The sequence below is a fragment of the Danaus plexippus genome, assembly GCF_018135715.1.
Source record: "Danaus plexippus chromosome 16 unlocalized genomic scaffold, MEX_DaPlex mxdp_23, whole genome shotgun sequence".
NCBI classification, from domain to species: Eukaryota; Metazoa; Arthropoda; class Insecta; order Lepidoptera; family Nymphalidae; genus Danaus; species Danaus plexippus.
In genome coordinates this window covers 4,321,040-4,442,935 of record NW_026869851.1, presented here as the reverse complement: position 1 = coordinate 4,442,935, position 121,896 = coordinate 4,321,040, and the positions used below count along the sequence as shown (strand labels likewise).

Sequence of the window (121,896 nt, the reverse complement as noted above, 5' to 3'; positions counted from 1 at the left end):
TATTATCGAAACCACATAGATATTTCTAAAGCAAATTGTTTATCAGAATACATTGTTGCAAAGGTCCAATAATATCATTAAACATGCAATAATTGTGAATTTGTAATGAATTTTAAAATTATATTTAAAGGTGTAGTCATTTGTTTTTCAACGATAACTGAAAGTCGGCCGTAGATTACATAACGCTCGAGGGTTCAGACATCAGTGTAGGAGTCATACGTAGCAACACACTGATGAGATGTTTAAAACGAACGGCCACCGGCCACTATCCCGTGTGACCGAGCTAAATGACCACGGTTCCGATGGAACTCAATGGAAAAGTACATCGAAGTAAAGGGAGTACCTCATTGTTCATGTGCTTGTCTAATGACAAATATCTACAAAGAATTTCTAATTGGTATTCATCTGAGCGCGTGTAGACCATGCCGCGGTGGGGAAGGGTTAATAGCCGGCGCCGCCTCCGCGCCCAGCCATATTGTACCGTGGTCTGCCCGCGAGCGCCGCACGCTCCACCAGACGCTAATTCACTCTGTCAATATTTAAACAGTGACCGCTTCCAAATTACTCGGACTCGGAGCCGGTGGCTGGGAAGGCAAGATGTCGGCATAGCTGATTGACTGTGATATACGGCTGTGTCACATCGAGCCAGCTCAATCCACCGGCGTTCTGCGATATCAAGCCGGACGCTCCCGTAACCGAGACCGCAGGAAAACTCGATCGCTCCCGTAACGCGCCCCTGCCATCTACGCTCCACTGCGGACGGTGTCTGACAGCTGTCACCGCGCACTTTCGTCTTTCTCCGTATTTCGCCACGGACGTTGCCGAAACGTTATTTTTTATTTATATCTCATACGACGATGTTCCCGTAGAGTGCGACTGGCTCCGTGCGTGCAAACGATACGATAAAACGACGGAATGGCGAACGACGAGGTGCTAGGGCCGCGGAAGACGATGTTCGTTTTAGTGATTGTTGTTGGATGTTTCGCCGTCCTCTGGCCCAGGATACTGTCTCCGTTCATCCTGGGCAGTACCTCGGACCACCTCAAGCCTAACAAATTTGACCGGGAGGCAGGTAAATAGGTATTTTTAATTTTAGCTCAATGTCAATATCGCTGGACTTATTTACGCTTCTCGATCTAATTATAATACTCGTTGTCTTAACTCAAAATTTACTTCGGAAGTTAAGAAATAATTACATACCTTTTTTAGTGATTCAAATGAAGCGACTTATGAAATTGTGTATGTTTGCGATTCTCAAGAACAAGATATTGCTATGCAAATATACCACGGTCCAGTTGTTGACTCTGAGTATTATGTTTACTAAAGATCAGATTGGAATGTGGCTAGCACGTCAGAGTACCAAGTTTGATATATATACTGCAATTTTATATTTATACTAGTTTATCTAAACGATAAAAAAAATAATCAACAGACTTGTTCTACATTTGAATTATAAACAAAATTGTTTTAATGAAAAAATCCTAATTTAAAAATGTTCAAGGTCTTAAAATTTATTTGGGTCATGTTCCGAACCGATTCTCTATATGCGGTGTAATAGTGAGAAAATATATTTATCATTAAATCATACTCATAGGAGAGAAAAATGACCTCTTGGGAAATATAATTGTGGAAAATAATATTAGGAATTTATATAATGGTTAGCATAAAGGTCGAATTGTTTCACAAAATCTACACTTATGTTATACTTGTTACATATATATGTCGAGATATATGTAACAAAAGTTAATAAATAACCATAAACAATGAATAGTGAATTTGTAAATAGCTTTAATTAATCTTAATTAGAATGTTTTTTATTATGATATATCAAATAATAATTATATGTCAGATATCAGTGTTTACTGGATATATTTGACAAGGTTGTATTTTTTTTGCGAGTAACATTGAAGCCGTTGTTATGTTAGGCTGCTGTGAAGTGATATTTGAGCAGGAGGTGGCCGTGCTAGAATTAGTTAATGAAGTCTGCAATCCAGTTCTCGGAGATAGGATCCAATCAGCTGCGGAATGCCTTAAAGCTGTCAATGATACATGCGGGCTTGATATGGCAGCATTTGTCAAACGTAGCGAGAATGTTGGCAAAACAACCAAGATGCTAGTGGAAAACCTGAAGAATAGCAACAGTTCTTGCCTGAGGACAAACTTTGGTGTGCCAGTGTACAGTCTCAGTACACATTTCGCAGTGAACTCATGGCAAGAGAAAGAAAGTTAGTAATATTATATATGATGGGATGTGAACTAACACTGATTTTTTCAATAATAAAATACTAGCAGTTCTCTCAATTACTAATACAAGTAACCAACAGTGACTAATAATGGTTACACTCATTTTTCATTAGAAAAACGATATTCTTCTAAAATATCAGAGGGTAATTTTCTATAATAACTGCATACACTCAAAATACTTGAGCAAATGTTTGGACTATTATTAAAAATATGAAAAACTTAATGAATTATTTTATATAATTCTGAATTGCTTAGACTCTGATTAACATATATATATAATTAAAATAGAAAAATTGTTATAATTTTATTGTGGCATGTATTTCGTGATTTTTTTTTTCATTTCATATACTGACCTTGTTTGTTATATTGGATTAACGTCCGTACATCCCTATATCATGTGTCCTAGATAATTTTAATCACTGAACTGAGTAAGTGTTCACTCTACATAATAAGGCCATCTAATATTCCATCATTATGACCTCATTGGAACACGTGTTGTATAATTGCTAGGAATTCGGTAACACATGGATAAAATAAGAAAAAATAAAGGATGCTGCAAAAACCGTTATCAGGTATATGGTTGGCGCTGAACATTATAAAAATCGTTGTTTCTTAATCTTAATACGTTGAAGATAAATTTACATCGAATGAAATATGGGAATTAAAACTTACAAAATATTGTAATCTATTCAATTATTTGCCGCGATGTGTATTTAGTGACTGTATAAAAATATATAAACTTAGTTGTCAAATATGGCGCGAAACTTTACTTATACAAAACTGTCAAATCGTGCGAGTTATTTATCGTTCAGAATAGTGATCGGAACGAAACGTCATTTCATTTTTCTTTCAGGTTCTCCTAATGTTTCAGTTCGCAGTTATGAAAGTTAGATTGTTTTTAAAACAAAAATGTTTCTCAAATATAGTGTATTCAACTAAAGCTTTCACAAGGCAACGTTACAACTTGTTTGAAGCGGCCTCACTTGTAATACAAGAACAAAAGTATTAACGTCCTATTGTCACTTGCTAAGGTCAGCTGGTTTGGGAACACGAGTCATGAGCGGAAGCGGATTGATTTAATATTAATGTAGAATAATCGTATACAAAAATTTCTTTGTATGTATAACATTTACCCAGCATAACAATTATAAGAGAGCTTTCGATAATGATTTGAGTATTTGTGTTTTTTTTGATTCCCTAAATAGTTATATTAATACCGTATTACAGTATTCATTATTTATTTGAGATAAAGTCTAGATAGTTTACATGAATTTGCATGAAAATATAACGATGATCTGCCTTAATTAACTATTATTATTAATTACTACCTCAACACATAACGTGAGACAAAAACTTATTCAAAATTTTTCCAGACACCTACGTATTCAAAATGAAATGTCATGGAGTCGTGTTAAAAGTTTGTCGTTAACGAAATGCGAGTAATGTATTTGAATAAATCACACGGCTACGATACTGGAAGTCTTGACCCTTGTATTAAACCGAATTGTGTTTTAACTTTTTGTATAGAAAAATAAAAGATGTTATAAATCAACAATAATCATATATCTTTAGACAGTATCCTTAAATCTTTTGCTCTCAAGTCAGTTATGAAGTGAAACTTGTGTTCATCATTGTTTTGTCCGAAACTTGTACATAATACATACATTCCTTGTACATAATACATATTGTATTGTGTAACCCAGTTGAACAGTGAAGAACAGATCTTATTGTAAATACGTGTACGTAAATGTTTGTACAGCTCAGCGGACATGTTTTTTTTGTATTTTTTTTAAATGTTAGTATACATATTTAAATATATTTTTTAAACTACCTCAACTTACTTTGGTAGTTTTATAATATTCAAAAGTTTAATGACCTTCTGATTGCTATTAATTGCTATCAAATCAGTAGAATGAAAATCTTGGGCTTGATTTAAAATAAACAAAAATATATTGTATGTAATTACATGCGCTTACGCCTTACTTAAATGTCTCTAAGGCATAATAAAGGAATGCCTTGTCCATTTATCCTTATTAGGAATTGTTATAAAATATTATACACCAAATATATTTTCGTAAAATGAACAATGAAATAAAGAAAATATTGTATAATAATAACATTAACATTATGAATTAAAACTATACTTACGATTGAAGTTAAACCAGAAAGGGTGGTCTGACGAATCGTTAAGATATTTGTATGTAGATAATCATAAAAATGATCCCTATCATAACAAGCGGTTCAAATATCTAGTTAACTAATATCAAACGTTATGCTGTCGCCTGTCTGGCCTCAAACATATTTGTTTTAAATACATGCGCCGGCGTTGTTTAGCGAACCTTGGTAAACCATACGGGTTTATACAAATTAGGTAATGTGGCAATTGACGAAGTGGGTCGTATTGATCTGATGGTGTATATCAGTAATGATAGCGGGAAATCTCTTGGTAGAAATAACATTAATTAGTTTAAAGCGAACATAAAATATAACCTATATAAGGACATTTATAATCTACATATTTATTGTAAAATGTGATGAATTTAATGTAAATTAGTTTTTTGTGAAACTTAGTCAATATCTGATAACATAATAAATATTTGTGTATGTAGTAGTGTATAGAAATGTTTTGTGAAGTTTTTTTTTATTAATAAATATATTTTAAACTGCTGTCACTTATATTTTTTATAATTTTAGAAAAGTAAAAAATATCAACCAACATCAGGTGTAACATGGAAGGCGCAAATTTATTCTAAAGTATATTTAAAGGCCCTCGAACATGAGAGCGGTTATGCCACTCTGAATGAGTCATATAAGATGGTTATAATATTTTGAATTAGATTATCAAATTACATGTATTATATCATTATATAGTAAGTGTAATGTTAACAAGTAGAGTATTATGTGTGGCTCAGCAGTGGTTGAAACAAAAGAACTATCGAAATTTTAGCTTTAAAATTAAAACGTTGAGTCATTTTAGAAGAAAAAATTTTAAAGGCTCCGTAACTATATCTTATAAAAAATTAAATTTTCTTTTTAATTCGTATATTAATAAGATATAAGACTCGCGAGTATTCATTTAAATAAAACTAATATTTTCGGATTACGGATTACTTAATTTTTTAAAATCCTCAGCTTGTGATCACGGTTGCTACTAAGTAACCGAAACGTCCGAAATATGTAGTTTTTTAAAATAATAAAATACGAGTAGTAATCCAAAAATATTAGTTTTATTTATATTTGTATATTAATAAAATCACCCAGTCATAATCGTCGCATGAGTTCTTCTGTTTAGAATATTTTCATTTACATTTTTTAAGGAGTGATTCTTTAACTCAATCGCTTCTAATTACTAATATAAAAATATACGTAAACAATAACCAAACCAGATGTAACAGGTATAACGACTAACCAGGTGTTACTCCTAACTATATATATTTAACGTACGTTATGAATAATTTAATAATTCCTCATTGTGTTTGTCATTGTAGCTGTGAAACAGGAACGACCTCCTATCAGAGTTGGAGCTCATCCGGCCATGCGTGAGCGGGGTAGAGCTATACCTCCCACTCCGCCAGGGACACCTCCGAAGCCCGTGGCTCTCCCCCCACATGTCAGGGTACGATCACTCTCTCCCCTCTCAGTGTACTACGATCTGGACATCAAGGTCAGTCGAGTGAAGCGTGACGGTTCGCTGGGAATGGCCAAAACCGATGAAGGTTTACTTCATAAACCTTCTTCGATATCTATAACCGCTGGAGCTTCGCTTACCCTAACACGAAGCTTAAATAATATATATACATTTATAAAGGCCGTTAATAATATTAAAGATTGCAAAATTTTAATATTGAACTGGTGTCAAAACAAACTGAGGGATTGTAAGCGAATGTGTGCGTATATTTGCGGCGACATTAGCCAACAATCGTATGGCGTAAAATATGGAACCTTCTTTCATTGCCAACTTTTACTGTCATCTAAATAACTATGTTATAACATTACATGGAATATTCAAAAATTATAGGTTACCAGGTTTACAAGTGAAATAAAAAAATATTCTTAAAATAGACGGACACAGAGGACCCATAATTATATATTTTTTGTATCCAAAACGCTCGACGCTTATCGCTTGCGCTAAGTAATGATGTCATTGCCATTATTTTGGTCCGCGGTGATCTTGCGACCGAATTAACATGCACATAACATGTGAGCTATTAAAACACTAGTTGAAGTTGCAGTGATGTTTAAAATGTAACAAAAATGAGTACCATTATACTAATTTATAACTTTACGACGTTTGGACGAATAGCATTCATTTATATATATTAATGGCGGGAAAATATTCATTATCTGTGTGCACTGTTACACCTAAAGCAGCTGCAAAGTGCTTAATTATATATTATAAATATTTATAGACGACACATAAATTTTAGCTTATGCAGCTACAGCTAAGTTAGGTGACACAACAAGCGCTTGGCAGCACTTCAAATTGCTGATAAAGCTGGATTAACGTCTACGTAACACTAAAGAGCATTGACGGGGACACCGTCTGTTAAATGCATTTTTAATTATTTAATATAATATAAAAACGAAGAAAATATATTGAAGATAAATTAAAACGATTACAGATATCTTTTTTGTATTTCTTATATCATAATTTAGAAACTAAATTCTGGTTTGAATAAAAATTTCAAAGAACGTCTTTTCATATATATATTTCAATTACTTAAATGTTTAAAACTTCTCGACTGAACACTTTCGGAGTAATAATTATAAAAAATAAGTTAAACATGACTTGATAAATTATAACCGAAAACAAAATTAACACGGACGAGCGATTAATTTGTTTGAAGAATGAGTTGAAAACAACATGTAGTTGTACAATACAAGCGACCCACTTCTACGACCTAGAAGTAAACATCACACACATACAAATGAGAGGACGTTCTGACTTCACTGTCAATTAGACACTTCATATAGACAAATTTAATATATATTCTTTTAGTACATACTAGTTTTTGTCTGTGGTTTGACGTGCTTGATGATAATGAAGAAGGATGTTTGAGAAGAATGTACTAAATTATTATAAAAATATGTCTTAATTACATAAGTGTTAACGGAATAATAATTTAATGAATAAAAGTTTGTGTTAGAACTTGAGTGAAGTCGCCAATTTAGTATTTGTCCAGCCCCTGACTAGGTTTTCTGATGTTTGGACACAATAATTAACACAAAAGTTGTGTTCCTACTATTGACTAAACATTGTTTTATTGTTATTTTTAGAAAATACAGACAAATGCAGCAACTAAATTTACTTCTATATACAATTATTTTCTGTCATTTCTATCGGAGGCTATAAATTTGTGTCTCAAGCCATAGTCTTTATCGTAATTATATAACATTTTTGTACGCTGTCGTGTTTGTATTAGGGGAGGTTATTTGATGTCTTCTCAACAGAAAGCCTTAGCTGGCAAAAAAATTGGATATTTTTTGAGTTGATTTCAATAATGTTCCTTTTATTTAATATTAATGATATATAGAGATAGGAACAGAACGTACACACATATTTTATATTGCAATTAGTTTATATTATTATAATCATGTATTGGAAAAGCTAGATTAGTATATGTTTTGGCTGAACCCATTTTATATCTGTTCGTGTGGGTTACGCATCTTACAATTTCTCTTAAGATATACAGGTTGCGGTATATACGGTGTTTTTATTCCTTACACAATCAAATCGAACCATTGTCCTTCCTTTAGAATTCACGAGGAGAAATTCGTTATAAGTTAAATATTATACGTCTGATATAAATGTTCACAGCGACATTTCCAGAATCAGTGAACGGTAAATATATTCTGGGAGCGGATGGGATCAGTTTTTAAGATGACGCAGGTCTTTGATAATGTTAGTCCATCTGCAGACTGACGACTGTCTTAAGACAATTCACAATACAAGACATTGTCTATTATAATTAGTTATATATAAATGGTTATTACAGTTTTCCTTAGGCCTATTTTTTTTTAAATATAATATCAAATTCGTACTATGTTTCTCACATGAAGTTTGAATGAAAATCATAAAGCCAATATATAAAATGAAAATTACGATAGAAATAAGAATTTTTGGTTAGAATAAAGATGCCAGTCGAACAGAATGGATGAGGCTACATATATTTGAAAGGATTAAATTATATTTCACACTGTAATAGCAACAATTTGTGTAAAGAAATGGCTTTTAAATTAAATATGTTTCAACCGAATTTAGTGTTGTTGAGTCGCACCAAGACTTTCCTTTCGTTCGTGTACGGACTGGAGACGTTTTGATCTCATCTGATCACCGGATGCCGGTGAGATGGACTCGTTAATATTCAATGTCAATATTCTGAAGCTAGTCACTAACAAGACGGCGTTGGTTGTGGTCTTCGATAAATATACTATTTAAATATTTTGTGTCAAACGAAATGATAGAGAAGGTCGGTATATAACTGTCTATTATATAAATTATACCACACAAACATTAATGTAATATTTAATACAAACTTTTAATTAATTAAAATTTACAAAGTGTATCAATGTTCATTACTTAACAAACAACTATTTTTGACTAATGTTTAATAACATTATAAAGGTATATGTTTGTAAAAAATATAGCTAATATAATCGTCAAAAAAAAGCATTCGTATTGTCACTAAATAGTAATAGCGTCACGTGGAATTATAGCTTCTAAATTCGTAAATTGAAAGCGAAATTACCATTATTTTGTCTTCTACATGAAGTTTATATTAATGAAGACTAAAAAATTATAATTACATTAAAATAGAAATTTCACTTTAATCGCTTATCACTCGAACCCGATGAAATCATTTGTTATGGACAAGAAGCAATCTTTATTCGCTATCTATTGTACCATGAGGTGCCATCTATCGTATTATTAATCCACTATTCAGGGTCAGTACAAGATAGCATAATTGTTAAAGTAACCATAACGTCATATTTCTCAGACAACAGGTTCGAGATCTTTCTGGGATCGAAGTGTAATTTTAATTCCATCTAGTGTTAGGTTAGCATTGTGTTCAAGTTAAAACTATCATTATATTAATATTTATTGCCTTATGTTCTGTAGCCACCTCCTATCCCGGGTATGCGTCCACCTCTGGGTGCTCCCGGGGGACCTGTGCCGGCTCCCAAGTCCTCCATGGGGTTCGTGATGCCCATCTACACCATATGCATCATAGTGTTCTTCGTATACACCCTCAGTAAGGTAAGGGATCCTATCATCTTAACAAAGAAGATATTTCTGAAACCACCCTTCGTACTGGATTAAGATTTGTCTGAAATAACGCTGAAGTCGTGATGATAATAATAGAAAATGTCTCCCAACAATGATCTCAATGATAACCCTGACTTCTTCCATCCCATGACATCGTGTAATATTGAATAGCAAAGACACTTGAAAGCTGGATGCTCATAATAAAAGTATGTATCACCAATCATCATTGAACTCCTAGATTCTCTTCAAACGTGCGGCCACCCCCTACGACCCCGTACCTCCGGACCCTCAATTCCGTCGCCGCGTGTTCAGAGACGACTCGAGGACAACGCCGGATAAATTAGGTAAGTGTAGTGACGTCAATGACCTTTGATAAAATAAAATTTCTTTATATTTCCATATTAAATTTAATACTCTTGTAACATTTTATCCCACTGAACAAATAATTTAAAGAATAAAGATTCCTTAATTCACATGTCAGGAGACTAAGCTCTGAAACACTTATTTATCCAATTCGTAAGCTCTTTAATTTTTTCTTTTTATATAATACTATAGTGTTATATAAATGTTATGTTTGTCTAAACGGTTATATTTCATTTTGTTCCGTTCATTTATCTGATATGTTTCTATTTAAAAAGTATTTTTTGTGTTACATATACATACATAATATAATAAAATTTTAAGAATTGTCGTGTGGTTGCCATCCTCGCGTCGGAAGTTTCCCAAGTTTGGACCATAATAATTCCTTGCTTGGGTTTTACAAAAAATATAAAACTAAAGTACTTTGCAATATATAAGTTGAGTAATATTTGCGAATGGCAACCCTGACTCTGGTTTAATGTTATATTCTAACACTCAATACATTCCACACGCTCGCAGGACACAGGGAAACTGACACTAGTAAGTATAAGTAACTATAATTCTTATATTTAAAACAAAAACCAACGACGAATGTTTTGAATAATAAATTTAATGTAGGTTTCGAAATAAATCTCTAACACAACAGCTGATTGATGGAAAATGTCGTGGATTTATAAAAGAATCGTGAAACTTTCATTCAAATAGAGGTTTTTAAAGATGGTTAATAGTCTGTGTTGTACAACAGAAACGTTAAAGTATATCGCGACCAAAAATAATCTCAATCGGCTGAGATTCGAAGCGGGTACGAAGGAAAGTTGTTGTTGATTCAGAGGAATCAGAATTACGGTTAACGTTAAGTCTTAATACAGCGTATATTACGTAAAACAATATTTCATACCCTTTGGACCTATGGCCTATGATGTCATATGCGTGACAAAAAAAATGTTCTATATGGAATGTCAAAATAAATAATTACAGTGTTTATACCGTGGTATGGACCATCGGTATGCTTAGTCCGAGTCTGCATCGTCACACTAGAACGTTGCCGTTCATAATCAATAACCTACATTAATACTATGTGAGAAGATTGATGAATGAAAACTGGTAACGCTCTGTATGCTGTGTGACAAAGCCAACTTTGACTTAGTAGTAAGATGTAAAGTTGATCAAGAGGCTAATACCGTTGTGTTAATTTTGACAAAACCGTTGCTATATATTCTTCTTGTTATTAACTGGTTCTCCAGTTAGTTTCCAAGTTTTGTTTACTAGGAAATAAAATTCTATGGGACGTCACTCCTTAAAGTACAGTATAATTTTAATCCATTTTGCAAAATAAAGGACCAAAATGTTAAAAACAATATAGTTCTAAACGTAAACTTTATTCTTACTACAAGTTTGCAGCGACAAAGTTAATACGGAGCAATTACAATTACATACACAAACCTAGGTCAATGAATATTATGTGAGCAGATTTATAAAACTATCTGAGTCTGCTCCGTATGTGCTGCGAGCGTGCCAACTTGTGCTCCTTATGGTTGCAGCGACATTCGCAATGGGCGGTCCTTTCACGTGACAACAGAGCAGACATTACTATTTAAACAACATGCCTAATTTAAAAATTTCAACCTCAATAAATCACGTTTCTAAATATTTCTGATACTCGAACACGTTTGTTCGTAATTATACTTATTAATTACAACTTATTTTCATAAATGGCTTGACGGTTTGAAATCGTTACATATAGTATTTAAACGTTATTCTTAATCCTTATGGTTTTTGGGACATTTAATGGTAATTGTCTTTGTGGCTATGAAGTATGAAGCTGATGGTTAGTGAGGAAGGGTATACAGTGAAGGGTTTTTGAGGGGTATCGGTAGACGCGATGTTTGACGAGGGATTGTGACAGGGGATGCTGAGCTGGCGGCGCTGAGGGCCCGTCTCGCGGAGACTGAGCGCGCCATGCAACGCATCGTGGGCCAACTCGCGCAGCGGAACGCGGTACCGATTCATTGCGGTTCGATATCCTTTGAGCGTGAGGGGGTCATGAGGCCGGGGTCCTCTACCTGGATCGTGTAACAAATTGAGCCTCTACTGAAGATTTTAAACAATAATAATAAAATTATAGGAAGATGTGATTGTCAAACTTAATAGTGGCAACTCTTTAGTTTAATTTGTTTATGATACGCAAGGTCCCCGATTATGTTACACTTATAGTATGGCATTTTCTTTGTATTATTATTGGGATATCGAATCGCACATGTCTATACGGTATTTTTATTTAGTGCTATCAAAATATACTTTTGGGTACAGCTTGTTAACGAGAGGTCCATAGTTGTATTAATAAAACGCTTGGGCATGGTGACGGCATTCATAGTTTTTGTTTTTGTGTTCCCTAGATCAGTTTAGCTAATGATATACATATGAATTTCTAATGCACGAGTTAAAAAAAAAACAACTATAATTTCATACTCGTACGTCGGAAGTTGATGTTTTTGGGCCAACTCTTATCCAGAAAATCGGAGTTAAAGGTGAAAAGGGAAATTAGTTTCTAAGAGAAATAATATTTCTAGCAGATTCACGTAAACAAAAAAGGAAGCAAAATTAACACTCCAAAAAATAGGCTCATCATAATCTATTAGATAAAATTTTGATCTCATAACGATATACATACATGTATTTAATATCATACATGTACTACTAGTTGCGGACAATTGTGTTAAAAACATCAAAATCAACTTGTTGTGATATATGGTATCTGTAGTCTGTTCAACGTCATAAACCGCACTTGTTGGCCATCGTCCAAGATGCACGATGCTTTCTACAACTATTTGAGTATTCGTCCTTCGACATCTGTTTTTATATTTACTTCTTAGTTAGTTTTCATCGTAAATTCGATGGCGGTTATATTATGGCAAAATTCGTAATTTTTAAACATAATATACAACGAAAATTTCGTTCGTAACTGGACATGTTTTGGACTACGCGTAGACAGATATTTTTTAAACCTTTTTGTGCTATATGTTAAAGTTAATAACAATTAACATTTTAATTTGAACCAAAGAAGTAACCAATGAATAAAATTAGTTTGACGTCCTTAACTATTTAAATTGACCTAGTAACGTGATCCAAATGTGCAAATTAATCCAACCCACTTTATAAAAGATAAGAAATCAAGATCCATTAGATCCGATGTGTTAATAAAAATTACGGGTCCGATATTTAAATCCCTTGTTATCGACAGTCGTCACTGCTATATCAGGGCTGGTAGCGGAGGTGAGGCAGCAGATGGAGTCTTCCAGCACCCAGAGCCAGGTCTTGCATGATAGCTTCCATCATTGTTATATCTGTACCCTCGGCCTGTTCTGTTTATTCTTTTCTTACGTTCCTTTTTGTATATATTCCCTGCTAGGTTTTGTTTTATGTTTTTCCTTACTTTTATTCATAATTCTTTATTTAAATTTGTTTATGTTGCTAAAATTTTCATTACGTTATCGATGCTACCTATGTATAAAACAGTCATGCACTTGGCACAGACTCACATTTAACCGAAATATTGGTCTTAAATATATTTTCTTACTGAAAACTATCTTCCATACTGAATTATCGACCTCGCTCTACCTGTACTCCCTCGACCACCAAACACATTATTCAACTTCATTGCGTTTAGTTGCCTCCATTTTCGTATGTGTAATTTTTTTTACATCTTATCTCCATATTAATACATTTCTTGTTTCTCATCTGCTCTCATCTATCTTTCACCACGCTACCAGCTTAACACAAACTAAGATAATACAAAAACCATTCTGACTTTTAATCTCGTGCGTCCTAAACTGAAAATACATACATTAATTACAATTCCCTATGGAGTACATCTTTATAACACTTTCATTATTAATAGCTCAGTAAAAGTTATTGACAGTCTGCTAGTAGTTCTCGATGTTTGCGTTAAAGATAATCTTATTATGGCTTTTAGTTTTATGTTTTTGGTTTGAATATTTATTTTATTTCTTAGTGAAAACAGATCGCAATCCTGTTTGTTGTACTTAAGAAAGTTTCTTCATATATTTCTGTTATTAGTTGCTACTGTAGTTAATGTTGTGTGTTGTTGTTTTGTATTTTCTTTATTTAGACGTACATACAAATGTTGTCATGTAAATTGTTTATAAGTGTTAGTAGTAATTATTTTGAATTCGTCTTTCTAGGAAGCGCTGGATAGTACTCGTCAGTATACCAACGGTACAATTCTTCATAATAGTGGACCAGTCCAAATAGTCACGAGTGAATATCGAGAAGCGAAAGAGAGCACCCCTGAACTTCAAAAAGATAAAGAAGTATGTCCAGAACCACAAACAAAAGAAATAAACCCTGAAGTACAAGATGTTTGCCAACCAGGGAAATCGTCATTGGAAGAAAATATTAAAGAGGAGGAAAAATTAAATCTGGAGACAGAAGAAAAATCAGAAGATTTGTTAAAAGATGAAGTAGACACCGCACAAGAAAACACAGAACTTGATAAACAAATGCCATTAACCGATAACGATGTTGAAGAAAAGAAAAATTTATCTGAAAAAGTAAACGAAACTTTGACTCAAAGCGCAACAGAGAGTTTGACTCAAGATGACTTAAATTTAAGAGAGGAAAAAGAATCAGGTCCAGCAAATACTCCGACCAAAACCTCTGAAGACTTTCTAAATCAAGAGCGAAAAGAATTAATAGAGGAGATGGAATCAACACAGAAACTTCTAGAAGAAGCTATTGATGAGGATCCTGTTGAAAATAATGAAATTGCGGAGAAAGAAAGTCAAGTAGTAAAGGTAAGCCTTAGATCATATTAAAAAAATAATCTGGAGGAAATTCCTTCATAGTTCAGTAGTTAATAACCTAGGAGCTTACCAGGTGGTAGGTATGGAGACGACGGCTCACCACGCAGATGGTGGCGCCTGGAGGGCGGAGCCGCCGCGGGTGGTAGCACCCCAACGACCGGTGAGGGCGCACCTCACTGTGCATATCGTTCAGACCTTGTATGATTGACCCAAATGACATTGACGAAACATAATTTGGGTCACTTTCAGATTTTTGTCTTCATAATCTTTCATTTTTATTCGCCAGTGTAAATTTCTCAACCCTTATCCTTGTTTAATGGAGACACTCTTGTTTAGTTAGATATATAATTTTTTAACATAATAAATAATAAAATCATCAAATCTCAAAGTACTTTGGACGTACGAAACCGCAGTAACAAATAGTTCTATTTCAATAAACTGCTAGTTCTCTTCTACGTAGTATTAATTATACTAACTTCTAAGACATACCTATTAACAGCAACCTTATAATTTAGTGGATTTTTTAAAGACAAAAATGTCATTTAAACTAATAATGTCGTCTATATTTAATGAAGTGACAAATAAACAGTGGAGACATCATTAATAAATTTAATTTAACACACATTTTCGTAATAACAGCGAGCCTATCAAAGTGGCGCCCAAAATGGGTCCAAAGTATTCTAATACAATAGTCTGATCTACATAACACATACATGACACTACATTCAAAGTTACAAACACCGCTTGTAGCACGAGTCTGAACCGGTGCAGTCCATCTTCCTGGAGACGGAGATACCTCAGCAGTCTCGTGTCCTCATCAGCGATTTCGAAGACAGATCACAACCTAGCAAAGATGCATCCGTAAGTATCGACAATGAACACTAATCGTACTAATATTATAAATGGGACATTTAATATATACAGCTAAATAGACGTTTGTTGCTCGTGTAGAATATACTGAAACGATTCTCACAAAACTTTCCCATAGTGCAGTTAAGACATCAGAATAACCATAGACTATAAGTGTTCCAGGCAGCCCATAGAGTTGCGTGCCACAGACGATAGATGTCGCTTATGTGTTTACATTCATACACATTACTCATTCCTCTCCTAACACAATACTGAAGAGAAAACGGACGAAGTCGCGGACAAAAACTAATTTTATATTGTTTTTTTTTCAGTTGGTGGTGAGCGGGAAAATAACGTTGTCTTTGATCCAGGACGCTCCGCGAGACACACCCGACAGGGATCTAGGTAACTTTGTCACATACATAATATATATATTTCAGAAATTACACTCGTTAAGTATTCTCATATCATTGAACTTAAAATCAAATTACTCATATATTTACGATTTTGTTCATGTATCATTTATAATGTAATCATTTATAATTTATCGCGCTTCAGTCTTCTTTCTTTGTTCGATGTAATACTTTTCTCTGACTAATGTATTGTTTTATTTCCCTGTACAGAATCTCAGGACGATTTTACGACGGCCAGTGCGGCGACACAACACGCTGAGGTGAACGCATCCATTACAACTATTTATAGGGAGACTAGCTTCTACCCGCGACTTCATTCCACAACTGTATAATAACAGGCCTAAATATAAATAATCTTCTTAAATTATTTCTTGATACAAGAGTGAAAATTCAGGGTTCTATGCATTTTTGTGCCAACTCGTAAAAAAAAAATTTTTGTCAGACCACCGGTTTACGTTGATTTCTTATTCCTATACACAGTATGAAATCACATTAAAATCCGTCAAGCCGTTTAGTGTAGTCCATCGCGGAGTGTGACACAAGAAGTTCATGTATAACGTTTAAGAGCATTTATTGAACGATACCATCATTACAGAAAGAGGATGAGGTGTCGGACGAAGAGATCGAAGAAGAAATAGAAATTGAAGAAATAGAGGAAGAAGTAGAAGAAGAGGAAGTCGAAGAAGAGGAGAACCCAAAGAAGACAAATTCTAAATGAACTGATAGAAAATAGTATTAATGTGAAGACGTTTATATACGGCTATGTTTACAGTTATATGTTTATTGAAAAACGTACCTCTTCGATAGTAATAATTGGTCCTAGATCTTTGTCCAGCTCTCGTCATACTAATATCGTAACCTAATGTTTAGTTAATTCTATGACACTTTCTCACATCACTATGTCCCCTCTATATATTCCTTGTAGCTCTTTGATATTCATATGTAGAGGAAGGTTGTGCCAAATTCTCTTCCAGCTTTTCTAGATTTTGTATAACAACTGACAACTGTGTTCCGAATAATTCTCTTTGTAAGTCATCTCATAAAATTGTTCTAAGATTCAAATATAACGCCATAATCGATCGAGTCCATCGTCAATGTCCGTCGGTAATGGCATCAAAATTTATTGAGTTCTGCATTTAAATCGTATCAGTTATCTCGAACACTTTTATTTTTATTTTGTCATTGAATTATCAATTAATTCTACATAATAACATTCCTTGAAATGTGAACAACAGGGGTGTGACTGCCGTCACCAAATACACCAGTCGTGAGACCCAATAATAATGCTCGTATTATGTTTACCATATATTTGCCGATCTCACTGCAAACGGAGTGTTACAAGTTCTTTACTCATTAACTTTCATGCGTGAAGGTATGAGTGTGCTATTTTATAGTTTATTTTATAATAAACTCGTTGTGTTTAAAAGCTTTTGACGTAGATTCAGGGTCATACCCGCGGCAGGCTACTCCCCCGTGAACCGAAAGATTTACCTATTTATTTAAAGGAATATATTAAAAGTATGTATCCATGACAACATTTATTTTTTTAGCATTTTCTTATCAGCTTATTTGTTATTGTTTGATTAGATTTTGTAAGAAATAAATTATTAACCTAAAATATTGTTTCAATTCCCCTCCCTTACGATGACCTTCATTATTACAAAATACATTATTTATTTACTGTCACTTAAAAAACCAGTCTTTTTTTACTAATTTATTTCTTAGTGGTCTGAAATTTAAACTTGTGTTGTATGTCATATACTGGAACAACAATTATTTTCAACTTACATAAATGCTAATTTATTTCAATTTTATAAAAATTTTATATAAAAATAGTTTTTACAAGCAAAAAAGAGCTTAAATGTTTTAGTACTAAACCATTAGCTATGTTCCCCTACACACTCTTACAATGCAAATTTTTGTTTTGCGATCATGTAAAACAATTGAAAATTGAGAAAAATTGTTATAAGACGTATTGAGTCATTCAGTTTTTTATATATTTTATTTAATTCTTTGTGTTGTTCGACATATTCTATGAAGCAGTAATTCACTTATCATCAATTACAAAATTTGTTGTAACAGAACACTCTTAACATTAAATAGGGATATCCATACATAAAACAATATGAACATTTATATACAAAATTAACATCAATTTAAACACCTACATAGAATAAGAAGAAATCACTGCACTTATTGTGAACTGCATTGTTGCTATAATAAAAGATTTAATTAAAAATAAAAAAACAATTTCTAAAATTAAAGGATGGAATACCAAACAGGTTTCTTTTGCCAAAAATAGGTTTTAAGGAAGTGTTTGTAATAAATCAATAAAGGACTTATTGTAAATGTTTGTTTATTATCAAAAACAGAGGCAATATTCAAAATTTATATTTGTAGTAGAGAAAAATTCAGAAGCATTAACCTGTTTTTATTATTTACTAATTGTATTATATACATATCTATTCAATGAGTGTTATAAAGCACAATGTCTATCTTGGCTTTGTATTGCCCTTGTTCCTATAAAACTGGACATTCTGATGTCGGCAGTATCAATTCACAATTAATGTCATTTTTATAGAAGAAAATAATTCTACAGAATAAATAGTCTTCTTTAAAATAATATAATTTAAATTAAACAGATGCCTTTATACCATTTGACAAACTCTTTCGTATATTCTCAACACTTTGCTCAATATTATAATTTGTCCAACAACAAAACATTGCCGTTGGCAATATATTCCGTGATTCAATAAAAAAAATCTGCAGGATGATGAAAATAAAATTATTTTATTGTAAAATAAAACAAATGTGTTTGATTATTTTTATTTTATCACAATATTGATGTTATTTACAAACTATGCTCAATTTTCATCTTCTGTACACGGACATTACTGTGAACCTGCAATCAAATGTATCCTTAATATAGGTAATATGTAACTCGCAATATCTCAATTAACACTAATCTAAATTAAGGGATGTTAGATTTGTGTTGAGAGAGTTGTCTGTTATATGATATGGGAGTAGCTTCGGCTAAATATATGATAGAAGGTATAATCTACTGTGGGGATGTCTTCAAAGTTGAAGGTGAGGTGAAAACTTATGATTTGTGGATGTCTGTATTGGCTAGCAAATAGGGTTTTTATTGTAATTTTGATATAAAAATGTTGTCAATATTATAATTACATATGCAGTTCAACTAACCTGTGGTCCATGTTTTCAGTTCCTCAACGTCTTTGACCAAGGACCAATCACTTTTAACGTTTACAGCCGACTTGGTAGCATATTTGATTTGAGGGAAGAAGGTGAAGTTATTGTCGTATGCTTGTTTCTTTATGGCCGCCGCAACGCCGAGAACGACAGCTGCGGGGAGTGCGATAAGTCCAGATCGCTGCCAGACAGCGAACAAGGCTCCTGAAGCGGCGCCGCCCAAGAAGTAATTCAACTCGTCATTTTTGCCTCTGTAGTTCTGTATAGCATTAGCTGTTACTGCAAAAGTCGTAGCCATTCCCACCATCGGGACTATGAAGTACCCAAAACGATAAGCCGTATTAAAGAGCCCCTTCGGATGAGAATACATCAACACATCGTATGTTCCTATTCCAAGACCTGTGAGAGCTGCATATTTGGATGTGACGAAAGCTTTCTTATATATGTCCTGACCTTCAGGAGTATCGTAGTATTTGTAAAACAGCATTGTTTAAGTTATTTAATTAATCAATTTTTTGAAAAATTTGTTACACAACTTCGTATGACAGACATCTGAAAGCAGCACCTCGATGACATTTGAAAAGTTTTGCAAAGATAATGACATATATTATTGTAGTAATAAAAGGAAATAGCTATTAATATGAGTATAACTATTATTACATACATGTCACAATAATATGACTTTTGTAATGCAATTTAATCTTCTTATTCAACTCTGTGTTTTTTCAAACAACCTGTTAATATAATTTTAACAGTGTAATAAATAAACTTCTATTATAATTATATATTTATAATCTTAGAATAATAGCCTATCTATGTATTAGTCTTCTAATAATAAAATCTATTTAACAGCAGGAGTTTGATTTTGAAAGAAATGCATCCGTCAGTAATTTGTCACTCTTGTTGATGGTAGCAGTACAGACATCAGAGATCATCTGTAGTTTCGTCTGTGGTAGTGTCAAAAGCACCAAAAATGGCGGCGGACGGTGACGAAGTGATTAGTGATCAGGAAAAAGTGAGAATTGTTTCGGATTTTATACTACATTCACCCCCAGGAGAATTTAATGAAGTGTTCAATGATGTCAGAGTACTGTTAAATAACGATACTTTGCTAAAAGAAGGAGCGAGCGGAGCTTTCTCGCAATACAACAGAGATCAGCTCACGCCCGTGCGTCTTGAAGGTTCTGAGCTTCACACGCTTATAACCGACCATAATGACCTCGGTGGAGGTAGGTTTTTCGACCCTCGTTCAAAAAGATCCTTTAAATACGACCATTTGCGTAAGGAAGCATCCGATTATGAACCTCATGAGCCCGACCGTGAGGCGGAGGCCTGGAGAGCAGCTTTGGACGTGGAGCTGACAAACTATGTGGCCGAACATTACAAACACGGAGCGAGCTTAGTCGTGGGCCGAACCCTCGAGAATGGGGCCGTATCTCTCGTCGCCTGCATTGAGGACCATCAGTTTCAGCCGAAAAATTACTGGAACGGAAGATGGCGCTCCGTATGGTCTTTAACAGTAGGGGGAGGCGCTGCAGAGCTCCGTGGCATGCTCCGCGTTCAGGTGCACTACTACGAAGACGGCAACGTCCAGCTCGTTAGTTCCAAAGAGGTCCGCGCGAGTCTAGCGGCTACCGGCGAAGCTGCTACCGCCAAGGAATTCGTGAGGTCGGTTTGTGACGCGGAGAACGCGTACCAGACGGCGATATCTGACAATTACAAGACAATGAGTGACACCACGTTCAAAGCGCTCCGACGACAGCTCCCGGTGACCCGCAGTAAGATTGACTGGACGCGGCTGGTGTCCTACACTATCGGTAAGGAGTTGAAGAGCCAATGATGTCCCGCCGCTGCGCTCTGAGCTGCAGCGGTCGCTCCATGCCTCTGTACATATTCTCATAAGAGTAAATCTTGTTCAAATGTTTACTGGCACCGAGGGTCGCACCCGGCCGCATATTTATCTATGATTATAGAGAAATCGCTATTGTAACTGTTAAATTTTATCGCATTTTGTTACTCTCATTATGGAAGGATATTGATTGCTTCATTGTCGCCCGCTTCCAAGTGGTTATACTATTACAGTCCTTAAATTTCTTTCAGGTCATAGTTATTATAGAGAATTGATTTTATATAGGTCGGGACTGTCATAGATTAGATTCGAGGTCCATAGCAGACTATTACCTGTAATAAATTGTATATTTTCATTTAAAAGATAAAGATATTGTGTGAGCAATATGAAATGGATCACATGTTTGATTTGATGTACGGGGAGTGTCAATTACAGAGATATTAAAAATGTAACTATCGCTTGAATGGAAAATACCGCTTTGTCCATCCAACGTCCTAGCACTGGAGATCAGTATTATATACATATATTTGTTCTGGATATTGCTTGCATAATAGCGCTGTGAAAAATTTGAAGATAAAGTAGAGTGGGGTTTCAAATGGTGCATTTAATTGTAGTTAATTTAAACAACTTGTCCACATAGCTTTAACATGAATTTTATGGGCAAAGAGCACAATATATTCATTTATTTGACACATGGAAGATTGCTCAAGGAACTCGGTATGATGGTGTCGGCACAGGCCCTGTGATGGCATTGAGAGTGTGAAAAAAAGGCATAACTTTTTATATGTAACAGAACACCGTCGAGGTTTATTTTGTAATTATTATTATAATTTAATAAAAATAAAAAACGAAACTACACTAAAATTCAAGTATTCTGTAATGTATGATTGAATTCATTTGAATAAAAATATATATTAAAATGTTGCTAACAATTTTTTTATTTCATTTCTCTTGAAATTTGTTGTTTCAACGAATTAGCGTGAGTCATAATGAGGTAGTATAGTATTGGTAATAATTTGCAGTCATGTTTAGTAGAAAAATTTACTATTATTTTAACTTAAAATGGCGCTCATAGTTCGTGTTTATACTACAGCTTGTATCAATAACTAGTTTATACAATACATGACAGATAATATGTCGAAACACGTACAAGGAAAGGCAAGTGACGCGACGCGGTGACTCACAACGAGTCGCCCCCCAACTCCGGCCAGAGTTAATTAACACGTAAAACTATAGCGCATTTTATTTACATAATTTTAAAACGAATGGTGTCTTCATTGTTTTTAAGCGTCACAACAAACCATAATATATTAGTCGTACATAAATAATTCTAGGACTTAAAAAAACTTTTTAAATTCAAGATGTACATATGTAGAATAATTTTAATACTAATTGTACAGAAAAAGGTTTTTAAAGTTTAATTACAATTATTAAAGCTTGTTTATCAAAGTAAACAGAGAGTATGATAACATTATCTTTGGGAGTCAATATTGACCAAACGCGTTATCAATTTCCGAACGAAATAAAACAACGTCACGTTGCATTTTGCAATTTAATTCACAGCCTTAAAAACTTGCGCTGTCATTTAATAATAATAATTTAACTTAACTAATGTCGTTATAAACAGGTTACAGTAATGCTTATAAATCTTCAAAATACGTATCTAACAACATGAATCAGTCTTATTCACAATACGACTTGCGTGTACATGAAGAGGTATCATTTTATATGTTAGTACATGTTTTAATATTATACTATTAGAGCTATTTCCGCTTCATGGCGTCGTAAAGATAATTCATTCTGTAATAATTTTCTCTGAGATATTGTGGATTTACCGGTACGGCGACATTTTCTCCCCAGCTGGAACCTAGAGAATAAATTATAGATAATGTTTTACAATGTTCATAATTTAATATAATTATAATAAAATTTTGCGTTTAAAATATTAGTTAGCTTCTTGTTATTGACGTCATCATTTTCTTGCATGATATCATTAAGTCTATTTGATTCATGATGTCACTTTTAAATGAAGAAGATTAGGATAGCAAGATATTTATACACAAAAATATTACGAAGCCAAATTTCTTATGTGTCGGAAAATTATTACATGATATATGACATAAATGGCATGGCATATATGTGTATACCTCTGTTCCTAGCAAGGAAGTCCGGCGGCGGTAGAACTATTGCAGGTACAGGACCTTCGATCCCCGAGGGCACCTGCAAGTCCTGGTCACTGTATATAACATGAAAGGAGGATAGCATCGGATTCAAGGACTGCTTCGACTCACTCTCGTGAGGATGAGCACCGGCTTGAGGATCCCCTAATGTATCTTCTTTCGGATCATCTGATCTCTTGTCATAATCCAAGTGAATCTTTCCGTTTTGGTTCTTTAATTCCTCTGTATTTCCAGTATTGATAGCGTCAGTTTTATTTGTTGGTTTTTCATTGAATATATTTTTACGGACATCTTTATTTGTTTTCTTATCAACGACCTTATTAATTCTGGTCAAGTTGTCGTATATCGGATCTTCAAGCGGTATTCCTTCTGGCAGATCGTCTATGGTGTATTCGTACGATATGACGACGTCTTCGCCGTCTAATGACTTCGCTTTGCTGAATAAATTATCGGAGGGTATGTATCGATTTGAATCGTCCGGAGCTATCCTCGGAGGACAGTCCTCGGGTATTGTGAACATCTGGAAGGATCGGATATTCATAATAATTTGTTGGTATGATGAGATTCAAAAGAATCTCGAAAAGAAATACTTGTTTATTTCTTTTGAAGGAAACAATATGACAGCGAATATTACTGTTGAAAGTAAGAATAAAATAATTGAAGTGATTCCTTTTTACGTCTTTAATAATATATTGTTACAAGTGGCGCCCTCCGTGCCGTACTGATTATAATATACTTTATTACAATTATTTTTATACTTATTATAGTTAATTATAATACGGAACCATTGTAATTTTGTAATGGCAACATTTAAGTATCACCTTGTATTTGAAAACTATGAATACTGGCTTCAGCGATTTTGTAAGCAATAACTGGAAGTAACGCTGAACATTAAAAATCAAGTTTGAAATTGTACTTCGAACAATACTTGCCATGTTTAGTACTTACTTGGATATCCCTGACATGTGGCCGGTAGTAGTCTATGATTTCCGCGTAGGCTGGTTTAGTTTTAAGTCTCGGTCCCACGAGGTGCAGCGTGTAGCACTCCTGACCGTCTGAGCTGGTGCTTCCATCACGTGTCCCAAGATACAGACTCACCTTGTTGCTGACGGACGAGATCTCCACGCGACGGAGAACTGACGATCATGTACAAACATAATGAGACCTAATATTTTCGCGACTATTCATTTAAATGAAATTAATATTTTCGAATAACTATACGTTATTTTATTATTTTTAAAAATTAGGCAGACGAGATGTGCCCGTGATCGCTGTCGCTGCAAGGTAAACCCATAGTAATCCGAATATATTAGTTTCATTTAAATGTACAAACATGATAACCAGATTTAATAGACATGATAGTGAATTTGATGTGAAGGCTTTTTTTGGTGTTGAATATTTGTTCCTAAACTGCTTACTCTACTGTTTATATTATACTCTACTCTGCTGTACTCTTACCACAAGTCTGACTCACATAGGTTAAATGTTAACGCTCCGTATGTAGTGTGATGAAGCAAATTTCTGGTAAGGTGACTGTAGCTTAAACAACAGTTAGTAACGTCAATCTATACATAGATTGTTTCCAGTATTTCATCGATAAATCATCGATTAAATCATTGTTATTTTATAAATGAAAAGCTGAAAACTGTCTTTGGTTTGACGATGCCAGATCCTGCTATGCTTTTTAAACATTTCGAATATCATTTCTGTATTTAAATGAATAAATACACTTAGTATTGTACTTTAAACCTATTAAACATTCACAACATACATATATAAGTATATTAAAATTGTATTATCTGTTATTTTTATAATTATATGAAAATTATATTAATTACATTACGTATCAAATCTAATTCTGAGAGCAGATCCGCGTATTCTTGTTTGTGGGTTACGTCCTGTGGACGATGTACGTGTGACATTATTTATAGAGACCAGAAGTTTTGCGACCGGAGACAATTTTATATATATGTAAATATGTTGGAAAATTTTATTAAAGTTATCACAATATCTTAAATTTATTAACCTAATACATAACAGATTTTCGCTTATACACATTAAAATGAAACTAAGTTTTTTCTGATGCCACGTGTTTTTTTTATTATTTTATTTGTACAAGTTTCCGTTCGCTTCTTTTGTTTACGTAGCGATCACGGCCGGAGAAGATGAAACTTTCATTATATTTAATTTTATTTTTTTGTTTTAAACATATTAATTCTCTGTGAAATGTTATATTGAGAATACTGTGAATGTGCCGAAACTTTGTGTCGTCATATATTAATATTTGTAAAAAAACCTTAATATCGTTGAAACAGTTCCTGTTCTGTTTATAAAGCACAAAATGAAAAATAGTCCGTACTGAAACAAGGCTGAAAGTCAACCGAACAGCGGTGACCTACTGTGCTAGAAATGTCTGTGTTCATCTGTACGTATTTTCATTGAAACTTAAAGACTATTTTTATTTCAGAAAAAACACGAATTTCGATTGTTTCCCTCGGATTCCAATTTATCGATATATTTATACGGCCTCTACACGACGTTTGAGTTTACGTTCACTTTGAACGTTGGGTTACAGATATTATAAATATCTTAAAGATAATTTATTAAAAAATTATAAATTTTTCGCGTGACAAAAACCGTGTCAAGGTCGATGTGCAGAACATTTCATTGATTAAAGTCGTCTGCCATAGCTGTTTACGAATTATGTTTCATACCTTACCATGAATTAGGTAAAGTTACCTTAAACGTGAACAAGAGACGAAACCTCTTAGCATTCAATGGATTCACCGTGCGGTTGCCGGGTCCATCGCGTTGCAGGGAGAGGAGCTTCAACGGTGCCTGGGACTTGCGACCCAGGTGTAGGTTTAAGGGGCCCCTAATTAACGCGCGTTAAACGCTCACCCCCACTGTCCAAGCTCCTCTCCCTACCTAACCATATTTGAAAAGAACCTACTAGGGCTGACTTCGTAGTACGTTCCAAGAACAATATTATATTTATTTGATTCGTATTATTTAGTTCTATTTTATAAATTTATCATACGAATGTTGTAATTTGGTTTCAAAAACGAAAATACCTAATGTCGTGTTCCTTTATTATTATTATATTTATATATATAATATAATATAAACAATGTTATAGTGAATGTAATATTAATAAACTGTAGCCGTATGACGAGCGAGTGGATGAAATACTTTAAAGGGTTTCATGTTTTTTAAATGAAACAGAGCATTAAACTTGTACGTAATGGGCTTTTAAGTGGCAAGTTGATTGCAAGCATTTTAATATGAAATTTAAATTTATATATTTCATTTTTCATTTTATAATATTCTATTGTTTGCTATTTCATTCTGTTTATGTGATTTTTTCATTATTTCCATCCACACTTTAAACGTATTGGTATAAACGAGACTAAGGTGTCTGGCGCCGTCTCGATAGTATGAAGGGTCGATGGAAATAGCATTCACATTCCGCAGAGTTTATATATATTTAATATTATAGAGATATTCTTTTTATATCAATAAAAAAAAATAAAGTATATTACGAGGATATAATAATAAGTTATTAACAACATCATCGTCATCGAAGACAAGGACTTGAAGATTAATTCGTTTTTGAAAACATTGAGATCTGTATGATATTGGAGATTTTTTTAAATTAATATCTTTATGTAAAACATATTATATTTTTTTTACTCACAAATACTTTAAATGTTATTGTTTTAGATATGAATATATCTAGTCTTACGAGTTTGATTGTTTAGTTGCGAGTAGAGGTGTGTAGCGCTGGGAGTGTAACCCGTGGGCATCGTCACCGACAGAACAGACATAGCGGGCAGGGGTCCGCGCCACCATGCACACACCTTTATAATAATAATAAATTTAACATTAGAGTAGTTAAATGACTTTACTTGTTTGTAATCCATTGAGCAAATATGCACGTTATATTCAGCCGATATCACAGAGAAGAGGACGGTAGTGACGACATTATGTTTTACAAATATAAAATAGAAAGTACCTTAACTATGGCGGCACAGAAGCAGACGTCGTTGACACAATCGAAGGGACCGTCGGTTTGAACGTTCGTGTGTACGGAGAGAGAGCTCGGCTCGAGTTGGTACTCGTGTGGCTCGAGCGTGTTGTAACTGTGAGTGGCCTGAACTAGAGCACATCCGGGGCCTGAGGTGGTTGATAATTTATTAATTATCATGTAGACAGAGACATGCTCTCTAAAGATATGCTACTTTATGACTAAATCTTTTTGGATATTTGTTGACAAAACTTAATACTAAAATTTTTTAAACGATTGAGTTTGCTTATTTTTTTATAAGTGTACGTAAATCCTTAGCGACTCTCTCTTCATAGAGACTACAGAAATAACTTAGGGTTAAAAATTCAAAACGATCATGATATATAAAATTAGTCCGAGAACAGAAAATCTTTCTAAAAAATATTCTATATGCTAGCTGACGGTTTTAAAGTGATGACCTTCAACGGTGACTCTCAGCTGGTCCACCTTCATCGTCACCAGCTCGGGGACGGCTGTAGGAGTCACGACCCTCGTGTCGTCTCCAGACTGTAGTGTCACCAGCCCTCCAGCAGGTAGCGGCGACAGACGAGACATACCCTCCAGGGCCACTAACGTGTCCTGGCCAATAATCATTACATTCCGTTATATTTTGAACAGAAAAAACCCTAATCTTATAGCGTTTGATTCCCATAGTAATAAAATATTGTTAGTTAACATAGAATAGTTTTAATTCTTATAAGATTCCCATGTTATTTATATTTTTTAGTTACAATAATAACTTAAATTATGACAGTTTTAAGATTTTATAATTTATTCGTACAATTAATATTATCAAACTTAGATGTGCTTATATATATCAGTGGTTCTATAACATAAATACATGGCTATTTTTATGGGTATATAATATGCTCGTGGCATAAGTTATAATGAGATATATGTTATAAACTGACTAATGTCCCTACAGGATGTGACGTCACAGGTGAGCGACAAGTAATTCATCAAAAAGATTACCCTCTTCCTCAGCCACGAACAACAAAATAACTCATAACTATATGATTACTTTAGAATCATTTAAAATTTATATTTTATAATCATGTTCTGGTATTGTTAGTAGGATAGCGAGATCGTACATCATTTTATTATAAATGTTTGTATAGTGCTTCGAATAATATCTTGTAAGAACAATAGGAATATCTTAGCTCTATAAAAAACACCAGAAAATGAACAATTGTTCAGTACAACATTTTTAAATATTAAAATATATCTTAGACTACAAGTGAATCTAATAATCATGAGGCATAGTGTAGAGAAGCAGATAATAATAATGTTTTAATAAGTTACAGTAGTGCTTTGTTTAGTTTATGACTCTGGAATCTTACTCTGTACGTATGTTTTATTTGTTCTGTTTCTTTATTCTCGTCTAGTTTTAAGTACCTGAGTTGAGAGGAATCCCCCTGAAGTGCCTCTGTGGGCCGCCAGCCATCTCAGCGAACCGGCCGCAGCCACCTCGCAGCCTCTCCTCGGCGGACACTCAGATAGAGACAGGAGAGCGTATCCCGTGGACTCGATGGATGTAGCCAGGTTACCTGGTTCATAATACCCCGCCGTAAACGTCTCATTGTTAACCGGAGTTATAGATTTAAGTACTTTTTTATGCCACAGATTAATAACAACTCTTTCATTAATTTTGTAACGCAGAAATAAATCTTCGCGAATGATATTAATGTAGTAATGTAAACGCTTAATGGCATACTGTCAGACTTTAGTTAACAATACAAACGCGAGATTAAGGTGCATGTAGACTAGTTTTTGTCAACGGATTTCTTCTTCATGAGTTTGATTATTGATATATGATAAGTCTTCACTTTGGTATTTTAATTTTTTGTTGTTGATAATACGGAAACTGATAATTAATAAATTTTTTAATATGATTTTTGATTTATTTTCGAAATAGTATCCCGAATATATCCGGGACAAGATGCTACATTAACTCACTTATATAATAATTGAATGATTACATCACTAGCAGTGAAAAAAGGTCTTAGTGTGTTATATGATGATGATGATGATATTAAACCAGAACAACAGAAGTATTAAGATTCACTTATATTTGGCAGCTGACACGAGTTTAACGAGCGTCTGTTTTTATTTTTCGTTAAAAATCCCCCCGTAATAAATAGTCACCTCCTTATCAGCAATATTACTCAGAAATAACTTTTCTGCAGATTATGTTACTCGACATACTGTATAACTTTTTATCAAATATCAGACTTTAAGAGTTTTAAGAAGCATCAACTGACTAAGAACAGCTAAATCAGATGTCATTTGATTCGCTTTAATTTCAGTTTGAGTGTATCACTGCAATGCTAAGAATACATTGTAAATCGCACTTCAGTTGTACACGGTACATGATCATTTCAGATGTGTGAGGTGGTCGGTATTGGATGTTTCTGGGGGAAGATATTCATACCTGTTTAGTGGGACTCATTATGTTCCGCTCGCTATGTATGAAGCTAAGCTTTATGTTATTTATTCAGCTAAGATTTATCCATACAAAATATGACTTACCAGTTTCCCACCATACAAAATCTCCACTCCTCTTAGCGATCCTTAGTAACTCGATTAGTTCTCTCAAGTAATCTTCCTCCAAACTCCCCATCAAGGTATCATTACCTAATTCCTCATATTTCCTCAACTTCATGAACGCGTAAGTTATCAAGGCTTGTGCGTATACTCTTGAATTAGTTTTGGTCCTCATGGGTACCAGGGCGCGAAGACATGGGAGGGAATTGTTGAGGATCTTGTAAGGGAGGGAGGTTTCTGTGAGTGAGGCGATGACGTAGGCTGTGAGGGCCACATTGGCTATTTCTCCATCCTCGTCTAGACCGCCCTAGAGATGAAACTCAGGCCATATGAGTATTTAGCACATTTTTTTAATATGAAATTATTAAAGTTATAATGTCCGTATAGTGATCATATATTATTTTATACTTTAAAACTATTCTACTGTTATTTAATAATTATGGCAATAAACGTTTGAATTTCATGTAGTATTATTTGATTCTCAAAATAAACATTTTCTTGCCAGTTTGAGTTGACTCATTAATGTGCAATTATCCTATCACATATATTTTACAATAACAAATAATTCGAGATAAAACTGATGTCTTTAAAAGTAGAATGTTATATGTTTATTCAGTATTTGGTTTGTCAGAGTCTTATCGTCAGAATCGAGATGATGACTGGATTTCAAAACCATTTATCCTTACAAACCTTGAGTAGATGATGGAAGACGTGTCCAGTGTTTCTGAAACAACCATTTTCGAGTTGCTGGTTGAGCAACCAGTCCTGAGACAAATTCAACACTGGAGGCAGCGGACCGGAACCTGATATGACCTGTTTGTGTGGCAATGACAGGAAATATATATTACACAACAATTAACAATTAATGTTATTTACCACAAGGGGCCATCCACAAAGTACGTCACACGTTAATGGGGAGGGAGGGTATCAGCGAAGTGTGACATCGTGTGACTAGGAGCATGGGGGGGGAGATAAATAGTTTTTAAAAATTAAAATACTCAAACGCAAAGTTTGGATGTGAATTGAAAATTAAAAAAATTACGAACTTGTTCTATATTTATTAATAACTAGGTACTAGCCCCGGCTTTGCACGGGCTCTTTACAAAAAATATAAAATAGCCTATTTAATTTTGAGAATTATTAAACTTATATTATAATAGATTTCAAATGGTACGACCGATTTAAATGATTTAAAAAGTAATGTACAGATACTGATGTAGGTTTGTTAACGAAGTAATTTATTTTGATAAGACTTAGTACCGTATTTAAGTAAATAGCTTTCCAATAAACGCTTTAGGAATGAGAATTTTTTAAATTGTTAAAATGGGTATAGTTTGTTATCCTTAAGGTATAGGCATATGACACCGCGGACTTTTCTGTAGACCTATATAAGATACACAATTCCACCATATATTATTTTGTTATTGTATCTCAAAGACTTTAGGCAGCGTTTTCGTTAAAAGCTCTCAGACGACTCATGTTTTCCCGACATCTTCAATAAATATCGTTAATGTACACACAAGTAAATACAAAAACTTAACAAATTAGATACTAAAGCCTTCCTCGAAAATCGTGCTATCGAGTGGTGATAACTATTTGATAATCGGTGCAGTAGTTTTTCCGTTTATCGCGAACAGACAGACGCGGCGAGGGACTTTGTTTTATAATAGTTATTGATTTAGCATTCTCGTTGTGAACGCAATCAAAATGTGTACCATCCTATCAAAAGGGGGGGTTATAAAAATATGACAACCTGTGACAAGGTCGGGGGGAGGGGTTCAAAAGTCTTAAAATTCGTGTGACTTTATAGATGGTCCCTAAAAAACTTTAGGAATATCTGAATGTTTTGAATAAATTCCATTGATATAATAATACATATAATTTTAATTTACTTAAAATTCGGCAAATCAGATGGAAATTATCATTTTCAAAAACTTTTTCTTATTGCTTACTCTTTGTCTTGATATTAGTCCTTTGTTAATAAAAGCTGATCATATAGAATAATGAAGAATATCATATGAAGTTACTAAAGTTCATACCTCATACGCCTTCCTCATGTATCTCAAGCTGAATGCTGTGAGCCAGGTGGAGGGAGTAGGGTCGTTCTTACCAAAGGCGCTGAACCCCCCACCCACGTGAGCGTACTGTAGCTGACGGGTGAACCCTGAAGATTAATTACTAGATTGGTTATATGAATCTTATAGGCTCAAGTAGACGCTAAGTTTATACATTTAAATTTCTGATGTGTATTGAAGATATGTTGCTTAACAATCAATACTGTATTTGCAGATTTCTTCAGTATACTCGTAGTTATCATTGTATGTATGTTTGTTTGTGTCTGTTGGTTTATGTACCTCTAGCCACTTGATCCCTCGCGTCGTCTGCGGCGGGTGAGTGAGGTTCCAACAGCCGCAACGCGAGCAGAGCGGTAGCGAGGCGGGCCATATTCTGTTCGCCGCAGCCTCGCGGGAGATCCACTAATCCATCTGCATGCTAAGAATTTTGAGGATTCAGGCTAAAAGTCCATCTCATTATGCATTAGTATAAAACTTAAGATCTCAAATAAATACATCATTAAGTCTTAATTGGTTCAACTGCGACTTCGAAGATATTGTGTTTCAGTCAATTTGTCTATTGAGTTAGTTAATCCTTACACAAATAAGTATAATCAAAACATTATTACCACCTTCGAGTCGAGCGTAACACCTGCTTTTGGTTTTTTATGTTATAGAAATATCATTAATGAAAACTAACAGCCAGTAGAGGTCCCATGAGGTCTGTGGTTGTCCATACGGTCAGGGACTCGGTGCCTGGCAGCGCTCTCTCCGATGACCAGTCCCACGTCACTTCCGACGAACTCGTGAAGTTCACACTATCTGTTTGAAACCATCACTCTATACATATTTATTAAGTAACAAGCTGCATGGACAGCAGACACATATAATAATGAAAATTTTATTGTGGACCAAATTCTCACAAACCCCGAATACTTATTGAAAACGCGGGTCCTATGTACGTGTAGTATTAACTTATGAGATTCTGCTGGGACTTTATACGGTATCCTAACACCCTATATACCTACCAACTCCGCATAACAGTGCAGACTTCATCTCCCGCACTGGAACACCCTCGGGATCAACCTGGATGTGGATTACAACTTCATCGCTGGGAAAATTCAAATAATCGTTATATTGTTTCTGTAACCTATTAGATGAGGTTAATACATTTATTTAAATTGGTTCTGTTAAGGCGTTTATGAATATCGCTATGTTTGTCTGAGTTATTCATGTATGGATTAAGTTTATTAATAGAAACGGATAAATTAAAGCGAACAATGATAGCTTTCTAATCACACATTATTGTAAGGAAGTTCGCAAATCACGAGATTGATTTTAATAGAATAATTACTGTACGCTTTTTATGTGTTTAAGTAACGTTTGAGTTTAATTTCATCCATTAATTGTTGATATGGTAAGGAGATATTATAAATTGTTTATCACCCGTTTTCCACCTGTGAATGTACGAAGTCGACACTTCATATAGCTAAATAAAAATTACACCAAGTCTAAAAAAGCGTGCTAAAAATGGTCACGGATCAGTTTTCAGTAGTTTGCAATACCAGTTTCAGTTTGAAATATGTTTTACCTGAACTCTTTATAGTCCGTACTGCAGTTGGCATCTTTCACTCCTGTCACTCTGATGCTGAGGAGGTCCGAGTCTTGACACGTGACCATCATACGGCGCGCGGTGGACGTGCGAGCAGACAGACATACAACCTCACGAGTTAATCCATCCACAACGTGATTCGTCGATATGACGATTTCCACCTTAACATACAATCTTAATTCTTGTAACATTGTAACATCTTTTAGAATAGTCAACAGAAATAATAAGCAAATTATGTTTCTTTAAAGAAATACTTATTGAAATACTATAAACCAGAAGCAAATACAAGTTTATAGAGAAATTGCTGTCACATTGTTATGAAATTAGACGAAGGAAATAAATAGATAGTTTTGTCTCAATTCCGTTTATTTATGTTTTTTAACTGAAATTTAATTTAAATCACATAATACTCACTGCGTGTGGTGTGTACAGATAATTAAAAACTCTGTATGGAACAAGAATGGCGTCACCGCGACGCACGCGGCGAGGACCGCTCGCGTGAATAAACACCTCGCGGAACACCTGAGCCCATTTAAAATATAAATGATGGTGTACATGTAGGAAAGAAGATAATATGATCTACTGCAGTACGGAAAAAATATGTGGGAAAGATGTAGCCGATTGCGAGATGACTAAATTGAAATATGGCTAAGTTAAGACGAGTCCACCGACAAGTTAGCGATACCCGTTCAATAATTAAATGAACTTCAATGTTAATGAAATGTTATCTAAAAGGTCTTCTTGTTTTTTTACTACAGAGCTTCATCATCTTTCTTAATGGGTTCGCTGTCATCTGTTTAGACTTTATTCATTTATTTCGATAATTCAATATATCCTTGTTATATCACCTGAAGCACGGCGGGTGAAGAAATGGCGAGACCAGCGCGAGACACACAGAGAGCAGTCGCTTCATATCTCGTTACTGTATGAGGAGCGCGGGACGTCACAGATAAGGAACCTCGCGAGCTGACTGGAGCCAGCTTCCATAACCACGACTGGTACAAAAACAGACTTAAGGTCAGATTTTAACTTAGACTTCACCTTCCATATCATAAAGAATAATGATTTGTCTTAAATTATTTCTTAATTATAATCTATTATGCTTAGTTTTTATTTTTTAAGGAACAAACAATATTTATGACATGGTAATAGTAGGTATACATCGTTTCATAAACAATATATTTTGTTCCACATACCTCTGAGAAATCACTTCTAGGTAATACGTCATCTATCATCAGCTCTGGGGCTTCGCAGGATGATGGATGGTCTCCCAGGAGTCTCACTCCTGCCGAGGCCAGCCACCAGCTCAAGAGGTCGCGACTTGTAGACAAAACCGGGCTCTCCGATGCTGCACACATTATTAATTATAATTGGGATGCTTTTTATTTAATTCCTTATTATTTTGTACTGACATCATGATTTTTTGTATTAAATTTATGAAACCGGATGTGTTTCATAAATTACTTTTGTGAATAGTCAACAAAGACTTTAGATGCCAACTGGTTATGATAAACAATATATAAAAATATGTAATTAAGTTTGTACCATGATTCAAATGTCAATAGGTCATTTCACTCCTATCCATTATTAATGCCTGTGACATTTAAAAGTATAGGAGGACTTTTTAATTATACATTATTTTAATGTGTTGTATACAATTAGAAAGACACACTTAGAAAGCACTCCCACGCAGCATCATGTTCTGTCAAATTCCTGTGACTGTCCATGAGCGTCCGCAGGCCGTTCATCACCAGCTCCCTGATATTTTCGTATTGAATCCATTTAGAAGCCGTATCCAAAACTGTAAGAGCACATAATGCTGGTCCAGGAGTGGTGAGTTGCAGCGTTGCCAGAGAACCAGGTGTAACCAAACGTGGTGACCACGTAGCATCCACCTGGAAGGACAATACTTAATATAACCTGAAACTATTTTAAACAGATAATAATGGTGGAATAAGTACCTTTCTGACGAAGCAGTCTTCCATTTCAAAATGTTTGCTGGCCGTGATAAGTTCATCATTGTGGTAGAAGTACGCTATGAGGTGACTTTCCGGACACATTTGAGGGCTGACTTTTATTGGTAACATTACTTTAGATAAATAGTTATCTAGAAGCGTCTCCAGTTCGGTGGAGTTGGACTCCAGGTTGTTATTAAGGATCTTATCAATTGAATATGGGTTTGTGTTCGGGCAGATGCTATTTCTCGGGGACGTTATTATTTTGTCTGTTGGACTTGTTATGGGACATTGAGTTGTTGCTCCCCATCGAAAGATGATGCCGCCGCGAGTGATGACCTTAAACATGAAAGTACTCAAAATATTTACTCAACTTAACAAGTTTTTTTTTTAAATTGGTACACCAGATTATCAAAATGTTTACTTTTAAATAATTTTTCTGCCTTCCTGCTGTTAATACAGAGGCTGGGAACATAATGCCATATCTATTATATTTTATAATTACACTGCCTATCATGTCTCTGTGTTTTTGTATGAGCATACCACGAAATGCACCGTAAGCGGTGCGACGACTTTCAGGTCTATGTACAGCGGCAATAAGGCAGCACCGTGCTGTTCTGAGCGAAGGGCTCCGAGGGCTGCTCGGCCAGATCGAACTACGAGGACTTGAGTGGTCGTTCGAGTGTTGTTGATACTGGCCTTGAGGAAGAATAGAGGTAGGTAAGTTTCTATTAAAAAATATTTAACATTGAATAATAGTAATGGCATGACTTAAGTTTGTACCTGTAAGTTGTAATATGGACTATTGTCGGCATTGAACATGACTCTTGCTATTCCCTTCTCGTCTGTGGTAGCGTTCACACAAATAGCTTCAGTGGAATTAAATTCGGATGCAATAATGGAAGGTGCAGACCGGCATACGTTCACTCGCTCGCCAGCAGCAGGCTTGTTGTCCCAACGAGTAGCCTTTATCTATGATTAATTACATAAATAAGATATATATTGTTAAAAAGTGCTTGTTAAAAGAGTCACGTACAGAGAAAGATCAAAGTATGGAAGGAACAGTACTTGAAAGTGACTATTAAAGAAAAGTTAGTCATTGAATAGATTACAAATAGTTCAGGTTCTGTTTGGGAGCTATACACGAATGAAATCATATACTAACTCGTCTCTAAATTGTTTATAACTTACTTTAATCTTATGAGGCAGCCCGGGTGATATGATGACGCGATGTTTAGTGAGGAACTCCAAAGTAACCGCTTCATCAACGACTTGGGACACCACTGTAGTATTCTGCCACACACCGGTGCCTTCCTCCTTAAAAAAGATTTTACTCATTTTAATGTAATGAAATCATAACATAAATGTTTACCGAACCTTGTAAACCGTGGAGTAACTGCATGAGTTGATTTTTTTTCTTTAATCATTGTGTTTGCCATTTCGGAGAATATTTTTACAGAATATACTTATGGAATAAATATGTTTATATGAACAGTCGTAATAACGTAAAAGAAATGACAAGTACAGGAATCCCTGTAAATTCTATCTAAACTTATAATATGAATTGCTTTTTTTCTATTTAATAGTCGTTAAAATTCGTTTTCTATGATCCACGAAAAATGTTACCCTGACTCGATTGCGTGGCAGAGCGGACGAGATAAGTAGTCTAGAGGGGCGGATGTATCCATTACATCTGCCTCCTCTTATTAGTCGTCTTTTCTCAGTACTTAATTTAGTTGTTTAGTATTATTTTAGAATTAAATCATTTATGAAATTAATGACATTATGCATATAAAGTAGTAGTATTTAAAGTTGTAATTTGTGAAGTTAAATAAATTTGTTTGTTATTGTTATTTGTATGTTATAAATCTTGATATTTTGTTTGATGTTCTCAATTCAGGGTTTGTTTATTTGAATTGAGTATTAAAAATTCTTATTATTTCCGAGGTAAACTTACTTCAAAGGAAAAGTCGGCGACAACCACATCAGGAGGGTTGTCGCCGTTCAGTCCTATTCGTTTGGCAGCTGCGGCGTGTCTATGGCATGCTCGAGGCGCCTTCAGACGGACAGCAGTTCTGATTCCAGCGCCATCTCCACCACCCGCACCGCGGAGACGTATCACCAACATGCCTTCCACAGCTTCAGACCAGGGATACCTATTTCATTATACGATTAAGCGAAGAGTTTCAACATTCGTTTTAAAAATATTAAGTTTCTTACCTCACACACACGGTCCACACAAGTCTCTCGCTGGTCCTTAATATTCTTGGAGAGTGGCGAACTGTAAGTTGAAATGGTGGTAGCTCGTAGTTACCCACCAAAAAGGAAGAGGAACCCTGGGTATAGACCGATAAATGAAAATTATTTTTTCTAAGAACTAACGGACCAGGTTAAGCGGCACTGAGGTAGTGTGCGGAAATAAGTCATATATTCTTAGAGCTCGACTTTGTACCAAATACTACAGATAGTCGTTTCTGAATTGTACAGATATTCCAGGTGTCTTTTGTTTCAGTTACCTGAGCTCCATCAGCAAGGCGAGTCCTCACTCTCCATTTCCCTGGCGGAGCGCTGTCGTCTAACTGATGTTGAACCTGGACCAGTCCCAGTCGAGGTCGTAGTTTGAGCCACTGTGCTGTCTTAACCCCCCACCCCCCAGGTCCCTCCAGCCATATTTCGTCAATCTAGGTAATATTAGCAAAAAAATTGCTTTTCTTTGTAGGTTCTAAGTAAACTTTTAAATATTAGTCGAATAGTCAACTTCAAAATGGTCGAATCACTTGTTGACTTGAAATGTGGAACATTTAAATATTTTCAAGCTGAATCGTCAGAAACAGTAAATTACTTATTGTGATGATTCAATCATATATATTTTTTATATTTAAAATGAAAAAGACATTCAAGTTTTTATGAGCTACACTCTTGTACTCGATATTAATATCATTTTATTTATATAAAAATTTCTTATTATTATTTTTATGTTGTACGATTAACTCTCAGTATAATTTGGGTCATGGGTATTAAGTGTAAGTGACGTCAACGGAATCGATGGTAAGTGAAACGAAGCATACGCTGTATTTAAAAACGTAAACAAAATAAAGTGGAGCGGTTAGTAAGCCGTGTTAGTATGGCACAAGTGTAGTAATAAAAATGTCGCGGAGCTAACACTCAATGGCTTAAAGAAGCAACGGGTTTAGATTGATTTGATGCACAATGATGTAGTGGAACTTTTGGTAATTATATTTTACAACTAGTAACTCTTTAATGGGTTACCTATTTTAATGAGTATAAGATTATTTATTGTATTGAATTAACTATTCCACTATAAAGCAAATACTTTTGGCTATTATTTTGTTTGTGATTAGTTACATATATAATATGCATGAAAATACTTTCTAAATCATGTTTTATTTATTCCATTGTATTACATTTAGAACTGACTTTTATTTTATAATGTAAATTGTACTTAAAGAGCACTTTACTAAACAACTCTCACTATAATTTTAAGACAGACTAAAGTTTTATTTACTTTGGTTAGAATTCATTTAAAAGAAATTGCGGGTTCATGATTAAGACAAAGACAATTGAGTTACATTCAGAAAGCGCGAGCGGTCAAGAGGTGCAAAGCACTCGGTTCCATCACTCCCCTTGTTATAACGTCCCGAGGGAATTATGAGTGGAATGTATGTTGTCTAGTGGCTTATACAATGAGAGTTCACTTGGTTTGCCTTTGTATTTCTTTTTATTAGTTTTTGTATTCTTTCAGCCCTAGGGGACAATCACCTCGTTGGTAAACTTTTGTAAAGAATACCAATCATAAGCAGTATTGCAAATGCGTTTCAGTCTTTTCGGTCTTTTTTCGGTGTTAGATGTATTTGACCTGTAAGAATTTATATTGTTATCTTCGGGCAAAACTGTGGAAGGCAGAACATTCGTCTTTTAAGTTTGCGGAAACACCGTGAAGTACAAATCTTATACTAAAGCTCATTGAAGTCCATTTCAAGTTCACTTTAAGGAGGTTTTTATGTCAGACATATTTAATGACTTTCATTCATTTATTCCCGAATATTGACTTCCACGAGAACTTATTAGATTGTAACATATTATTGATGCATAGGCTGAAGTGTGTAGAATTAAAGTCCTCATAGCTTACGGGGGTAAAGGTCGTGATGGACGGAAATGATATAACATAATCGACCGGTACTATATCCATGCAACCTATGTACTTAGACCAGAAAGGAAGCTTGTTAAGCAAAAGCTCTCTGACGTCACGTAGGTTGGCAATGTCAATAGAAACACTGGTTTTCCGACAAAGCATTTCTGCTTTTCATTTTATCCTCGGGGCAATGCTACAATAATACAATAAAATTTTTATTTGTGTTTCCTCTAAGTAAATTGAGATGAGCATTCACTTCTAAGCTGATAGTAAATGTTGAAGGGTGTGCAGTGGTATATTTTTTATATGGATGGCAAAGATATGAAAGAGTAGGATAAGACAAACTTACTTATTTGAATAAGTAACTAATAACTCGCAACAATGCAAAAAAAAATAGTATGTGCAAAAGAAATAGTATTTTCTGTGAGGGTGATATAGTTTCCTGATTAGCCAGTCCACATAAGAGCTGTAGTCCTGAGACTAAGAAACGTTAGCAAGCTCGGTTCAAGCTAGGTTCAACTGGTATCATTTTAATGCCCCGAGAAGACATTAAATTAAAAAAAATACTCCTTTCATCTTGTCTTTAAACATATGTGCATCTAACGCACGGCATTAAGATTTATCAATTATTAGTTACTAGGTGTTTAATATTAAATTCTTCTTCTTCTTCTGTATCCGTGGAGTTACTCACAGCAGTATGTGCGGGCGTCAGATCAGCTTTAACGACGAGAGCTCTAACCCTCACCAAGTCTCCAGGTCTATACCGAGCTCGCTCCGTATGTACTATCACCACGCGGCCGGTTGAGACACGAACTCTCATATGTCGCTCCCACACGCATTGAGGATATCTGACGAATACAACGAAATACTTTAACAACAAAGAATATAACCAAATCTTCACTGAGCTGTAGGAAAGTATACACCTATTACTATACTTCGTATTTATTTAGTTTTGCAGACATCGTTATATGAAAAGAAATTAGTAAAATAAAATAACTACACATATTCATTTAAAAGACAAAACTATTCTCAATCGGACGGTGTAAAAACTTATATCGAGCTAGGTTTTAGTGAAAATATTGAAAAATTTGTAATTGTATACAGACCTTATATTAATATAGACATCGGCTTTGGAATTTGGTCGCTGTGGAACTGAAATATCCAGACAACCACCGTCTCCTGAATAATGAAAGAATTCTTTAATACAATACGTAAAGTTCTTAAACTTGAAAGGTTATATAATGCTTGAATTCATAATGTGTCTATGTTTGTGTATTTTTATGAATGAAGACATTAAATACTGAACTTTTGTCTTCGTGGTAAAAATCTTAATTACTTAAATTTTAAATGCCATTAATCTTCCTTATTTTTAATTTCACTTATTTGGTCAGAAAATACGCTGTGACACACGGGTGTGTTCAGCTGATATTGTAGTCAAGAGTCGCTACTATCGAGTGTCAGTAATGTTCTGGATTATCATAAACATAAAACCTGATTGAAGGTCTCGACTCGAAGTCACAGTTTCTCCATCAACATTCAATGTGAGTGTCATTTGAGCAGAACCCTCTGTGTAGAAACGGGAGACACAGGCCCGACTTGAACCACCAGCCGTGAGTGCGCCAGCCATCAGGAATATGTGGTTTCTGTCGGTGCATGGCGAGCTGTGTAACATTTATAATATATAAATTAAAACACAAAAATTCGTCTCCGCCGCCAATAGGGGGCGCTGTTGGTACATCTCAAAATTTACAACAATACAATCCTTTAAAGTGAAGTTATGGTCTATAGTATATATATATTTTTTTAATATATATCTTTAGTTGCATAATAAAATAAGATAATATTTTAAATTGGCTTATATACTGTATGAATTTCATTTTTGTTTAGACATGTTAAGTATTGGCTCGAGTCTGTAAATGCTATTTGATTACAAACTAAATGAAAGGAACTGATAATTTAGGTATATTTAAATAAATAAAAATGTGTTATAAATCACAACTCGTCAAAGGAATTCATTTCAGAATATAATATTTAAATTTTTGAAGAATATTATTTTCCTTAATTTAAATTCAGATACTCGTTTTATTAAAAGTTAACATCAGAAGTGTGAAGTCCAGTGTCAAGAGATATCCTTAATTGTGACAGTTTAAAAACAGTGATTGTACTGTCATCGTGATATGCCAGTTTTGGATACAGTTCCTCGGAATAAGACAAGTACTGATATTATAAATAAACTATTGAAATAATACGAAAAATTATAAGCGTAGTAATGTTTTTAATTGTTTGTGTTCCACTTTTTTTAGCAATTTCTAAGGAGGTTTTTTTCTTTTAATATTAATTTTTAATATTATTTAATATTAAATTGTACTAAATACTATTTTTTTTATATAGCGTCGATTCTGAGAGGTGAATTCAAGCTCGTTGTAGGTCAAAGCCAGCATGAATGTTTTGTTTTCACTTATCCTTTGAGGTCAATTCCAAAATAAACTTAAGCCAATATGTTTCCTTAATCCACGTCGTTCCCATTGGAATTCGGTCCTCTATAACATTGTTAATAATTTAAATACGACGTAATACAGCTGTTTCATCCTACGTATGTTATAAGTATAAGAAATCTTTATTTATTTAATCATTTAAAGACACACCACCAATGTTTATTGTTATTTAAAACCGAGCGATTACACTTTTATAGGTTCGTAAGCTTACATGCAAGGATCTCAAAAAAATACCAAACGCTTAATTTAAAAGCATTTTATTATCTTTTTCTAACTTTATATAATTTGTAAAGAAGTTACGGACGATGTTAATGAGCCTATATCTTTGTTTGATTGTCTAAACTAGCTTGTAATATTATAATTTATAGTATTACACAATAAGAAACGCGAAAGAACTAAGCAACGTGAAATAGTTTGAATCGAGATTAATTATATTTATGTTCATAGTGTTTTACATTTGAAAAATTATGTTATATTCAAATATTAAAAATTGTGTGCCCACCAATATCGGGGCAGAAGAAAAACAAGTGCCGTTAAGAAAAAATCCTTAGGTACATATAAAATAAACTGAGCGATTTTGTTACGGAAATTTTGTAATTGTATCGTCGGACTAAATGATACTTTTAATATAGATTAAAATTTTGTATATATTAACTTTTTCTTATTTATTTCGGTTTTTTACTATGAATAAAAAACTAAATCACACTTATTATATATGTATCTTATACAAAATCTATATGTATGTAGTAAAATCTCTTCATTCAGGCTTTATTTATACGAGAAAAAAAACTACGATCTAATCGGTGTAGACGAAATATTAGGTAGTACCTATAGTAATTTTATATCACTTCCAAGGAGTACATTAGAAGTGATATAAGATTAAGTGTTATCAGAAATAGTATGTGAACTACTTTAATGTATAAAATATAATGTTTTGATTAATACTGATACGTATCCATGTTTCGTCTTCTAACAAGACTTTCTGTCTTAGTATACTCGTACATGTATGTACATATAGCTATTTATATATTATATGTTATTTTTATATTAATTAAGAATATGTTAAATAAATTGAACTTCCACTCTCAGATATTAACAATTCTCATTAAAGTTAACGTTTGTTCAGAATCTTTGAATGTTAATAAACCCAATAATTATTTCTCACGAAGCCGGATGTTTATTGTTCAGAGTAATTTATTATCTATGCAATCAATGTCATCTGTCTTGATGATAAACAATTAAAAAACTGTTTTAGCGTGGCTCTACACAAGTTTTTATGACAATTTTTTACCATAGATAACAAAAAGTGCATCACAAGTTTTGTTCGCTTTTAAAATAAAATGAAAATCAACCAATTTAAAATATAACTAATTAAATTATATTGCAACGATGTAAATTGGAAACATATATATATACAGTATCTTTGTATAATGGCAAAAGCTACGAAGAAATTAAAGACCTTCCTCCATAAGCTCATAAAGGACTCATGATCACCAGTGATTTAAGTTTTTAAGTAAAATAAACACTTCATTGAGAAATGAGTTACTAGAATATGTTTAATCAGAGGAACCGAAACGTCGGGAGTACTTATGTCATAAAAAAAAATTACATGCGCGTAATAAACTGAAAAATATTAATTTTATTTCAATGAATATTCGCGAAATTCTTAGATCTCATCATGTTTAAGTAATTATTACAAATATTATTCGAATAATATTTTATTTATCGCAAATATGACTTACAATAAAACATAGGTATTACACTTATAATATATTTCATTATCAAATGGAAAAGAATAAAAGACGTCTTATTAAAGTCACCTAGATTGTTGCATGAAGTAATTGCTAACTAGATTTTCGTAAGTCACTCTTCCTTAGTAAAATTTAACTCGATCAAATATCTAATAAATAAAAAATATTCAATTTTGCATTCAATGTGCAGGTAAAAAGGCACGCAAAGTCGAAGAAAGCAAGTTCCAATTTTACTCAAGTCTTAAGAGCTAGAGTATTTCAAACAATGTTAATTAACTGAAATGAAAAACTTATCTCAAAACTAATTCTCAATCAATAATTAATCGACATCATTATTTTTACTTTTAATCAAACGAGGATTAAAATAATTGGGAGATTGATCTTTCGAAGAAAGTAGGTAAAACCTGCTTTTTACTTATGGCCGTGTTTATCCAAGTCATACCTTGTCAAATTCTGCGGCGACCCAGTCAATTGTGCCGGTAGTACGAACAGTAACAACAACCACTTCATTTTCATTTAAACCATAACAAACGTGCAATTAAAATGTTAATTTAACTCAATTAATCATAACTGTTAATATGATTCCACCGCGTCTCGTTGCGAGATGCGCTCGACTAGCTGACCGTCTCTCGCTGAGGTTGGTATCAGATGCTGGAAACATTTTTTTTTAAATATATTAACGGTTTAATTTTACAATAACAGTTCTGTTCGACCTCTTTCGTAATTACCGGTTTTATTCTTAACTTTTACGTTAAGCTGGTCTGTATGCTAAAAGTTCCGGTAAATTAGCGGATTTATTTTTAAATTATTACCTACAATTATTCTTTTGGTAATTATAATTTGAGCTTAAATCTTTTAATCGTTAATGAGTTACAAAAATTTTAGGCTTACGTGGAACCTTCGATATAAAAAGTTTGGTACAAGGAATACGATAAAGCTATTTCTTTGCAATTGTGTTCTCTGTATAAAAAATATATATAGAATATAATAATGCTATAAAAACGTTTTATTCAAATCATGGATCTCAGATTAAGATTACGGACAGATCAATTAATTTTATGAAGCAGTAACGGTACCTGATTGGTCTCCGTAATTACAAAGTAAACGATCGATTCCCAAAAGTAATAATTCATGTTTAGTCTTTATTGTTTAATTGTTAAGGATTTATTGTGTAGCAAGCGTACAAGGTATCTCATTCGCAATTATATATATGCATGTATAAAAGTATGTATTCATTATATATTCAAGCGAATATTATTTTTATATAATCTAAATTGAGAGTTCGTACATTAATCGAAAGATATTTTTGCAATATGATAAATAATTTCATTAATGTTGCTAACATCTGGTGGGTTAATAGGTCGTACGTTGACCGAGTGAAACAGATAATAATATAAACAATGATGTCCATTGAGGACCGCTGATGCTAGCGGTACGTTAACTTAAACAAATCCTAAGTATACGTATTCTTGGAAAAAACACAGAATACCTACACGGAAAAGATTTCAAAGATACATTACTTTTTGTGTTACAGAATATCTATCTAACACCTAATACTACACAAACCTCATATTGATTTTAGGTATAAATTGTACATTACGAAAAATTTATTGATTATATTTGTGAAGTAAAAGTAAGTAAATTTATTTTTAGCGCCATCTATGAACTAATGTTTGTATTAAAAATTACCCATGATTTATCGACACAAAAAGCTTACAAAAGTTATCGAAAGATGTCACTTGAACAAAAATATAATTTTCATATCTATTAAGAAAATCTTTAGCATTTGTCGTAGAGTGGATGTTCTATTTTTATATTATCCTTATTTTGCTATTACGTCCCTATACAAGCAAAAAAATTATAACAAAAAAGATTTGTGGGATTGTTGTTATACCAGAATTATTTACCATTACGAAGAAGATTAAAAAAACAACATTGAAGAATAATTTTATCTAATTTAATGTTTAGTTATAATATCGAGTTCCTGCGTTCTAACTGTATTCTACTACATTTACACAAATTGGGACTTCACACAGGCAATTTTCAGGTTAACTCATTAACTTTCTTAATGATTATTTTTGTTTTATAACTGCTAACTAAGTTACAAACCCTAAATTTAAAATTTAACTTGATTATTTAATTAAACTTTATACCAGAAATCAAGAAGATAGGTATAGGTCTCATTAGGAATATATAATTTTTTATTTATTTTCTATCACAGTATAAAACAACCCATGAATTAGGTACTGGTCAGAGTTATAAGAATTAATTTTGAATGATTAACAAACATTAGTAATTCAACAGAAAAGAGTAAGTTTTTTAATATGTATAATATTAAAAGGTAAGTGTTCGAATGGACAGAGAGCCCTTAATGTGCTGTGCCCTATTAGGGTTCATTGCAGCCTTGAGAAAACCCTCGATGAATTCTAAGTGTTATTATATTATTTTAACGAAATACGGAATATATGGAATAATTATGAGACAAAGACAATTTTGAAGCCTAGGCCGTATATGTAAAATAATTAATAAATAAATAAAAATTCAATTTATTTTTGCAACAGGGTACCGTTGGAGAAAGTTTTTCTTGAATACAAAATTATTATTTTTTTTTATAAAAATACAGTATTTATAAATGAATTTCATCAATACATTTCTTTTGTAAATGAAATGTTTTGAATTTGATTTGATAAATAGATTTTAACCATCAATTTCTCACCTTTGAAAAAAGTCAAATCAGAGCTATTACGATATTAATATACGAGTATTGACCGCTATCCAGGAGTACCTTACATCCCACCAGCAAATGCTTAGCAGTTCCAACTGCCTTCCCCCAGATATACCAAGTTTTTTCGGTACCTTTGCCCTATCTGAATAAATTACTTTGATCTGGGAGAGTTCTATGAAACGCATTGAGATAAAATTTTAGCAATCATGAATTAAGATGCGCCATTACGGTGCTAATGGGATGCAAAAATCTCCTATGCCTAACCACTCGTTCTGCATCTCTAAACTCATAACATGCATCTTATATTTATTATTCTCGTCTTGCCGAAAAAAGACTTCAATATATCCGTATCTTGTGCCTTCTTATGTAATCCTAACCCTACCAGAGTAGTAACAGACTACTTTGTGCTCCTATCATAAACTGCTTATGAAATTGAAGCCTTGACTCTAGATCTGGTGCATCTTTCTTCTGAAAGCGATGTAACAACGTCATCATGGAATTTCCCCATGATATATCTCTTGGAAACTCTTAGATGTTTATGAAGCTCCGATGGCCTTTTTACACTCATCCCAAAACTATTGCGATCCCTGAATAAAACCGATGGATCAGCCGACAGCTCGAGCCCGAGCCACAACTTCAACATATTTATGATGCCTGCATCTCATTTTGACAAAAGGGTTTTATTAAAATCATAATCGAAGAAAGGCCAATTTAAACGTGAAGTTACGTAGTTGACGTAAATCCAAGCTTTTTTGACGTTACTGATCTGTTGGCTATCTATTTAGATCGTTTAAAAAGCTATCTACTATTCCTTCTAAAGTTGGAGTATGACCTACATTATCAACCTATAGTAAATTTAAATAAAATACGAGTAGTAAAATCCGAAAAATATTAGTTGTATTTAAATGAATACTCGCGGAACTCTTAGATCTCATCATTCCGGCAGTAATTTGAAGTAAATATAACTCCAAGCTAAGCCGAAGCCGAACCAACACAGAAGCCGCAGTCCGTTTACAACCAGGTAATTTGTAGTCACAATCTTTCTGATTTTTATTTTGTACAGAATCCTCTCCTAAGCCATCCTCGCACTTCTCCACACTTTTCTAATTGACTTATCATCCAAATTGTTGTTTTCACATCACATATTTATCTAATCTTATCCGAAAATCTAATGGTCTGTTAATGTTGTCTGGTTTATAAAACGTTTTGTCTATCAGCAACGATACTTGATACCTATTTGACGGGTTACCGATCAGTTCAGTGTCATTATTATTTATTGTATAGTGAGTTTATTAATATCAATACTATTTTATTTTTATTGCAGCAATGTGCTTAGCATTTTTGTTTGTTTTAATCTTGTATTTGCAACAGAAATATTTTGTTTTTATGGAAAATACTTTAAATGATTTGTCGAGATAATTATAAGTGAAAATGCTGTAAGTGTTTGCTCTTCGTTTAATTATTGTATTATTTTTGTTTTCAGAAACGTTCGAGTGTTTGTTTAGAAATGGAGAGATCAATAGAAATCTTAACAGAAATTCTCGATAAGGTGGCGGAAGAGCAAGACTATTTAAACTATCACATTGATATACAATCAGCGTCAGAAAATGAAAATAACTACACTACATTTCTATATCAAGTCACTTTAAAATCTCAAGGGAAGGATGTTCTGGTGTTAGATGTGAAAGTCCCAGCGCCTGACCTTACAATGAGAGCAATCCTTCCATTCTTTGAAATGGAATATTTCTTCTATGACAAGCTTCTAAGAAAGTACAAGCTATTGGAGGATAAAAATAACATTCTTCCTGAACACAGACTCGTCACCCCCAAGTTCTACTATGGTTCAGATGAATATTTAAAAGAAATACTTGTCCTCGAAGATTTAACAGCTAAAGGTTTCGTAACAAATGACAACTTAAACTTTATAGACTGGGAATATGCTTCCAAAAGTTTAGAAAATCTTGCGAAATTTCACGCGTTGTCCATTGCGTTGTCAGAGGATGATCTAGAGGGTTTCCAAAATTTGACTATTTTGTCCAGCAACATCGATTCTACTGGTATAGAGAGCATCATAGAATACGCCTTTTCATCTGCGCTTCAAGTTGTGAAAGAAGAGAATAGAAGTCTCCTCAAAAGAATTTTTGTTCAATTATTTAAAAGAAATGACAAAAACAAATATTACATGCCACACAGCCGAGCCTTCATCATCCACTGTAACTACAGACCCAGCAACTTGATGCACCGGAAGTTGGTGAGTCATTACCATTTGGGATCTCATAAAACGGTAATGTCTGGTAATCTGCTGTCTCCCACTAGTAGGGCCAGATAAGTGTGACTTCTCCCCCATTGCCAAAAAGTTTGAAACATCTCTTGTCCACCATCAATACAGTAGGAAAACCTTGTATTCCTGGTCAAAATTAGCAAATATAAACATCCAAACTAGCAAACGAGAAGGCCAGTTGTAATATCATTTATTGACGTCACAAATAGGAAGGACGGCATGAAGTTTTTGTAAGAATTAATAGAAAATAAAGTGGATATAATTTAGATTGTGTAGGACAGTTTAGTTAGCCGGTATCATTTTATTTTAATTAGGCGTTAGCCTTGTTAAAATTATTTTTTTTACACCCTTTTGTTAAGGTATTGAGCAATTACTTTGGAAGATACCTACTTGCATTTTTCACTTCTCATTAAAAAAGGAGTGATCAAACGAATAAACAATAGTCTTATACAACACTTATAGGTCTTATAAAGAATTATAATCTTTGTTCAATATTTTTTTATTGAAAAATTTCTCATTTAATGAACAATATGAAGAGACGCACTATTATTTTAAATGAATTGCAGGACGGCCATTTGGAAGTTATAGCAGTTAACTATCAAATGTTAAGCCTCGGCAACCCCATAGTTGACATTGTGTATTTAATTTTTATTGGTTCAAATAAGAAATTCCGAGATAAGTACTTGAAGCGATGCTTGGAACACTACTACGCGGAATTATGTAAAGCACTTATAAGATTCGGACTCGATCCTGCTGGGATATACCCCAGGGAGGACTTCGATAACGAAGTGGAACAGGTAGAGATAGAAGTGAAACATTAAGGTACATGTCTACAAAGATATAGTTTCGATGTATTTGTTTTTCAGGTCTTGCCGCTAGGGCTGTATCAAAGTTTGTGTTCTTTCATGACACTGTTCGTGGACAAGGAAGTCGCCTCAGGAATTAAGCTGTTGAATCTTGAAGACATGACTGCGAGCCAGAAAACATTATACGTTGAACGAATCAATGATGTCGTGGACGATTTTATCGAGAAGGGATATGTTAAATTCGATTAACTTTATCCGTTTTTAAAAAATATTTTAGGAAAACAATTTTATAATCAAACTAATTTTAAGGAATTTTAGGAAGAAATAAGAAAAAGAATAAATAGTATTATCATAAAAATTAATATAATGTCATATATATTTACTAAAATATGAACATTCTCATTACCCTCCATTTTTGAAGAAATCTTGAAGACATTTCGACTCGATATAATATTGCAATACTTGCAAAAATATTCTATGTAATTTCAGATTTTTTTTATACATGGCATTTTTTTTTGTTAATTATTAGTCAATTAAAATATCCCAATATTCTTCAAATGTTCTTCTTGTTTTTCTTCTTCAAATGTGTCTTTTCAAACGCGGTGTGACGGTTCCTGCAAGAAATAGTATAACTAGTAAATAGCAGTATGTTTTAATATATAGCATTAAAATATTTTGACTTTGTTTAGATAAAAGAAAAAATGTTTTTTATTTTATTTTGTTACAATCAAAGGAGTGAATTGCATTAAGTTTTTTTTTTATTTTTTATCATTACTTACTGCTGATTCCTACTACTTACACTCATTTTTATTCAGTTTTTTGAAAAATCTTCGCGTAAAATAGTACTTTGTAACTCTAGCGCAGGGCATCTCTACAAGCATCCAAAGTGGTACAGCCACCACAAAAGATGCCACAATCGTCGAAAATGCCAAAAGCACCTACAAAGATATAAAAGGATAAAGTTTCAATTTGTGGTAATACATTTTATAAAAACAATGCGTACTTTTCGTAGAAAATAAATGTGCAGTAGTTCTTAAATATACCGCTAGATTGGCGAAAAGAATGCTAGAAGCTACAATAGGTTCTTCCTCGTTGCTAATAAAATCCTTTTTGTGGTACCATTTTATTTTGTAATACTAAGTATCTTATGATGGGGGAAACTACTTAGCAAAACCAATTTTTTCAGACGACGCGACAGTAGCCATTATGTAGCATGTTCTGTGAGATGTAAGGTTCTCAAATAAATCTTAAACATTCAAAATCCTTCTAGAACTTACCATAGTCGTATTAGAAATCACGATTAAAGACTGCATCTTTCCTACATACAGCTTTATAAGAGTAAAGTTTACGAGAAATACGCAAAAATTCAGTCGGTTTGGGATGGTCCAGAGATTGGATTCTAATACTTTACGGTAGAGATCTGGAAAAACACACAATGATTAAAATATATTAAGTAGTTCTATTCTTACATATTTTGGAAACTACTAATTTTGAAATAGATATATATTGTATTATTTTAGCAATTATAGAAATATATATATCTCATGTAACAAAGTGTTTTCCATTCACATAATAAATAAAATAAAAAGATGTGAAATCTTTCTGTCGGTTGCTATGAAAACGAATACAGACGTCATAGAATAAATGAAGAAGTAGAAAAAAGAAGAAAAGGGAAGCTGAAAAAAGGAAAAATCAATAAAGAAATGCTACGAAAAGAACTTACACTGAACTTACGTCTCTACACAAAACCTTTTTCCTCTTAAAAAATTGACTAAATTATTCAAATTTATTGTAATACGGACTTTGGGTTTTACAGAAGCAACCAGACTTAAAAAAATCACACTCTACGAATTAACAATGTTATATAGTCATAATATTAATGATTTTGAATATTTGGGTGGAATATGTCATAAGTGTTTTAAACTAACTGTCAATCTTAAATATTGTTCCAACAATGAGCAGAGCTAATAAAGTTCCGAACAAGGGTTTGGAGAGAGCTGCATAGGCGGCTCGCACCGCTACAGGATCCCGTGGGGCGTCTCGATAGAAAAGCTCTCCGGAGAACATCAAGACTGCTCCCAGAGGGACCAGAGACCAGTACATGAACTGCAATATCTAGAACCAAAAACGAACTTTTATTTACTTACATATAATTTGATTTGGATTAACTAAAGCATAAATTAAAAAAATGTAATCTGTGAGCATCATTTGTTTCTAGATTAAGGTACACAGAAAAAATGCAGTTGCAAGATTAGGGTATATAGAAGATTAATTTGTAAAATGAATTTAAGGCTTTATACTAACCCTACTACTTGATAACTTCAGTCCACTTTTTTGAGATTCGTATACGTAATAGCCAGCCATCATACCAATAATGAAGCTGGGTACATTTGTGTGACCCATTTTATAAGTTTCGTTAAATGTAGAATCGGTCTCAAAAAGATTTCTACATTCTCTGAAAGATAAACGACGTAAACACACATTCAAATAATTTTAAATGATGATTCTGGTATATACAATTATATGATTGACAAGGGAGGAAGGCAACGAACGAATAGGTATATATCTTATTTGTTATCATTTAAAGTTAAAATATTACTTATTTAATGCAACATAAATTAAAACAGGCACAGTTTGTAATTTAATACAAATAGTAACTCGAATATATCAAGAAGTGTATCGAGTTAGAGAGTTTCACTCACGAAAAACCCGTATTAGATTCGATCAAACTGTTTGTTACTCGTCAATCTAATATTCGTTTCACTGTTAACAAACGAACGAAAAAGAGCTATGTATGAACCAGCTGAGAGTTCGTTGGAGGATAATATCTATGTTTGTAATATTCAGCTATAATTATGCATTAAGAGTTCAGGATTATATTTTTCTTGCTTACAAGATAAGAAGAAGTAGAGTTATTTGTTTCTGTAGCCTACGTTTACAAGACGAGTTTAAGGCATTTCCTTTTAACTTGTATATTCGAACAATTTTTTAATAAAATTTTATAAATAACTTTAATAACATGAGTATACGTACTGAGGTGATATCATGAATATTGCGTTTAGATCACGGACGTAAGTATGAACGGCTATGGTAATCATTCCTAAGATCAAGATTGTTATCAGAACAGGTTTTTGATAGCTTTTTTTTCTTAAAAGTACAAACAATATGATCCCGAGGCAAAACAACTGCATGTCCACTGCCAGATACCTGAGTAATAAGAGCGATATTTTTTATTAACTTATCTTCGTACGCTCCATGTTGAGGTTTAAAGGTATTATCTATACATTTAAAGACCTACATTAGAGATTGGACGACTTCGTTTAAAACATTCAAATCAAAACATGTTTATGCTTTTAAATGAAACTAATATATATACTATAAAAAATGAAACTAATATACATACTCCCGACGTTTCGCTTACTATTCAGCAACCGTGATCACGGGCAGACGAGATGTGCCATCTACGTAGTTTTAACAAAAAATAAAGCACGCGTAGTATATCCGAAAAATATTAGTTTCATTTAAATGAATAAAACTCGCGAAAGTCTTAGATCTCATTATGTATATGCTATTCGCGACTTAATATTATTTAACATTACATCGGAAACAGGTCTAATGAATTTTGAATACATGTGTAATATATAATAAACATACGTAAATGTTTAATTATTATATTATATTAACATGAAAAAAAATGTTTTAGACTGATAACAATCATATTATATACTGTAAGTTAAATGTACAGAACAAAAAAAATAATGATTAGTTTATTTACCATGTAGGCATTAAACAGACAGCATGGTATTTATAGTTATTTATGTAAAGGAGGTTACGCCACCAATCGCTTCTACAATGAGACAACAAACGTTGAACGGATACCTGGTCATATAAAAAAAACATATTAAATTATAAAGATATTGTCGTATTATTCCAGCGATCTGTTACAATACCTGCCACAGCGGACCACGTTCAAGAAATTTTATCCACGAAGCATTCAACGCTACCACGAGAGCGTAAATTGGTGTAAGTCTGCAACAGAAAATATTTTCCTGTTTATACTACAGAATATTTACTTTATTTATTCAAAAAAACTATACTATTTATTACTATTTATATTATTATTTAGAAAAACTATAGTAGTAGATTTCATTCAAATTATAAACATGATATCTAAGATTTACAAAAGTACACATTTACGTAAAACTATGATTTTCGTATGAAAAAAAAAATCAATTATAAATCATAGATTGATTATGAAATTATAATAAAGTATGAATGTACCTTAAATATCTCAGTATTATGACCTTTGGTATAATGTACCAGTTGATATTATTGGTTTCCGAAAAAACTTCCATATTGTAGGCCAACAGAAATCCCGATATGACAATATTGGACTGTATCGCCAAGGAGCCACTCAGTAAAAAGTTCTGTCTCAATTTATAATACATCTGTAACAGAAAAAAATATAGAAAATAATTATAAATTGCTATGTAATTTTATATTTATCGCCAACATCCAGTTTTGCTCACCAGCTCCAAATGATGAGAGTTTTCTCCCGCTCGTATCATGGGCCATGTGCTGTGAACCATCACTACACCGAATAAAATGATACATCTGCAAAGAAACAAAGTTTTGTGTATTTGTAGCTACGTATTATAATATACTCTAGCTTTACGTTAATTTTAAAATATAACTCAATGTTGTATGTTTTATACCGTATCCCATTGAGTGATTTGAATCTTTCTATTCGAGAGTCTGACTCGCTTGCATATGTTGTGAGTCGTTTCCAATTGCGTGGTAGTGAAAAACAGAGCAGGAAACCTTCGTCTGCAACAATAATATTATGAGGCTACTGAAGTTTTCAAATAAGCTACATTTATTCTTTGCGATGAACCAACCTGTTGCTTGTTTTTTATATCGTATATCATATAAACTCCCGGTTATATTTAACCCCAAAATAATGATTACCAGTATCGCTACTGCTTTATCAAGCGTGTCAAATTCCTCTCTAGACTGATATCTGCTTGAACATGTGAATTCTGTCACTTGAGTTGTCAATTGGTATTCCCTTATAAATATGTCATTGAGACATTGCTCCAGGGACGAACGTTGGGCGAGACTAGCACTTCTTATATAATTTTGACAACGGTCATTGACACAAATGCCGTGAGTTAATTGTGAATGATTATAATGTGTTCGTGTTTGTTCGGAATATTCCTAGAAAATGACAAAAAAATCTGTATATTTTGATGTTCTTAATTTATTTGTTTTGACAGAGTTCAATTATATTAATGGTAGGAAACTAAAAGTGAAAAAAGCAAGGACTCTTTATATAATACAACTATTACATTATGAGAAAATTTTAATAATTTAAAATACTGTTTATATATATATGTACTGATGATGGTTTGAAAAAATAATAACCATGCTATAATAAGTTGATATTCACGTCGGAGATTTGATCTGTTATTTTTATAACACAAAAATATACATACAAATATTGAAAAAGAATTTGGGTGACAAAACGTACTTTAATCAATTGTAGAAGTTCACTTTCAGTGTTGGACACCAAATTAAATTCCACTGTACAGTAAATACCGTCTGTCTTACGGAGACAAGCTTGGTAGTCGTCTAATTTGAACACAGGAGGCATGCGGTTATACTCCGTGTCTAAAAGCAGGAAAATATTAAGTCTCTTTTATTAGTTTTGGTCAAAATATTATGAGTTCAACAAATGGACTTACCGTTTAAATAATATATTACAGCATCAATCCGATTCATTAAGATTGTCACAGTTAGTAAAGAAATTATCCAATTCATTTTAATACAATCTCACATTGATCTTACTTCACCAGATTTGAGAATTATAATGTAGCCGCAGATCAGATAACGAGTTTATATTTATGGACTCGATAATAAACAAGATTTTAATTTTATTTATTATGATATATTCAAGGAATTTTTATTTTTCTATTGATTTCATTAAAAGTTTAGTTAAACTTGTTAGGATGTCATGTATAAAATATATGAGCCGAAGGTTTTTTATGTCCACAATAATAAGGGCATTGAAGAAATATAAAAACTTTGTCAATCAGACAGCGATAGTTTCATCGTTCTATATGTCGATCGTCAAAACAAACATGTTACGTTTTTCGGATAGGTGGCTTTATGACTGTCAGTACTCGGTCGGTAATGTAAAGTATTACTAAGTTTACTGCACTAATACGATGGGTAGTTTCTCATGCCTGAATAACTCAATAAAAAAAAAATAAACAAGATGCCGGAAACATAAAAAATCATATGTGAAATGTCGCCATAATCGTTTTGTAATAAAAATAAAAAAGTCAAATGTTATACAATGATTTATAGTCGTACGCAAGGATGCAGAACGAGAAAATCATTTCATTATGTTAATATATAGATGTGTTTGTCAGTTAATTAATTTTTTTCATAACCATTCTATATTTTGATCTCATGTTTATAGAGTTAATATTTGTGTTTTCGGCTTTGTGGCGTTCTTTAATTGTTGATTAAACTCTAGCTCTTAACAATTGGAGTCAGAAAGAGGAGCGGCCACGCAGCCCGGAGGAACTAATGCTTCTGATTAAGGGCGTGGTAGAGGACCAGGTCTCTAGAAGACCAGAAAGCTGAGTCATGGACTGTTGATATTAAGAGGACTCCCTACGACCCGAAGCTTAGGAAAGGAGTGGTTATATTTGTGGCTGCTGCAACTTCGCCTCCTGGATTTAAAGTGCCGCCTATTGTAGGAAATCTTCATGATCGACCTACAAAATCCAGTTTGAGGTTATCATGAAAGCTCACGGTTGGATCAAAGCTCAGGCAAGCACTGACCTTAGTTTCTCGCGACCAAGCTTTGACCACATTGGAGGGATTTGGGAAATATCACCTTATTGCAGCTTAAAGATCGGGTGCAGGTCACTGGCGAGAATCTTCTGCAATGGGCTATAAAAGTGGAGAAGGTGGTGCGTAAAGCCTACCAGTCTATATTAGAAATCGTCAATATAAACCTGCTACCGGCTTACGCAAAGGACGGCTGTGAGGGTAACGTTTCAAACTCGTGCTTATCACGCAATCCTTAAAATAGAAGGGTGTGATACTTGTCTCATATTTTCATAGGTTTTCAAAAGTTACATCGTATAATATATCGGACATTGAGTGACGGGGTGAGATATTTTTATATGGCACTGAATTTGGAGTTTTGGCCTTTGTTTCTGTTTACGGTGAAAGGTTTGCATACTGAATAATCCAGCCTTGGAACACCTGTCGGAACCAAAGGGCAACTGGAATGATTGATAAGTAATTTTAATATTTCTAGATATTTCTTGGTAGTTTTCAAGGCCTGGACAGAAATATTTTTATTTTTATTTGAAAGCTAAAATCACACAACTCGCAGCTCAGAATATGCCAGTAACTAAACATTATTAACTTATTAGTCAGTAATGTAATTAAAAAAAAAACTGAATAAACATATATATCTGATTTATTACAAATTCGTTGTTTTTACAAAAAGACACGTCAGCCTAACTGACGTCACTAATGTCACTTCTTTCAGCGCGTTCCATGTTATTTTAAAATGAAACTTCAATTCTCCTAAATGTTCTTGTATTTCTCGAAGGTTCTTCATATTAACATTCTTCAATGGTGCGCACTCGCTGAACTCTGCTGTCGTGCGTCCAAATCTGTTATTTATGTCAAAATTCAAACATCTATTCTCCTTTTAAACAGTCTTTGATTTCGTTTTACCTTTAACAGTCATTATGAATACCACTAAGTTTTTATAATAATTGATGACAGCCTCACGTTATTATTATGGTGCATTCGTCATTAATGCTGTTAGCGTCGATATATATTTTTGAAATTCAAAAAAGAAAAAGGGCAAGCTTTGGAATTTCCCAATTCTTTTTAAATTCCTTGGTATAATTTAGTTGACCGTCATCATAACACATAATGAACTTATACAAAATATTTTTTAGTATTGTCAACATAAATAAATATAAAAAGTAAATTGCTTTACTTTGTAAATATAAGAGTTAAGGTTCACTTCCAAGTGTACTTTAAAAGTGAATTTTTATACAATTGGTAACAAAAAAGTATATATGTTCGTTGTAAGCAATATCATATCATGTAACATAATCTATGTAATTTATAACATAATTGTATTTATACATATTTAGGAACCGAGAGATGAATCTTTTTTTGGTTGTGTTTCTTAATCACTTGCTCCGTCCTTAAAAGAATATTACGATATCTCAATCATCATCAATACATAATATAAAACCAACTCCCTCGCCGCGTCTGTCTGTCTGTCTGTTCACGATAAACGGAAAAACTACTACACCGATTATCAAACAGTTATAACCACTCAACACCGTGATTTTCGAGGAAGGTTTTAGTATATAATTTGTAAAGTTTTTGTATTTACTTGTGTGTACATTAACGATATTTGTTGGAGATGCCGGGAAAACATGAGCCGTCTGAGAGCTTTTAACGAAAACGCTTCCTAAAGTCTTTGAGATCTAACAAAATAATATAAGGTGGAATTATGTATCTTATATAGGTCTACAGAAAAGTCCGTGGTGACATGTCTATACCTTAGGGACAATATACTATATACATTTTACAACTTTTAAAGATTGGCATTCCTTATGTTATTCCTTATGCTTCCCAATAAAGTGTTTATGCGGAACCTATTTGCATAAATACGCTATTGGGTCTTATCAAAATAAATTACTTCGTTTTCAAGCCTATATTAGTATCTGTAAATTACTTTTTAAATCATTTAAATCGGGCGTACTATTGTAAGTTATTATAATATAAGTTTAATAATTCTCAAATTTAAATAGGCAATTTAATATTTTTTGTAAAGAGTCCTTGCGAAGCCGGGGCTGGTACTGGGAATTAAGCTACTCTGACAAGGCGTATTCTATGAAGCAGGACTTGTGATTTTGACTGTCCGTGTATATAATTCTGAATTATTTAGTCTGGTTATATTACTATTGCGTTGAAAAGATTTGAAATATAAATAAAGTCGTATTACCTTTACGGTAACAATAATCGCTTTAGCGAGGGTAGAGCTCTGTAAGGCTTAGAGCTTTTTATGGCTTAGAGTCTAAGCCATAAAAAGCTGTTTGAATGAAAAACCCTGATCTCCCAGGGTATATTTCTTGGTTTCCCAAATGTTGAATAGATAGCAATTAGGAAAATACTAGTCTTCTAGCTTTCCAGTCTTGGCAGAGATGAATAATTTAATAAGTGGTCAATACAATTGTCATAAAAACGAGGAGGCGATACTCTTTGTGAATACTTAAGGGTTCCCAATAAGTATATCAGGAGAACGGAATGAGTTACATACTCTGCAAACAACGCAATGAATAAAACTTTCATACCAAGTTGTCTCAAACTGAAATATATTGATAAAAAGCTGTATATTATATTCTACTCTTATTATAAAGTAATTGCTGAGGTGTTTTAAGTACATAAGTAATTCTGATTTCGATTCTATTTATAAGAACAGGGGTGTAGTCTAAATCATCTCAGAACCAAAATAAAGTTTTTGTCTTAAGAACATGTGTCCTTTTAAATTGTTCTTGTTGTGTTTTCTCTTTTAGGAATCTAAAGTATTTTTTATTTTTATTTTTGTATATGTTACTGTTTATTTTATTGTTACTTGGCTGTATAAATTTGATTTTTGACTAGGGGAAGGGGTTGTTATAATATTACTAGTGATATAGCCCTATATTCGATGAAATAGGCTTTTATTCCAAATGAAAAACAAATATCTTCTGTGACGGTTTTCACTGTCAATCGTAATAAACTTATCATTATGACAACCTTTTTCCTCATCATAGCCTCGACCTTTTTCCTCATAATAGTCTTCTCTATTCTTAAAAGGTTGTATATACATTTTTTCTATTGTTATAGTGTGTGTTAAAACACAGCGTTGCGGGTAATAGCGCTGTATAATTATTAGACTCTGATGCAATGTATCATACAACACTAGAGACATATTTATCTGGATTAATAAGTTCTTAAATATTAAGAATATTTTAACCAAAACAATAATCTAATATTAGAAAGTATTATTAACTATTGCTTAAAATATATTGATAGATCCCAACATAATATTAAAAAAAATAAATCCCGTAGCATATTTAAAAATTTATACAACTTGAATGTGTTGGTACACTCAAAAAATGAGGCTTCATCTCGAGAACGTTGTTAGTGAATGAAATAAGCAATTTCATTTTCTTACAAAGTATGACCTTGACATTTAAAAACATTTTCATGTACTTAGTTATATTATTTACTATTGATCTCGCTGCTCGTCAGTGAGTCTCCGGCAACCCTCGAGGTCGCACGCGCCCTGTTACCTAATATCTCATGACGAGTTGAGGCGCCGTCAGACGAACGCCCCACCGCTGCTCGTTTTGTTTTGTTTATAATTATCTCATAAACCTGATTTGTGAGTAAGCTGTATGTATTTTTAGCTAATACAATATGGTCAACGGCTATGATTATTCCCTTATTCTTTAGGTAAATAAAGCATATTGATGACCTTCGTTCAAATCCATAAAGAGTATCACAATATGGAAAAAAACATTATTATTTCGGATTCGTAATCAGTTAAATTATCATATTTTTAATTTGTTTCCAAATAAATCGTTGTAGTGATGGCTGTTGCACTATAAACTAGTACACTGTATTGACTAATGACTACTATACTTATAATAATAGTAAGCCTTTATTGCTGTTTGAATAAACATGTAATACCTCCCATCTAAGCGGCACAGCACACATACATTATATAAATTGTAATTTCCGGGAAGCAATTTAATAGTTAATGTCTTGAATACCTTAAAATTGCGTCCAGGAAACACACATACATGTATCAAGTAAGTTAGGTCTCAAGAGTTTCATAGAAAATAATTTATTAAGTAGCAGATTTTATAATATAAAAGTGTCATAGATTGTGTTAGTGTAGGAGTTTTAGGATGTCATAGGTAATGAAGAGGAATGAAGATGTTCGCTTTGGATGCCATCCCATGTTATGTTAACTGGTTGACTTTATGAATGTAATGAGAATAATGAAATAAGATTTATTATGACACGAAATGTATTTAATAGAAATTTATTGGAATAATTAAACCTTTCGCTAAAAAACATAGAGAGCAATTAAAAAAAAACCTTATCTCAACATTTATATTCCAATATTAATGATCTGTACAGTTTTATAAACTTCTTTTCTTGTATTTTCCTTTGATATTGTTTATTATTAAAATACGTCAATTAATTTAATTTCTTAAAGTCATTCTTGAATGATCTAACATATTTTTTACTTCAGTGAGAAATTCTGAACAAAATATTTCCGCAAAAGATAAGATCATTTACCGAAAAAATTAAAGAGACGCAATAAAACGTTTGCTATGTACAGTTGTTTTGGAATTTTTTAGAAGCAATTAGTAAAAAAAAAACCGGATGCTTTAATACGTGCATTACAATAATGACTTGACATTTAATAAAAAGATTAGATACAAGTGCCTACACAATTCAGCGGGTCCAGTAATAATCGGTAAAACGATTGTTAGCGAACAAAAACCAACGGCCACGATGATCGTAGACATGTTGAATCCAACAACTATATTATACTATAGGAGGTCGCAGTAAAAGATATATTGTTCTGTATTTATATTCCGATTAAAAAGAAAAAACCTAAATGCACGATCATAGATTAAAAACATAACATAAAAATAATTATAGTATTTCAAAGATCTCGTTTGAAGGAACCTTAGAACGTGAGAAACGTCAAACGTTTAAGATGAAATGAAAAAAAATAAGGCACATTTAGTCAGACATACATTGATGGTTAGATAGCAGATGATGGATTTAGTGACTTTGATTGAGTAGCGATGTAATAAATGATTCTGTATTTAATCAGATGTTCCTATGTCGAGTTTCGGTAAAAGTTTGTCCTGTTATTTTTTAGTACTCTACAAGAACTCCAGTCAGCCAGACGTTTGTCCCGCATAGTTCAGTGTAGTTGTTTGTTTTTTTTTTGGTAAGTCTTTACATATTTTAATGACAACCGCAGCTGTAGATTGATTAGTATAAGTAATAATGTGAAACTAAATCATAAGGAACTTTCAGTTCTAATAAATCAGATATTAAAAATAAACCTGAGATCAACCAGATTTATTTAATCAATTATTAAATGATGATGTCAAATAAAAACTCTATATATTTAACAAACATAGACCGTAGGCGATCGTGTTTAACGGTGCGTGGTGAGGAGACAATGGCATGACTAGTACAGAATCCCAGTGACCTTCAATACGTACAGATTATAGAGTACGGGAGTCGTTGTAGTAACCAGACAGATAAAATACAAATTGGTTGTTACCAAATGTTGATATCGTTTTATAAACAACGAGACATCTTTAGTTTTTATCTGTTTGCATTAGCAATATTTATATCACCAATGTTTGATATCTACTGATATTATAACAAGAGCTTATGAAATTTCTTTATCTTTAAAAATAAGTAATTTTTTTGCAAAGTCATTGGAGATATACGAAAATCCATGGTTTTATTTAAACCTGTAGGTGTTTATCAAAAGCTTTCAAATAATAGTTAGTCATTAGGTATGAAGCTAAATTAAATGTAAATGGTCAAATTAGTTTTATGTTAATAATGTGGTATAAATATAATAACTATTCATTATATTGAGAACATCCATGTTCACACTAACAATTCATAACTTTTTGTCTGCGACCGTGTCCGCCTTGACTTTGGAATTAGGCTCATTAAAGTATTAAGTGTATTAGAACAATATATGGTGACCAATTGGAAGGTAGCTCTATAATTTGCCAGACTTAATACGCAATATATTTGTTATGCCTAGATCTTATATTAATTGCATAATATTTCTTAATAATTTGTGGCCTTAGTAGTATTTTTATTTATAAGATACATTGCTGTAAATTTCATCAAAATCTGTTTAGTAATCTTTGCTCGAAAAAACAAACAAACACCCACGCCTCCAGCAAATGAATAGATATCTATCATGCTGTACATGCTTTCAAATTTTAGTATTTATATCATAAGTTCGATGTGCTTCAATTATTTAGTTTTAGGAAATTTTCAAAACCAAATATTTTTTTAACTTTAATTTATCATTACCTTTACAGTATACAATTTTGCCCAATATAAGTCAAATAATGGCAAATTCTGAAGAAATATTGAATAGCTGTCTCAAAAAAGTTGCAAATGACCAAAATTATGAGAATTATGAAATCACGATAAAAGCTATTTCCAGCGGAGGAGCAAACTACACCAGCGCTCTGTATCTTGCTACTATTCAAGCTCCAGGGAAAGACGACCTTAAGTTGTTCGCAAAAGTTGCTGTGGTCGGTGAGAAAATAAGAGCAGTATCTCCTTATAAGCTCTATGAAACGGAAAATCTTTTTTACAATTATATACTTAAGAAATATAAAGAATTGGAGGAAAAAAACAATATTCCCGCTGAATATAGATTTGTGACCCCAAAATACTATGGCGGATCTGACGAATATTTAAAAGAAATCTACGTTTTTGAAGATCTAACAGCTAAGGGCTTTACAACATATGATAGGTTCAAATCGATAGATTGGGAATACGCTTCCAAAAGTTTAGAAAATCTAGCGAGATTCCACGCACTTTCAATTGCTTTTTCTCAAAATGAACCAGAAGAGTTTGTGAATATAGACATTGCAAAGGACCATCGGGACTCTGAGGAAACAGCGGATTTCGTTAAAAATGTAATTTCGAATGCTCTTAAAGTAACAAGAGAAGAGAATCGGGACCGATTTGCAAAATTTTTGCATGGTTTAGTAGACTATAAAGAGTTAAAGAAATTTTACTGCTCTTATAAGCGGCCTGTCATAGGCCATGGAGACTATAGGCCTAGCAATTTGATGCACCGAAAAATTGTTAGTATATACTTTATCTTTAAAAAGAATAGAAACATGTCATTATCCTTTAAATAACAGACATTATTTTTGTCTGATAACTATATATATATTTCTTTTTATATCATTACTTTGTAAATAGTCATGATAGGACTACGAAATAAATAATAAAATATAATCCGAATATTCTCTCGCCACGTCAACATATAACCATACAAAAAAAAAGGTTTCATAGTATTTCTATTTTTTTAGTGTTCAAATAATTATTACAGTAAATAAAATATAATTAAGGGACAAAATTTTCATTTTAGATATATTGTTGACTTGTGCTCTTATTAAATTTATTATACAAATAAAACTAATATTTTTCGTATTTCGGATTCGGATCACGGGCAGACGAGAAGACTATCTCGTCGGCCCGCGGTCACGGTTGCTGAAAAATAACCGAAACGTCGGGATTATGTAGTTTTTAAAGTAATAAAATTCGCGTAGCAAAAATCCGAAAAATATTAGTTTTATATAAATGACTCGCGAAAGTCTTACATCTCATTTAATTTTTTATACTTTCAGGGCGGAAAAGTAGAATTGATTTCGGTGGATTACCAGATGCTTCAAGTAGGAAACCCTATAGTTGACGTTCTGTACTTCATCTTCAACGGTTCAGATAAGAAATTCCGAGATCAGCACCTCAAACAGTCTTTTGATCATTACTATGAAGAATTGTCTAAGGCTCTCAAGAGATTTCATCTGGACCCAGAACAATTGTACTCTAGGGAAGACTTTGACTTTGAAGTGGAACAGGTATATATAATATAAAAAAAAAGGAAATCTAAGTTTTCAAAAACATAATATAATTTATATAACATGCTGCGGGTTGACTTTAGTATGGATTCAAGTTTACTTTGCAGCATTGACCAGTTTCTTTTTTCCAATATATTTTTGCAACAATACTGTCTACATTTTATAAGATTGGAGTTTTTATAATATGAGCAACAATATCTCGTTTTAGGTATTACCGGTGGGGCTTCTGTTGGCTACCTATTGTTTACTGATAGTGACTGTGGAATCGGATGACGCTCCGCAGTTGAGCCAGGACACCGGCATGAGAGACTTCGTTGTAAACCCAAACACTCTGTACACGGAAAGACTTAATGATATCGTTGACGATTATATTAAGATGGGAATTATTTGAGAATGATTTCAAACGAAAACCAAAGAAAAAGATAAAATAATATATTGTAATAAAGATTAAGATAGATTAAATATACATATATATATATAGTATACAGGGTAAATTAATGTTACTGTTTTATAAGATTTCAACATGTTGACATTATCGATAAGTATATAAAGCTTACAAATTGAGACAAATCATTCAAGCAACTTCCATACTAACAGGAGTTTATCACAACTACATCGACTTCGAAGTTATCAAATTTGTCTTCAAGTTTTTCCTCTTTACCAGCACAGTAACGATATAGCCGATAGAAGCTAGGAATATATATTTTTGATAAAAAATATTGTTATACTATTTATTTAAACCAATCAATTTTCTTATTAAATCGTAACCATGACACGTACACTCTTGTATATATTATGCTATACAGAATGTCAATGGCACAACAGTCGGGAAAATGTAATTCAAGTTTACACGTCGTCCATAAAATCGTTTGTTGGAGATGTTTTACTAATAAAGTAACTAAAAAAATTAACAATAGTACTTTTTTGTCGTCATGTTGGACTCTCCGTCCTCTACAGGGGAATGTCAAAATTACACAAGAATTTTTTTGGACTGCAGGATATAAATAATACTGGTATTCAAATAGTACATGAGATAAGACTAAGATACAGATTATTACATACAAAAAGTGGAGTCTGGTAAAGAGAGGATAGGGGATAGAGATATTATTGATCCAAAGTCTTTTCTATAAAATATGGGAGTTCAAAGCCGTAAGGTGTATATCTTTTAGCGCCTGCACGAATGTGTATTCTAAACACAACCGAAGCAATGTTCTCTGAGACAAAGAAGCTTCAAGCAAACTAAAAAAAACTTTTTAAAGACACAGTCTACTTGTACTGTTTGATCGTAAAATGGAAAATTTTTACGTAAATATAAAAATCTTTATAAGTGTATAACTTCCCATTTTTCCGTAAAGTAAATATAAACTAAAAGTATTAAAAACAATAATTTTAAGGGCGATTATTTGTTTTTTTTAATCCAGGTGAAATGGTGTCAGAACCACGGAGGTCAATTTAAAATGGACATTCTGGCAACTCAACACTAAAAAAGACATTCGTAGTTTTTGGAAACATATCAATAAACTGCAGGCTCGACTGGCTATTTCTGATAGTGTTAGCGGCGTGACCCAACCCAAACTGTTCAAAGTTTATAGTAAAATTGCCTCTGGGTGTGTCTCAGATGGTGATAAACTGTGAAACAAGCTGAAAAATTTAAATAAAATCTAATTCGAAGGTAATCGCTCAAACTACAAAAAACATGACAAAAGGCAAGTCGCCTGGTCACTACAGTTTTAGCATTAAACACTCCCGGTTTGCAGGTCCGCATCTACCTAGAATTATAACCATGTTATTAATTTGTGTAATCCATATTAACTTGTCAGAAGAAATGATGAGAACTGTAATGGTGCACATAATAAAAAAAAACTTGTAATTTGACTAACACCAATGATTACAAGGCTATTTCCCTAACTACAATAGTCGCTAAGGTTTTTGACAATGACCTTAACACAGCTAAATAACTCGATATTAATTCACGATACCCAGCTTGGATATCGCCCTACGGTGTCTACTGAAAGTGTAGTTCAGTTTGTAAAAGCACACTGTTTATATTATACCAAGCGCAGTATTCCGGCCTATGCTGCTTCACAGATTTATCAAAAGCATTGCTTGTTTGTTTATAACAAGTTATGACAGAAACTAGAAAACACATCTCTGCCTTCCGAACCTATCAACATTTTCAAGTTCTGCTACGGAAAAAAAATTAGTAACTTTCTATCGTCCGGGACCTTATCGGTTCCGTATAAGTTGGAGAGCGGGGTGAGGCAAAGGGGGTTGAGCTCACCAGCACTCTTCAACTTGTATGTAAACGATCTAATCGGCGGACTCAATAGCACATAGGTAATCTGCAACATAGATGGCGTCTGCGTCAATAACTTTAAATTAGTTTCGAGGACGGCATGGTGTTCGTTAGCGCATCAGTATGTGGTCTGAGAAAACTTGTTTCTCAATGTGAAGTATACGCAACAAACCACGGTCTCGTCTATAACTGTCAGAGATATGAGTTCTAGGTCTTTAAGGTGCAAGGTAAAAAATGGCATAGCCGTAACTACTGTGTCATTCAGTGGAATGCCACTAAAAAGATTGTACAAGTTTAAATATCTGGGACATATATTAACGCCTGACCGAAATGACGATGACATCGAGAGAGAACAAAGGGCGATGTCGATATGAACGAACATACTATATTTGAACGTTGCTCACTAATCGTTACAATAACGCTCTTAAGAGCATACTTTTAACACCTGCAGCCTGTTGGCCATATATATGCAGAGATCGTACTGCGCTCTTCTTTTCAAATATAATAAGGAATTCGGGATGCTGGTGAATCTTAAATTAATTAAAGTTGTTTATTACTTCTGATATTATTCGGATATTACTGCATTGAAAAGTGGAAAAAATTAAGACATTAAATAAATCTTGAAGTTAAATAAGATTATATAAGAGGCGAGGCAGGAAGAAAGTCAAAGATGACACGAAAGTTTATTTCCATGATGTTAACTGAGTGGAATAACGAGTATGCCATGTTTTCTGTATAAAATGGTTTTACAAACAGTTTTAATTTGTTCGAGTAGGTAGGACGGATTTATTTAGATCTAATGCACGTCTGGGAACGTCTGTTAACTAACGTGGAAACGACAAGTTAACTAACGTGATTTTATTACTGCTTATTTGATTTATTTACATTTTTTTCTTATTAACAACGTCTTGTGGATATTTAGAGGATTTTCAAAATTTCTATGTAGAAAATTGTAATGAATTTTATTAGGCTTTGGTAACATTTTATCAAGTGTACTTTTTTTACTTCAAAATCAAAATCGTCTTTTGACTACACCTTTTGAGGGTCAACTCCCAATCTCTTGAGAACTTTACACAATTCCTCGTAATAATGTTACAAGCATGGCTAAAAGTATTGGTCTTGGAAGTTTTTGTCTGAGCTCAAGTAGATCACATTCAATATATCAATTAGTGGATTTCCGATGCTTATAATTTGAAAGTCCAAGGTGTTAACTTGCAGTTGTCCATCCTAGGAATTATAAACAAAAAGATTAGAAACGGATCAAAATAAGAAAAATATAGCAGACGATGTTTAGCTTGTCTTCTGTCAAAGACTTTTTAAAATTGTAATATTTTTTACAATGGTGATAAAGCATAAGTTTAAATTTGTACCGATATCTTGGAAGGTTTACTTCTAAATTTTACTTTATGAACAAATAGGATTATATTATACTGAAAACTATCTAAGTCAAATTAATTATCAAAAGTAATGGTATAATACTTACAACGATACACACATTATATTGCTTGGTTTGTGATCTCCATGGGACGACAATAAATTCGATCGTATGGTTTTTTTCCATCTTCCGAGAACAAAAATTTTGAAATATAGTGCGACTCTCTAGTCTTATTACTGGAAGTGTGGTGTTTACTGATTGATTTTATCATATTTTCTACTGTTGCTTATTTAGTTTTCAGTTTTAAAATCTCCATATCCTGAAAATACTCCGGAACATCTTCAGATAAAGCAATAGAGAGCGCGTAGAATTTCGCAAGATTTTCCAAATTCTTTGAAACGTATTCCCAGTCAATTGACTTTAATCTATCGTGTTGTGTGAAAACCTTGACTGTTAAATCTACAAGGATCAGTTTTTTTTTCAACTATAATCAATATCATCGAGCCTGAAATCTCTAAAAACACAACTTGCTACTAAGTTTTCCTAGTTGCTTCTTATGAATTAGCCACATATACGGTGAGAAAGATAGGACAAAAAGAATATTTTAAAATTTATCCATATAATTAGTGCAATGGAAATCCATAAACCCATAGAAAATGATACGGTAAGTCATATATTCTGAATATGGTTATTACTTTAACAATAACAAAATTTAAATATCATTGCGTACTTGTCAATTCGGATAGAGTTTGATGTATACGTTCATACATACGATAAACGTTCTTTGACACTTTCTTTTGTATTTTTTGACTTGTCGTCGGGGTCGTAATTCTCTGAAGAGAGTTTATTTATTCGGATGAACTAACTGTACAATATTGAGCTGACAGCTGTTTACAAAAATGAAGCAATTTTTAGCCTGTGATTACTTGGTTAAGTGCCTTACGCGCGTCAGCATAATTGTTGTACGATAATTAATTTTTCGGATAAAAAAAAATCTGTTTAATTCTTCATCGATATTTTAATAATATTAAAACACTATCTTCGAACAGGGTGATTAGAAAGAGCTTAAAGGTTTAACTAATGCTTTTACATAAACATTTGACTAGACTGTGCAGTTGAGATACACACGCGAAGCTAATATTTATATACAGTTAATATAGCTACAAACTTATAAAACTTTAAATCTTTTTCTCAGATTGTAAAAAATACAAAAAGTTTAATAGCAGTCAAGTTTTGAATGCAAACCTTTTTTTTGATACTTGTATGTTTGGTAGATAAAATTAAAGATGAGGCCCTACTTACACTGAATTACGTGTCTCTCTAACTTACTTTTGCTTTGAAATACAAATGATCACTCAAAGTTACCTTTTCTTTAAAGTAACTTCCCGTTCAATATGTCCTGAATGTAAATAAAGTGTCGCTTAACCTATTATTATGCTTGATTTTTAATTAACCGACTTAAAATAAGTATTTAAAATGTGACAGCAGTTTATTTTTTGCCTTGAATACAGTACGTGGAGATTTATTCTTCAACTATTTTAATAAGAATTTCAAAATCTCTTCTGTATACTTTTAATTTTTTTTATTAGACACACGAAACGTGTTCTACAAACAGATAAAACTAGAAATTAATAAACAAAATATTTCGATAACAAAATATTTATAAGTGGAAGGGGAAGGCATATCAAAAAAAAAAAAAAACAAATTTAAGCCTTATGTGCAAGAAGTTAAAAAATAGGAGAGTATTATATTTATTTAGGTTTTTTTAACATTAATACGACTTGACGATCCTGAAATAAAATTTTGTAGTTGTTAAAATTAAACACATTTCTCCCCAGTTATCCTCATATACTGAAATAGACTAGGCAAAACAAAACAGAGAGTTGAAAAAAAAAATTTGGTACACAGACGTTTTAATATTAAAATTACTATATTTTTTCTGTGTTGTAATATAGTTACATGTTGAGAACATCGATAAGAATACACAGCTAACAAACTGAGATAAATCCGAGCGACTTTTGAACTTGCGGAGTTTAATACTATTGTAACGACTTCGATATAGGTCAAGTTTGTCGTCACGTCTAAAACGATGGTAAAATTAATGGCGTTAAGAATTATATCTTTTTATAAATCATTCATTATAGTTTTGTACATTAGTGTTATAAGGATTTAATTACAAAAAAAAAATCCGATGATATGAAATCAAACTCAACTAAGATTATTAAAAATCAATGCATGCAGGAGCGTAAACAGGAATTTAATAATTCTAAACGAACTTGAATCATCAACACCGGACACAATTTTAAATATATTGCCCGTAAAATAAATGTTTCTTCATAAAATTCGTGATTATAATATTATTTATAAACGTGAAAATCCAATAACTATAATAATAATTTACAGAATAACACACGGATGTGTTCGTTCAAAACCACGAACATATAACAACTATTGATATGTACTAACATAAATAAGCCACTTTTTATTATCACTGGTATTGATAATGCGAATTATGTTCAAGTCTTTGATGTATATTCCTATACCTTTGATGTATATTCCTATACCTTATATACCTTTATTCAATGAACATATGTTCATATCTTTTATTATTGCTTTTTACAGTCCTCTAATGACGCATAAGAAAATTGTCTTTTTTGGAGCAATTCTTGATGTGGCTAATAAAAAGACGTCAATTATTTCAATGACCCCTACTTACGTCGTTATATACAATTGGCCTATCAAGGTAAAGCGTACTTTAAAAATTCCACTTCGTATTAACTAGTTTAAAATAAATACTTTTGGGTATTGTGTGATTTATTTACCCAATATCAGGACTGAGCCACCCGTATGTCACAATCTATTGTAACTTGCACGTAGAGAAGGTTATTGTTCAAAGATGAAATCAATTATTAAATTCATATACGCTTCTAACACTAAAATGTAAAGAATTTTTTATAATTCTGTTCTGATATTCACTGCTAAGCATAAAATAGTTAGACTAGCTATGTATAATTTGGATTTGTTGGAAAACATTGTATAGGTTGAAAAGGCAGAATATGGATTTCGAATGTTTCTTTTAATCTTCTTATTAATTTGCATTATCAATACCTACTATTGAAAGGATTGTTGAATTCAAAATTTTAATTAGCAACCTCTTTTTAATAACTTGTAAGAGAAACTTACATTTAGTTAGCTTTGGAATAATGATAAATATTTATAACTTTTTAACTGATGTTAGAGAAATTGGGCTATATTTCTCATACTGTGTCGTTAATTCAAAGTAACAACTAGGATCACGAGCAGGAGAATAAGGACGTGTACTTCCTAATAATCGTTACAGTCTATTAAAAGATTTATTTCAAACGAGATGTGTAGTAGTTATTAATCAATGAATTCATAAATTTCATTGGAACCAGATATAGATTAAGGTTGCCCGTTCGCTATAAATATTCCGTATTATTTATAAATATTTTTTCAAAGTATCTAGTTTTTTTTTTATTTCAAGGCTGGGCAACTAGCAGATGGCCTACCTGTAGGTAGTCACCGCCGCCCGTAGACATCTGCAGCATAAGGAATGTTACAGATGAGTTGCCGACCTTGCTAGCGGAAGAGGAACAGGAAAGGGTGGGAAAATGGGAAGGACAAGAAAGGATGGGAAAAAAGAAAAGTCAACCGGCTCTCCCACTCATCGGACGAAACGCCATTACAGACTACTTTATGCTGATCTTATGTGAGAGGGTGGTACTTACCCCATCGAGCCAACCCATGTTCGAAATGTGGAAACTTGACCACAGCTAGGCTCTACTATCTATAAAATTCCGTGTTCTGAGAAATTGTTTTTTTTTTGAGTTTCTGAGAATTCGAATTAACAAAGAAAATTCCTTCTTAAGTTGCAGGAAAGGTAAAATACATATAGTAGTTTATCGACAAATTAATCTGTAACTATGTTGAATCTCTTATTTATTCTTATATAACTTTCATGCTTCTTATATTGTAATGAGTGTTAGCGTCTCATTTACTGACAGGAGTAGGTATGATAATATATATTGTAGGTATTAAAACTAACTCAGCTAGAATTCAGTGTTATATACATTTTGCATCAATAACCAATTTGATAATTCATGAGTGAACATCCAAAGAAGCTTAGCTACTTTCTCACTTACTTGTAGTTCATTATGCCGATTAAATATAAAATTGTTTCAGTAATTTGCAACTTTTCTTCTACAGGATAACGGTTTATGTTTAGAAAGTCGCTGAGCGCCGTGTCAAAGTAATGCCATCACCAAGATTATCTCCTTAACTTCACATGTAATTTTTGCTTTAACATGTGATCAATGATTATGACAAATTTCTCTTCGACCTCATTACGCATTTAACTAAATATGATAGGCAAGGGTATGCTATATAACTATTATTAACATAAAAAATACGGTGTTTCTCTGTTTAAACATAAAAAAATTATTTGTCTTGATTTAACTCAAAAAGTATGTACTCAACCAATTCAACGTAACGTAGGCTATTTCAAATTTTTTGTGAAAATATTTGCGAAGCCGGGACAGGTAGCTAGTATTATACAAATCATACTTGACGCATAGGTTACTTTTTAAATTATTTTATACATTATAAATTCTGTCTTTAATTTAGAGGGATACTTTGTGGTAACAAAGTTATGGCGCCTTGGTGTGGTTTACTTGTGTCTTGGGTCCTGACTCTCTGAAGAGAATCTACGTGATAGCTAACTTAAAATGAAAAGAGAAAGCACTCGTTTTGATCTCCATTATCGAGCATGTAGCGGACATCTAGAGGGTTCATTGAAATAATCGAAACTGCTATCTTTATTAATCACTTTAAAGTCAGAGAATTCAAATAGTACCTTTCACGCAAAGAAGTGATTAAGGTACTGTGGACACACACGTGAAAATATATACCTTTAGGTTTAACCAATAAAGGTTTGTATATATTTAAAATACGTCGACAAGCATTGCTTTGAATTCTTAATACGAGGATTTGTAACCATAGCGTTGTGTGGAATAATTATATAATGAATGTCTGTTGTGTGCTATGAATATTATTGCATATTAATAGGTAATGCAATATTAATTTAATTTCTGTTAGACGTCTATTCATTGTTATATTTATTGATGAATATATTTTATGAATTAGAATATCGAGGGGACTCCTTATAGCAAATAGTTTTTAAAGAAAATATCGAAATTTGATGTTGAAAAAAAAGTTTATTTGTAATAAATTTTTTTTTCGAGCGTACAAAAATATCACTGAAAATTATGTTCTGATTTTAGGATTTAATTAAATTTGTATATATCTTTATGGGTTCGGATATTATTTGAATTGTATTGTTTTAATGTCATACCTAAGTGCTAAAATTATTGCAAAGCTATGAACTCTCAGATATAATATGAAATAAAATCTGTCTGCGTGAAGTAGAGATAAAATTGATGAGATGAGATGTTTTTTACAAACTTTCTTTTTATATGAGACTTCCGTAACATTGCCGATATTTGAAAACAAGTAAATGAATTGATGTTGCTGATTTATTGGAATTTCCCGCTTACTTAATATTTTTTTTATTTGGATATAATTTAACTCAGATTTATTCTAAATGTTTTGCGACCCTATAATACAATTAATTGGTATATTAGAAAAGTATCTTCAGTAAATGTTGATGCAATATTAAGTCCGCCGCACTCCATGTGCAGAGGAAAATAATTTGTGAAAATTAAATAGTAACTTAAAAAAAAAAAAACTTTTGTATTTTCATACGGAAATAATATTGCATTGCATAAAATTTTTACTTTTCTCTTTTTCCCTTTTTTAACCAAATTTTATTCTACAGGTTGGCTCAATAAAAAATGAGTTTTTATTACAAGCTACAATTAGTATTGAAATGTTAAAATCTATATAAATATAACAACATATGTATCATTGATTATAGTCATTCAAAATATCAATTATTTTATTTCTTTGATTTTCGTTTGAAATCATTCTCAGATAATTCCCATCTTAATATAATCGTCAACGATATCATTAAGTCTTTCCGTGTACAGAGTGTTTGGGTTTACAACGAAGTCTTCGATGGCGATGTCCTGGTTCATCTGCGGAGCTTCATCCGTCTCCACTGTCACTATCAGTAAACAGAAGGTAGCCTGAACCAGACCCAATGGAAGTACCTGGTAAATAAAAGATCTGTTATGTGTCCTTCTAACCAAGTTTGTACGTTATGAAACACATTACAATAGTATGAATATATCATAAAATTGTCAATATCTAATTTTATTTTTGATGTTTTATTAATGATATGTCTCTTAACTGTACAGTTGCTACCTTTTTAACTTCAATGTCGAAGTCTTCCCTCGAGTACAATCCCTCCGGGTCAAGACCAAATCTCTTGAGAGCCTTACATAATTCATCGTAGTAATAGTCGAAGGTCTTATCAAAGTACTGGTCCCGGAATTTCTTGTCTGAACCATTCAAGATGAAGAACAAGATGTCGACGATTGGGTTTCCTATTTGTAGCATCTGGTAATCCACTGAGATCAGTTCTAATACCCCGTTCTTAAAGTGAAAATAATTGTTATTGATAATAAAGTTAAATACATACGTGAGATAAGATAAGGTTTGATCATTTCAATCTTTTCATAATGGCTAGGTTTAAAATTATATTTTCTTGTTTGATTAGCAATAAGTCAAGTTTAAATACATTTATTATTTGATACAGAGAACGAATGGATTATGTTTGCACAATATATAATTGTTATCGCTTTATCATAAATAAATAAAGTATTATTATGTCAAAATAGTGCTCTTTATTTAATAGATTGTTCCATATGCGCAACATATTTAAATTTAAACGAACATATTTGTATATATTAAATATCATATTGGAGGTGACGTTAGCACCAGCAATACAATGGAATTACTATCCTAACATGAGGCGGTCATGTAGTCTTAGGTATAGGTTGTTAGTTTTAAAATGTAATTCTAATTTCTAATAAATATATGAAGAGGTTTCGTAGTTCACCTGGAACCTCTGAAGGCTGTGAAATGCACCCTATATAGTTAGATATTGATGTGTCTTTAAATATAAAGTAATATATAACTATAAAATTTTGATTTTAAATGTTCAAACTATGACTGCAAGTTTAAGATCAATAAAGCAAAAGTCGGGAAAAGATGAATGAATAACCAATATTGAAAGAAATGTCAATCCAATGTATGAATTATAAACAAAATAGAACAAATAAATTATTGTGAAATCTACGACAAACTTCTTTTATATTTATAGGAGACAAAAGAGAAGTCAATGGTAGTGCGTTTGATATCCGTATTAAATTTGGGACAATAATTGCCCAGAATAGATTAAGAGTTCTTATTATTTGATCGAAAAAAAAAACGATTTACGGTGAACTTGTTGGTATATTACAAGTAGGATTCGATAAAGTTTAGACTTACTTTAGTTCGGTGCATCAAGTTGCTCGCCCTGTAGTCGCCATGGTTAATCACAGGTCTTCGATGAGAGCGGCCAAATGTGTGAAAGTCATTATTTTCCAAGAAAGCATTCAGGAAATTTGCAAATCGATCGCGATTTTCTTCCTTCGTTACTTTAATTGCATTTTTTATTATATTTTTTAAAAAATATATCACCTTTTGAATGTCGCTGTGATCTTTTAAAATATTAATGCCTTCAAATTCTTCTGGATCCTCTACGGAGAAAGCAATCGAAAGTGCGTGGAATCTTGCTAGATTTTCTATAGCTTTGGAAGCGTATTCCCAATCTATCGATTTGAATCTATCATGTGTTGTAAAGCCCCTAGCTGTAAGATCTTCAAAAATAAAGGTTTCTTTTAAATATTCGTCAGATCCACCATAGTATTTTGGGGTCACAAATCTATATTCAGCGGGAATATTGTTTCTCTCCTCCAATTCTTTATATTTCTTGAGTAAGTAATTGTAAAAAAGGCTCTCCGTTTCGTAGATCTTGTGAGGTTCTATTGCTCTTATTTTCTCACCGACCGCAGCAACTTTTGCGAACAACTTAAGGTCGTCTTTCCCTGGAGCTTGAATAGTAGCAAGATACAGAGCGCTGGTGTAGTTTGCTCCTCCGCTGGAAATAGCTTTTGTGATTATTGAACAGTTTTCATAGTTTTGTTCCTTTGCAACCCTTTTGAGACAGTCACATAATATATCTTTACAGTTCGTCATTATTATAGGATCTGTAAACATAATATTATTATCACATATTGAAAATGTTCATAGTTTTAGTAAATTTAATATTTTTTAATGATTTAAAGTTATTTATTCTGAAGTAAACTTAAGCAGTGACTTTTTTATTTTATCCAATATTAGTATCTATGGATGTACTGCAATGTACATGAATAACAGATATAATGAATATGCTTACCGGATAATTGCTTGTATAATATTAAATGAACAAACGTCACTCACGATACAATTATGGCGTTCAACTAATAATATATCACTTGAAGAGTTAACAATAGTTTAAACATTACTTAATGTGCTTGTGATCACATTTAGAAACGATCGTATTATCACGCCTCTACCCAACGAAGCGTTGGACTGATTTATACATAGTATAGCCGTTAATGCTGTTCAAACACCTGATGACAATATTTAATCGTAATATAAGAAGGAAATAGCTTTTTTTTTACATTTTACGTGTTTCTTATATGCGATCAGTAAAATATGACCTTTAAGATGTCTTTGTAATTTAACTAATAATATTTTATCCATTTACTTTAAAAATTATTAGATTAAGAGTTACATTCAGGACAGATTGGTCAACGGTTGCTTATGTAACTTAATTTTTTTTTTGTAAAGCTCCAGTTTATCTCATTTTTTTTTCTATTTGCATGGTATGGTGGTATGGTTGAAAATGCCTTTGTTTGGTAAGCCTTTTTTTTTTTTTTTTTTGGTTTTGGGTTGGAAAATCCTCATGGAGCCCCGCCGCCCTCGGGGAAGGGCGAAGGGGACTGTCAGACTCTTACTGACTAAAAACCAACCCGTGTTCCTCATGTACCCGTATGTCAAAGGGGCGGGTATCGCCAAAGCATTCGTCGCCACCCCCCCGACAAGTATTGACCCACCAGATGGCCAGGTGGGCCCCATCAGCCGCTCTGCGGCCGTCACCCGGCAAGCCTTTTGGACTGTGTTTTTTTAAAGAACCTATCTTGGTAAAAATCGGACAGATAATAATCTTTAAATTGGTAAACGTTTGTAACTTTTTTGTATCTATTTTTTTAATTTTAATAAAGTTCTTATCTGTATTGTAGAAGGAAGAATATAAATATTTCAAACCAATTATTCGTCTTTATACATTTATTGTAAAGTTCAAAATCAAAATCAAAAATATCTCTCTTTATAGGTTAGATGAAAATACTAATAAAATTGGATTAATTAAAAAAATAACATTATAACTATTGTACTTTATTTAAAAACTACTTTATTTATTTGGTGTGGAGATAGTTTAAAATGCAAAGAACTTGAACCGAGAGGGTAGCACAGTCGCGAACGGTTACAACAATACGATTTCTAAATAACCTAAAATTTTTAGTTGTGTATTAGCAGATCCTAGAATTCTTAACGTGGTATTACCCTGCGGACGCCTCGTTTTCAACAAAAAGAAACATAAAAGACAGTTGATAAAGGACGATGTCCGTGGAGACTAAAAATGTACCGTCAAATTGAGTAATCGCGTTCTTTTTTAAAAGTCGTTTCAAAACAATCGACTTGAACAAGCAAGGAATAAAAAATAAATCTTAAAGTGATAGGTATATTGATTGTTTTTAAAAATTTGTTTTAGAGGTTTTCTCAGCCTATTATTTGATTCTTTGTGAAAGCGTTATCTTAAACATATTTTATAAAATTACATTATAACTATTAGAAACTTGTACTGATTCTGTGAATATGGAGTTATGAGCTGCAAAAATAATAATCTATAAGCCGCAAGAAGTCTGCTAGGCGCTCTACGACCAACATTATAAACAAATGTATTATTAAATAAAAGATTGTTAAAAACTTTTAGTTGTGTAATTTTCACAAAATGTGTTGCGATTAGAATTATTTGATTTTGTTTTTAGGTGGTAGAGCCTAACTGTGTGTGTTTTAAATAACTACAGCTCGAACATCAGCTGCTTGACCGGGGAAGTACAACTCTCTCACTGAAGATCTGCGGGAAGTAGGTTTTTATGGCTATCCGATGAGTGAGAAGGGTCCAGGGAGATCCTGGTCCGGCATGGGGTCCAAGGAGACCCTGCAACTATGACTCGGAACATGGGCCCTTCCATTCCCTGTACCAGCGACACTCAAAACTCGACTCGACAGTTCAGGCCAAGCGCCATGTTTTTTGATAAGATAATTATTGGACCATTAGTATCGTTCCATCCTTCCCTTCACTTCAAGGGTGGCATCGTATCAGCAACACTATGTTGCAGGTGTCCACAGGCTATTGCAACTGCCTTCCATCAGGTAGGCCGTCTGTGCGTTTGCCGCCTTTAGCATAAAAAAAGACGTATACACCTACCTTCGCGAACGACGATCCGTGGTTTGTTAACCCGGATGTATTGGATTTGTTTGTATATTGTTCGTTTACACACTGTTGCCTTCGACGCACGCTTAGTCCTAATTTCTTCAACCCTGGTTCTGATGATCTTTTTGGAAAAAATTGGTGTTATACCAATAGGTCTCACGACTTAGATACTATCTGTTCTTGAATTTTTTGATACCGATTTTATGAGATCTTTTTTTTCAATACAAATATTATTTGCTTTTGAAAGTGTTATTGACTATATAAGATATGGCTACCAAGTAATAATATTAATCAGGATTAAAACAAGGATTAAGATTTCTCATTTTTACTGAAACGCCATTTGGACCAGTGGCATTTGTGTAATTGAATTTAATATCTTTGGTAAGTCTATGTCAGTGAGATTTCTTTAATTAAAACTTTGGGGATTTTATAACAATAAGTATATTTTCCTTCTACCGTGTTACTTTTAGTTGCAAGCGAGTAGAGTAGAGTAAGCTGTTCTTGAATTTTTCATACCATTTTTTGTATTCGAACTTTATTTCAAGTATTTACATAAACATTGCTTAATGGTAAATAAATATTGTAATATCCAACGTAGTCAATTCTCTGGAAGTGATTTCAAATTTAATAAATATCTGTAGTAATAACGGTATATTAACTCATAATTAAGATAATGTCTTTCTAACAAAACACCCAGTTTTATACAACAACAATTGAATGAAATTAGAACAACATTAAAAAACGTTGAGTCACTGACCTCGACAAGAGCATAGCGACAAAACTGATAAGATTTTCAAGCTTACTGATATTTGCAATCAGAGTCTTAGATTCCTTATCATATATATATTTTTAACTTTGCGATATTGCTTTCAATCATTATAAATTTTTGTAATTAATTAATTACTTTTATGTAATATCGGTGAAGATGGTATTTGGTGAGTTGAAAAAAATTTTCCCTAATTGTTTGGATTACCTGAAAAATATGTTTTGTAGTATGATTTGAGATCGGTTTCCATATTATAATTTAACGTTTTGACTATTAGATATCGAGTTTGTTAAGAGTGTCAACAGAAATGCTGTTTATGTAGCCATATCTTGCTATTTGCTATCATTAACAATAACAGTAATATTTAATGTTATAATTATGATAAAATTTTTATTTGACCCAAACATTTAGAGCAACATTATTTAAACTATTCCACAATAAGTCCAATATTCTATTTCGTTTTAAAAGATTTAGTTATAATAATTGAGGGAAATATTTCGCTCTTTATACTAGAGTAGCCCAAGAGAGAATTTCGGGATTTTCTAAAGCATAGCAGATTTATATATAGGGGAACACCTTGCACCCGCTTTCACCAATATACTTAAGTACATTCACCAAATATGAGCTTCATATATATCGTCGCTAGTCCAGGATAGAGAATCAGATGAGTAAAACAAAATTTATCATCTCAACATTCTCGAGTATGGCAATTTTTTGATTTTGTAGGAAATACCCCCTACCAGTCCCCCCTACCAATGTATCGGAAGTTACTGGAAATAGCTCCAAATCAAATGCTCTATATTTTTTTTAAACTGTCAGATTAGGCGAATATTTTCAGATAATTAATCTTCAGTTCGTCTAGGACTCAAAGATGAACGATATATAATCCGAGGTACTTGAGTATTTGAAAATGGCAATTGTTTGTTTGCAAATTCTAATGAAGGCTTATAGCTTGCGTCACTCCCAAATCGTCAGATTATTGAAGCAGGACTTTTTTGAGGTTCGCGTAAGATTCCATTAAACATTTTAATAGCTAATTAATTTTTCATTTTCAACCCTTATGTACAACCACCCGCACCATGCAAACGATCAGATTATATACACGTAAATTATTTAAAATACTTAGGACATGGATGCTTTTATTATCTGACGAGCTCGAGCATGTCCATGTTACAGTTTTTTTTTAACATTTTTGAAAATATATGTCCCTCCACCTATGAAAATTATACATCGTATAACATTACTTCCTTTTTATTATGTAAGCTGTGCAACCCAATAGGTCTCCATAATGCTCAAGTATTATATTACAGTAAAATAATTTGATTTTTTACACTTACGTTTGTTCTATGAGTTTGGAAATAGTAATAATGTTTCATAAAATTAATTAAATAGTTTCTAATGTCTTTTACATAAACATAGTTTTTGAAATTACTAGGTAGGAGGCGTTATTCCACACCAATGCCCATAGATGATAGAAAATCATCACATACCGTCATCGGCCGCTAGGAACATCAATTGAATGGAATGATACTTTATTATTATAAATTAATATGAAGATATTTTCTGATCAAATAAAATAAACAACATATTGTTTTATTGCTGTGGCCAAGGACTATATAATTACAGCAATATTAAAATTAATTGCCTCAAAGTACTGCTGTAAATGCAATTCGTGTAGTGTTTTCTAAAAATACTCGACAATCTTTTACTTAATTTTAATTTAATAACAAAATATTTATTCTTTATATGTAAGCCTATTTAGTTCAACCTACAATTTTTTTTGTTGTTGCGTTGTATTGCCTTCACTCATATTTAAATTACGTTTTTGTATTCAGAAAGATCCTTTTGTAAAGCCTCATGAAAAATATTTGCTGTTGAATAAACAACCTGAAATATACACTGTGTATAGATTTTTCTTTGGTAATTTTTTTCCTACAGTGTGAAACCAATTACGATAAAATTGATACGCAAAGCCTGCAGAAGCTTGCGCTATCAAACAAAATGTTTTGTTTTCAACATGATTTTAAAACATTTCAAGAATAAACAACCACCTTTTTAAATTAGCTTGAAAGAGGCCAAGCCTCGTTTATTTTGTCACAGTATAGTGTACAATTCATTTTGTCAATAATGGAAGAAATAAAACGAGAGCTCTTTTTTAATAACATTATGATTTTTATACCAAACTAAACAAATGATTAGTTCTTTTTAATCGTCACAACGATTTTTATTTAAAAAAACAACCATTTTTTTTTCAAGTTTAGCTTGAAAATCGTCATAGATTAATAAAATAAACTTCTGAGATTCGTGAAACACTATACTGGAATATAACATACAAAATGCTGAACCATATTAGTATATATATTGATTTTATAAATAAAGATACATCAGATAAATTTAGCTGGCATTTAATAGAACAGAATTATGGTATATATTTGTTATAAACATGTATATATCTTCAAAAACGTCTACACGTCTATTTATTTAAAATTTTATACAGGCACATACAAGAGTATAATATAAAATAAATATATAAGGAAATTATTTTCTATAACCAGTAATAAACTTAAAAAAAGCGTGCCTCATGTTCGATTTGGTTTAAAATTTTCTCAATAAAAAAAGAATGCTCTTTTTAAAACAATTTAACTAAATTATAATTATCGCAACTAAATCATTAAAAGTTTATTCATGGTTGCCGACGGTCAAATATTTTATCGAAGCAAAGGTTATAATCGATAAAAAATATAAATAGACGAAGTAATAATAAAACGTCAACATTCTTTAAGATAATTTTCAGTATTACCAATTTTAAAACTATTGTTTAACAGTTGCTAAGTGCAGATTGAATGGCAACGAGTTGAATAATACTGAGGGATTTTTTTGCAGAAAGTAAATTTATAAAATGATAATATTTTTTTTTCGGCTAGTATGCTTTGCCATTCACACGTGTCAGGCGCTAGTTGTTTGTATTTAACAAGTACCCGTGGTAGTTTTTGCATAACCGCGAATAATTAAAACTTGTGAGGTATTTTGCAAAAAAAAAAAAAAGATATAAATCTAACTTCTAAAAAAAAAAAAATTAAATAAATATATAATTACACAACTATAATCAGTGACATGACTTTTGCTTTTTCGTGGCCATTATCTGAAAGTCAAAGTGGTAGACTATCAAACCGTCCATGCTGGAATTTCTTAATATTTCTGGGTCCATGTGCAGAGTTCATCCGTTATTAATACAACAACTTCGTAAGCCATAACCATTGGTTTAAAAAAATAACTCAAGGGATTGTCTCTATAATCTCTGTTTGGCTGGTCTTTTAGATGGAAGAATTTTACAACAATATAATCTCTGCCTACCATCAGGTGGGATGATAGCCAACCACTTGTTATTATAAAGAAAATGCCTCAAATCACAGTACTATCCTTTGTTACAAAAGTTAATAAACTGTTGAACTTGTATTAAGTTAGGTAATGATAATTTCTTTATGAGTCCCTTAAAATTTTGGTTTCCCTTTAGTTATAGAAAATCCATAGCAGTTGTCAAGGCTACTGATGACACCTCTGACAACAAACAATAAACAATAAAGCAGTGTGTTTGACACCGTTGACTATAACATCTGCTTCTCTTTGTTTCTATTAACACATCTCCATCAATGACCTAATGGTAAGGAAGCTATCTCCCCAAATTTCGCAGTGCATTTGGACAGATAAATCTATGTCGTCCGGGTGTGACGTCCTGTTGAAAATGTCCCAAGGAAAAAATTCTTCGCTCTTTTGTTAAGCTCACTTACTCCGTATATTTTCACTCTATATTATACCACTGCGAATGATATACAAATTTACAATTACTCAAGTATGGAAAATATAATACCTTTTATTTAAGGCGTCAATGACAATCTGATCTCCATTGATGTTGGGGTGATGGAACTAGTGTCAAATTAGACGCCCTAAAATCTAAGGAAATATAGTTTAAAGTTATTATCTAGATTTTTCTTCAGTTATTTTTAACGGGTTGGCCACTCCATATTTTTAAGGACCTAAGGATACATATTGAACAGATACTGACACCGTTATTCGAGTTGACAAAAATGAGGCTATTTCGTTGCTACGGATCACTAAGATGGGTAAGTTATACGTGTTTATCAAGTGTTTTATCTATTCCAATCAAAACTATGCTAAACTGTTTAAAGTATTCTCTTTCTCTTTCTCTTTCTAATAAAAATATTTGCCCAGTGTTGTCAGTTCTAGCTTATCTCTTTTCTTTTTCTACTGTATTTTCTTTTGTTTGACTTACGTATGCCGACTTGTATAAGAACAGATAAAATCTCGTTTGAGTTCAAGGTAGCTTACTATAAACAAAAATATTCTTAAACTAAAATATACCGACTTTAATTCACTATTCAAGCAATGAAATATCAGGTTTTGCCATTGGAAATATGAATGTCTAAAACAGGAACAAGTCAAGGTTTAGTATATATTTGAGTTTTCAGACAATGCAATTACTGGATATATAAGTATATATGGGGATACGCATGTATTTATATTATATGTACATATGTTTAAAAAAGTACAACTGAATCTATTTATAGTCTCCAATAATATTCTTCTCAGGTTATCATTTGGTGACGAATAAGTTTGTTTGCTCACACTATGTACGGAACGTGAACAGTTTTTAATTCAATAAGAAACGGGAAACGCTTCGTTTGGAGTGTCGATGTAAAATTGTAGTAGGCATATCTACTGACTTCTGTATGTAAATGTTAGTATTTTTCTTTTTATTTACTCCGTAAAAATGTGTGATGATTACTAAGCAAATAGATATGTTAATACCACAGTGAAAGACGAGTTTATCAATGTTTTGTAATTATAATAAATATTATTATCTTTTTAATTATTAAAATTACATATACATACATATATTTTACATTTGGGCACTGAATAATTAGATGTAATTCGGTTTTTCTCTTCTATTTATTGATTACAGACATTGTTAGGTGTGGTGATGTTACCATATATTATACTGTAAGGAGGATCAGTTTCGTAGATAATCTGATGATACTGATGTATACATATGTCAGTAAAGAAATTAGTCATCATACATTGGTCATCATTGGACTTATGTGTCGAGCATTTTATAGGATAGAAACATTTACGGTATAAGCAGACTAATATAATACTTACAAACATTTTTATATATAAAGATATAAACAGCCAATCTCATAATATTTTAGCGAAGATGAATGATTTAAAAATCTCTCAAATTATTAAAAGAACAAATGCTAATGCATTTATTAATATTGATTTCTTATTATATATTAGTTCTCTTTTTATAAAATATTAAACTTCATTCTAAAAACTCAAATTGAATTGAAAGTATAGAAATTTAAGCATTTTCACTTTCATTACATAAGGAAAGAAAACAGTGAAGTGAAGTGAAAATTGTGACAAAATGACTTCGAATTATAAACATTGATTTTTAAACTTTCATAAACAGTGGTAAAAATGTACAGAAAGTCTTGCTTTTATTAAATTAAACCTAGATTTGGTCTAGTTTTGTTTTTGTTGAAAGAATATTTTTCTTCATAATGAAATACACTCTATATTACATGTTTGTATGTACATATATGTTGGTTTGACGTTCCAACTTCTGAACCGAGTTTGCGAAGTATGTCTCGGAAAATGATAACTCATTTACAAGGATTGTCACGTAATGTTATATTTGAGAATGGTATTGCATTATGTTGTTTGTTATTTAATATTAGCATAAATCAATGTATCTACTAATTGTAAGCCTTCAATACTTCTATTCAAATAAAATATCATAATCATAAGAATAAGTGATATAAATATATAATTCTTTCATAACAGTCAAACTTGTACATACACATATAATCCTGACTGATTATATCCATTTTAGTTAAATTCTCTTTATACGGACAGAGGTAAGCGGGGAAATATACAATATCTTTTCCGTTACGTGACAATTAATTTTGTTTCTTGGCTTTTATTTATATTTTTTGTTCTCCTCCAGGAGGTAATCTAAATGTCACACTAATAATTTCTTAGATATAAATGATTTTATATTGCAATCAAAATTTTTCTGCTCTACAGATATTGATTGTATTAATTTTCAGTATTGTTTGTATTATTTTAAATTTAGTTTTCATTCAGACTAAATATTATTTCAGACTAAAAAAAAATTTTCAACTTTTAAATTATTATTTTGTACCCAGAGACAACAGAACGTTTTAGTCTATACGTACCTATGAAAAAAAATTTGACCGGGTTTTTTTTTTTCATAAAATCTTTTCCTTTACGTTATAAGCATATACAATATTATAAAGCCTCATCGACAAAGTAGTTTTTAAACTCCTAAAGCATTATTGTAGCATCAATTCAACATTTTAAATTTCATTACAATGATCTCAGAATTGGAACAAATGATCACTGTAAAGAATATGTTTGTATCCTTTTGAGATAGTTAAAGAGTTTTATAAAAGAATATAATATGATTAGCCGGTAATTAAGGTTCTCGGTGTTTGTAAAATTATACGACGTATTTAAGCCATAACAATTATTCAGCAACATATTATTTACATGACATATCATTATCATGATTAATGGTCTTTGATTAGTTATTATTTAGTTTAATAGTGCGGTTTTAATGGATGATTGGTTAAATACCAGTGGCACGATCCTTAGTGAAAGTTACAGTTTAAAGCTATTAATTGAGATTATTAATGTATATGAAGGAGGTCTGCTTATTTTATCTTACTACATATATAAACGAAACCTAATAATCGTACTTTCTTAAAAAATCGATTGCCTGTTTGTTTTTATTCTGCTGGTTTACCCTTTACGTTAAATTATAACTTGCAGACGGCTTACCTTATAGGAGGTAGTTACTGTCGTCCATCGATATCTGCAACATGCTGTTCCTGATGCGGCCTTAAGGTGAAGAAAAGGATGCTGACGGTCCAATAACCATCCTGTCAAAGAGCATTGTCCGAGGTCTAAATTGAAAGTCGAGTTTTGTGTGTGGCTGGCGCAGGGTACTGAAGGACCCATGTTCCGATTAACAGTTGCAGGGTCTCCTTGGACACCATGCTACTGAAATACCCTCAACACCTCAAAGCAGACTTGGACAGAAGATACACATCAACAACGTGGGAGAAAAAAGTTCGGAAAAAAGGAAAGGGCATCTGGCTTTCTCACTCATCGGACGAAACGCAGTCATTAGAGACTACTTTACGCCGATCTTCTGTGAGAGGGTAGTACTTCCCCGGTCGAGTCAGCCCATGTTGGAGCTGTAGTTACTTCGTCAACTCCTAGGCTCTACCACCTTCAGCTGAGTTAGCTAAGCTTAGCTAATAAATCTATCGTTAATAACAAAACCAATAAATTTACTGTACATAAAATAACAAAAAAGGTCTTTAGGATATAAACTATAATTTGAGTGTCTTGTAAACTATCTAACTATAATAAATATAAAAAATTATGAAGATGTCTTTATTAGAAGAAAAATATAAAAAGCGGCCAAGTGTGAGTAGGACTCATAGCTGAAGAGTTCGGTAATATTATCTGTGAAAACGAGCCAAAAGTCATATTTTTTTGGTTAATGGTAATTTCTAAAAATACTTATTTTACTCTGGCTTTTAGTTTTTATTCTTGAAATGACAACAGAAAGCCTTTATCTTTGAAAATTTCAACAATCTATAAGTAATATGTTTCATGAGTTTCATGAGTCAAACGGAGAGACAGATGGAATTCCTACTATAAAATCTAAAATCAGTAACTTTAAAATTTTACTTAAGCTAAAAACTAAAAATATATATATTTTAATTCCTTTTAATCAAGAGCCTTAAGGAACGATAAAAATACAAACAGTAATTTTTCGATGTCACTCCCGTCACGACACACTCGGCTAGACGCATTATGATTGTGTCTAAAAACAAAACTTCCTTATACAGATAACTATTTATACATTATAAATATATTGGTATTATTTTTTTCAGCTTTTTCATACAAATAAAATACTAAAGCTTTTTATGACTTTGATAAATTCATAGTCTAAATTTTTATAAAATTATCACGGGAACTGAGAAAGCTGTTCATGTTATTGTGTTTAAAATGATTTTAAGTACAATTCAATAATAATTAATATAATTTCATTATTTAACTAAAATTCGTAATACAAAAATAAGTACAAAATCTCTAAATCTTATATGTTATATGGTTGTTATTAACAATTATTGCACGTTATGTAACGTTTGCATTATAAATGCAAACTTCTCAATACCATATATTATTTAAAATAAATATTTTAACATAACATAAAGTTTAATGATTGCAATTTTATTGCGTATTTTATGAATATATTATATGAAGTTATGACCATGTAAGGTGCGTTAGACCGGGGCCCCTTGAACCTACGCCTGGGTATCAATTCCCAGGCATTGTTAAAGCTCCTCTCCCTGAAACGTGAAGGATCCAGCACCCGCAGGGCGAAACCGTGGAATGCTGAGAAGTTTCATCTCTGTATATCAATTCACTTAAAGAAATTTAAACTCACATTATCAATTTATTTCTTAAACTGATTGCCGCGGATGAAGTCTCGTCTGAAACTCAACAAATGTCGAAAGTTAGACTGCTCGTAATAAGATATCTGAATTCTTATTACGAGCAGTCATCTTGTGCCTTAAACACCGACAATGTAGTAACAATATCCATGTCAAATATCGTTTGGCCGAAGATTTAAAATTTTATACCAAATTCATAATGTAAAGCCATTCAAAGGTCTCACTTAAAGGTCTTAAATTACTGATATATTTTTATAGAATACATCAATTTCATATATAAAAAGCAAAGTTGGTCTGTTTGTTATAAATATAAAAAATAATCTATTATAACTGTCTATATTTTCGATAAAGATGTTAAATTATTATTACAGTGATAGCTGTAGTATAGGTTCAACTTATTTTCTTGATACCAAATAAAAAGCTATGAAAAACAATTAACACGAAATAAAAAAAAGACAGCGCGATATTCAAAAATAGGTCCATGCTGCTAATTACGGGCGATAATTAAAACATTATGAACTTATTTAAACACAGTACAAAATTAAAATAAATCAATAAATATTGAACTAAAATATCATATTAAGAGATCTATTAGTCATATTAACTAGGTATCATTAACAATTGGGTTTTCTTAGGGTGATAGCAATAAATATGTGATTCAAATGGAATATTAATGCCATCATCAGTAATATATCTTTTGCTTCTATAAAAAAAAAACTACTTAAGGTTAACAAAAGATTTTTATGAGATATAAGTAGAAAAGCAACAGTAGGTCTTCAGCTGGTATTAATCATTATCTTCGTGTCCTCACAATCTCACAAAAACATGGTAACATAACTGCTTCCCAGTATCTTGCACTATCTATCATAGTTATTACGATGGATGGCACTTACAGGTAATTAAGTCTTACTGATATAAGAGAAGCATGTCTCCCATCTAGACCAAAGTATGCGGCTCAATACTCTCGACTCAAATGCACTCAGGACCTTTCACTGTAGGTTTATATCCCGTCATATTATTCAGATTTTATCAGAAGCAACTCCATAGATAATCTGTGTCATGTAGAAAATTAGCAGCGAGTGATATCGATTAAGCGTATCGCCACATTCAAGTGTCAAAACTAATTAGAAACCGATATATGCCAGTTGTTCAGCAGTTTGCGACTATTTTCCAACTCTCTACAAGAAAAAAAAATTCAGTAATGTTTGTCAGGACATATTTTATGGAAGACTGACACCGTGACGTCTCATGCTGAGGTAGTCAAGCCAATATTCCTAAACTCATTTAATCATATTAATATTGATAGGAAATTTTATCGAAATTTTAAAGCTGAAAATTATAGACAATTGTGATGTGAAACATGCAAAATATTTTACACATTTTGTAATTGTTTTTGGCACATAATTATAGGTTAACTTGAAAATGTAAAAACATTAAAATATTAGAAGAAAACTACTATATTGTCATCTAGCGTGGTCGTCTAATTCGTACGTACACGATATTTTCATGTAACATTTGATCTTGATTCAGATAATAGTCTTACATAACGACAGTTTACAACAAGGATAATAAGTAACACAAGTTACTTGTCTAAAGTACTGTTAAGTGTCAGGACGTGTGACTTTTTTACGCTGTGCTATCCACCATGGTGCGAATCTTTGCCTTTTTGATGCTAATTAAGTCAAGTCTAGCTGTTATATACAGTGTCAATGGTAAGTGATATATCAAAGAAGTTACTGAACTGCCATAAACTTAGCTAACCCAAAATGTAATTCCTCATGTATCCTAAAAAACTATAAAACGAAGTCTTGGTTATCTATCTAAATACAGTTTATTTACATATGTATAGGACTTTTAATCAATGTCTTCACTGTCATGAAATTAATGTATCTCATTAATTTTATTATTCCACCACAATTATAAACATTAGAATGAGTAGACATGATAATATAATTTATGTCTATAATGTTAGGTACAAAATATTTTCCCGGTATTATAAAATATTTTTTTTTGAATGAAACTAGTATTATTCGGATTTACTACGCGGATTTTATTATTTAAAAACTACATAATCCCGACGTTTCGGTTACTTTGCAGCAACCGTGATCACGGTCAGTTTCATTTAAATGAATACTCGCGAAAATCTCACATCTCATTATTTTTTTTTGTCAAATAATATATGTAAAAAATAAATAGAGTAATGATTCATATCCGAAATTATAGTTTCATTATTTTTTATTCATGGAGACTGTTATCACGTCTATTATTTCTTTCAAAATGTTTTCTATTATATTATGTTTACAAAGCAAATACATAATTTTAAAATAGAGCCCCAATGTTCAAATGGACATGCGATGACATTGAACTGTGGTTCAAGCGTGACATAGTTGAGGAAACATTTACAGACGCCTTGGATTTGTTTCCTAACAGTAAGTTGCAATGTGGTCACCGTTATGAAAGAAATTCTATTTAAATTAATTGTTTGTTTACTGACAGATGAAAGTAATAAAAATTACACCTATTTTTAATCTATAAACTTTTACATTACATAACATAATATTATATACAAAAGTGGTAAGTTTTTTACACTTTTTTTTTTAATTCGCCGATATTAACCTAGTTAATAGAATTAAGTAAAGGATTTTGGAACAAAAGTTTTAAATAAACTATAATTTCTTTACCTTTTTATCCAAACAAATTTATAAATTTGACATCAATGTCTGTCTGCACGAGTTTGTCTGTAGGTGGCATCGTAGCTCTCAAACCGATTTCGATGAGATTTTATTAATTTGAAAGCCAATTCATTGTGGAAGTCTTGGCTATGTTTGGTTAATATCCGTCCAGCAGTGTAAAAGTATTGACACATTTTCAAATGACGTAAATCATTTTATGCATATAATTCATGTATTGTGCTTCTCATGCCGTAATTATTTAACGATAAATTGTAGAAGGTCTTTTAAAATTAGTTATTTTTTTTAAATCTCTTTTTAATACTTACTTTTAATATTAAGGGAAAAGTTCCAATGAACATGATTTCTCTGATGCATAGTTGTGACATACACTTACATACTATCTTGTACTATGCTATTACAATACTTTAAAATCTTTAAAACATGCCATAGACATGTTTTCCAATTACTGTCTGTTTATATTGTGATTATTTCTTTTTTATAACAAAAACCTTCCTCCGTATAATATACAAAAAATCTTTTTAAAATAAACTAAGCTCTGAGCGTTTGTTACTTTTTCGTGACGGTCAATGAATGTATATAATATTTTACACTTTTATTAAAAAATATATATGATTTTATTTAAATTATCTGGAAAATACCATACCAAAATAATCTAGAATAAACTTTTGCTTGTATTTATATAAAATGAATGGTAAAGTAACTTAATGATTTGAAAACAACTTATGTGTCCTTTAACATTATAATTATTAAGATAATAGCGCACAAACCGTTCTTACAATAACAAGGTGGTGCTTATGTTAGTTAAAAAAATATTGTTAAATAAAAAAAGGAATGAATTTTTTTAACTAAACTCAATTAACAATATCTTAACGGAATAAATTACACTTGTTGATTGTTAAATTTCTATATTATACAATAAATATTGCTTTAAAACGTCTGAATTATATTTTGTCTTTATTTTAAAAGACAGTTTTAATATAACAATTAAATTTAAATACAATACTATTTGCAAACACTTGTTTTTCTTCGCAGCGAATGTCACAAGTTCTAGCGTGTAATTAACTAATAGCGTTTATTTAGGTCTCTTGTAATTGACCTTTACTACATGGCTGTTTATGTAAATAAAAAGGCAAAGGCAAAATGCCTTATTTGTAAAGAAATATCTTTCTATCCTATTAAAAATAATATACTTAAAATTTTAATCAGAGTATTTACTCTGTAAAAAACTCTGATTAAAATTATAAGTATCTATTAATGAAATTAAATAAACAAAATGGAATTTAATTCAACTAATAGTATCATAAAGCCCAGAGTCAAAAAAAAAATCAGGTTAGAATAAGGTGTCAGCATTTTCAAAAATATTTTCTCTGAGAACTGTTGGAACATTTAACTCTTAACCGATTGGTAATTCATTTATTTTTAGCTTCTGTTTCTTTAAATTTATTGAATTTACCATTATTTTTAGATTAATATAAGATTAATAATGTTTTTAGTCCCTAAATTATAAGTAAACTGTCATCGTAATGTCTGACTAGTTTTAAACACATCTCAATGTATAGTGTGGTGTACTCTTTTTAGATTTACTTAAAATTATGAGATGGTATTTATTTGTATTAAAATAGCTTGCTTGAGCCATACTGAGTACAATAAAATGGTAATTTAATAACACCGTAAATGCTAAACTAATTACTCTGTTCAAATATCCTTTGGCATGAACTTCAAGATGGCGAATACTTTAAGTGGTGAGACGCTTATTTTAGTTATATCTCGTGATAATATTTTAATATGTACAAAAGAGAAATATACTAAACTAGACTTGTTAACGTGAATGTCTCTCTACGATTAACAAAATGGGACAGTGCGTTACTGATTTTATGATAACATTATGAGAAGAAATGTATTCGATGTAGTTATTTCATAAAAAAACTTCTTGTTAACATTCTGCTAGATCTCAACAGAATGTTTTAACTATTTAACTAGCTTTTACCTGCGACTCCGTCTGCGTAAAAAATTTTAAGCGCCGCATGGGCGCCGCCTCCCATTCGCTTGAAATAAAAATTCCGTCAAAATTTTTTCAGCCATTCTAGAGATGAGCTGGAACAAACAGACAGACAGCTAGACAGACAAAAATTGTTAAAAACGTTATTTTGGTGTATTATTCATATGCATGTAATTCAATATTACAAACATACACTAAAATTTTAATTATATGAATAGATAATAATAAAATCTAAATTGTAATACGACTCTAAACAATTTAAGTTCTTTATAAAATATATGAAGAATTTAGGAGACACTGTGTAGTTAAACAGAAAATAGGACACTTTTCTTCCTGGGAACATTAAAGCATGTTTCATACAGGTGAAACCGTAGGCAAAACCTAGTTGAGTGTAGTTAATAAATAGTTTCTTAAAGATTTCAATAATATGTTCTAAGATACTGATACATTTTATAAGAATACTTTTTGATGGGTTTTGATCCGTTTTAGAAAGTGAATATCGTAAAATGCCAAGACTGTTTAAGATGGATGATTATAAAGAGTGCATGTTGGAGACTGGAGGAACATACTGTGTGGCGACATACGACCTTCATTCTAGAGGTCATTCTAATCTGATGCGGTTTATAAGGGTAAGTGTAAGCAAGTGCAATGTAATATAATATACAAAACGAGATCCCGTAAAGATGAACTTATCACTGAAACTAGTTTGTATAGAATTGCTTTTTCTATAATCTTCTATGACAATTTCTTTAAGCTCAAATATAACTTCTTTGCACTTCATGTTATTGTGTGGTCAATACGGAATTAAAAAAGTAACAAAAATAAGTTTTCCTCTTTAATCTTATACTGCTGCTGCCACTGCTGTTACTACTACTATTGCTGCTGCTGTTTAAACCGGAGATACTTGTTACAAAATTTTTCTTTGTTTTTTAGGAATACTCAGAGCATACGATTAAACATTTTAATCACACACAAATGCACAGAGCTACATGCGTCACTATTACCTGTAAAGATGTATTAAACCAGACCTCTAATAGAAAAGCGGACGTAAGCGACGTCCTTGAGCGATGCATAAACGACACGGTATGGAGGCATTATCGACTAGAAGCAAGACTGTCCGAATTACTATACTGTAATAAGGATAATGACAAAATGATTTTAGATGCAAGTGATTATGTAGTTGCATCTGTTTATATTGTGATATTTTTAATCAACACCATTGGAAGCTTTTACGATTTAATTTTCTGCAACGGTGATAGTAAAAAAGGTAACATTCTGACACACTGTTTATAGCTTGTTTAAGGTCAAGTGGTTTAAAGTTTAATGAAATTATAGGTAATAATTGTTGATATGTACATGAAATCTTAGAGATATTCATTGGAAATATATTTAATGTCATTATTGATATATATTCCTGGTGTACTTTATAAATGCTTCTGCTAAATTCAGGGAACCCCTATTTATTGTCTTTTTCTGTGAAACAAAACTGGAAGAGATTAACCTCTCCCGGAGGCAGCGGTGATGACCCCAGGATAGAGAGACTCAAATTATTTAATGGGTTAAGGTAAGAAAAATCCTATTCTCAAAGATTATTCTAATAGCCAATAAAGAAAAATATATGTTCTATTTTTGTCACCAAATTTGGGACATTTGATAAAAAGTAATGGCCTGTTTATACCCTTGATGGAACATGATATGCATACATATTTGCTTTTATTTCTAAATGTGTTTCGCCTTGTTGTTGTAAAGAATATAAATTATTAATTAAAATTAATATAATAAAAACGATACTGTCTATGCTATGAAAGAGCAGGAGTTTGTATTTTGTTTCTGTGATTTCTTTCAGAGCAATGACGATTGTGTGTGTGATATTTTCGCATACTGCCCTCATTATGACGATAACTTATGTATCAAATCCACATTTTATAGAAAAGGTATTGGTGTTATGAAAACCTACTACATTTTTATTATAATTTTGCCGTCTGTAAATATTAAAGGTACAAACCTTGGGTGCATAAAAAAAATTAAAATAGAAATAATATTAAGTAAATAATAAATAAATAAGTTATGTATTTTTCCCTGTCTAATTTGACATTATTATTGTCGTAATAAATAGTTTATTGTCGTAATTTACTTATGATCGTAAAAGCAACTTAAAGCTTACTTTATATAACATTGTATAAAAAGTAATGAGGTTTCCCATTTGTTTGTTCGTTTGTTACTAAATAGATAAGAATATAAACATTATTCATAATATGCCAGAACAATGGCATTGAGCTGAATTCCAAAACGGGATTTGGTCTACATTAAATGCTTAGAAATTACATTACTTTTTACTTTATATATGATAAAATACTTTTGATTTAAAAAAATAATAATTTTAAAGAAATAATGGGTTTACTTAGACTATGTCTCAATCTAATGGAAAAAGAAATTTGGTTAGTTAGTTTCAATAGTAAATCTTAAATTTACTATGTAAAATGGGTAAAGTGTTAGTTATATACATGGATTTAAATAGTATAAAATAAATTAGACATATTAATAATCAAGGAAAAAGCCACACCACCGTAACAAAATGACTGTAAGAAAACTTATTTTAAATTCCTTGACAAATCTCGTTATGACAATATGTTTCTGTATTTAAATGGAAAAAAGAGATGAAATAATTACTTTTAATTTATCAAGGCTTACGATGACCCATTAAAACAAATTCTATTCAATGGAACGCTGGTCACACATACATTCTTTGTAATGTCTGGTTTCCTGCTGGCATATAATCTACAGATTCACTCAGAGAAAACGCAGATAACATGGAGCCACATTCCAAAAGGGATTTTATTGAGGTGGATCAGGTAATGATACAAATGATTTTGAAATTTTTGTCCAATACAAAAAAGTTTTGTATCATTTCGTTATTTATAAGAATGGTAGAAAGAAATGAGATGTAGCATTATCTTATTTTTCAAAAAAATAAAGATAATTCGAACCATGAGAGGTGTAATCGAAATATTTTCAAGGTATTAATTTTTTATTATTCTCTCGTGTCTCAAAAATTAAAAAAAAAAAACATATAAGAACAATGAAATGGAACTACTATTTTAATAGCTTGTTCCGATGTATAATGTTTGTTCATAACCTTTGAAGGCTAACACCACCCTATGCGCTGGTAATAGCGACTATAGCCACATGGATGCGGCACATAGGAAGTGGACCTCTGTGGAAGCTGGTGGTCACAAGCGAGTCCAATTACTGTCGTAATTATTGGTGGGCAAATATATTTTACTTTAATAACTACGTGTACCAGGACGATCTATGTTTCCCTCAAGGATGGTGAGTTACATAATAAATTAACTAAAATTAAATTTCCAAATCATTATGGCGCGTAATTTTCTTTTCATTTAATATAACTTATAATTCAAATATGAACGAAATTGCAGGTGAAAATGTAATTTTAAAGAAAATCAAACCTTATGTCTTTAGGTATTTAGCAGCAGACACCCAACTTTTTTGCGTGGGCCTATTTTTATTTGTAATGGTTCAGGGCCCGAGGGCTCGGAAGATGATGCTTTCAATACTATTCCTCTTATCACTAGTCATCACCGCCTCCTTGACATATTTCCAAGATCTGGATCCTGTTGTTATACAGTCCCCTGAGTAAGTTCAGTCTTACTTTTCATAAACTTTTTTCTTCTTTCACCATGATTATTAATGAGATCTAAGATTTTCGCCAGTTTTATTTATTTAAATGAAACTAGTATTATTCGGATATACTACGCGGATTTTATTATTTAAAAACTACATAATCCCGACGTTTCGGTTACTTTGCAGCAACCGTGATCACGGGCAGACGACATCTCGTCTAGTTTTTAAATAATAAAATCCGGGTAGTATATCCGAATAATACTAGTTTCACCATGATTATTTTTATCAAATGTATGTAGTAATGTTATCTAAATCACAGGACGTACAGAAGTTACTATGTGAATGATAAAACTTTCAATTTGATGTATATCCCTGGACACACGAATCTCTCAACATACTCCTTGGGTCTTGCTGGAGGCTTCCTTTGTTATCATTGGCAGATGAAAGAAATAGATTTAAGCAAAGTAAAGGTATAACTCGTAATGTTATATTTAATCCAATATGCCTTATTTTTTTCACGAAGTTTATATCACATTTATTTCCATAGTATTTAAGGTTATACCAATGGGTCACCTGGATTTTGTTTCCCATAGGGGTTGGGATAATTTTGGCAGGAGGTATTTTTTATTTGGATGGAGTAACACATTCCACCTTTTTAAAGGTGACCTATGCTGCCTTTAACAAACCACTCTTTCAAGCCCTCGTTACTTGTTTTATTGTGGGATCAATATTCAAATTGGAAAGTAAGTTATAGACATGTTTTTATTATTATTATCAATTATTAGTTTTGTGATTAGAAATTAATGGATGTTTTTTTTTACAGATGTTTACCGCCCCATACTGGAATGGAAAGGTTTCACGTGGGCTGGTCGCGTCTCTTATAACGCCTTTTTATTGCATACCATATTTCAGAGGTCCTATGCTGGAGCGCAAACAAATGAACTGATCGTTTCAGAATACAACGTGGTAAGGTTCATACGATAATGTATAATTTTATGATTTACATGGTATATACTTATGTAGCCTGTTTTTTGTTATTTGTTATTTTGTTCCAACTTTTAAACATAGCTTCATAAATTTCAAAATAATTGACATAAATTTTAAAACAATCAGAGCAGTTTGGTTGTCCAAATAATGAAAACTGTCAAATGCATAATGAAGAGTAACATAAAAATAATCCATAACTAAAGGTTTCTTGACTGGGTGAAGGTAATAAAAACAAGCGCACATTAACGTCCATGTATCTGTACGGGTTTTATAATTTACAAAAGGTTACACGTTTTTTATTTAAATCTGTTCCTGATATGAGATGTATAAATTACTTAATTGGCCTATTCTGTCGAGGACAGGATTCTTGATTGCCCAAGCGGTTGAAAATTGTATCACAACGAATCCTAATGTCGATATATTTTAACATTTGATTATTATTTGGCCATTTAAATTTGAGCTTAAGTTTGTTAAAAATGATTTTGCTTGTTTGTATTTACTTTTGCCGGTTTTTCCATGATATTAATCTTTTTTGTTTTTCTCAGTTCATTCTGCTCAGTGCGTCAATATTCCTCTCGTTCCTTTGTGCGACTTTTCTCTGGCTGGTCGTCGAAGCGCCGGTGGCAGGACTCACTAGAGCGTTACTAAATTCTAATAAACTTAATAAATAATGATTTAATCTACTTAAGAAAGAAGGCCTAAATTTAATTTGAAGAATTTGTTTATTGATGCTACCCTTTATCTATAACTTTATCATTTGAAAAAAAATCTATTTTGTGATATACATGATGTAAAAGGTTGTGAGATAGATGGTTTTGGTTACTTTTCATCAACCGTGATCACATCTCGTCTGCCCGTGATCACGGTGGCTGAAAAGTAACCGAATCATCCGGAGTAGTATATCCGAAAAATATTAGTTTCATTTAAATAAAGTTAGCCTCCAAATGTCTTTTCAAATCGAACTCTAGACACTAGTTTGTTACAGCTGCCAAAGCAGCCACAATATATAATTCCTTATTTTATGAATTTTCTTGTCTCATTTAATGCTCACTTATTGTATCTGGAAACGTTTTAAATTATTTAATCTGAATTCAGGGAGATTTATGATTTCATAAAAGTTACATATAATTTAGTGTGGAATGGAATCAGCGCCATCTCGTGTCATTAAAAGAACACTCTTATATGAGTCTGACATATAACGTCGTTTAACGCAGCGAGCGTAAATTCAATGTTTGTTTTGCGAAGCGCTGCTATAAGTAGAAATATTGGCTGCGAAAGTATCTAAGATTATCAAAGGTTACGTGTCGGCGTCAAATCAGCGTTTCCATTGCAGGAATTTATTATGAAATAATAAAACTTTTATATTCAACAATTTTTCTTCTATTCTATTCTACCTATATAGAAAAAATCTTATCATTTATTAAACATGAATGACTAACAATGTTTTGCTCCCACTAGTATCCATATACACAATTTGCAAAATTTTATTACATAGTCTTACCGTAAAATTTTAATTCATTAGTTCCAAACAATGATATTTCGTTGATATTTAACTCTACTAGATGGCGTAAATATCTACGAGTCTACTCTGTTAACATGTTTTGACGCTAGGTGAGGCTCGTATAAAAAAGTTTGTTTTAGTTAAGAGGAAGGTACTTTCTTTTTTTATGGAAATCTGTACAAATAAATAAAGTTGGTGAATCTATTAATGTTTAATTTCTTATCTTTATTGCTGAATCATAGAACCGCTATTTCCTTTTAATATACATTCTCTTATATCTAAATAGAAGTTTATTTTATAAATGATTCAATACAAAAATACTCTTTAACCTATTGACAATAGAAATAAAAAAAATAGTGCAAAAAGAATAAAAATTAATGGCCTAACCGAAATATCACTCAAGGAAATTTTAACGGGACGAAGCTAATCTGAAGTGAAAATGGCGTGGTTGCTAGGAATATCTCTGTATTTCAAAAATTGCGTAATCTTTGCAACAGGTTGTGTAGGGATTGTGTGTAGTGTTACATAAATTCCTTAACTAATCAGCCCAAATCAGTGCAAATGTAGAAGTTCTTTAGAAATCTACTTCTATCTACACCTGGGGATAGTAGAAATGACAAATGTTCACTGGTCTACTTTTCAGCAACCGTGATGACAGTTGCTGAAAAGTAACCGAAACGTCGGGAGTATGTAGTTTTTTAAAATAATAAAATCCGCGTAGTATATCCGAAAAATATTAGTTTCATTTAAATACCTTCTGATCCATTCTCATATATTTATGGAGTGTGATTTGTTTCGATCGAGATGAAAATATTGGCCTTCAAATAGAACCTTCTCCGAGACTAAGATGTCGTAATCAAAACACGTATATAGTAAACGTCTATATATCTATTTTTACCGATATATTACAAGTTATTTCTAGTATTTTAAATCTCTCTTTAACTGTTAAAAATTAACTTTTTTTACAGATCTGTTTGAACCTTTATTTTCCTCTTCGTTTCCGACAAATATCAATATTACCCTTTTACCCCAATTATTTCAAGGTCTATTTTGTAAACAACTAACAAAGTTCCAGGTATTATTCAATGATCAAAGACTATCATTGACACTGATAATAATATCATGATTTGTCCCTTGAAACTATTCCGTCTTTACAATACGATAAATAAGATAAATGGTTCTGAAAGTTTCATGGCAAAGTTAAATGGACGCTAAATAATTGTTACTACCTGAGGCTCGAATTAAGATGCCTCTCCGGATGAGTTAACTTGTAATTTACTGCAAATTGTGTAGTTGATAGCAAAACCTGAGCTACGAGATGTTGTTATTGTTTATAATAGTAGCTTAACTAGGATTTCTGATCATTTAAAATGTAATAATATTAAAAATTTATATAATTTTTGTTTTTTTATATTGCGGGTCTAACAGTTTTTTAAAGATAGGATTCATGGTTCTAGGATAATAAACTATGTCATTTATCTTTTTAAATAGATGATTATATAAATAGTTGAACTAATAACCGGCGGTCAAAAGGTCTGTGACTTGGAGCTTAGTTCAATGAATAGTATAATACTATACTTCATAATGTGATCGTGTTATGAGAAGAAAATTGCTTTTAAAAGAATATATTGTGTTGTGTTATTTATTAAGTAATGTGTTGTAATTGCCGGCAACGTTTTGTATATAAACACGAGGATGGTGAAACAAAACACTGGAAAAACGATTTCATTACAAGAACACGAAGGTTCACACTCTCGTTTCTGTACTTGCATTCAATGCCTGAAAACTTTAAATGTTCAATACGCTAAAGTTACAATCGTTAATCGTTAACTTATAATTTTTTTAAAGTAAACAAACGTTTTGTTTCTGTATTCTTATAACAGTAAAAAGTATAAGATTACTTTTTATTGGATTAACGAAATTTATTAACGGATAGCAAAATTATTTTTATATTTATGAGAAGCAACATTGGAATTTTCCCAAAAGATATTTGTGAGTCGGCGTCCAGACCAGACATATTTTTATATTCGCGAATTTTAAGGAGCGTTGCGCTAATAGAGTTCACGGTTCCTTGGGAAACTAACATCCCAAAGACCATGCCCGCAAAGTCAACAAGTATTACGAGCTCACTGACGAACTCCTTGTAAATTTGTACGCGTTATCAGTGGGAGCGAGAGGTATAACAGCCAAATCTCTCTACAACCTACTAAAAGACTTGGGCCTGTCAAGAACTAACATCAGTTCATTCTTGGAACGTGCGTCGAAGGCAGCCCTAGTAGGTTCGTTTCAAATTTGGTAAGGTATAGAGAGGAGCGTGGACGGTGGAGGTAAGCGTTTAACGCGCGTTAGATAGGGGCTCCTTAAATCTACACCTGGGTTGCAAGTTCAGGCACTGTTGAGGCTCCTCTCCCTGCAACGCGATGGACCGGGCAGCCGCTCGGTAAATACATGGAATGCTGAGAAGTTTCATCGCATTATAAAGTTTGAGATTATTGTTCCGTTAGATTCCAAATCATTTATTATAACGCGAATAACAGACACGTAAATTTTATGGACGGTAAAAAGACAATTACGCTCCCCTTTTACAATGAAAGTAACATCAAATTCTAAAGCGAGAAGACATTGAAGTTTATATTACGATTTTCTTTTTCTTTTGTAGTATTTGTAACTCAATCTCATTATTTTTGACCGTACTAATTAGTCTTCTGACTACAATTTTCATATCATAATATTATCTATTCAAAACTAATTTTGTTTTTGTCCAACCCTTAATTACTCTACGGTAATTTTAAAATAGACTTCTTAATTCAATCACAATAATTTTTGAGAGAAGCCGTTTAGATATGTTACAGAGGTAATTCAATTGAAATTCTACAAAGTTATAAGTTAAATTCTTAATACAAGTTCATTTATGTAATGGCTTGGAAGCGATCTATTATCTGTCTACCTTGGTAACCATTTTCAATTTTCTCTTACGAGAAAAAGAAATGGATTCAGTTTAATAACAGAGTATTAAAAATTTTTTTTTCTTTCCAATTTAATTAAAACGCACGTCTTGTTTCTTTAAGTTACACAGATTTTTTATCGTCTCAACAAATTACTTTATTGTATATATTGTGAAACTCTTCATATGGAATTGAAAAATCCAATATATTTGTCGGTTAAGTAGAATGATAAAAAAGAGTAGTTGAATTTACTAAAATATTTTACAGAAATGTATATTTTTGTTACATTATAAGTTTCATTAAAACAAATAAAGATTTCGTAACACCTGCGCAATGGGGTGATAAATAAAATTTTGAACATAAATTGTAGAACAAATAAAGCAATTTACTACCAATCACGGCAGGATATTTGCGATATGGCGGCTCAGGTATATTTCATCGAACATTGTTATATTTTTTTAACCGACTCTACCTCCGTGAAGGCAAATTTCATAGACAAGATTTATTTGCGCAGAGAAAATAAAGATGTTCAAGATAAAAACTGTAATAGAGAACGGTATAGTGCTAAGAGATGTTTTTTAATCAAACGGATATAGAATTTCCTGACCCTTTAAAGAATTATTACTAGGAAAATGATTTGGAGAAAAGATTGAAATATAGTCATATATATTCTCAACCTCAGATAGAGAGAGTGGGTATAATAAGTTTTCGAACGTCAAGTAGGACCGATAACAAGGGTGAAAATATAATATACTACTAATAAAGAGAAAGGTCTATGGAATTCTATTTGATTAACATTAAACTAAATTAACTCTTAAACTCATATATAAACAATTTTTATAATATATTGTGATTTTATTTTATTTTTTAAAATGCATACAGTCTCCACACATTCTTCTTATAGATATATAGAGACTTTAGTGTTGTAAAAATCTGTATTTCAGTTTCAAATTTAATTCAACAACAAAAGAAAGTTGCTAAGTTCTCTTAAAGCAGATAAACAAGCACGGATTTTTTGCCATACACGTATAAGATACATACAACCTACCATCTGAAAGACAAGACAGGTCTAGTTCTAGGATTCTGCGAGAACTCATTATAACCTACTTCATTAATCATTTCTATCCATACTTCATAGAAGAAGAACGTGATAAATACATACCATTATTTCCACTACTATCAGCTCAAGAATCACAGTTTCTTTGTCTCCAATCTCGAAGAAAATATTAAATCTCTTAAGTGAATATGTTTAGTAATTGTTAAATAATGAATACATACATAATTTATGTGAGATCTGTTACTTTTCTTATAAAAAATGTCATACACGAACGACTTTATACATATGTTGAATATTCTACCAACGATTCTCTTTTCATTTGAAATAATGTTTACATTTAAAAGTTTAATAAAAGTTTACTATAAAACAACGGAGCAACTGCAATTTATTTTACAACGTTTTTTGTTTAAGTTCATTAGTAAAAAGGTCTTACTCACTAAAACGCTGAAAAATGTAATGAGTTTCTAACTTTTTATTAATTGAAAAGAGTTTTATACAGGAAGGACATTTGGAAGAAGAGAAATATTTGCAAGGTTTCTTTGTTTAATATTATAATATCTTTTTAAAAATATGAAGAAAAATTTATATTTTTTTTTATTTGGCATTTTAGTTAATCTGTTAAAAATCATTTATAAGTGTGTCTTGGATTGTTTTAAACCTTGCTTATTTTTTTCAAGATCACATTTTATTTGCAACTATCCTATGCATGTTATAAAGAGTGAAAGAGCTGTGTTTAATGTTCAGATTCATATACCATTCAATGAGATCTATGACTTTCGCGAGTATTCATTTAAAGAAAACTAATATTTTTCGGATTATACTACGCGTATTTTACTATTTAAAAAAAAAGGTACATAATCCCGACGTTTCGGTTACTTTGCAGCAAACGTGAGCACGCGCAGACGAGATGTGAATACCTGTCAGTTGGTCTCTTATTTACCATCTAGCGCCAACGATTTCTTAATCTCTCAGCAGTGTGTGAACATATGTACAATGGACACTAACCACTACATTCGGTTTGATAAACCACAAATCCTCGCTCGTGAAGACAGGTATATACCGAGGTTAATCCACGAGGCTATTGAAATTAAAAAACATCCCAATTACAATAGAGAAGATGGCTGGAATCTATGAAACACCTGGGACCCCCATCTTAAAATTATAAAATCGCATGTCCGAAACCACACTGCAGGACCTCGTCACACCGTAAGCGCATTCTGCTGGCATCTAGAGCGGTACGTCAGAAAATTAAGAAAGAGTCGGCGGTAAATGATATATAACAAGACCACCTGTCAGTCATTCATAGCTCGTCTGCCTGTGATCACGGTTGCTGCAAAGTAACCGATACGTCGGGAGTATGTAGGTTTTTAAAACAATAAAATACGCGTAGTATAATCCAAAAATATTAGTTTCATATACCATTCACTCTGAAAAATATATCTTTTTGGTATATTTTATAGCAAGGCTCTTCTATTAGATATATTTTCTCATTGAAGAGCTTTTTCGAAGACAGTCTTAATTATTTAGTCTTTTTATTGTAATTTTTTGAAACGGTTATTATTATATCGTATGTCAATACTAAACAGGAAGGTATATCACGTCCCTTTCCAAAAGCCACAGGTAAGTACCTCCTCGTGTTTATGGCTTTTTCATTCTACATTACATATTTGACTTTGTGTCGAAGTTTTTAATTCAACATTGTTTTAATATTAAATAACAACATTATTATGGGACCTTTTTTATTATTATAAAATGAAGTGTTTTCTAAACTTGTCTCATATCAGTTATTCAACCATTGTAGTTTGCACCCTGTAGGTGCGTGTGATTTTAGTACGCTTCAAATGCGTTGGCCCAAATCCAAAACATTGTAGAATTTATGCCATAAATCTAATAACAGCGTAACAAATTTGGTATAACCGTCTAAACTAACAAGTTGTCTTTGACTGAAGCGGAAGTAAAAAAATGTTATTTTTATCATAATTTAAATGCATGTTTTGTTTTTATTTGTTGTAGATTTAACGTTATTCTTTTTTCTTATGACATTTGTGTTCAAACTTTCCTATTCTATGTTTTAAACTACGTTAAGTTATTTTTTAAAAAGATTTTGAACATCTATAAACATTTTCACTATGATTTATTATTGTTTACTCTCGCTTCAAAAGTGATAAATGACTTTATTTTTTATAGAAATTTGTCTGGATCAAAGTTGGGTCAGAGTTATATATACGTTATTTCTATTTCGGTATTATTCCGGATCAGTTAAATATATATTTAATTAAATCATTTAGGAGCCGTCTGCGTCTGGTTTTAGTATATGACAATCAAATTTGGTTCATAAATATTATAATTATTATTTTCTGTTTTCTTGTCTTAGATATAAGTCTTAAATAGTTTTATTTATTACCTAATTTACAAAATAAAATAAATCAATTTATCTGTGTTTAAAAAAATATATTGAAACAATTCTACTTCGTCACTTCTTTTATGGTTTTACTTCATGCCACGAAAAGATAAAATATCGTACCAGAATTTTAAATCGATCCGAATTTTCGTTTTATGTTTGCAATTAAATTAAATAGGCAAGTTTTTATATAATTTTTTATTCAAAATTGCCTTATTTTCTCAATATATGTATTCTGTCTTTCTTCATAATTATATTTAGCACTAGCTATTGATAGCGTTTTTGCCTGCCTGTCAACCTCCTTTAAGATACGCCTCATCATCTTTGTGAGGTGTTATTCTATTTATCGAGGAACCCTCAATAGATCCTGATTTGGTGACAAAGGAAGTTTCTCAGGAAAATGTTCTTTCTTTTAAAAAAAAATTTTGCAAATCAGTTTTTGATTAAGGACTAATAGCGTAACAAACATAAACTCGAATTGTCAATATCCCCCCTTTTGAAATTCGTAAAAATTATTTTTGCGAAATATCCGCTAAAAATTATTGTATAAATATAAAAAAAAAATTAGTGGGTAATATTTATAGAATTTTTTTTATGAAATAAGATTCATTAATATATATATTTTGTTCTGTATATGGCAAATTAAATGACCTTGTTAAATATTCTGAAAATTAGTAAGTTATGTTTCTGTTCTTAAATTAAATACTATAAAAGTAATAAAATAAAGATTCAAAGGAGATTCTGTTAAAAGAATTTATAGTTTTCAGTATAATTTTTTTGAGGAAAGAAAGAGAAAATAAAGGTAATATAAAGTAAATGTATATTCATTGATAAAAAAATTATAAAAAAAAAATTAAAGTTTTAACTTTATTAATTTTACACATAAATTTTGTTCATGCTCTGAAATATTTATAAAATTCTTATCATGTTTCTTAGCTATGTATAAATCTCAGAGGTTTAGATTTAAAACACGAGACGTAATGAATTCCCTCGTATAGGAAGATGCCTTAAGCCTTATTCCACAGTCTTGGACTTATCGCTGTAGTGCTTTTAAGAATAAACGATCCCACACACAGATGTTTAAGTTGAATTTTATAGCTATAATATAATTTGTTCGAGTGTAAAGTTTCATCAAAGTATATGATATACGGATAGGTATCTCAGTGGTAACTCACACCACCACCCTATCCACTTAGCTACCGTTGGCACATCTTTGTTACAGAGAACTTGAAATAGTCCTACATTGTAACTCAAAGTTTTTGAAACGTGTTCTTTAGTTTATTATAGGTAATTTGAAATTTGAGTATTCATATCACTAACTAGTATTGGAAAATTGTACCATCTTAGCGCGAATAGCATTAATTCACGTTGTATTGACCCGAACACTTTCTCTATGTCTCTGCAACAAACTGTTATTCGCCTCTTTACTAGCATCTTTTAAGCAATATAATCGCCCTTTAAGAAGAATTATTATAAAGATAAAAAAATTTGTCCTTTTATTACTTTTATATATTATGAAACACTTAAAGGAAATATTCGGTATTGTATAAGAAAAATATGTTATATGTTACTACAGCCTTGCTTTCCGTATGTGAGAGGTATTAAGCGAATAAACGTCTATTGCTCATGTTGACATAAATAAGTTGCAAGAAACCACGGGATATCTTTAAAGTAACTCTTATTTGTATGTATCATAAATTTGGACAATGATTCGTATATTCTATTAAATTTGTAGCAATATAGATAAGATGCTATAAATCATGAAAGTTATTAAAAATACGAGGAACAAAATTAATATGGAAAAAGTTTTTTTTCATAGTGAATAGTTACGACAATAGTGACGATAAAATAAAATAACCTCACAATTATAAATTAAAGCTAAATACCAGATTTCACCGACACCAAAAATAAATGTAGTATTTAAGTTAATAGTAATCAAGCATATTAAATATGTTCTACGTATTTGTTTTTGTAGTTAAGATCATTACAGACTTTAATCTGATGAACTCACTAAATGTGTTATCAGTTGTTTTTTGGTCATAATTTATTTTTACTCTGACTACATATCTATTTTGACTAGATTGTGTTTGACTGTCATTCCACAGGTGAGAAGGTAGAAATGAAAGCGGAGGTGATGAAGGCACTAGCTCAGTAACAGCCTATTCTTGAAGACACAAATTATAATTCAAAGCTAACTGTTCCAATCTCTTGCTGTGCGCATGAGGAATAAGTTAGCGTTCTGCCGAAGCAGGACGTATCCTGATGAGAGAATGGTTAACTGGATAAATGGTTGGAAAAAACATTAAAAAAAATATTGTATCCTATCTAAAGTAAATTAGATCCTGTAAACTCTGTTTAGCAGAAAACAATGCTTATTTATTTTCTTCATTTTTTATTTGTTCAATCTAGAGACTGCAGATCGTGAATTTTACTATAATATTATATATTTATAAACATACTTTTTGTACTGAGACATGTAATTATATAGTTCGTAGTTAAAGGTTTATGTTTAATTTTATATTAGTGTATAGATAGATATTTTCTTTGTGTATATTCTCTGTTAGGTTTGTAGTTGGAGCACAAAGCGATGTTTCAAGTCAGTTCTGTCGTTTCCATATGTTGTCCGACCTATTAAAGCACTCGCTCAAAGAAGTCACTCTGTGTTAACTGTAGACCAGGTAGGGTAGAGTAAATGGAATGGTTAATTTAACAACAATTTTCTTAAGACTCTCAAAGTTAAGTCAAAGTTTTGAACCATTAGATGGGAATTTGTTGGAATGGAATTTAATTATTCATCATTCGTATTTATTATAAACTTCAAGCTATCTAACATTGTTTAAATATTTATGACATATGTATATAAATAATACATTTTTAATTTTATACTAATTCTTCAATGTCGTTCTTAAAATCTTAAATAAATGAGTCAATTTCTGGTAGAGATTAACACGAGGGTAACAAGCCCCAAAGTAATTATATTATTAATATTCTTATAAGCTACAAATTATACCGAATAAGATTTGTGGCTACATTCAAGTTAAAGATGTATACTTAGATTAAAATCGATGTATGAGATATGAAACCTAATCATTAATCTAGGGTTCGAATAAAGGTAAATTAAAGAGTTTTAGTAATAATAATATCTAAATAAATTTAATTAAAAGGGCTCGACATAAAATCAACCATTTTAATTATTAATTAAGAAACATTATAATTTATTTATTACAATCACCTAAATATCGAATATAACTTATACGATATATTGTCATGAAAAAACAAGCTGTTTCATAACTCCCAACAGAAGTCTTATCGATAAGAAAGTTTTTGAAGGGGGAGAGATAATATGTATTTGAACAAGTACGTTACATATTCCACGAGCCTTAAGCCAGTGGTACATGAATACTAAATTAAAGGTCGTGTTATACGAACTTTTGAAATTAAATTGCTTTCAGCCTCGAGGTTTTGTAGGCGTGATGGGAGGAATGTAATTTGTAGCATTTCCGTACAAACTAACCTGTTTATATTATAAATTTTAAAGATTATAAGGACGTGCGGATGTGTGAATGAAGTAGTGTATAATGTTTTTCACGAAAACACTTTTTACTTAACGGTTTTCAACAAATCTTTACATCCATGTAACTTAGACTTTGAAATGAAAAGTGTTATATTAATGATATATTTTAAAATTCTGTGAAATTCCCTAGAGGTAAAAGAAAAAAAATTGTAGTCTCTATGTAACTACGTAACATAGACTAAACATGTTGCTTTAGATTGGTAAACATACATAGCACACTTTATACATTTTTTCTGAGCCCTACACCGAACTCAACGCTGATGATTACGAAGAAAAACCAATCATGTCTATCAATTTCCCTTTGATTACTTTAATGAAATTATGCCTATATATTTGTAAATTTCTTAGAATATCATAGTAGGAAAAAAACTTTTGGAAATATACTGATATATTCTTTATATTTTTAAATAATTTCAGCTCTTGTAAGATTTATTCTGCCAGTAGTCTCTATAAACTATGTCATCTACGTTGCTGATATTAGATTCAAATTGTTACTTTTCCTTAAAACAGTGTTGGTCCATTATATTAGAAACTGTTCCATTATTCGAATAGATCTTCCCGAACTATTGATGGAGTAAGGACTCAGATTGGGATCTGTATTTAACACTTGCGTTCTCGCACTAGATGTTGATGTCTTGAGCATATCTGATTTCTTCGTTAAAGGTATTATAAAGATGCGATTGTGCCTAAAGAACAGACAGTCTTAGATTTGGTTGGAGGTCGTTGCACATTGAAACGTACTTAACATATTTTAGTACAGTTTTCTTACGCGTTAACTTACGTTTTTTTGTTAATATACTTATTCGCCATTATTTGAATTATAATTTATAAAACGTTACTATAATACAATTTCAAAGACAAAATAATTTCTGATGCTGAAAATGACACGAACGGTTTTAGATAAAGATATCGAATTTCAAATGAGTACCCACTCACCAGTATCCACCCGGATAGAATTACAATTTGTTGATTGCTTTAAGATTTTTGGAGAAATGAAAACAACAAGGAGAGCTAGGAAAACATACTAAGGTGTGAGATGAGTGTTTGATGGATGTGTTTGGTGGATGTAATGCTCATGACAAGCCTCTATCATACACTCTTTGATAAAAAAAATATTTCAATAGTAATGTAAGCGTTAACGAGAAAATCTATTTATTTTCTGATGTCGATAAATATGAAAGAAAAAGAAATAATTCATTTATAAGACCAAGAGAATTTTCCTGAATTTTCCTTGTGGTAGGTAGTTTTTACTGTGTTTTAAATACATTATCACAAAGTTTAAAAAAATAGGACAAATATGAGTTATATATGTTAAATAGCATTCAACTTAACTAAAAGCTTCTCACTTTTCTGACAGTTCTCTGTGACTATTCAGCTACAGAGTTCTCACAGTCATTTGTCACTGATATAGTGGAAAGCTTGAAATTGGCTGGAGTATTACATATTGTAGAATATTTACAAAGGCGATGTTTACCTGAACTTTTTAAAATGAATTTTCTATCTAGTATTAGACAGTTTTCAATCTAGTAATTAGTATAGTCGAAAATTTGTTAGCATTTATTATTTTCTCACCTTAAGAATCCTTTTTCCCAATTGGTATGATTTCTGATGTTCTACATTTGGTACCGGTATTGTAGTATTAAAAGATTTGATTGTTTTAATGCAGACATTATACTATAACATACAAACTGAATATACTGAGATTATAAATTCAAACAAAATAATAAACATTTTCGTAACTTGTTTCCTATTATTAAAAAATAGAAATTGTGACATTTAACTAGCTTTTACATGTGAAATAAAAAATATTTTAATTACAAATATTTAAGGAATAGAAACAAAATCTTATTATCGCCACTATATATTATTTCATACAAAGTTGACTCTCCAAAATATGAGCTCAACTTAGTAATTTTTGCAAAACAAATTGTACTCCATCGTACGAGCTTTACTTATAAAACCTGATAAATGGTTACTTAAAATTAGTTTTAAGGAACTGAAAGGGCATATAAAAGTATGCAAACAAAGTTATAACATTTTAATGATATTGAATTTATTATTTGAATTAAAATTCAAATACGAAAACAAAATCAATGAAACTCCAACTCTTGATACAACTTGATCCATTTTATTCAGTAATTTTAATATATGGAAACGCTTGATGTAGTGTGAATATTTAGTGAAAAAAGTGTTTATATTTTACGATTAGGTAGGAATTGAACTTAAGATTTTTATTTTATATTGCATATAAAAAGTAAACTCATAGTGTTCTAAGGACCTCTTCATTTGGCTCATATTTCAATACTTTAAAACTCATATATTATGTAGGTTATACATGTATATATAACAACTCATAAAAAATAATGTGAGTCTCCAATACTCAATACTCCAGTTATTAATACTTATAAAAAAATTTGAAAATATCGTACAGTGTCCATTTAAAGCAGTTCGCATTATTTCAAATTTATGGTCCCCAATTAAACGAGTCCGATATTCAGTTGGGGCGGGACGATAAGCTGCCATGATGTATAGGTTCGCTAAGTCGAGTTGATGTTTTAACTAAATAATACGGGTGAGCTTTAACCACCGTTACTATTATAATTCATTGAACAGTTTATATTTCAACTAAGTTTCCATGTTTCTTATCAATTCGGGAATAAAATAATGTATCTGTAGGAAACCGTTTAGTTAAAACATTTGTTGTAAAAAGCATAAATATCTTTTCTACTTAGATGGAATGATTCTGTTCTGTTTTATGGTTTTAGTTTAACATCAGATTAAGTTTATATGCAAGTATACTATAAGCATGGTTAGAAGTGCGAACCCTTTGTTATATAACACTTTTCTAAATCTTATAAATCGCGTAAGTTCTTTTAAGTAATTTTTATCCTTTATAAATATGCGAACTTAAAGTTTTTGGAATTAATGTCTTCATGAAATTGATTCATTCATATAAAACCAGCAACGACCCTAATAAGGTGTAATGCCTGATTTGTGATGTATGCAAAAATATTAAAATTATTAATAAATTTATCGAATGTAGTTAAACAAATAGAACTTTTATCAAAACGTTATTCTCAATGTATAAAATAAAAATTAAAAAAATTTAATTAAATACAAAAGTAGAACAATTATTACTTTTAATTCTCTTTTAAAACTTGCGAGGGAAAACTAATTAGGCTAAGACTTGGATAAAATTATGTATTATCCTGTATTAATTTCGACTATATAGTGCTTGATTGTCATTCCACAGGTGGGAGGTGGTGGACGTACTATCTCAGTGACAGCCTGTTCACCCTTATCTTGGAGACAACCAAATTATATTCTTATTTGATTGTGTTTGCTTTTAATTTGCTTGATTATTTTTTATAACCTTTTTTAAATGCTAGTCTGTATATAGTTTGATACCCGTCAATATAATTTTATCTGTATCAAGAGTCGCAATGCAATTTTTCTTATCAATAACTAAATTAATGTAATATAACATCATTATATATGTATGTATTTGATGTATATTATACATTACAAATGCATTTCATTACAATGAAATGCCGATTGTAACGAGCTCACGTAATGGCTACTGTCACGATGTGGTATTTGGAATTCACCGGCCCGAGAGTAAATTACCCGCTGTGGTAATTTCAATGTAACATTTTAATGACGGATATCGATTTATGTGTAATTAAATTGATTTTATCAGCGTTTTTTAAAATAATCTGTAAAATTAAGGAATATTTAAAATTGACAAGCGGGATCGGCTTACATGAAATTAAAAAGTAATTGCTTATATTTTTCTGCTTCGAATTGAACGACTACCTCAGCCGAGGGCTGGGCTTGCTGCTGTCGCAGTGGTATGACCAGTCACTTTGCGAAGTGGCTGGAGAGATGAAACGGCGTCCTCACCTTCCACCTGACGCAGGTGCTTTCCGGACATGGAAGTTTTAGGAGGTACCTGTTTCGGATTCAGAGGGAGAAAACGCCCGGGTGTCGTCATTGCGACGATTACCCGGAGGACGCGGTGAAGCATACGGTGGCTGTGAGTCCTACTTAGGCTGAACACTGCACCGTCGTGTTCTAAGGAAAGCGATCGGTGGCGGCAACCCTTAGTTCAGGCCATGCTATGAAGAGAGAGTTACTGGGTTGGCGCCTCCTCCCTCTGCGAAGCAGTCTTGCTAGCTAAGGAGGATACGGCGTTAGGGATCAATCCTCCTTACCCTACAGCCACCGCAGAAGAGGCTCCCGGCATTGGGGATCGTGAGACGATCTCCAGCCACCGTAAGCGCGGGTCTGCGCGGACAGCGAACAAGGGTAGGTCGCCGCCCGATCAGAACCAGACCCAAGCGTACGTACCGCGCTTAGCGAACTGCGCGCGCTTCGAAGAGCCATCAGACCACCATGGATGGGGCCCTAGACCCGATGCCAAGCCGGGTTACGGGTGCAAGCGCAATGATGTTCCACGGCCTGACTCAGAGCAGGAGATTTTTAGTCTGATACTCCCTCTTGTCCCACCCAGGTCAAAAAGGGTCAATTGATGATTTTCCCTCTCAAAAAAAAGGTTTCTTCACGATGTTGTCCTTCACCATCTGTCAGTCATGTCTAAATACTCTTAGAAGACGCAAGTATAAAATGTGGTTTCCAACCCTTGCCCCCATACACTAGAGGCAGGCTTCAACCTCCAAACCACCACGATATATTAGTAATTAATATAACTTTAAAATCAACATTTAAAAATCCTTAAACATATTACTTAGTTAATATCTGAAGTACTAAAAACTATGGACTGATTTGATATTCTTTTTATAAAACTTAGGAGTTTCGGTAAACTAATTTCTGGAAATTTCATTGAATAGACTTTAAACATGTACAGAAAATTAGTAATCATCAAGTGACAAGAATATCGATAAAAAATTATATATATAACGAAATTTTTACAGAGTTAATTAATTTGTCAGGATATGATAAACCTTTATGTTGTTTTACTTTATATTCATAAAAATGTCGAACGAACAATTCAGACCTTAATTAAAGATGAAATTTATGTGAATTTTTGTGAATACCAAAACTGTTCTTATATTTTTTAAAGATTCATTTTAAAAAATTTATAGTTATCTGTAAAATATTTCTTATTTGGCTATTTATTTATTGCTTACTTTGATATTATAATATCTTTTAGGACCTTTGTTTTTGCAAGTCTATTTATAATAACTCTCACATTGGTTAATCCTAATAAAACCTCTTTGAAATAGAAGTAATAATTGCTATGGAAGGCTTTTGATGTTTTCAGCTAATGTAATTATTGAGCCGATTCATTTTAATTATTAGCATTTCTGAAGATAACAACTGATTGTGTTCAATTTTGTGTAACATCTACGTGTTAACGATTCTGGCTTATAACTTCACAGTTCCATTGTCAATTTTGCTATTAGTTTTTGGATCTTATGATAGTATATTGTCAAATTGGTTATATTAAATGCATTAAGATAAATATAGTCTTAAGCGGAAAGTCTTTGTGGTCAGAACATTTCAACCAGTCGCCGAAAGTTAAACATCGAAAGTGAATTTAAAAGTTTTTTCTTTTTAACTTCGACTTAACTTTAAGTTTGAAGTCCTGTGTTAAAGAAAATTTCGGCTATTTGTCGGGTATTTAAGAGAAATTGATATCAGCCTCAACTTTTTATTTGATATTTAAATAATGCATGTCAAGATGCTTATAATGAAAACAGAAATAGATTTTCCAACTATTTCCGGAAAGTTACTTAACTTTTAATATTTTGAGGAAGCATGCATATCTCTAAATCTCTCACAAATCTAAATTCTAAGTGACTCCATCATCGTAGCCTTAAGCTTGAATCTCTTTCTTTGCTTGCTTGAGAGTCCTTTTCACTTAACAATAACAAAATACGCAACATATTTACAGTAATGAAATTGTTCTCTCGATATTAAATTATAAAAATCGTCACCATTAAACGTACGTCATAAATTTATAAATTATATAAAGTATTCAGTAAATTTTAAATACATCGTTTAAGTGCTGCTGTCATAATGAAAAAAAATAATATAAATTGTAATTCTTATGAGTAACATTAACAATAAAAAGCTTAATAAAATAGACAAATTCAATTATTAAATATAACATTAAATATTCATATAATAAATTTCAGAAACAAGCAACAGCAACAATTAATATCTCCAAAGTGTTAATTTAAATTTTCATTATTTTGAGAGCACAAAAATATTTTATACATTTTTCCTTTATGATCTTTAGTAAAGTAAACATTGAGAGTAAGTATTTATTAAAGGGTTTTATGAAAAAGTAGATATTTTTTTTTACAATACAATTGCTTTTGGGTTAATGTAAAATGTACTTTTTTCACCTTTACTTTATATTTTATTTGTTATATCTGGGAAATATGTTATTAAATTGACGTATGTATGTATGTAAATACGAATGTACATACGTAATGTTTGAATAGTTTTGTGACTACTGCACAAAAACACAGATTATATCATTTCTTTAAGTAATTAGTTAACTACATTCATTCCTGCGACTGCAAACATTTCAACAAAACAGTAGGTAAGTAACAAATACGTGAAGAAGAAGCCAGTTGTTATTGATCTAAAACGTAAAATAATACCTGTAAATTCTCCAAGTGGATAATTTTTCTTAATGTAAGTTAACAAATTTGAAACTATATGATGGGATTTAACGTTAAATATTATTTTAACATTCTATTACAGTTATTCTATGCTATACTTTTATTAAAAAAACAAAACAATTGCTTACTAATTCAGTCAGTAGTGACAAAGAACATGGGATGTGTTACTTAAGAATACAATTTTTTTATTTTATTATAAGCATTCGTCCTTGTATACCAAACTACATATATTTCAAGAAATTAGTTTGTAAGTAAACACTTGTTATTACATATTCTTTATCATCATTGTCAGCCTTTTTTAATATGGCTTCTACGACGCTATTTCATATTCAATTCCATTTATTCAGATATATTTAAAGTTATTTAGATATACAATAACTGTATAGAAATCACAGAATTCATATAAAACTTTTCAATACATAATAATAACATTAATTTAAAACAAATTCTGAAATAAGTTGAAAAATGTATCTGCAGAATATAGTTTAAATTAGAAATAATTACGGGTAAAAACAATGAGGTATACATGTTTCCAAAACATGCAAGTCAGGAGTGGATTACAGAATAAGTGACAATTTACTATTTAGACGTAACTGACAAAAGGTAGCACAGAGTAAATCTAGTTCAAATAATGAAAAGTGTTCCAATCTTCCACATGACAAAATCCATATCAACGAGTCGGTATTTATTTATTTTTCTTAGATACAATGACGCTAAGTCCAAAATCAGTTTTATACTTTTTGAGAAATCATTTCTGTTTTCAATATTGACTAAACCAAACATTTTATATGGAGTCGTTGAAATTATTAACAAAATTCCAATGATAATTTCATCTTAATAATTTTTTTGTAATTTAAAATCCATTTTAAAAATATAGTACAAGGAAAACTGAAGTAATCACAAACTTATGTCGGAGCCTGAACATTAGTTTGCTTCAAACTGTCTCGTTAAACATGGTATTGTTGTGAACCTTGCTGTTAATGCATTTCAACAAACTACTCAGAAACTTATTTGCTCCATTTGGTAAGATTTATTACGTTCGGGTGTAATTTAAACTCATCAAACTGTTTTCTGACATACAAGTATGAAATCTCTATTCATTAACTAAATACTATAAAAAAATCTTCTCCGTATGCCGGTCTATTGCTACGTCTGGAGAGTTTTAAAAATTTAATATTTGTATTAATAAGGTGATCGCTATGCTAATAATAATCGCTATGCCCGGACGCTACGAAATACGAAATTTAGACCAAGATCTTAAGCGGTACACTTCCAGACGTCATAAAATATATTTGCCAATGAAAATATTTAATATTCATTTATTTTAAATAATAATAACAAAAATTTTCTTATTCATATAAAACGTGTAGCAAGGACAAATTTGATTTTTTATCGTGCTTATTTAGTGCACTAAATACATAGTGAATTATAGCTCTCTTTTCTTATTACGTTAGGTTAGGTTAGGTTTTAAATACAAAAGATTTTAAATACTACTACTACTGGTTTTAAATACTACCATTGTCAAACTTACCATGAACATAGTTAGTAAAACATAAAAATATATAAAAATCTTGCAATATCAAAAGTATTGCTAACTATGATGGATTAATAGCCAACATACAACTATAAGATAATTGACGCTAAATGAAATTGAATTGAATTTTCTTAAGATAGTGAGGGAAATAGTGGGAAGTGTCATATTAGATATGAACTACATTGTCGATAACAAATAATTATATCTATTGAAACGCTTTATTGCTAATGTTGTGTTATTAATTATATTAAATTATAGCAGTGAAGAGTAACAAGCTGACTCGATTGATTGAATGACTTTAATACTTTGCATATTTTATACACACCGTGCGTTATCTTTTACACACGGTATGTACTGAGTAAATTTGTAAGTTAAGTATATATGACCATAATTATTTAAAAATGATTGCGAATATTCAACGAATTTTAGTAAATTCCGTCTTTTGATTTACGGAATAAATATAATTGTATTATATTGCTACTATTTAAAGTCGGAGAAGTGCGACGAGCGGTGTTTACGAAAATATAATGAACCAGTATCACCATGGCCGGATTAGCAATCAAGCCAGCGTAGAATGCAAACACGAAATTATAGGCAATATTTATTATTTATATAACTTTGTGATCCGAAACTAGGAGAGGTTGATGGTATTACATAGAGAAATCGTTAAATTTAATTTTTATAGTACAGGCTAAATGTGTCAGGAGAATTATCAAAATAACTGAAATTTAAATGCAATTTACAATGTCAGAATTTTAGACAAAATCAATTTTATAAATAGGTTTGTTTAAAATTAGTCAGCACTAAAATTTATAGAACATTTGCGTATTAAATTAACTGTCCATATCAATAAAGAGATGTTTTTAAATTGGAAGTTTTTTTATGTTAAAGAGGGCAAAGTAGAAGGGCCTACCTAATGGAGGTAGTGTCTGTCGCCATGGACATCGTTTTGTGGATGCGTGGGCACCCTTGATTGGGGAAGAAGGAGAGGAAAGGGTGGGAAAAGGGAAAGGGAAAAGGACGGGAAAGGCTGGGAAAAGGGAAAGACTATTAGGAGCTCTCACCCATCGAAAGATATGCAGTCATTAAAAGCTACTTCACGTCGATCTTCTATGAGAGGGTGGTACTTCCCCAATGGAGAAAGTCCATGTTCGAGCTGCAGTAACTTGACTACAGTTAGGCTCTACCATCTAAAAAAAAATTAGAAAATTAGTCGAATATAAAAATTTTATAATAATAACAAAACTTTTAAGGAAACAGACGGTAGTCATCAATTTAATAATAAGTAAGTTAAGTAATATAGAGGGTTCAACAAAATAATTGTTTAGAACAATGCGAATAAACAAAGGAACTTGGATGGTTGTTCTATTACATTAGAAATTAATTTGGAATCCAATGTTTTGATTAACGTCAGCATACAAAACAACGGGAAGGAACAATCAGGAATACAGATAAAGAGAAGTTTACAATGAGATTCGGTCAAAAGTATGTCTATTTTTCTTTTTAAATGAAAGGCAAAATATTTTTTGTGAAGTTGTTAAAATAGAGCGGTTAGTTAAAATTTTAATATTTGTACTTATTGAAGTTATGACAATGGGAGTTTTAATTCATAAAAAAACAACACAAGAACATTATGAAGTGTAAGGAGTTTGATTAATTTTCACACTTTGTCCTTTTAACAGACAAAACTAAAAGAACATTGTTTTTAAACATATACGTTGAGAGCAAATGAGATGTCTTGACACTCGGCAAGTTACTTTTAAACTCTTCGCAGAAGTTTACTTAAACTTACAGTGGCACCTTTGTTATACGCTCATTCACAGTTGGGAATAAATTATATATTTGCTTTTAGTTTTGCTTGTGTTGTCATTTCTCACGACTTAACAATACATGAATCTAACGTTATTCTTTTCTTAATAATATATATTTTTTCGTAATGAGATGTTTATTTTGTTATGGTATGAGTACAATTTTTTTTCGAAACGCATATTTACTCTAGTACAAAATAGGTATTGTTAGTTTTCTTCATGACTATAAAACATTTGTGACGATATAGCTGGAGATAAATTCTTATATAACTATGAATTTAGAGGAAACACGAATTAGGGATTAGGTAATCGTTCATTGACGAAGTATGGATTAACTAGCTGGTGTTTTTGGAAAGGCATATATTGGATAAAGATAGATAAACAATGACTGTCTCGAGAATCATCAAAGGTAATAAACAATCATAACTCATAATACATATGCTAATGCGCTGAGTCTGATCTTTTTAATTTGGGATATTTGTGGCGAATATGTGTAAGGGCTCCTCTGATATCTATAAACAATGCTGTTAAAGGTTGTATAGGCATCATGAAACACAGGAAGGACTTGTTTCGAAAACTTGTATTGGGATGATCATATGGTGTTTAAATATAATAGATATATTTCTACCAAATTATTATATGTGCCATATTAAATATAGAAAGTACGTTAGAAAATAGTTAGATATTTTTGATATTTGCATGGTTTTAACTCGTCAGAAGTAGTTACGTTTTAGTTTTTAATTTCGTTTTCAGATTATATTAACAAGTTATAATCTATTGCTGAATATATTATTGTTTGCATAATATTTATTTATTACTATTTACTTTTTTTATCACATCTGTTATTAATACTACCTTCCAATATAGTTTAAGGTATCTCAGTCCAATATATTTTAAGATTTTGTTTCATAAAACATATGTTATTTAATTCTAGTCGAATCAAGGATTTTAATTTTAATATTAACTATTAAGAAGTTATCGAAAACAGCTGATGAAAACGATAAATTAGAAGATTTTTATTTATGAATAACGCATGGATAAAAAGTGTAAATTTGTTGCGGAATATATTTTCTATGGATGTAAGACATTTTAATTTTGTTGCGTACCTAAAATCTCATCTTTTAGAGCCGAGTTGTTAACAGCACAATTCTTTAAATTTTACATAGTGCACAATAGTTATTTTTACAAGAAATTATAAAATTCGTCTTATTCTGTTTTGTTATAATAGTATTTATTTGTTTTGTTTTTTTTTTCATTGCTACCTTAATAAAATTGTATTTAACTGAATTTAAAATAGCAAGTGCACCAAACGTATGTCAAATGAATGCATAAATTATCACTCCTGACTGATGAAATTTGGCCGAAATTTTCAGACTAGGGATTTTTTGGTGCACGTGATATATTTATAGGGGAGACCTCTAGATAACAACGATAAAACTGTCGCAGTTGAAAGTTGATCTGGAATGGATCTGGCATGATAGCTTCAGTGGTAAGCTTTCTAGATATGGCATATTCCTTTGCTCCGCTTACCTGGATTTTCAACTTTCAGAGGAACCATGCTCTCTAAGCAGTTCCTAAAGGCTGCTTGTCTAGGCCACTGCTGATCAACGCAAGGGTACTTCAGGAGTCTGTTTTCTCCTCTCGACTTGGTTAGTTTTGGTGACCAAATCAAAAACATTTGTCAACTTAAATGATTGGTTGACAAAAATCACGGAAGGCCTCACTGCTTTTGTTGTACACCTTTTTCGTACCCAGATTCAGCGAAATAGTGCACAATAATGTACAATAGTTCTGTTTAATATGTATTAAATAGAATTATTGCACATAACCTTAATATCACTTTAATTGTTATCAGTCTGATAAGAAGATGGTATAGTCCACGAGGTTTAAGCTGAGCTTTGCATTTGTGTGAGTGAAATTAAAAGTAGAGTCAGACAAAAAACTTTAAGAATTAAATTATTATGTTTTAATTATAATACATAACATAAGTGGGAGAGTTATTCTATATTAAAAACTAAATAAGCAAAACTTGTTACAGGCCAGATGTAAATGGTATGTGAAGGAAAATAATTTATTAAAATTTATTAATTCAAAATATTTTAAAAAATATATAGCAATTCTTCTTTACTTGATATTTCTTTGTCATAAATGTCTTCAAAATTAATATTTAAATTACACACAATTTATTTTACTCGGCTATTTAAAGGTTCAAGTATTCTTCATTAATTTATGTTAGAATCCATTTCAGTAATAAATACAACACAAAAACTAAATATTAAGTATTAAATCAAGTCACGCTGCTTGTCACCAGTGCCAGTGAAGCGCGGAAGGTGCGGCACGGAGTAGCAGTAGTATAAACCGGTCAAACCTAGAAAAGCACGTGGCAGGCACAAGTTAGAAATTACACCTACATTATCTGTGCGTACTCGCACAAAGGCAAAGCTCGTCTTACGACTTACGCCTCACGCACTATAGATAAATAGATGGTATATTGATAACAGTAAGCTTATTAAGATACGCAATTATGAAAAAAATGATGATGAACAAGTCTTTAAGTTAATAATAACTTTTTTTATTTAAAAAAGTATATATAGTAAATTTTGTTATATTTACGATATACAAATATACTAAATATAACAAAACTTAACTTAACATTTATAAAAATGTTATAGAATTTTTTTTGAAATTAAGTTCATTCCAGAAAAAAACAAGGATGAAAATGACATAAAAATATTGAAATTCACGACAAACATTATATTTTTTATATTATATTAGTATACAAGTTATTACTATAAGAAATTGATACATATGAATTAATTACAATAAATTACCTTTACGTTAATTTATGGAAACTTTAAATGATTTGAAGTAATTACTGGTAGGAAAACTAATCTTCCGCTACTTAAAGAAATTGATAAAAAATTTGATTGGCCACTAAGAAAAAAGTATTTATATATGTATTTAAAATCTAACCACTTCTTGACAACATTGTCTACTGGGATACTAGTGGCAATAAAAGTAACAATGACTATTACTTAATTATTATTTTTTTACAAATTTGTAGGTTCATATTTACAGGTTTTATTCTTATATTATAAAAATAATTCATATTTCTATTTA

General features: G+C 31.9%; 9 protein-coding genes across 12 annotated transcripts; 5 read left to right on the top strand and 4 right to left on the bottom strand.

The window, feature by feature from the left end:
* The first annotated feature begins 803 nt into the window (after nt 1-803).
* On the top strand, nt 804-17,574 carry LOC116771629 (sterile alpha motif domain-containing protein 15). 3 transcript variants are annotated; one of them, XM_061528027.1, is made up of 12 exons: nt 804-1,072; nt 1,926-2,225; nt 5,733-5,860; nt 9,365-9,502; nt 9,750-9,855; nt 13,113-13,183; nt 14,074-14,685; nt 14,768-14,854; nt 15,445-15,555; nt 15,876-15,948; nt 16,167-16,216; nt 16,552-17,574. In XM_061528027.1, the coding sequence occupies exons 1-12, from the start codon at nt 916-918 to the stop codon at nt 16,672-16,674; spliced, it is 1,956 nt and encodes a 651-aa protein (XP_061384011.1). In that variant the 5' UTR covers nt 804-915; the 3' UTR covers nt 16,675-17,574. The 3 variants fall into 3 exon arrangements, with proteins under 3 accessions (XP_061384011.1, XP_032519402.2, XP_061384012.1); XM_032663511.2 differs by having other exon boundaries at nt 5,733-5,908; XM_061528028.1 differs by lacking the exon at nt 14,768-14,854 and having other exon boundaries at nt 805-1,072; nt 5,733-5,908.
* A 1,196-nt stretch (nt 17,575-18,770) lies between these two features.
* LOC116771771 (NADH dehydrogenase [ubiquinone] 1 alpha subcomplex subunit 11) lies at nt 18,771-19,748 on the bottom strand. Its single transcript, XM_032663732.2, has 2 exons — nt 19,161-19,748; nt 18,771-18,858 (listed from the first exon to the last, which is right to left on the bottom strand). The coding sequence occupies exons 1-2, from the start codon at nt 19,651-19,653 to the stop codon at nt 18,848-18,850; spliced, it is 504 nt and encodes a 167-aa protein (XP_032519623.1). The 5' UTR covers nt 19,654-19,748; the 3' UTR covers nt 18,771-18,847.
* A 315-nt stretch (nt 19,749-20,063) lies between these two features.
* LOC116771770 (F-actin-capping protein subunit alpha) lies at nt 20,064-21,939 on the top strand. The gene has a single exon (XM_032663731.2). It carries the CDS (start codon nt 20,140-20,142, stop codon nt 21,004-21,006), a length of 867 nt encoding a protein of 288 aa, XP_032519622.1. The 5' UTR covers nt 20,064-20,139; the 3' UTR covers nt 21,007-21,939.
* A 614-nt stretch (nt 21,940-22,553) lies between these two features.
* On the bottom strand, nt 22,554-44,443 carry LOC116771893 (murinoglobulin-2-like). Its single transcript, XM_061528025.1, has 29 exons — nt 44,268-44,443; nt 41,071-41,240; nt 40,686-40,758; nt 40,271-40,427; nt 37,943-38,107; nt 37,647-37,762; nt 37,384-37,582; nt 36,618-36,743; nt 36,210-36,398; nt 35,970-36,125; nt 35,433-35,765; nt 35,144-35,366; nt 34,668-34,819; nt 34,320-34,466; nt 33,886-33,993; nt 33,451-33,632; nt 32,888-32,970; nt 32,560-32,681; nt 32,160-32,298; nt 31,845-31,969; nt 30,496-30,618; nt 29,791-30,112; nt 28,657-28,808; nt 27,681-27,840; nt 27,211-27,371; nt 26,941-27,055; nt 24,144-24,331; nt 23,163-23,715; nt 22,554-22,882 (listed from the first exon to the last, which is right to left on the bottom strand). The coding sequence occupies exons 1-29, from the start codon at nt 44,339-44,341 to the stop codon at nt 22,779-22,781; spliced, it is 4,917 nt and encodes a 1,638-aa protein (XP_061384009.1). The 5' UTR covers nt 44,342-44,443; the 3' UTR covers nt 22,554-22,778.
* Nucleotides 44,444-47,768: 3,325 nt separating this feature from the next.
* LOC116772054 (uncharacterized) lies at nt 47,769-49,891 on the top strand. The gene is made up of 4 exons (XM_032664086.2): nt 47,769-47,833; nt 48,034-48,801; nt 49,398-49,628; nt 49,698-49,891. The coding sequence occupies exons 2-4, from the start codon at nt 48,058-48,060 to the stop codon at nt 49,884-49,886; spliced, it is 1,164 nt and encodes a 387-aa protein (XP_032519977.2). The 5' UTR covers nt 47,769-47,833; nt 48,034-48,057; the 3' UTR covers nt 49,887-49,891.
* A 329-nt stretch (nt 49,892-50,220) lies between these two features.
* LOC116772211 (O-acyltransferase like protein-like) lies at nt 50,221-55,534 on the bottom strand. The gene is made up of 14 exons (XM_032664318.2): nt 55,382-55,534; nt 55,168-55,307; nt 54,536-54,854; nt 54,353-54,464; nt 54,167-54,251; nt 53,919-54,085; nt 53,588-53,666; nt 53,413-53,516; nt 52,671-52,844; nt 51,942-52,092; nt 51,566-51,752; nt 50,915-51,057; nt 50,437-50,575; nt 50,221-50,251 (listed from the first exon to the last, which is right to left on the bottom strand). Coding segments are annotated over exons 1-14 (1,878 nt in total). The 5' UTR covers nt 55,458-55,534; the 3' UTR covers nt 50,221-50,249.
* A 4,441-nt stretch (nt 55,535-59,975) lies between these two features.
* On the top strand, nt 59,976-65,316 carry LOC116771896 (uncharacterized). 2 transcript variants are annotated; one of them, XM_061528125.1, is made up of 5 exons: nt 59,994-60,120; nt 61,642-61,713; nt 62,843-63,622; nt 64,172-64,402; nt 64,611-65,316. In XM_061528125.1, exons 3-5 carry the CDS (start codon nt 62,873-62,875, stop codon nt 64,791-64,793), a joined length of 1,164 nt encoding a protein of 387 aa, XP_061384109.1. In that variant the 5' UTR covers nt 59,994-60,120; nt 61,642-61,713; nt 62,843-62,872; the 3' UTR covers nt 64,794-65,316. The 2 variants fall into 2 exon arrangements, with proteins under 2 accessions (XP_032519781.2, XP_061384109.1); XM_032663890.2 differs by lacking the exon at nt 61,642-61,713 and having other exon boundaries at nt 59,976-60,120.
* An 8,713-nt stretch (nt 65,317-74,029) lies between these two features.
* On the bottom strand, nt 74,030-76,648 carry LOC116771940 (uncharacterized). Its single transcript, XM_061528130.1, has 4 exons — nt 76,493-76,648; nt 75,544-76,304; nt 74,416-74,646; nt 74,030-74,261 (listed from the first exon to the last, which is right to left on the bottom strand). Exons 2-4 carry the CDS (start codon nt 76,291-76,293, stop codon nt 74,079-74,081), a joined length of 1,164 nt encoding a protein of 387 aa, XP_061384114.1. The 5' UTR covers nt 76,294-76,304; nt 76,493-76,648; the 3' UTR covers nt 74,030-74,078.
* Nucleotides 76,649-89,532: 12,884 nt separating this feature from the next.
* Nucleotides 89,533-99,005, top strand: LOC116772122 (nose resistant to fluoxetine protein 6-like). Its single transcript, XM_032664168.2, has 12 exons — nt 89,533-89,691; nt 93,161-93,300; nt 93,605-93,938; nt 94,121-94,235; nt 94,518-94,605; nt 95,357-95,523; nt 95,816-96,001; nt 96,152-96,325; nt 96,633-96,783; nt 96,861-97,056; nt 97,137-97,279; nt 97,846-99,005. The coding sequence occupies exons 1-12, from the start codon at nt 89,625-89,627 to the stop codon at nt 97,969-97,971; spliced, it is 1,887 nt and encodes a 628-aa protein (XP_032520059.2). The 5' UTR covers nt 89,533-89,624; the 3' UTR covers nt 97,972-99,005.
* The last annotated feature ends 22,891 nt before the right edge of the window (nt 99,006-121,896 follow it).

What these genes read in the sequence shown, in the direction of transcription:
- LOC116771629 (XM_032663511.2), top strand. Translation starts at nt 916, where the DNA reads ATGGCGAACGACGAGGTGCTAGGGCCGCGGAAGACGATGTTCGTTTTA. An exon ending in ACTACGATCTGGACATCAAG is followed by an intron (nt 5,909 to 9,364) that starts GTCAGTCGAGTG and finishes TATGTTCTGTAG; the next exon opens with CCACCTCCTATCCCGGGTAT. An exon ending in CACACCCGACAGGGATCTAG is followed by an intron (nt 15,949 to 16,166) that starts GTAACTTTGTCA and finishes TTCCCTGTACAG; the next exon opens with AATCTCAGGACGATTTTACG.
- LOC116771771 (XM_032663732.2), bottom strand. Translation starts at nt 19,653, where the DNA reads ATGCTGTTTTACAAATACTACGATACTCCTGAAGGTCAGGACATATAT.
- LOC116771770 (XM_032663731.2), top strand. Translation starts at nt 20,140, where the DNA reads ATGGCGGCGGACGGTGACGAAGTGATTAGTGATCAGGAAAAAGTGAGA.
- LOC116771893 (XM_061528025.1), bottom strand. Translation starts at nt 44,341, where the DNA reads ATGAAAATGAAGTGGTTGTTGTTACTGTTCGTACTACCGGCACAATTG. An exon ending in GCCTTGCTGATGGAGCTCAG is followed by an intron (nt 37,763 to 37,942) that starts GTAACTGAAACA and finishes GTCTATACCCAG; the next exon opens with GGTTCCTCTTCCTTTTTGGT. An exon ending in GGCTGCCTCATAAGATTAAA is followed by an intron (nt 36,399 to 36,617) that starts GTAAGTTATAAA and finishes AATTAATCATAG; the next exon opens with ATAAAGGCTACTCGTTGGGA.
- LOC116772054 (XM_032664086.2), top strand. Translation starts at nt 48,058, where the DNA reads ATGGAGAGATCAATAGAAATCTTAACAGAAATTCTCGATAAGGTGGCG. An exon ending in ACTTGATGCACCGGAAGTTG is followed by an intron (nt 48,802 to 49,397) that starts GTGAGTCATTAC and finishes AATGAATTGCAG; the next exon opens with GACGGCCATTTGGAAGTTAT. An exon ending in TCGATAACGAAGTGGAACAG is followed by an intron (nt 49,629 to 49,697) that starts GTAGAGATAGAA and finishes TTTGTTTTTCAG; the next exon opens with GTCTTGCCGCTAGGGCTGTA.
- LOC116772211 (XM_032664318.2), bottom strand. Translation starts at nt 55,457, where the DNA reads ATGAATTGGATAATTTCTTTACTAACTGTGACAATCTTAATGAATCGG. An exon ending in AACTTCTACAATTGATTAAA is followed by an intron (nt 54,855 to 55,167) that starts GTACGTTTTGTC and finishes GTCATTTTCTAG; the next exon opens with GAATATTCCGAACAAACACG. An exon ending in AAATCACTCAATGGGATACG is followed by an intron (nt 54,252 to 54,352) that starts GTATAAAACATA and finishes GTTTCTTTGCAG; the next exon opens with ATGTATCATTTTATTCGGTG.
- LOC116771896 (XM_032663890.2), top strand. Translation starts at nt 62,873, where the DNA reads ATGGCAAATTCTGAAGAAATATTGAATAGCTGTCTCAAAAAAGTTGCA. An exon ending in ATTTGATGCACCGAAAAATT is followed by an intron (nt 63,623 to 64,171) that starts GTTAGTATATAC and finishes TTATACTTTCAG; the next exon opens with GGCGGAAAAGTAGAATTGAT. An exon ending in TTGACTTTGAAGTGGAACAG is followed by an intron (nt 64,403 to 64,610) that starts GTATATATAATA and finishes ATCTCGTTTTAG; the next exon opens with GTATTACCGGTGGGGCTTCT.
- LOC116771940 (XM_061528130.1), bottom strand. Translation starts at nt 76,293, where the DNA reads ATGACGAACTGTAAAGATATATTATGTGACTGTCTCAAAAGGGTTGCA. An exon ending in ACTTGATGCACCGAACTAAA is followed by an intron (nt 74,647 to 75,543) that starts GTAAGTCTAAAC and finishes TTTCACTTTAAG; the next exon opens with AACGGGGTATTAGAACTGAT. An exon ending in TCGACATTGAAGTTAAAAAG is followed by an intron (nt 74,262 to 74,415) that starts GTAGCAACTGTA and finishes TTTATTTACCAG; the next exon opens with GTACTTCCATTGGGTCTGGT.
- LOC116772122 (XM_032664168.2), top strand. Translation starts at nt 89,625, where the DNA reads ATGGTGCGAATCTTTGCCTTTTTGATGCTAATTAAGTCAAGTCTAGCT. An exon ending in ATCCACATTTTATAGAAAAG is followed by an intron (nt 94,606 to 95,356) that starts GTATTGGTGTTA and finishes TAATTTATCAAG; the next exon opens with GCTTACGATGACCCATTAAA. An exon ending in CTATGTTTCCCTCAAGGATG is followed by an intron (nt 96,002 to 96,151) that starts GTGAGTTACATA and finishes TTATGTCTTTAG; the next exon opens with GTATTTAGCAGCAGACACCC.